The sequence below is a fragment of the Aythya marila genome (genome assembly GCF_965140915.1).
Source record: "Aythya marila genome assembly, chromosome: W".
Taxonomy (NCBI): Eukaryota; Metazoa; Chordata; class Aves; order Anseriformes; family Anatidae; genus Aythya; species Aythya marila.
Genome location: NC_139081.1, coordinates 5,911,080 through 6,055,258, shown reverse-complemented (window position 1 = coordinate 6,055,258; position 144,179 = coordinate 5,911,080). Strand labels below are relative to the sequence as shown.

At 44.0% G+C, this 144,179-nt stretch overlaps 1 protein-coding gene across 1 annotated transcript; it reads left to right on the top strand.

Annotated features, from left to right (window-relative positions):
• Positions 1 to 45,497: 45,497 nt before the first annotated feature.
• LOC309889397 (microtubule-associated protein 1B-like) lies at positions 45,498 to 128,728 on the top strand (the record flags this gene model as incomplete). Its single annotated transcript, XM_082782203.1, has 7 exons — positions 45,498 to 45,669; positions 54,180 to 54,281; positions 105,404 to 105,486; positions 116,286 to 116,426; positions 117,039 to 123,303; positions 127,620 to 127,858; positions 128,573 to 128,728. 7 exons carry the CDS (start codon positions 45,498 to 45,500, stop codon positions 128,726 to 128,728), a joined length of 7,158 nt encoding a protein of 2,385 aa, XP_082638329.1.
• Between the last annotated feature and the right edge of the window lie 15,451 nt (positions 128,729 to 144,179).

Genomic DNA, 144,179 nt, shown 5'->3' with positions numbered 1-144,179 from the left:
CTGGGCATCGGTCAGCGGGTGGTGAGCAATTGCATTGTGCATCACTTGTTTGTACATATTATTATTACTTTCCTATTATCACCATTGTAACATTATTGTTATTATTGTTATTATTATTTTGTTATTATTATTTTCCTGTCTTATTAAACTGTCTTTATCTCAACTCACGGGCTTCACTTTCCATTTCTCTCCCCCGTCCCAGAGAGGGAGGGGGGAGGGTGAGCGAACGGCTGCGTGGTATTTAGCTGCCAGCCGGGTTAAACCACGACACCCTGGAAGCGAAAGGACTAAAGATAGCTCCAGAAAAAGTTCAGCGGAAACGGCCCTGGCTATCCTTGGGATGGAAGATATCAGACTCTACCATCCGACCACAGAAGGTCGATATATCTACTACTTTGCATAATTTAACGGACGTCCAAACATTCTTGGGCAATATTCAGTGGGTCAGGCGTATCGTGGGAATTAGTAATGATGACCTGGCTCTATTGTTACCTTTGTTGCGGGGTAGGAGGGCAGAACAAAGCATTACACTGATGAATGAACAACGGCAGGCCCTTTCCCGCATATCTTTAAAGATTGCAGCTGGCGCGGCTTGCAGACGCATCACAAAACTTCCACTCTCTTTTGTAATAGTCAATCATGTGTCTCACCCATTTGCAGTGATTGGTCAGTGGCAAAAAGAAGAGGGTGAAAATAAGGGGCAACAAAGACAGGAACAGTGTGAGGCGGATGCCACTGACCCTAAAAGTAGAAATGATATAACTAAAATAGATAATTATGAAGGAAGGATGATAGGGCAACATTTTCGAATTTTGGAATGGATTTTTCTATCAATACAGCCAAAAATGAGTATCCAGACCCAGGCGGAAGCTATTGCGGAATTGGTACGTAAGGGTCGCTCTCGGAGTATTGATATCAGCGGCCAGGAGCCCGGGGATATTAGTCTACCGATAACTCAGGATCATTTGGAATGGTGTTTACAGCAATCCATTCCTCTACAAGAAGCCGTGCTAGGATTCCCGGGATTGGTACATTCCCAGGCCCCGAAAGGGCCTCTATGGCAAGTTATAAGATCGTATAAATGGCAAGCGGTACCGCAAATTTCGCCTCGGCCGGTAGTGGGTCGCACAGTCTATACTGATGCCGGTGCAGTAAGTAGGCAGGCAGTGTGTGTGTGGTATGAGAATGGCACCTGGGAAAATCACCTAATTACAGGGACAACAGCGGATACATTACAAACACTAGAATTGTCCGCAGTTGTTTGGGCTTGCCAACGCTGGATGCATGAGCCAATTAATATCGTTTCAGATTCTCTGTATGTTGTCAATGTAGTGAACCGGATTGAGGACGCCTTGATACGGCAAACTAAGAAGGACAGATTGTTGTCATTGTTTCTGCAACTGCGAGATGCCATTCAAGGAAGAACCGCACCTTACTGTGTCATTCACATACGTAGTCACCAGTTCTCAATTGGATTAGCAGAAGGTAATGCGCAAGCAGACAAGTTGGTAAGTGTAATCACAGCAAGACCAGAAAGTGACTTTATGCATGCACGTGTGTCGCATGAAATGTTTCACCAGAATGCAAAAGGTCTTCGGAGAATGTTTGGACTTACTTGGGCAGAAGCTAAAGGAATAGTAAGAGCATGCCCCTCCTGCAGTCATCATGGGCCGGGGTTAGGCTTGGGTATTAATCCACGGGGTGTTAAGGCACTCGAGGTATGGCAAATGGATGTCACGCACATGCCAGAATTTGGTACTAAAAGATATGTGCATGTGTGTATTGATACCTTTTCACGATTCATATGGGCAACAGCACAGGGAGGGGAAAAGGCACTCCATGTGTGCAGGCATTTGACAGTGTGCTTTGCCATCATGGGGGTACCACAGCAGATCAAGACGGACAACGGCCCAGCGTATGTCAGCAAAAAGATCAGCACCTTTATGAAGATGTGGGGAGTAACGCATATCACAGGCATCCCATATTCTCCCACGGGCCAAGCAATTGTCGAACGATCACATCAAGTCTTAAAGGAACAGTTAGCAAGGTTAAAAGAAATTAAAGATGTTGATGAGCGACTGTCCAAGGCGTTATTCGTCTTGAATCATCTATGCTTGACCGGTGACCGAGAAGATCCTCCTGCAAGTATCCATTTTCAATCCATGAATAAAGCAGCACCAAATGTGCTGCCGCAAATAAGAGTAAGTTACCATGATCCTGCTACAGGAGTCTGGAAGGGTCCAGTTCCTGTCTTGTTCATTGGCCGGGGATATTTCTGTGTCTCTACAACGGCCGGACCAGTTTGGGTGCCAAGCCGGTTCGTGAAGGCCGTCCAGAATGTTCCAACGGACGGAGAAATTACGGACGGAGATTCTAATATTGTCAGCAATGCTTGCACTTGTGACCAAGATCAAGCAACAACAAAATCTGTGAGTGCCGGAGATGGTCAGAACAGTATAATGTCACCCTGTCTGTCCCGGGCGTCACCTACTCCAGAAGAGTAGTACATGAGAGAGACTCAAAATGATATTGGTTCTTTCAATTAATAGCTCGATGATTTGTTTTAAACAAGGTGTAGATGGTTGCTGGGTTTAGTCACAAGGGGATTAAAGATTTGGTTTATGGTGGTGGTAATCATCGTAGTGTGTTGTAGGTATAGCTAAAAGAGTTACTTGTAAAACTGCTGTGTCAGGCTTGGTTTGCTCAAAAGAAGCAGGGGGAATTGTTGAGGGAATCGGGAAACAGCATAGATCCCACGGCCTGCTGCAGCTGAGCAAACCAAGATACCAGGATAACTGTGAGAAGCTTCTATGACAGTGTTCCCACATCGCCCAACTGAGGAATGCAGGAAAATATTGTTACCAGCAGCGGGTACCAAGGATAAGGTCTACGTGACTACTAATCACAAGGGGATTGTTTTCTTGCAGGTGGGGTTGTTTTCTTCTAGTTGTTTTTCTGAGTGCTTTGACCAATAATAGGGCCACTAAGATGATCAGAGGGCTGGAGCACCTCCCCTATGAAGAAAGGTTGAGGGAACTGGGCTTGTTTAGCTTGGAGAAGAGAAGGCTCCAGGAAGACCTCATTGCGGCCTTCCAGTACTTGAAGGGAGTGTATAAACCGGAGGGGGGACGCCTGTTTACATGTGTTGATAGTGATAGGACAAGGGGGAATGGTTTTAAACTAAGGCAGAGGAGATTTAGGTTAGAAATTAGGAGGAAAGGAATAAGGAGGATACTAATGAATAGCAGGGTGTGAGAACAGGGTATAACAAGAATGCCAGGTTAATGCTCTAGTCAAGCAGTGTCAGAATACTTGGAGGTTTGAGGTCGAAAGAGTTACAAATTCTAGAAAAACTGCTATATAGCTTCATAGCTGTTAAGAAATGTAATTCTTCTTGTGGTTCTCTCAAGGGCATAGTGAATGTGTTGGTATTGCTAGTAAGATGCTCGTTCAATGAGTTGACATTGTAGAAAATGGGTATGAATACAGATTTTTATTTTACTTTTATTAGGAGACAGTGGATAAGCATAAACTTCTTGGTACAAATATCTGGGCATTTGCAGTTAACAATCTAACTGCTGAAAGCTCAGGATGTGGTTAGTTAATCATAAAGAAGTATATTTCTAATAATAAGAAAATGAGTAGCTTATCAGAATCGTAATAGCTGTTTTATTGTTGCAGATACAAATAAAGACTTATGTGATTGTCTCTCAGTGGATTTCTTAGGTATCATGGGCTTCAAAGTGTAAATATTGAAATCCAAAACTGTTAAGAGGAAGCTTTTTTTCAGGATTTGATTATATTTAAGCATCAGTTTGTGTGTTTGTCCCTGAGTTTTGTTTTTATTTTATGTTATTTTATGTTATGTTATTTTATGTTATTAATTTCAGATTTCACCTTAGCTAAAAGCTATTGCTTCAGTATGAAAACTGCAGAAACTACTTTCAGATTGTTCTCACTCTGCGTATTGTGAGCTTATGGTCATTGCTGTTTGAAATGACACAGTAGTACATAAACTCATTCAATAATCTTTGTATCTAGAAAGCTATAAATGCTGTGTGTACCAAATTCAGCTTTTCCTTAACAGGTTCTCTCTTCAGAAACTAGAAGAACTCAGTCAGTATCCAGATTTCAACAACTACCTGATTTTTGTTCTTACAAAGTTAAAGTCTGAAGGTAAGTTTTTTTTGAGATATTGACTGTTTTATGCTCCCCCCTCCCCCCGCCTCACTTTCTTCTCTTCAGTTTGATAGAAATAGGAAGCTTATTCCTGTTGTCATCCAGCACTATGGAGGACAGGCAGGTTCTTTAGGGACCCTTGGCAGAATGAGGACTGCAACAGGGTTGTGGTTTCAATTATAGATTTATTTTTATTATTACATTAAAAATATATTAACAATCAGTATGGCTTATCTACAGTTTCTAGCACTTAGCGTAGCTTATAGTTGCACAGAATTTCTAGAATTGTGAGTTACACAGGCTTTTCAGTTACCTGGATGGACCTTCTGCAGATTGGGTCAAATTCTTATTGTTCACTGTGTAATATAATCATAACCTAGACTCAGGCTTTATGTAAAAGAACATGAGTCACTCACTCAGTCCTCTGAGGAAAAAGGTGATGGTGGAGTGGTGGAGGCAGCCCTGGCCACTGGGTGAGGGGGAAGGATATCATGGGTTTTGTTGCCCGGCAGCACTTCCAGTCTAAGTCCCAATTAGGGCTTGTTGCTGCTCGATTTTATAGACAATGCACCCTGTGCTGTTACATTTCCCTGTTCCAGGAGGGATGTCATCATCTCCTGGCAACCCCACACCTGGGTATTGATAGCCCTGAGAAACTTAATCACCCTGTCAGTTGGTTCCCCCATATCATCCTTGGTGATTCAGCACTTGGGTCTTGATAACACTAATGCTTTTTATCACCATGACAAAGGGTGTCCTCACACCCTGGGGCCAGAGAGGGGGAGGAGAAGGGGGCAGGGGTATACATTAACAGCCTGCTTACATATTACGGATATTTGCCTTATTGCTGGTTCTGCTAACCATACTGTCAGGGGTCAGGAGCAGCGGGTACCAGTTATACCTATAGTCAGTTTGCTGGTTGATTGATCTATGTGGAATCATGGAATGGTTTGGGTTGGAAGTGTTATATATGGAGTGGTAATTCGTGTCGAGAAAATGGTTAATATTAATAAAGAAGGGGGAGATTTAGGAATGTGGCCATGGGGGTTGGAAAACCCCATGATTGATATAACATTAGACTCTTAACGATGAGGCCATCAGGAATATAAAAGAGTTTAGAGGGAACAAAGAAGGGTGATTCAGGAGACTCCATGCAGTCTCGGGTTGCTTGTTCTCCAGCTGGTTCTCTTGTTCTCCAGCCATTAAGGCATGGATGTTTCTGGGTGTTTGCTGTTGTTGTTACATTCAAAGTTGTTTGACCAATGAAAAAGTTGTTTTGAAAAGAACTGCTGTGGAAAGAAGGGTATAAGAGGGGAGCCTGCCCTCAAGATAAAAAAAAAAAAAAAAAAAGAAGACAACACGATGTGAAGAAGTTATGTCATCAATAAAGAAGCAGAAAGAAGGAATGAAAAGGAACAGGCTAGCAGAACGGAGACCAGGACGGGAACAGGCACGTTGATCACCTCATGAAGATAGGTTCGGCCAAACTCAGCAAACTGCTCAGAGAAGCTTGTACAGAAAGTCGCTGGAAACAGGCGCACTGGAGCTGGAGAGAAGCTCGAGCTGAGAGAAGCGGACCCGTGCACACAACTGCCTCTCGCTGGTAAGCAGTTGCGCATTATGGGGAATCATACGTCCTTAGGAACAAAGACTGTCCTGGTAACCTTACAGCTTATTCTCCTTATTAACAATCGGACAGTTTATGATCCTGAAATATGGGACCAAACTGAGGTCAAGGTGTGGGACTCTGCAACTAAAAACGACAAGGTTGCAGTGGGATTGCTCGGCACCTGGCGAGCAATCTCTGAGGCCTTAAATAACCATGTGGAGCCACAATCACAAACGTGTGGCTTGCCAGATAGTGAGGGAGCTGCGGGCTCCTTTACTGATCCGACTGCTATGCCACTGCCATCGGCCCCTCTGCTGCCACAGCCATCGAAGGCTTTTGCTGTTATGCCCCATGTTGACCTGGACGTGCCTTTTGACCCAGGCCTATTGGCCTTGAAAAGGAGATGGATATGCTTTTCTTCGATCTGGGAAGAATGGGATACATAAGGCCTGAAGACCGAGTTGCTTGACAACTTAAAGCGAGACATATTGTTCAAAAGGAATGGAAAATGGAGACTTATTAGTAATCAAGAAAAGGAATGGAAAATGGAGACTGTTAAGTCATGGAACTTAAAGGATTGTTTGTTACCTTTCCTGATTGTATGTATATATAGGCATGCTTGCGTTTAGTATGTAAAGCAATGTTCTGTATATTTAGAATGTTTGCTGTTCGTGTGTGCGTGTTGATGGAGCGTAGACTCCCCGCACACCCAGCGCTGTTTACTTGCCTTTTATACCTTTTATAGCTTTTATACCTTTTATAAATATTAGTTTTATAAATATTACAAAATTCAGATCGAGTTGAGACCTCATTTATAACTGAAGGGACCTTAAAGATCATCTAATTCCAAACCCCCTGACATGGGCAGGGACACCTTCCACTAGACCAGGTTTCTCAAAGCTCCATCCAGCCTGGCCTTAAACACTTCCAGGGATGGGGCATCCACAACTTCTCTAGGCAACCTGTTCCAGTGCCTCATAGTCGTGGTGTTTTTACCCCACTGTTATAAATGGCTCAGGATTCAAATTAGGATTAAATAAAAAAAATAGGATTTATTGAAAGAATATAAAGGAATAGAGGTAAGCAAACAGCGCTGGGTGCACCGGGAGTCTCCGCTCCACCAGGACGCACACCAGTTACATCAAGCAGCTGATTTTTATGCTCCCAGACTAATACATATTCATTACTACTTCTAAAAAAAATAGATTATTAAAATTAGCTTCCGGGGTGCAGTCCCTCCTACTGGAGCATGCGCAGTCTCCTCTGGGGTCTCTTCTGGGGGTCTCTAGGGGTCTTTCATGCTGAAGGCTCGTAGTCTTCCTCTCCCCCTTTGTACTTACTGGGCACCATACCAAGTTTATAGAACATCCTCTTCAAGTCTTGTCTCCCAGCCGTCCTTCAGCTTCTTTCTCCTTCCTCTTTATCTCTCGGCCCCCCCTAACCAGATACCAAAGATCCACATAGTATCCCATAACAGTCACTAGTTGTTATCAGTTGTTCTGAAACTCCCAGACACACGAGTAATTAAAACATTCTTCCCCAGCCATTCACAGACACATCTATAGCAGTGTTAGAAATAGAAGTCCGGAATAACAAAAGCAAACAGGTTCATAACTTTAAGAAGTGATAAATTGACTAGAATGAGGGGGAGACTGGGACACACTGCATCTGTGGTTCAAGAATTAAATTGCCAGTGCAGGGCCCAGAGGCAGACAGGATTCAAACAGAATTGTTCTTTATGGACACGAATTGTTAAAACATTCCTCACACTACCGAGCAGCTGAACTCCACCACAACTGTGTTCTCACTCCCCCTCCTCAAAGGGAAAGGGGGAGACAATACATTGAAAAGGGCTCAAGGGTTGAGATGAGGATAGGGAGATCACTCAACAATTATCATGACGGGCAAAATGGACTCAGCATAGGGAGATTAATAGAATTTATTGCCTGTCACTAGCAGACTAGAAGAGTGAGAAACTAAAAGTAAACTAAAAACATCTTCTTCCCCCCTCCACCCTCCCTCCATCCTACATCCTCCCTCCGAGCAGTGCAGGGGAACAGGGAATGGGGGTTGCAGTCAGTCCATAATACTTTGTGTTCGCTGCTCCTTCACAGTCACTCTTTCCCTGCTCCAACGTGAGGTTCCTCCCACAGGATGCAGTCCTTCCCAAACTGATCCTACATGGGCTTCCCATGGACAGCAGCTCTTCAAGAACTGCTCCAATATGGGTCTGTACCATGGGTTCCATCCAAAGCAGTTTTTCATAGTTTGTTATGTGATTTTTGAACAACTTTTGACTTTCAGGTAATTGACAAGTTATAGGAGAATATGCACATTTCTGGTTAAATTTATTCAGTATTAATATCAGTGTGGTTCTGCAGGGTAAATGCCAATAAATGGGAAATGCTAATTTTTGGTTAATTATGAAGAGTAGTCGAACTGTAAGGCCACATTTCTGTGTAGAAGGATGGTGTATATCCTAAAGAAGTAAATTGTATACATTCAGTACCCAGGGTAATGAGAGCTCTGGTATGTGAGCAGCAGGGAAAGAATTATCTTTTGGGAAGTCTTTCCTCTGTTAATTAGCATACATGTGCTGAAAGATAATAAATGATAGCCTTTTTGATGGGGTTAAAAGAAATATCTAGGTGAAAGCTTTTGTATTATAGAACAGATGCATCAGGTTAGTTTTTCAGCTGGTATAATTTGACATATTGATAACATGGATTACACTAGCTAATGACCTGGAGATTATTCAGGGATTTGTATGATTCTGTGATTCAGGAGCAAACTGCTCCAACACGGGTCCCCCACGTGTGGCAGCTCCTGCCAGATCACCTGCTCCTGCGTGGGCTCCTCTCCACAGGCTACAATGTGAAAATTTGCTCTGCTGTGGTACACCATGGACTGCAGGGGGACAACCTGCTCCACCATGGTCCTCTCCACAGGCCGCAGGGGAACTTCTGCTCCAGTGCCTGGAGTACCTCTTCCCCCTCCTTCTTCACTGACCTTGGTGTCTGCAAGGTTGTTTCTCATTCCTCTCTCTCCCAGCTGCTGTTGTGCAGCAATTTTTTTCCCTTTCTTAAATATGCTCTCACAGAGGCACAATCATATCACTTATTGGCTTGGTTCTGAGCAGCGTTGGATCCCTTTGGAGCTGGCTGAAACTGGCTCTTATGTAATGTGGGGCAGCTTCTGGATTCTTCTCACAGAGGCCTGTCCTGCAGCCCCCTACTACCAAAACCTTGACACATAAACCCAATACAATAGCGAAGAATTTCTTTGTTATATCCATTCTAAATCTACACTCTTTTAGTTTAAAGTTGTTGCTTCTTGTCCTATCACTACACCCCATCTCTATCTTTCCTGTAGGCCCTTTTTAGTTATTGGAAAGTTGTTATAAGTTTTCCCTGGAGCCTTCTCTTTTCCAGGCTGAACAACCCCAACTCCCTAAGCCTGTCTTTTTAGGAGTGATTTTCCAGACCCTTCATCATCTTTGTGGCCATCCTTGGTTTTCGTTCTAATGCTTCCATGTCCTTCTTTTGCTGGAGGCTCCAGAGCTGAACCCAGTACTCCAACTGGGGTCTCATAAGAGTCTCGATAGAGGTGGAGAATCACCTCGCTTGACCTGCTGGCCAAGTAGTAAAACAGATGGTAAAAGTTTTACAGTAGTAAAACAGATGGTAAACAGTAACGACGTTCCTAACTCCTGTGTCTGCTTTCTCATCTCTGCTTCTCCTCTGTTGGCTGCAACCTCCTTGCTCGCTGTTGGGGTTTGGGTGTTTGCAGCTACAGGTGTCCCGAGGTGGCCAGGTCCAGGTGTTGCTTCTTCCCTCGCGTGTTGTGGCTGCTGGAGCTTTCTATTTGTATTCGATTTGGGGGGCTGAGGAAGAAGCACCTTGTTTAATCTCCACCTGGCATTGAGGAGTCCATGTTTTGTCGCCTCCAGGCTCCTGATGGTGCAGGACACACGTGGGAAAGGCTGAGGGCAACGCTGGAGGACCCGAGGAAACCCAGGTGGTTGGAGGCATACCTCCAATGCTGTGCTAGGGAAATACATGTATATACATGTATATGTAGGAATATCTGTATTCTGGCTAAGCAAGTATGCAGGAGTTGTGTAGGATGTCAGAAGGTAAATAGGAAAATTATCTGCAGTCAGTCCAAAGCGGGGCGAGAACCAGGAATTCAACCCTTCCAAAGCATACAGGTAGATTTTACAGAACTCCCTAGAGTACGTAGATTTAATAGTTACTAGTCTTGGTCAATCATTTGTCAGGCTGGGTGGAAACTTTCCCATCAGTATCTGCTGCTGCGAACACGGTAGCTAAGGTAATTCTAGAATAGATAATTCCTAAGTATGAGACCTGAGAGACTGTTCCTATAGGCGAACCTTTAAAATTAAAAATAAGGAGGAGGTGTGAATCATAGTTGTAAATTGACATTTAACTTTTCCTTAGGAAAAATTAATGAATACCACGTGTAATTGGGAAAAAGAGTTGGATTACATAGAGTTAGAGTGTTTCCAGGGTATTCTGGTTTTTATATTAGTATCTTGATTATTCTCCATACTGATGAAAATTCACGGGACAATAATACTGATCCTAGGTGTAGAAATGTTACGTGTGAGATAGGAAATTATCCATACGGTACCGAATATGGTAGCTACAGGAATGCTAATATGTATAATGCACATCAGACACAACAATGGAATCATCCTGTAACCAGATGGCCAGTCCCAAACGGCAAGGGCTGATATTGGCTATGCGGTAATAAAGCGAGGAATGTGTTGCCCCGAGGATGGAAGAGAAATTATGCCCTGGGGGCGATAATTCCAAATGTAACTATTATTGAAGACATACCAAATGTAACTATTGAAGACATTCCAAATGTAACTATTATTGAAGACATACAAAGCCAAAGCCCCCTTGGGACCCTTTCGCGTTAAGGGGTGTAGCTGATTAACCGTTATGGGCCCGGTCGGATTCAGGGTACTGAACTATCACAATCACAGATTTCACCAATAATGCATTAACTGCAATGCATAGAATCTATGATTCTATGATTCTATGATTAACCATTAGGGGTCCGGTCGGATACTCACCAATAACCGTCTGGGGTCTGGTTGGATTCAGAACACTGAACCATCACGGTCACGGATTCACCAATAACATATAACCACCCTTACCCTAGTTGCGCTTAATGAGAGCTATAACAATGCAATCAAGTGTGATTTATTACAGCAACAGGTACACAGGTTCTTTGGATTGCCGGCGATAGTGATTGTCTGCAAAAGCAAGCTAGCATGCATGAAATACACAGGTGTTACAGGTGGGCAGCCTAGAAATTAACGTGTTAAAAGGATCAAAGATTCTAGAAATTTTTATAACCAAGTGTTCAAATCTCACCCAAAGGCGTCCCAATGGGGGAGTGGGGGGGGAAGAGAAGCTCAGCCCGTCGACTGGTCCCGGGAGTCAGGGTGTTGTATTCCCTCGGGATAGTATCTTCCCTAACATCCCCTCTCTCTTAGGCCAATTTATATTATTTTCTATCTTTTAGGTGGAGCTTGAGTGGCTCTAGTCAAGCATATCTTAGTTATGATTGGTGAAAAGTTTTAAAGTTTTCTCACTTTCGTTTAAAGGTATAGGCTCTGAGAAATTCAGCGTGCATGCTCAGTGAGGGGTGGTTGCACCTTGGAGGCGGGTAGCTTTTGGGATGGAGGTGTGTTTTGGTATTATAATGATATTATAATGAGCAAAAGTACACTAGGGTACAGCATTTGTCAAAACATGACAGGTCCTTGGCTCAGGGTAGCAAAAAGTGCAGCTTATCCGTCTTTGTGTGCAGAAGAACAGTCGTGTCCCCACCTGGTCACAGAGCCTAGCCGTGGTGTCTCCACTCCACTCTACGCTCCGTACTGTTCCTTAGAGCTAGCACACCAGGTTTCTCCAGCGCAATAGCATCTAAGGTTGGAAGCCTAGGGAACGCTCAGGTAATGCAGCTATGCCCTACCCTGAAAGCCTCTTCAATGCTGTACATTTTCTTTAAAATGTGAATGTTAGTTTTATTTTCCTAGTTACTTCAGGCAATTACACCACAGACCCATACACACAGAATTAAGAGGACTCCAGCTAATCTTCTAGTGAAAAGGAACAGGGAAATGTTGGAAAAACTCAAGAGTGGGGAATGTAAAAAGGTACAAAAGCAACAATAGGAGTAAGAAAAGAAGAGGAGGGGGGAATTGTGAGAATTAAAGTTGTGTTTTTGCAGTGGAAAATTCCACTAACCTTGCATATTCAAAAGTGATTGGGAAGGCATAACAGAGGCATAGCAGTGTGGAGCATGTTAAGCAGATAAGGGGAAGGTCCCAAATAAGGAGGACATCTAGGGAAAACAGGATGAGCAGTGCAAAATCTGTAAAAACAAAAAATCACAGGCCCTCTAGTCACGAGAGAAGAAGGAAAAAAAAAAAAGGTGTCCTGGTTTCAGTTAGCACAGAATTAATTTTCTTCCTAGTAGCTGGTGGAATGCTGTGTTTTGGCTTAGAATGAGAAGAGTGCTGATAACACCCCGATGCTTTAATTGTTGCAGAGCAGTGCTTATACTAAGCCAAGGACATCTCAGCCTTTGCTCTGTCCTGCCAACGGGCAGGCTGGGGGGTGCAGTAAAAGCTGGGAGGGGACAGACCCAGGACAGGTGACCCAAACTAGCCAAAGGGGTATTCCATACCATCTGACGTCATGCTAAACAATATATAGGGGTGGCTAGCCGGGGGGAGGGGGCCGGACTGCTCGGGGTTAGGCTGGGCATCGGTCAGCGGGTGGTGAGCAATTGCATTGTGCATCACTTGTTTGTACATACTATTATTACTTTCGTATTATCACCATTGTATCATCATTATTATTATTGTTATTATTATTTTTGTTATTTTTTTTTCCTGTCTTATTAAACTGTCTTTATCTCAACTCACGGGCTTCACTTTCCATTTCTCTCCCCCGTCCCAGAGAGGGAGGGGGGAGGGTGAGCGAACGGCTGCGTGGTGTTTAGCTGCCGGTCGGGTTAAACCACGACAGTCTTTTTGGCGCCCAACGTGGGGCCCGAAAGGTTGAGATAACGGCAGATCTGATCAGAGTGTGTTAAACTAAAATTGGTGGAAGGATTAGACCTGCTTAATGGTCACTTGTCATGATGCTGATTGCTTTAATCACAACTCTGCTGCGCCTGTTTTCCAAATTGAGTATTATAGTACATTATTTTCCGTATTTGCTCTCTGTAGTGTTGTTTCTCCTCTCCGGGCCCTGGTTTCAGACCATTATGGTACTAAGTGTTATAGCAATGGCTTATGAGACGATAAGATATCTGGTCATGACTCTAACTTGGTATTTATACTCAGTAACATCGTGGACTCTGTACTTTGGAAACAGCATCTTGGGAACTATTAGCAATTATACCTATTGTTTTTCTCCATTAGAGAGTCAATCTGTGGAGGGGAAAGGGGAGGATATTTTTCCTTACTTGCTTACTCTCCCTTTCTCCTTCACCACCCCTGTATCCTACTGGGTCACTCTGCCTTCCTCCTTCACCACCCTCTTATCCCCTGAGCTTGTCACAATAGCTCTCCAAGATATTGAATATTTCTGGAATACTCAGAATACCATAGTCTTGTTGTTCTGCCTCATGAATGCACTTCAGATTCTGCTTAAAGTTAAACAACTACTTATGAAGCTCATCCGGAGATCTGCCCGGAGGCAGTATAGTTGTGGGTGGCAGGGAGTATGGGTGGATATGGGCAGGCATCTAGAGCAGTTGGCACCCCCAGTGTGTTGGAAATTCACCCCTGAACAATGGCAAAATCCTCAAAAACTGGCAGAATGCTTGAAAAAAAGGTGTAATGATTCTGGCAGTTCCAAAGTAACACAAATCATTGTAACGTGCTGGGGCCTGGCTCATGCCTATCGAGCTGCCATTGATACTGCTGTCAACTTAGTGACAGACCCTGCGGCCACTCCAAACCCTGTGACAGATCCAACGGCCACTGTGACCCCTACAGTGGATTCTGCAGCCGCTCCAGTCCCAGCTCCTGCAGCCGCTCCAGTCCCAGCTCCTGCAGCCGCTCCAGTCCCAGCTCCTGCAGCCGCTCCAGTCCCAGCTCCTGCAGCCGCTCCAGCTCCAGCTCCTGCAGCCGCTCCAGTCCCAGCTCCTGCAGCCGCTCCAGTCCCAGCTCCTGCAGCTGCTCCAGTCCCAGTTCCTGCAGTCGCTCCAGTTCCAGCTCCGGCCGCTACTCCAGTCCCAGTTCCTGCAGTCGCTCCAGTTCCAGCTCCGGCCGCTACTCCAGTCCCAGTTCCTGCAGTCGCTCCAGTTCCAGCTCCTACTGCTGCTCCAGTCCCAGCTCCTGCAACTGCTCCAGCTCCAGCTCCAGCTCCTGTAGCCGCTACAGCTCCGGTTCCTGCAACTGCTCCAGCTCCTGTAGCCGCTCCAGCTCCTGTGGCCGTGTCAGAGAAACGAGCTGTAGCAGTGCAAGTTGACCCTGCAGAGGGCATTCCAACCCCTGTGGCAGACCCTGTAACAAAGTCAGAGAAACGAGCAGTAGCAGTGCAAGCTGCCCCTGTAGAGAAGGTGAAAATATGGTATAGAAATTCAAGTCGTTTAGAACGCAGAGAGTCTTCTGCCAATCCAGGTAAGGCTTCTGCCAAAACTAAGTATAGAGATGACGAAGATGATGACGACGCTGGGCCGTCAAGGATTCAGGAGGAGGAAGATGAGGATGCCGAAAGAGCAACAGTAACTACCCGAAGCCTAAACGAGCGCGAGCTACGAGATGTGCGAAAAGATTTTGGTCGCTGTATAGGTGAGCAGCTTGTCACCTGGCTGCTCCGGTGCTGGGACTCTGGAGCCAATTGTGTGGAATTAGACGGCAGGGAAGCCAAGCGGCTGGGATCCCTTGCTCGAGATGCCGGCATTGACAAAGCAATTGCAGATGGAGCACGACCCACCAGCCTCTGGAGGCGTCTCCTCTCAGCTGTGAGGGAAAGGTATCCCTTCAAGGAAGATATTTTATGTCTACCAGGCAAGTGGACCACTATGGAGAAGGGAATCCAGTACCTGAGGGAATTAGCCGTACGGGAAGTGATTTATGAGGATCCAGACCTCAAACAAACATCCACAGATCCAGATGAAGTCAAGTGTACACGACCCATGTGGCGGAAGTTTGTACGGAGTGCACCATCATCATATGCCAGCTCATTGGCAATAATGGCCTGGAAAGAGGATGAGGAACCCACAGTGGGTGAAGCGGCTAAACAACTCCGGCAGTACGAAGAAAGTCTCTCCTCTTCCTTACAGGCCTGCGTCTCAGCTGTGGAGAAACTTTCTGAAAAGGTTCACCAACTTGAAGAGAATCTATTGTCCTCCCCACCTGAACCAACCAGTGCCCACCGACCAAAGGAGAACACTTGGGAGAAACTTTCTGAAAAGGTTCACCAACTTGAAGAGAGATTATTCTCCTTCGCACCTGTACAAAGCAGTGTCTCAGCTGTCAGGGGTAGGCGTTCACCCACACAAGGAAGACGATATGGTGGGTACTCACCCCGTGCCACCCTGTGGTTTTACTTACGAGACCATGGAGAGGACATGAGAAAGTGGGATGGAAAATCTACCGCGACCCTAGAGGCACGGGTACGTGAGTTGCAAAAGAAAACAATCAGGAAAAAGGGATTCTCCGAAAAGTTTGCTGCTCCAACTTCCAGCAGACAGTCCTTCAAACACAGAAACGAGGAAGATTCTGACCAGGATTAGGGGGGCCCTGCCTCCAGCCAGGGGGAGGAAAGGGACAATCGAGTTTATTGGACTGTGTGGATTCGATGGCCTGGCACATCACGCGCACAGAAGTATAAGGCTTTAGTAGACACCGGTGCACAATGTACTATAATGCCATCGAGCTATAAAGGACCAGAGCCCATCTATATTTGTGGAGTGACAGGGGGATCTCAGCAGTTGACTGTATTGGAGGCTGAAGTGAGTCTGACTGGGAATGAGTGGGAAAAGCACCGCATTGTGACTGGTCCGGATGCTCCATGTATCCTTGGCATAGACTATCTTAGAAGAGGATACTGCAAGGACCCAAAAGGGTTCCGGTGGGCTTTTGGTATTGCTGCCTTAGAGACAGAGGGCATTAAACAATTATCTACCTTGCCTGGTCTCTCAGAGGACCCCTCTGTTGTGGGGTTGCTGAGGGTCGAAGAACAGCAAGTGCCAATTGCTACCACAACTGTGCACCGGCGGCAATATCGCACCAACCGAGACTCCCTGATTCCCATCCATAAGCTAATTCGTCAATTGGAGAGCCAAGGAGTGATCAGCAAGACTCATTCACCTTTCAATAGTCCCATATGGCCAGTGCGAAAGTCTAATGGCGAGTGGAGACTAACAGTGGACTATCGCGGCCTGAACGAAGTCACGCCACCACTGAGTGCTGCAGTGCCGGACATGCTGGAACTTCAGTATGAACTTGAATCGAAGGCAGCCAAGTGGTACGCCACAATTGATATCGCTAATGCATTTTTCTCCATCCCTCTAGCAGCAGAGTGCAGGCCACAATTTGCCTTCACTTGGAGGGGAGTCCAATATACTTGGAATAGGCTGCCCCAGGGGTGGAAACACAGCCCTACCATTTGCCATGGGCTGATCCAGTCTGCACTAGAGCAGGGGGAAGCTCCTGAACACCTGCAGTACATCGATGACATTATTGTGTGGGGTGACACAGCAGAGGAAGTTTTCGAGAAAGGGAAGAAAATAGTCCAAATCCTTCTGAAAGCCGGTTTTGCCATAAAACAAAATAAAGTCAAAGGACCTGCACGGGAGATCCAGTTTTTAGGAATAAAATGGCAAGATGGACGTCGTCAAATCCCAATGGATGTGATCAACAAAATAACAGCTATGTCTCCACCAACTAACAAAAAAGAAACACAGACTTTCCTAGGTGTTGTGGGGTTTTGGAGAATGCACATCCCAAATTACAGTCTGATTGTAAACCCACTCTACCAAGTAACTCGTAAGAAGAATGAGTTTGAATGGGGCCCTGAACAACGACAAGCCTTTGAACAAATCAAGCAGGAAATAGTCCATGCAGTAGCCCTTGGGCCAGTTCGAACAGGACCAGATGTAAAGAATGTGCTCTACACTGCAGCCGGGGAGAACGGCCCCACCTGGAGCCTCTGGCAGAAAGAACCTGGGGAAACTCGAGGTCGGCCTCTGGGGTTTTGGAGTCGGGGATACAGAGGATCTGAGGCCCGCTATACTCCAACTGAAAAGGAGATATTGGCAGCATATGAAGGAGTTCGATCTGCTTCGGAGGTGGTCGGTACTGAAGCGCAGCTCCTCCTAGCACCCCGATTACCGGTACTAGGCTGGATGTTCAAGGGAAGGGTCCCCTCTACGCATCATGCAACTGATGCTACATGGAGCAAGTGGGTTGCACTGATTACTCAGCGGGCTCGAATAGGAAACCCCAGTCGCCCAGGAATATTGGAAGTGATCATGGACTGGCCAGAAGGCAAATACTTTGGGATATCATCAGAGGAGGAGGTGGGTCGTGCTGAAGAAGCCCCACTGTACAACCAGTTGCCAGAGAATGAAAAGAAATATGCCCTGTTCACTGATGGGTCCTGTCGTATTGTGGGGAAGCATCGGAGATGGAAGGCTGCTGTATGGGGTCCTACGCGACGAGTTGCAGAAGCTGCTGAGGGAGAAGGTGAATCGAGTCAGTTTGCAGAAGTGAAAGCCATTCAGCTGGCTTTAGACATTGCTGAACGAGAAAAATGGCCAGTTCTCTATCTCTACACCGATTCATGGATGGTAGCAAATGCCCTGTGGGGATGGTTACAGCAATGGAAGCAAAACAACTGGCAGCGTAGGGGCAAACCTATCTGGGCTGCTGCATTGTGGCAAGATATTGCTGCTCGGGTAGAGAACCTGGCTGTGAAAGTACGCCACGTAGATGCTCATGTGCCCAAGAATCGGGCTACTGAAGAACATCAAAACAACCAGCAGGTGGATCAGGCTGCTAAGATTGAAGTAGCTCAGGTGGACCTGGATTGGCAGCATAAAGGTGAATTATTTATAGCCCGATGGGCCCATGACACCTCAGGCCATCAAGGTAGAGATGCAACATACAGATGGGCTCGTGATCGAGGGGTGGACTTGACCATGGACGCTATAGCACAGGTTATTCATGACTGTGAAACATGTGCTGCAATCAAGCAAGCCAAACGGTCAAAGCCTCTTTGGTATGGAGGACGATGGCTGAAATATAAATATGGAGAGGCCTGGCAGATTGATTACATCACACTCCCTCAAACTCGCAATGGCAAGCGCCACGTACTTACAATGGTGGAAGCAACCACCGGATGGCTGGAAACATATCCTGTGCCTCATGCTACCGCCCGGAACACCATCCTGGGCCTTGAAAAGCAAGTCCTATGGCGACATGGCACCCCAGAAAGAATAGAATCAGACAATGGGACTCACTTCCGAAACAACCTTATAGACACTTGGGCCAAAGAACATGGTATTGAATGGGTGTATCACATCCCCTATCATGCACCAGCCTCCGGGAAAGTTGAACGATACAATGGCCTGTTAAAGACTACCTTGAAAGCAATGGGCGCTGGGACGTTCAAAAACTGGGATACGCATTTGGCAAAGGCCACCTGGTTAGTCAATACTAGGGGATCTACCAACCGAGCTGGACCTGCCCAATCAAACCTGTTACGTACTGTAGATGGGGATAAAGTTCCTGTAGTGCATGTAAAAAATATGCTGGGTAAAACAGTCTGGGCTACTCCTGCCTCAGGAAAAGGCAAACCTATTCGTGGAATTGTTTTCGCTCAGGGACCTGGATATACTTGGTGGGTGATGCAAAAGAACGGAGAGGTCCGGTGTGTACCTCAAGGAGATTTAATACTGGGTGAGAATAGCCCATGAACTGAATTGCACCATGTTAAATAGTATATTATACTGTATGTTATCACTACCATGATTACTATAGGTGACTAATTAGAATGTATGGAAAAGAGTGTAACCTGAGCATGACATAAATGGTATGGAATAAGGGGTGGATAGATGTCCTGGTTTCAGTTAGCACAGAATTAATTTTCTTCCTAGTAGCTGGTGGAATGCTGTGTTTTGGCTTAGAATGAGAAGAGTGCTGATAACACCCCGATGCTTTAATTGTTGCAGAGCAGTGCTTATACTAAGCCAAGGACATCTCAGCCTTTGCTCTGTCCTGCCAACGGGCAGGCTGGGGGGTGCAGTAAAAGCTGGGAGGGGACAGACCCAGGACAGGTGACCCAAACTAGCCAAAGGGGTATTCCATACCATCTGACGTCATGCTAAACAATATATAGGGGTGGCTAGCCGGGGGGAGGGGGCCGGACTGCTCGGGGTTAGGCTGGGCATCGGTCAGCGGGTGGTGAGCAATTGCATTGTGCATCACTTGTTTGTACATACTATTATTACTTTCGTATTATCACCATTGTATCATCATTATTATTATTGTTATTATTATTTTTGTTATTTTTTTTTCCTGTCTTATTAAACTGTCTTTATCTCAACTCACGGGCTTCACTTTCCATTTCTCTCCCCCGTCCCAGAGAGGGAGGGGGGAGGGTGAGCGAACGGCTGCGTGGTGTTTAGCTGCCGGTCGGGTTAAACCACGACAAAAGGAAAAGGAGAAATTAATGGTTGGTCAAATAAAATTGTACATATATGGCATAGAAGTGCGTCAAGTAGGTTGTGAACCTGTAGTACTCAGCCAATGAGAAAACGGGAGGAATCAAGTGTCAGGTAATAGGGAATATAAGCTTATGATATACTTTTGCTGTGCACTCCTGCTTACAGGATGCCTGCCATTACAATCACGAATAAAAATGCTACCTCACTGAGATCCTTGCCTGAACCTGTGTTATTGGCTACAGATTGTTTCTCACATTACTGTTATCATTATTATTATTATTATTTGTCTTCCTTTTCTGTCCTATTAAACTGTCTTTATCTCAACCCACAAGCTTTTACTTTACTATTTCATTTCTTTTCATTTCCTTTTCATTTCATTTACTTTACTATTTCATATACTTTACTATTTCATTAAATTTCAGTTTATATACCACTGTTTCACTTTCAGTTTATATACCACACCTTTTATAGAATGATTTGCATTACAAAATGGTTGTGGCATGTGTGTGTTGCTAGGAAACCAGGTGACATTCAGTGAGAACAAACCTGAATCAATATTATAGGATGAGGTTATGGGTTAGCATCTACCAATATGACACAGAGGCAGAGGAAAAAAGGTAAAGTAAATGAACTTGCTTTCATTTAAAGTATACATCAATCATTTTTCCTTCTGGTCATCTTGGCCATCAATGAATATTTCAAGAGGCAAAATCAAGAGTTTCATCTCCAGTCATTTCTTTAACTACCATTTTATTTGGACATTTAAGTTTAGATGAAACTCAGCAACTGAAGAAGTGACAAAGTGTTCATTCACTTCAGCAGGGCTTCATATACCACCTTTACATGCCAACAATGAACCAATGCCTTTTTGACTTGTCATCAGCTAAGCACCCAGAAATACTTTAGCCTTCATTCAAAATTGGTAACTTGGTCACTTTCCATACACAATATAAAATGTTACCATTATAAGCTTTAGTTACCACAGTTAATTTTTAGGCATTTAATCTAGTGGCCTGAATTGAAAGGTTCATATTCCTTATACCTGTCGTGGTTCCGCTCGAGTGGGCAGACGAGCTCCACCACAGCCGCTCTCTCACTCCCCCTCCTCAAAGAGGAATGGGGAGAAAATATGTGAAAAGGGCTCAAGGTTTGAGATAAGGACGAGAAAATCACGCAATAATTATTTTAACGGGCAAAACAGACTCGGCATAAGGAGATAGTAAGATTTATTGCCTACAACTAACAAGCGAGAGAAGTGAGAAAACAAAGGAAAAAAAAAAACAAAAGCACCTTCCCCCCATCCACCCTCTTCCACCTCCTCCCCCCGAGCGGCGCAGGGGAACGGGGGAATGGGGGTTATGGTCAGTCTACAGCACTTCTTCTCTGCCGCTCCTTCTCAGTCACTCTAGTCCCCTGTGCTGTGGGGTCCCACCCACGGGATGCAGTCCTTGATGAACTGATCCGGCGTGGGCTTCCCACAGGCAGCAGCTCTTCCAGAACTGCTCCAGATATGGGTCCGTACCACGGGGTCCATCCCTCAGGAGAAAACTGCTCCAACCTGGCTCCCCTACGGGCAGCAGCTCCTGCCGGGTCACCTGCTCCTGCGTGGTCTCCTCTCCACGGGCTACAGGTCCGGCCCGGAATCTGCTCCGGCAGGGGTCTTCCACAGGCGGCAGCCTCCATCGGTGCAGGGCCACCTGCTCCACCGTGGTCTCCTCCACGGGCTGCAGCATGGAACCCTGCTCCACCGTGGTACTCCATGGGCTGCAGGGGGACATCCTGCTTCACCATGGTCCTCACCACAGGCCGCAGGGGACTTCTGCTCCGGTGCCTGGAGCACCTCTCCCCCTCCCTCTACACTGACCTTGGCACCTGCAGGCTGTTTCTCACTCCCTTGACTCTCCCGGCTGCTGTCTGGCGCAGCGTTTTTTCCCTGTCTTAAATATGCTCTCACAGAGGCGCAAAACAACATCACTTATTGGCTCAGATCTGGAAAACAATGGGGCCCTTCCCAAACATGGGGCAGCTTCTAGATCTTTCTCACAGAAACCACCCCTATGGCTCCCTGCTACCAAAACCTTGCCACGTAAACCCACTACACCTTATCAGGCTTTCAGTACTTAAAGGGGTGGTGAGGCAATGGAACAGATTACCCAGAGAAGCTGGGGATGCCACATTCTTGGAAGTATTCAAGGACTTTGAGGAACCTGGTCTAGTGGGAGGTGTCCATACCCACGACAGGGGGGTGGTGGAATTAGATGATCTTTAAGATCCCTTCCAACCTAAATCATTCTATGATTCTATGATTCCTCAGTTCCCGTTGCAATGAGTGGAGGAAAAGGGGCACTCTTGCAGAGTGCTGTTCACAGCACCCAGATTAGGCTCCTGCTCCGAACAACATCTCATCTTCTTCTAACGATATAGGAATCAGACAGATTTCCTTCCTAACCTGGACACCCAAGTCTGGCGCCTTGCATAGAGAGAATAACTGCTCCCAATGTTCAGTGCAGTTTTCAAACTTAACTAGTAATTGCTATCATTGGGAAATACTTATGTAGTCATTATCCAATATACATGTATGCAGCATAAGTAGTAATATACAAGGATAGACCATTATGTCATTAAGACTGCAATGAAGACAAGATGCAGTTATTATGGTGACTTTCATTAGACCCCAGATTCAACCCAGTGTGAGCTAAGGCTTGGAGAGGTGAACAAACAAATTTGAAAACCAAGGCAACAATTGATTAAACCTTACATAAGAGGACAAAGTGTCCATATTAAGTATATCCCATTTTCTGGAAATGTAACCTTTTAGGACAGGTTAAATCAACTGAATGAAAATATATTAAGCATTTCAAAAAAGAAGATTAGAAGCTATTTGGGGCAACTTACACGTTATTACTTTTTTTACACGTTATTACTTTTTTACACGTTATTTCTTTTCCTTCCTAATAAAATGTCTTTATCTCAACACATAAGCTTTTACTTTTTTTCTTGATTTTCTCCCCCATCCCGCTGTGAGGGGAGGGTGAGTGAATGGCTGCGTGGTGCTTAGCTGCCAGATGGGTTAAACCACAACTTCCTTTGTTAGTATTATCACAGCATGCTAAAAGTGTATCTGGAGAGTAGATGAGCAGACCTCAGATGAGATGTCTCAGGCTAAGAGACAGCAAAAGGGAAAACAAACAAGAATGATAATTCTCTCATGTTATGAAATCTCACATTCAACTAATTTACATGGTGACAGCATCTCTCTGCTTTTTAAATCAATGACATCAAGCAGATAAATGATTAAGGTAAAGAAAATAATAGAGGAACATTAGGAGAAAAATCCTTAAAAGTCAAATATACATGTAGGAAATTGAGGGGAAGAAAATAAATGTAAACAAAAATGCAGAGAATAAATACTTCTATTTTTGCTAAGAACTGAATATCTTCTAGCAGAACATGGCTAAATGTGGCCAATAATTTGAAAAATTATTAATCCTTGGTACATCTCCTTTTATCATGTATTTCAAACAGCTTTCAAAAGAATAGCAAGTATTACTATCTGCTGTTTATAAATGAGAAAACACGAGAATAATGACGGTCAAATATGTGATTCAATATAAATGCATTTGTGACAAATATAAAACACATTGGTTCCATTAGCAAATTGACTCCTCTCATTCCTTCAGAATTATATTAGCTTACTTTACTTGCTAAAATAAGATTTTACTATTTTTTAACTGCCATTAGCAGTAGAGAACAAATTCAGATCTTGGAAGATGAGATGGTGTGGTGGTTTTACTCAGGTGGGCAGCTGAGCTCCACCACAACCGCTCTCTCACTCCCCCTCTCCTCAAAGAGGAAGGGGGAGAAAATACAACACAGAGAACTCGAGGTTTGAGATGAGAAAGGTTTAATTAAAGGGAAAGGGAATGGGGAGAAAAAGAAACAAAATAAACAATAAGTCCGTGCGGAAGCACAGAGAGAGGGAAAAAAAATTATTCTCTACTTCCCATCAACAAGCGGTGTTCGGCCATGTCCTGGGATGCAGGGCCTCAAAACGCATAGCGGTTGTTCAGGAGGAACAGCCCCCTCCCCCACGAGAGCCCCCCTTTTTATTGCTGAGTGTGACATCAGGTGTTATGGAATATCCCTTTGGTTGGTTTAGGTCAGCTGCCCTGGCGATGTCCCCTCCCCATCACTTGCCCACCCCCAGCCTGCTGGCTCTTGGGGGCTTGGAAGGAGTCCTGATGCTGTGCCAGCACTACGCAGCAATAGACACAACACTGGAGTGGTATCAGTGCTGTTCCAGCTACGAGTGCAGAGCACAGCACTGTGTGGGCTGCTGCAGGGAAAGGTGACTCCAGCCCAGACAGACCCAACACAACCTCCACCCCTTATTTCATAACATTTGTGTCACAATCAGGTACCACACAGTTTAGTATATAGATGCTCTCATCACCTTTGTTCTCTGTCCATTTAAGTATTTATACGTCTGTACTTCTTTTCATTCCATAGGTCTTTTCCCAAAATGTTCATAAAAACTGTTGATGGTTTCAGCTTCATCTGTCAAAGTGGTCACTCAGGGCAGGCGAAGTTGGTTTTCTCGACACCAGTACCAGCTTAGCTCAAGTCCTTGTTGCACTGCCCGGTTCCTTGCAAAGTTTACCTGTTGTTGCTTCTGCAGTGTCCTCCTACAACACATAACTTGGATGACAGATTAATTTTCTCCCAGTGTTAAATCTCCTTGAGGCACACACTTGATATCCCCATCCTTCTGCATTACCCACCAGGTATACCCTGGTCCTTGGGCAAAGACAATCCCATGAGTGGGTTTGCCTTTTGGCAGAGGCAACCCACACACCGCCTTCCCCATCCACTTTCCCACATGCACTACAGGGACTTTAGCTTCTCCCACAGTGTGTAGGGGTTTTGTTTCAGCAGGACTAGGACGGCTGTCAGGCCCCCTGTTGTTAACTAGCCAAGTGGCCTCTGGTAGATTTATATCCCAATGTTTCCACGTCCCAGCACCCAATGCTCGCAGCATAGTTTTTAACAGTCCATTGTACCTCTCAACCTTCCCAGAGGCTTGTGGGTGATAAGGGATGTGATACACCCACTCAATGCCATGGCTCTTGGCCCAGGAGGTGACCAAATTGTTTCGGAAATGACTCCCATTGTCGGACTCAATTCTCTCCAGTGTACCATGTCGCCACAGCACCTGTCTTTCCAGGCCCAAGATAGTGTTTTGGGCCATGGCATGCTTTACTGGATATGTTTCCAGCCACCCAGTAGTTGCTTCTACCATGGTAGGTATGTAACGTTTGCCTTGGCGGGTTTGTGGGAATGGTCCGATATAGTCAATTTGCCAGGCCTCATCATTTCAAAATCCAAGCCATCTCCCCCTGTTCCAGGGAGACTTTACCCTCATGGCTCGTTTGATTGCAGCACAGGTCTCACACTGATGGGTGATCTGTGTAATGGCTTCAATGGTCAGGTCCACCCCTCGATCACGAGCCCATCTGTATGTGGCATCCCTCCCCAGATGTCCTGATGTTTCATGGGCCCATCGAGCTACAAACAGCTCACCCTTACGTCCCCAGTCCAGGTCCACCTGAGCTACTTCAATTTTCGAAGCTCGATCTACTTCTTCGTTGTTCTGATGTTCTTCGGTAGCACGATTCTTAGGCATATGGGCATCTACATGACGTACCTTTACAGCCAGGTTTTCTACCCGGGCAGCAATATCTTGCCACAGGGTAGCAGCCCAGACAGGTTTACCTCTGCGCTGCCAGTTGTTCTGTTTCCATTGCTGCAGCCACCCCCACAGAGCATTTGCCACCATCCATGAGTCAGTGTAGAGATACAGTACCAGCCATTTTTCTCTTTCGGCAATTTCTAGGGCCAGTTGTATAGCTTTCACTTCTGCATACTGACTCGACTCACCTTCCCCTTCCATGGCCTCCACAACTCGTCATGTGGGACTCCACACAGCAGCTTTCCACTTCCAATGGCTCCCTACCACACGGCAGGATCTGTCAGTAAACAACACATACTGCTTTCTGTCTTCTGGCAACTCATTGTATGGTGGTGCTTCTTCAGCACGAGTTACCTCTTCTGTCGGTACTCCGAAATCCCTGCCCTCCGGCCAGTCCATAATCTCTTCCAGGATTCCCGGGCGGTTGGGTTTCCCCATTCGAGCCCGCTGTGTAATTAACGCTACCCATTTACTCCACGTAGCGTCGGTTGCATGGTGTGTAGGGGGGAGTTTCTCTTTGAACATCCAATGTAACACAGGTAGCCGTGGGGCCAAGAGGAGTTGTACTTCTGTACCAACAACTTCTGAAGTGGCTTGAATCCCCTCATATGCTGTTAATATTTCCTTTTCAGTTGGTGTGTAATTGGCTTCTGATCCTCAATAGCCCCGGCTCCAGAACCCCAGAGGTCATAGAATCACAGAATCACAGAATTGTCTAGGTTGGAAGAGACCTCAAGATCATCAAGACCAACCTCTGACCTAACACTAACAAGTCCTCCACTAAACCATATCACTAAGTTCTACATCTAAACGTCTTTTAAAGACCTCCAGGGATGGTGACTCCACCACTTCCCTGGGCAGCCCGTTCCAATGCCTAACAACCCTTTCGGTAAAGAAGTTCTTCCTAATATCCAACATAAAACACCCTAGGTGCAACTTTAGCCCGTTCCCCCTTGTCCTGTCACCAGGCACGTGGGAGAATAGACCAACCCCCACCTCGCTACAGCCTCCTTTAATGTACTTATGAAGAGCGATAAGGTCGTCCCTGAGCCTCCTTTTCTCCAGGCTGAACAAACCCAGCTCCCTCAGCCACTCCTCGTAAGACTTGTTCTCCAAACCCCTCACCAGCTTCGTTGCCCTTCTCTGGACTCGCCCGAGCACCTCGATGTCCTTCTTCCACAACACTGGAGTGATTTCAGTGCTGTTCCACCTACGAGTGCAGAGCACAGCACTGTGTGGTCTGCTGCAAGGGAAGGTGACTCCATCCCAACAGACCCAAGAGAGATGGATTTTATTCTGATTTACTTACCATCAAAATAATTGTTAATTAAATTCTCAGTGCAAAATATCACTGTAGATGCATCAGCCCAAAATAATCCAGCTTGACTTTCAGTGTTTATTATATTCTAGTGTATGTTTTCCTGTTCATGCTCAGGAAAACAAAACAAAACAAAACAAAACAAACAAACAAAAAAAAAAGCAAAGCAAACCAACCAACCAACCAACCTAAAAAAAAAAAAAAAAAAAATGGAACCAAAATCCCTTTTAAATGGAAATTTGTCTGGAAGTCACTGGAAAAGAATTCTTCTGGAATAAAACTTTTAGTGGCTACCCTCAGTGAGAAAGGAAGGCAAAGCCAAGCTGGAAATAAGTTAGATGTCCCTGACTAGTCCTTGTGCATTTGTTGCTGGTGCAATCAATAGTGGATGGTCAGGCTAAGTCAATAGTAACACAATGAGAGAGATAGAAGGAGGCAGGGGTCTGCATGCAAACTTGCAATCTTGCAATTTCTCCCCAAAGGCATGGAGTTCAGTATGCTTGTTCATAGTATGATCGCTCTGAAAAATGCTTACTCACAAGAGCATCCCATTAACTTTCAGACTTGGAGCCAGAACACCTTGGCATTGCCTGAAAAGAAGTTAAAAAGCAGCACACTATAGCAATCCCGCTATATGATTCTATGCTGCTACTTTGGACAAACAGTCCTGTTAATTGCAGCAGGCTTTTTTTATTGTAGTCAGTAGGTCCATGGAAATCTGCAGGTGCTATCTCAGGGGATGTGGAAGGCAACTTGGAAAATCTAGTCTGTTGTATGTTGCAGGAAGGACAGCTGAAAACATGAGAGACACCAGTATGGTCAGATCATGCTCTCTCTTTATTACCCGAATAGCCTGACAAACGGATGAGACACGATTGCTTACCAGTAAGAAGAGTGCACCTTCTGCTATACATCTGGAAGCCGTGCCAGCTGCAACCTTAGAAGCTATTTGTGAAAGAGCCTGCCCGTGGTCATTTGTTAGTGTAATCTGCGGCTCTGCATTCCTGCCCCGCAATAAAGGTAGTAATATAGCTAAGTCATCATTAGTAATCCGTACAATGTGGTGACCCCACTGAATATTACCCAGGAACATTTGTACATCTGTCAAATTATGTAACACCGTAGTTATATCAACTATCTGTGGATGAATGGTAGAGTCTGATATGTTCCATCCCAAGTATAGCCATGGCTGTTTCTGTTGAACCTTCTCTGGGGCTATCTTCAACCCTTTTGCTTCCAAAGTATCCTGAATAAACTTTAAATCTGAATCCTGGAAGCATTCTGACCCAAATGTCATCCATATAATGGTAAATAATTACGTCACAACATGCTGTCCAAATTGGTTGTAATGCCCAGGCCACATATAATTGACATAATGTAGGGGAATTCTTCATCCCCTGCAGAAGCACTAGCCATTCATAGCGCTTTGCCAGGGCCTGTTTGTTAATGGATGGTACCGTAAAAGCAAATCTCTGACAGTCCTTTACAGCCTGTGCCACCACATCTGGTTGCCTGGACTGATCAGCTCTCTGTACCCTTTCCAACATGTCCTCTAACGGTGTGGTTCTCGGCAGTGTAACTAAGATGTTTTGAGTTTTTGGGTTTGCATTGTCAAACGCAAGCGTTTTAAACATACTGCTTTTAGACTCCACAGTTAGATCAGGATGATCAGGAATTGCTGCCCACAACCGATCGATAAATTTAGCATATGGTTCCCCAGGGGCCTGTTGTACTGATGCTAACGGAGGTGCTTTCTTTTCCCCTAGGAGACTAAGAAGAGCCCTCAGTGCGAGCTGTGCAGCTGTTTGGTGAATAATCACAGGAACTGCAACTCAATCTGGGTACTGAGATAAGGACCTGTTCCCTTTAACATCTCTGCAGTAATCCCATACAGAGGGTCCCCCGGTTGACGCAGTTGACCCGCTTCCCCCTGTGCTAACCACAACCATTCCCTTTCACAGAATCACAGAATCACAGAATTTCTAGGTTGGAAGAGACCTCAAGATCATCAAGTCCAACCTCTACCTAACGCTAACAGTCCCCACTAAACCATATCCCTAAGCTCTACGTCTAAACGTCTTCTAAAGACTTCCAGGGATGGTGACTCCACCACTTCCCTGGGCAGCCTGTTCCAGTGTCTAACAACCCTTTTGGTAAAGAAGTTCTTCCTAAGATCCAACCTAAAACTCCCCTGGCGCAACTTTAGCCCATTCCCCCTCGTCCTGTCACCAGGCATGTGGGAGAACAGGCCAACCCCCACCTCACTACAGCCTCCTTTAAGGTATCTGTAAAGAGCAATAAGGTCGCCCCTGAGCCTCCTCTTCTCCAGGCTGAACAAGCCCAGCTCCCTCAGCTGCTCCTCGTAGGACTTGTTCTCCAGGCCCCTCACCAGTTTCGTCGCCCTTCTCTGGACTTGCTCAAGCACCTCCATGTCCTTCTTGTAGCGAGGGGCCCAAAACTGAACACAGTACTCGAGGTGCGGCCTCACCAGAGCCGAGTACAGGGGGACGATCACCTCCCTAGCCCTGCTGGTCACACTGTTTCTGATACAAGCCAGGATGCCGTTGGCCTTCTTGGCCACCTGAGCAGACTGCTGGCTCATATTCAGCCGACTATCCACCATCACTCCCAGGTCCTTCTCTGCCTGGCAGCTCTCCAACCATTCCTCTCCCAGTCTGTAGCTCTGCTTGGGGTTATTGCGCCCCAGGTGCAGGACCCGGCACTTGGCCTTGTTAAACTTCATGCAGTTGACCTCAGCCCATCGGTGCAGCCTATCCAGATCCTCCTGCAGAGCCTTCCTACCCTCGAGCAGATTGACACACGCGCATAGCTTGGTGTCATCTGCAAACTTACTGAGGGTGCACTCAATGCCCTCATCCAGATCATCAATGAAGATATTAAAGAGGACCGGCCCCAGCACCGAGCCCTGGGGGACGCCACTAGTGACCGGCCTCCAACTGGACTTGGCTCCATTCACCACGGCTCTTTGGGCCCGGCTATCCAGCCAGTTTCTAACCCAACGAAGCGTGCGCCAGTCCATGCCAAGAGCAGCCAGTTTCTTGAGGAGAATGCTGTGGGAAACAGTGTCAAAAGCCTTGCTGAAGTCAAGGTAGACCACATCCACAGCCTTTCCCTTATCCACCCAGCGTGTCACTTTGTCATAGAAGGAGATCAGGTTCGTCAAGCAGGACCTGCCTTTCATAAACCCATGCTGACTGGGCCTGATCGCCTGCTTGCCCTGCAAGTGCTGCGTGATGACTCTCAAGAGGATCTGCTCCATGAGCTTCCCTGGCACTGAGGTCAAACTGACAGGCCTATAGTTTCCCGGGTCTGCCCTCCGGCCCTTCTTGTAGATGTCACATTTGCTAGCCGCCAGTCAACTGGGACCTCCCCCGATAGCCAGGACTGCTGATAAATGATGGATAGTGGCTTGGCCAGCTCCTTTGCCAGTTCTCTCAGTACCCTTGGGTGGATCCCATCTGGCCCCATCAACTTGTGCACATCCAAGTGCCATAGCAGGTCACCAACCAGTTCTTCGTGGATGATGAGGGCCACATCTACATTTCAAACAATAACAATGGGGAAGGAGTTAACAATAAGCGCGCCAAGTTTTGACAGTCAAGTGGACACATTAGTTCTGCCTGGAAAAGCCATTGAATTATCTGTCGAGCCGCCTGGGATTGTAATCCATAGTCCAAAACCATTTTTCGAGCTTGTTGTAAAAGCTTCCAATCATGCGACTGCCACAACCCGCTGCCTTGCACAGGGTGGATAATAATAGGGCAGGCCAAGGATGTAGCATGCCAATGTCCTTCTATGATGGCATGATGTACGACGTCGGAGCACCTGTCCCTCCTTGGTGCTGACAGTGTTGTAGCGATAGATAATGAGGGAGTTGGCTTCGGTGGGGCAGACAAGAGAGGAAGCTCCTCCGAATCCTTAATTTTTAAGTTCTCCAATTTCTCTAGCAGTTCTTGGAACAGCTACTCCAATGATGGAGTCGAGTCCGGTGGGGCAGACGAGAGAGGAGGCTCCTCCAAATCCATAATTTTTAAGTTCTCGAAGTCCACTAGCAGTTCTTGGAACAACTCCTCCAGTGAAGGTCAGTTTTCGCAAGCTGCTGCTGCACCTCTCATTGCCAAAGCATCCCGAGTGGATTTATTGCTGCCTGACAGTGGCACAGATGCTGGCAGCACAGCTTTATCAAGATTTTCTGGCGCAGGGGGTGGGGAGGGCAGCCCCCACTCCCCATCAGCACTCTGCTTCGATAGTCCCTCAGTTATTTCTGCCATTGATTGATTTATTGGAGAGGTCATACCTGGAACCGGGGTGGGTGCAGGAACCAACGAAAAAGATCGTGTCAGCCGCATTCCTGAGGTCTCAGGTTTTGTACTTCATGGTCTGTCAGTCCCAGACGGTACTGACAAGGCTTGCACCGCCGCCATAGCGAGCTGCTGTTTGGTTTTCATATCACACAGTTCATTAATCACTGTGTGCCACGTCCCACTTACACCTTTATCTAGCTTTCCACTTGAGATGGATTTATCCCATAAGCAATCTCCTACGTGCTGCCACTCATCTGGGCTAAACATTAGAAGGATTTCCTTCAGACAACCCTCCTTCTGAGCCCAGTGCACCAAGGATTTGATCTATTTTCTACATTGCAAGATACACCTGTCTTAGAGAGAATACTAGAGAGAAGCTGGATAGCTGCTTCCTTCTTCGTGGTTATGTCAGACAAGCCGCAGGGTCATGATCTCCACCCCTCTGCTATGTGCCAACTTGCCACACGGTGCGGTCGTCTGCTGTTTCCACTGACGCCTCCGATCTCCTGTAGCAACTCGGCCCCGGATGTCCCGCGTCTCACCGCAATACGTCACTTTTCCGGGTCTCACCGTTATTCCTCTGTTCCTGTGTCTCACCGCTATCTCTGTATCTATCTCCGCGATCTCTGTATCTATCTCCACATCTCACCGCGATCTCTCTATCTCCGCGTCTGCCAGGTCTCTCAGTGTCTCTCAGCGTCTGTGGCTCTCAGCCTGTTCGGGCGCCATATGTTGCAGGAAGAACGGCCGAAAACACGACAGACACTAGTATGGTCAGATCATGCTCTCTCTTTATTACCCGAATAGCCTGACTTTTATAGCAAACTTAACAGGGGCGGATAGTGTGTCACACAAGATTATTGGTCAAAAGCACTCAGACAAACAACTGCACGAAAACAACCCCACCTGCAAGAAAACAACCCCCTTGTGATTAGCAGTTACGTAGATCCTGTCCTTGAAGCCAGCTGCTGGCAACAATATTTTTCTAAATTCCTCAATTGGGCGATGTGGGAGCACTGTCATTGGAACTTCTCATAGTCGTCCTGGTAGCTTGGTTTGCTCAGCTGCAGCAAGTCATGGCCTCCTTGCTGTTTCAAGAATACCTCAACAGTCTCCCAATCTTTTCTTCTTCAATTTATGACTTTTACTGGTCCTTCTACTGTGGTCTTAATTACATTTTCCATTAAATTGGCCATGGGTGGCTGCTTAATACTCCCCACACAGAGACACTAATTGAATGAGAAGAAAATGTTATGGTGAAACTGGAGGCTTGAGCCTAGAGCTATAAGATGCTGTAAAATGAAAAGGTAATCAGAGACTCCTCTGGGGATAAGCAAAACTTTTCATTGAATGATTTATCTACAATTATATTAATGTTAAAAATACAATGTGTGAATGCAGAAATATAATAACGAACTATTTTATAGTGCATGGGTCATAAGGAATTGTTTGGATGCCTTTTCTAAATGACAAAAGCTGCTGTGACTAAACTAACTTAGTGTAAAACCTCCATAGAAAACACGCAGTCCTTGTGGTAAGGATGTCCAAATAAATAACCTTGTTTCCGTAATTTCTTAGTAAAATTATTTCCTGTTACAGAGTTGATATATTATGGTTTGCATAAATGTGATATTCTCAATAAAATGTGAAAACACAACTCTGACCATGTGTTGCTAAAATCCAGGGCCTTCATATTACCCAGTGTGGTGGCTTTACCTAGCTCGGCAGCTGAACTCCACCACAGCCACTCTTTCACTCCCCCGCTTCAAAGGGAAAGGAGGAGAAAATATGATGAAAAGGGCTCAAGGGTTGAGATAAGGACTGGGAGATCACTCAACAGTTATTGTCACAGGCAAAACAGACTCAGCATAGGGAGATTAACATAATTTATTACTTATTACTAACAAGCTAGAGCAATGAGAAACAAAAAGCAAACTAAAAACATCTTCCCCCCATCCACCCTCTTCTACATCCTTCCCCCAAGTGACATAGGGGAACGGGGGATGGGGGTTGCAGTCAGTCTGTAAAACTTCATCTCCGCCCCTGCCTCATGGTCAGTCTCTTCCCCTGCTCGAGTGTGGGGTCCCTCACACGGGGTACAGTCCTTCCTGAACTGCTCCTATGCGGGCTTCCCACAGGCAGCAGCTCTTCAAGAACTACTCCGATATGTGTCCGTACCACAGGGTCCATCTGTCACAAGCAAACTGCTCCAACATGGGTCCCCCATGAGCAGCAGCCACCTTCAGGACAGATCTACCCGCTCCACCGTGGGCTCCTCCACAGGCTGCAGCGTGGAAATCTGCTCTGCCATGGTACACCATGGGGACAACCTGCTCCACCATGGTCCTCTCCAAAGATCACAGGGGAACTTCAGCTCTGGCACCTGGAGCACCTCCTCCTTCTTCAGTGACCTTAGTTTCTGCAAAATTGTTTCTCACTCCTCTCTCTCCCAGCTGTTTTTGTGCAACATTTGTTTGTTTGTTTGTTTGTTTGTTTTTCCCTTTCTTAAATATGCTTTCTTAAATATGCTCTCACAGAGGTGCAAACAACATTACTTATTGGCTTGGTTGGCTTGGCTCTGGGCAGTGGTGGGTCCCTTTGAAGACGGCTGAAACTGGCCCTTATCTAACATGGAACAGCTTCTGGATTCTTCTCATAGAGGCCACCCCTGCAGCCCCCTGATACCAAAACCTTGCCACGAAAACCCAATACACCCAAAAATGGGGATTACATTCTACTGCACAATGTAATTCAATGAATTTATTTGGAGGGGTTATATTTTTCACACTTCCTTTCAAAAAACTGAGTACAACTGCAGCATGTTGTGTTTTATCTCAGAAATAGCAGCCTTTCAGCACTGGACAAAATTATTCCTATATGTAGAAAATTGTAGTTTCAGGATTACTGGGAGTAGAAAGAGCAGTGGGCATTTAAATACATATTATTGTGCCAGATAATGACGTTATAATAGTAAAATATGTCAGATCTTGCTAACATAAACCTTGCCTTCCTTGTGTTTTGAAGACTAAACCTTTTAAATTTGTAATTTAAAAACTTGCTGTAACGAACATAACAGAGGTTCAAAAAAAAAGTTCATGCTATCTTGGTGTCCTGGTTTCAGTTAGAACAGAATTTTCTTCCTAGTAGCTGGTAGAATGCTGTGTTTTGGCTTGGGATGAGAAGAGTGCTGATAACACCCCGATGTTTTAATTGTTGCAGAGCAATGCTTATACTAAGCCAAGGACATCTCAGCCTTTTGCTCTGTCCTGCCAACAGGCAGGCTGGGGGTGCAGTAAGAGCTAGGAGGGGACAGACCCAGGACAGGTGACCCAAACTAGCCAAAGGGGTATTCCATACCATCTGATGTCATGCTAAACAATATATAGGGGTGGCTAGCCGGGGGAGGGGGCCGGACTGTTCGGGGTTAGGCTGGGCATCGGTCAGCGGGTGGTGAGCAATTGCATTGTGCATCACTTGTTTGTACATATTATTAGTAGTAGTACTATTATCACCATTGTATTATTATTATTATTATTATTATTATCATTATTATTATTTTCCTGTCTTATTAAACTGTCTTTATCTCAACTCACGGGCTTCACTTTCCATTTCTCTCCCCCGTCCCAGAGAGGGAGGAGGGGGGTGAACGAACGGCTGCGTGGTGTTTAGCTGCCGGCCAGGTTAAACCATGACACTTGGATAAAACCGAATGAAATACTTTGAAAAGAACACAAATATAATGCTTCTTTTCTGCATTTTGATATTTGCTTGGTAGCGGAGCTATGTTTTTGTATTGGAAATCATACTTTTCAGCAATGGCTTTAATATTGTCACTCTACTGCATTTGCAATACTGAAAAAGAACAAAACTTTTACATATTTCAGAAATATGTTGAGAGCACTCTAGCATTAGAAGTTGTCATACAACATTTGCTAAACACTGGAACCTGACAAAAACTGGGACAATTCTTTGGCAGAAATCATGGAGGGCTCCTGCCTTTCCCAATGTATGGTTCCAGCTCCACAAGTGCTCTTGGGGCGCTGCCTTGGCAGGACCAGGAAAGACCCCCATGGGTGCAAGGCAAACACTGACTGTGAGCCCTTGTACATCAGAGTGCACTGTGGTGGTGGTCTCTACCCACTCCCAAAAATAGAGGCCCTTAAGCAAAATGCTCTGCTTGCTGCCCTCTCTAGGCACCCCTGATGCATGCCGTCTACTCGGGCCATTGACTAAATTCTACAATGTAACTCTTAGTCAGCAAATCTCAACCTACTGCATAATACTGATGACTAGGAATGACATTAAATTAAAGAGCAAATAAAGTAGAAAGAAAGAAGATATCAGAGGAAAAACATCCTTAAATCATCTTTACTTTGTATCAGCCTGTTGGGAGTGCATGGAATACACAGATAAAATTAGACAGAAACAAACTGGAAGCCAAAACCAACCCAAAATGATGCTGCAAAACTATATGGATAGTAACATTGCTCTTAAGCCATAATAGAAAGTGCAAGATGATGGAGAAGAAGCAGATGGTTACTCATGTAGATGGTTTGAACAAACAGCTCTGGTGTTTTGTTTTCAGAGATGTAACATGAAGTTAACCATGCCTCCTGTTCATTCCGTAAACATAGCAAGTTCTAAGGAAAAATATGAGCTTTTGTTGTAACTGAAATAAAGAACTAGATTATCATGGCAGTATGGCTAAATGACACTTCAGTAGAATAACTAAAACCTGTAAAGGCAGTATCAATCACAAAATATTCCCATAGGAATAGGCCACATTTCATTCTAACATACTACACATCTTTAGGTGATATCTAGAGTTCTTGAAAAAGAAGTAGAATGAAACATGTCATGGTTTTGGCTGGGATAGAGTTAATTTTCTTCCTAGTAGCTGGTATGGTGCTCATTTTTTTGATATAGGATCATAGAATCATAGAATGGCTCGGGTTGGAAGGGACCTTAAAGATCATCTAGTTCCAACTCCCCTGCCATGGGCAGGGATGCCACCCACTAGATCAGGTTGCTCAGGGCCTCATCCAACCTGGTATTGAACACCTCCAGAGATGGGGCATCTACAACCTCTCTAGGCAACCTGTTCCAGTGCCTCACCACCCTCTGAGTGAAGAATTTCCTCCTAACCTCTAAATATCCCCTCTTTTAGTTTAAAACTATTTCCCCTTGTCCTGCCATTGTATGCCTGAGCAAAAAGTTGTTCTATGTCTTTTTTATAAGCCTCCTTTAACTATTGAAAAGCTGCAATAAGGTCACCCCTGCACCTTCTCTTCTTCAGGCTGAACATAGAATCGTAGAATCACAGAATGGCTTGGGTTGGAAGGGACCTTAAAGATCATCTAAGTCCAACCCTCCTGCTATAGGCAGGGATGTCACCCACTAGATCAGGTTGGCCAAGGCTCCATCCAGACTGTCCTTGAACACCACCAGTGTGGAATGGGGCATCTACAACTTCTCTGAGCAACCTGTTCCAGCACCTCACCACCCTCTGAATGAAGAATTTCCTCCTAATGTCTAGTCTAAAACTATTCTCTTTTAGTTTAAGGCCATTCCCCCTTGTCCTGTCATTATCTACCTGAGTAAAGAGTCCTTCTCCATCTTTTTTATAAGACCCCCTTTAAGTATTGAAAGGCCACAATGAGGTCTCCCCAGAGCCTTCTCTTCTCCAGGCTGAACTTGCTCAGATCTCTCAGCCTTTCTTCATAGGAGAGGTGCTCCAGCCCTCTGATCATCTTTGTAGCCCTCCTCTGGACTCGCTCTAACAGGTCCACATCCTTCTCGTGCTGGGGATCCCAAACCTGGATGCAGTACTCCAAGTGGGGCCTCACAAGGGCAGACTAGAGGGGGACAATTACCTCCCTCGACCTGCTGGTCACACCTCTCTTGATGCAGCCCATGATGCAGTTGGCCTTCTGGGCTGCAAGCATGCACTGCTGGCTCATGTCAAGCTTTTCATCCACTAGAACTCCCAAGTCTTTTTCTGCAGAGCTGCTCTCAATGAATTCTTCACCCAGTCTATGCTCATGTCTGGGATTGCTCCAGCCCAGGTGCAGCACCTTGCACTTGGACTTGTTGAACTTCATTAGGTTCATGCAGGCCCACTTCTTCAGACTGTCCAGGTCCCTTTGAATGGCAGTTCTTCCTTGTTCAGTATCAACCGCACCACTCAGCTTGATGTTATCTGCAAACTTGCTGAGGGTGCACTCAATCCCATTGTCTATGTTGTTGATAAAGATATTAAACAATACCAGTCCTAGGACAGACCCCCAAGGGCCACCACTCATCAGAAGCCTCCACCTGGATATAGAGCCCTTGACCACTACTCTTTGGGTATGACCCTCAAGTCAATTCCTTATCCACTGAATGGACAATAATGTTGATAACACACTGATGTTTTAGTTGTTGCTGAATTGCGCTTGCATTACGTCAAGGACTCTTTTGTTTCCCATGCTGCCTGCTAGTGAGAAGGCTGGCAGGTACACAAGAAGCTGGGAGGGGAAACAACCCAGACAGCTGACACAAACTCACAAAAGGAATATTCCATATCCTGTGACACCATGCTGAAAAAGAAAACTGGAGGGAGTTGGCCAGGGGGGCAGCCAATGCTTGGGGACTCAGGTGAACCAGTGTACTGGCTATACCCAAAGTCTTGCTCATGCATATAGGGACAAAAATATCAGCTCAAACTGGGTGCTGGAGAAACTGACAGATAGATGTCTTGCTCAGCAGCTGAAGGCCAATGTAGCACATGCCAAGAAAAAAAAACAATATGACTATTAATCTATTATCTTACCCCATAAATAATGAGCAGGACAAGGGCCCTTTAAGCTCTTCTGCATGGCAGCTGACTGCTACATGTTCTCCCCTTAAGTAGGGATGCCTCTCAAGGTCACACTTGCTGCAGAGAACACTTACTCCTTGCAAGAGATTCCTTTCCACGACAGATCCTCGGTAAGTGATTAATAGCTTGCTAAACTTTGTAAGCTTCACTAAAATTATATCTTAGATTGATCGTGCATATATAACCTTGATATAAACAGCTGAACAACTCTGGGACTAGGAGTGGATTCAACCGCACCTAGGCTCCTTACCTCTTTGGCTCAAGGAGTTTAGAAATCATGGAGTTTTAGAAAACAAAACCAAAATGCATAGACAGTGGAGACAGAGATACTCATCCTGGGAAGATTATAAGGGTATGGCCCAGTGTACTGGGTCTGGCTGGGATGGATTTATTTCCTTGCAGCAGCCCATATAGTGTTGTGTTCTGCACTTGTAGCTAGAACAGCATTGGTTTCACACTGGTATTGTGCCTATTGCTGAGCAATACTGGCACAGCATCAAGAGTCCCTCCAAACCCACCCAAAAGCCAGCAGGCTGGGAGTGGGCAAGAAGTGGGGAGGGGACATCACCAAGGCAGCTGACCTAAACCAACCAAAGGGATAGGTTCTTTGCTAACCAAGGACAGCAAAGGAAGTTAAAAGAAACTGTATCCCCACAGTGAGTGAAACAATCACAGAATTGTCTAGGTTGGAAGAGACCTCAAGATCATCAAGACCAACCTCTGACCTAACACTAACAAGTCCTCCACTAAACCATATCACTAAGTTCTACATCTAAACGTCTTTTAAAGACCTCCAGGGATGGTGACTCCACCACTTCCCTGGGCAGCCCATTCCAATGCCTAACAACCCTTTCGGTAAAGAAGTTCTTCCTAATATCCAACATAAAAAACCCCTGGCACAACTTTAGCCTGTTCCCCCTAAAGAAGACCCAGCTAAAAGCGACATGGAGAAGGCTGAGGTACTCAATAATTTTTTTGCCTCAACTTTGACTGGCAAGTGCTCTAGACATATAGCCCAAGTCACAGAATCCAAAGGCAGGGACTGGGAGAATGAAGAACTGCCCACTATAGGAGAAGATGAGGTTTGAGACCATCTAGGGAACCTGAAGGTGCACAAGTCCATGGGACCTGATGAGATATATCTGCAGGTCCTGGGGGAAGTGGTTGATGAAGTTGCTAAGATACTGTCCATCATATGTGAGAAGTTGTGGCAGTCTGGTAAAGTTCTCACTGTCTGGAAGAGGGGAACAGATCCCCCATTTTTAAAAAGGGAAAAAGGAAGACCCGGGGAACTACAGGCCAGTCAGTCTCACCTCTGTGCCTGGCAAGATCACGGAGCAGATCCTCCTGAAAACTATGCTAAGCCACATGGAAAATAAGGAGGTGACTAGTGACAGCCAACATGGCTTCACTGAGGGAAAATTGTGCCTGACAAATTTGGTGGCCCTCTATGAAAGGGTTGCAGCACTGGTGGATAATGTTGTGTCCTAGTTTTGGCTGGGATAGAGTCTCTGTGAAGAGTCCAGAAGCTGCCCCATGTTAGATAAGGGCCAGTTTCAGCCGGCTCCAAAAAGGGCCCACTGCTGGCCAGAGCTGAGGCAACAAGTAATGTTGTTTGAGCCTCTGTGAGAGCATATTTAAGAAAGGGGAAAAAACTGCTGCGCAACAGCAGTTGGAAGAGAGAAGTAAGAAACAGCCCTACAAACACCAAGGTCAGTGAAAAAGGAGGGGGAGGAGGTGCTCCAGGTGCCAGAGCTGAAGTTCCCCTGTGATCTTTGGAGAGGACCATGGTGGAGCAGGTTGTCCCCCTGTAGCATATGGTGTACCATGGCGGAGCAGATTTCCATACTGCAGCCTGTGGAGGAGCCCATGGTGGAGCAAGTAGATCTGGCTAGAAGGAGTCTGCTGCCCATGGAGAGCCCCCACCAGAGCAGAATCAGGGCTGGACCAGTAGCCTGTGGAGAGGGGACCATGCAGGAGCAGGTGACCTGGCAGGAGCTGCTGCCCATGGGGGAGCCATGTTAGAGCAGTTTACTCCTAAAGGACGGACCTCAAGGTACAGACACATATTGGAGTAGTTCTTGAAGAGCTGCTGCCTGCAGGAAGCCCGCATAGGAGCAGTTCAGAAAGGACTGTATCCCATGTGAGGGACTCCACGTTGAAACAGGGGATGACAGTGACCATGAAGCAGGGGTGGAGATGAAGTGTTACGGACTGACCGCAACCCCCATTCCCCTGTGTCGCTCAGGAGGAGGATATAGAAGAGGGTGGATGGGGGGGGGAAGGTGTTTTTAGTTTGCTTTTAGTTTCTCACTGCTCTAGTCTGTTAGTAATAGGCAATAAATTATGTTAATCTCCCTATGCTGAGTCTGTTTTACCTGTGACGATAACTGTTGATTGATCTCCCAGTCCTTATCTCAACCCTTGAGCCCTTTTCATCATATTTTCTCCCCCTTTCCCTTTGAAGCGGGGGAGTGAAAGAGTGGCTGTGGTGGAGTTCAGCTGCTGAGCTGGGTAAAACCACCAAAAACAGCAAGTGGATATTCCAACCAGGACTAGAGGGGCCCTGCCTCTGGACAGGCAGAGGAAAGGGACAATCGGATTTACTGGACTATGTGGATCTGATGGCCTGGCACATTGGACCCGCAGGAGTAGAATGCTCTAACAGACACCAGCACACAGTGTACCTTAATGCCATCAGGCTACCAAGAGTCAGAACTCATCTGTATCTCTGGAGCAACGGGGATCCCAACACCTAACTGTATTGGAAACTGAAGTGAGTCTAACTGGGAATGAGTGGCAAAAGCACCCTATTGTGACTGGCCTGGAGGCTCCTTGCAACCTTGGCATAGACTACCTCAGGAGAGGATATTTCAAGGACCCAAAAAGGGTACCAGTGAGCTGTTGGCATAGCTGCCTTAAGTACAGAGAAGATTAAGCAGCTGTCTACCCTGCCTGGTCTCTCAGAAGACCCCTCTGTTGCGGGGTTTGCTGAGGGTTGAAAAACAGCAGGTGCCAGTCGCTACCACAGCTGTGCACTGGCAGCAATATCACACCAACCGAGACTCCCTGATTCCCATCCATGAGCTGGTTCATCAGCTGGAAAGCCAAGGAGTGATCAGCAGGACTTGCTCACCCTATAAATGGGTTTCCAGATACATAAAGATGATGACAAACAAAACTACTGAAGTGAGATTCCAGTAGGGCAAGTTACAGTGTGAATACTACCAATGGAGCTGAGAACCTGCAGCTTTCTCAGAGATGCATCCATAAGGTTAAAGCATCTTTTCTTCTTTGACTTCTATCTCAGATGAAGTGGCATATGCTTGTGAATACATGAGGGCAGAGGTCTGCATCCCTTAAAGAATTTAGTACAAGACCATTTTCTTCCAAATGTAGCCTCTTGTTCCTTAAGGTTTTAATGTGTGAAATATGTCCCATCATCATACAGTTTGACTGTAACAGTTCACATTTTATACTTTATTCTAGATGCATATTATTTTACAACACAATATAAAATAGAGGACTACCTCAGGAGGCTATTTCAAATATTTATATGTATTACCTACCTGCATGCAAGCATTTTTGTCTTTGACATAATGTCCAGCTTTTGGCTAGAATAGTTAATTTTCCTCCTAGTAGCTGGTATGGTGCTGTGTTTTGGATTTAGGATGAAAATAATGTTGATAACACTCTAATGTTTTAGTTGTTTCAAAGCAGTGCTTATGCTAAGTCACGGAGTTTTCAGCTTTTCATACCACCCTGCCAGTGAGCAGGCTGGGGGTGCACAAGGAGCTGGGAGGGGACAGAACCAGGACAGCTGACCCAAACTGGCCAAAGGGATATTCCATACCATATGACATCACGCTGAGCAATTAATATGGGGTGGCTGGCCAGGGTTGGGGGGGACTGCTGCTCAGGGATGGGATGGGCATTGGTCAGCGGATGGTGGGCCCACTGACTGATGCCCATCCCATCCCCTAGCAGCAGGGTTTGCATTGTGCATCACTTGTTTTGTTCACTATTATTACTATTATCATTATTTTATTTTTTCCTAATAAACTGTCTTTATCTGAACCCATAAGCTTTTACTTTTTTCTGATTCTCTCCCCCAACCCACCTGGGGGGGAGGGTGGAGTGAATGCTGTGTGGTGCTTACCTGCTGGCCAGGTTAAATCACAACACAAAATATATCCATTTTGCCTTTTGCTCTTCAAATCCATGGACATTTTTTCAGTTATGTATATTTTCATTTTTTCTTAAAATAACAAAGTGCTAAAAAGCATATATAATGTCTTTTGTGCACTGGCATGTATTTCTCAGAGTAACACATTTAATCTGCTGTGCTTGTGAGGCAAGTAATGGTTTTACCTTAATGTCCAAGAACCACTATCACTCCATTTTGCAACCAGTTAGCAAGTCCCCTTAGAAAGCTCCTTCCTGTGGTGGTTTTACCTTGCTAGGCAGCTGAACTCCACCACAGCCACTCTCTCACTCTCCTCCTCAGAAGAGGAGGGGAAGAAGAAAAGGAAAGAAACAACTCACGGGTTGATATAGGGATAATTTAATTAAAGGCAAAATAATTATTAAGGGGAAAATATTAATAGTTTAAAAATTTAACTAAAGGGGAAAAAAAAAACAACAAGCAAAGGCTGTATGGAAGTGCAGAGGAAAGAAATTACTCTCTACTTCCCACCAACAAGTGATACTTGACCATGTCCTTGAAGCAGGGCCTCAACGCATGTAGATGTTGCTTGGGAAGACAGACGTTTTCATGAGAGCCCACCCCTCCCCTCGCCTTCCTGTTTCCACCTTTTATTGCTGAGTGTGACATCACATGGTATGGAATATCCCTTTGATTGGTTTAGGTCAGCTGCCCTAGTGATGTTCCTTCTTCACCTCTTGCCCACCCCCAGCCTGCTGGCTCCTGGGGGGTTAGAGGGAGTCCTGATGCTGTGCCAGTATTGCTCAGCAGTAGACACAACACTGGTGTGATGCCAATGCTGTTCTAGCTGCAAGTGCAGAGCACAACACTGTATGGGCTGCTGCAGGGAAGATTAACTCCATCCCAGCCAGACCCAGTACACTTCCATACTCCAGAGACTGGATGCTCTTGTTGGTGATTGGAATAAATACATATCCCAAAACTATGTATTGCAATTGGAGAAGCCAGAAGCTGGCTTCCTCTAAGGGGCACCATGTGGCAAGTATTGAGGATATCTATAATAAGAATACAGACTATTAGTGTTGGGGTCACATAAGACATAGCCACAGTGGAGAGGACATTATTTCTAGATAAGCATGTGCACCCATATTAATTTGGGCCCGGATATGCTATCTCATGGAAACTGCCAGGCTCAACAAGAAAACACTAGTCATAGAAGGGCTCAGACAAATGGGGGTACCCTAAGAACAACATTCTCTACCCATGAATACCTTGCCAACTTTAGAACTGCTACTAGCTCTTCTGCATCTATACAATTGCATTTGTTCTATCAGCAGTGTCAGCTCTAGTGAAGAATGAGCACTGTTGCTCTTTATCTTTGCATCATCTTAGCCATCTGACATGGCTGTAAAAATGCTTGCCCACAGCCTACAATCTGAGCTGCCTTAATGGCAGCTCAGAATAGTCTCCTTTGAATGCAACATCCGAACACATCACACATTAGCCAAGGCTCTCAATGCTGTATTTATGTAGAACTATTCATATTAAAAATAGTAGCTGCTATAGGTACCTGAAACACACATTAATTAGAATGAATTCACTATGCCCTAAAACAACATATATATTCTGAGAAAATAGGACTGATGCATTGGTTCATCCAGGCAAGTACTGTTTCTGAGAAGTAGGCAGGGAATATGAACAGTCAGTACTGGAAGGAGCTGCACACAGAGGAAGTGTCATCTCAGTCACGGACCAGAAGTTATCTAGGTCACAGTGAGATTTTTCCCACATCACTTTAGCCATATAAACAAAATGCAAAATGTAAAACAGTGCCTGGTTCCTGTCAGTGAAGTGAGAAGAACATCTCATAGAGGCTGATTTATTTTAGACTGCTCTATCCCATTTTAGGGGAAAATAACGCACAATTAGAAGGTGACTGGGTTTCTCTCAAGTGGGTCTCAGTGAGTATCAGAAAGCCAATGTCTAATATTTACATGGTAATCAAGAGGGATCCAGCCTTTGTTTCTGTAATTGTAGATGTTTTCTGATACTACTGCTCCCTAGAGTTGCTCAAACCTAATCAAAATTAGTTACTCAAAGCCCTTTGAACTTTTGGAGCCTTAAAATTATGGATTTTATCAGCTAGTGCTTTTCTAGGGTGAGACAAATATATCCATGGGCCTTGAATACGTATAAAAACCTGCTTCCAAAAGAAAAAAAAAATAAGAAGAATATTTAGATTGCCAGTTGTGAGGGGGGAAAAACACGGCTCAAATTTTGTGGCAGTGTTACAGTAAGATGCAGGAGACTGGACTCGTGGCCTTAGACAACTGAGCTGCTTTTTTCATTCAGTCAGGAGTGCAGCTGGAGCCCCAATGCCAGCTTTTCCAGATCACAGAATCAAAGGGGTTGGAAGGGACCTCGAAAGATCATCGGGTCCAACCCCCCTGCCAAAGTAGGTTCCTCAGAGCAGGCTGCCCAGGTAGGCGTCCAGACAGGCCTTAAATACCTCCAGAGAAGGAGACTCCACAACCTCCCTGGGCAGCCTGTTTCAGTGCTCCATCACCATCACCGTGAAGAAATTCTTTCACGTGTTGGTGCGGAACTTCCTGTGCTCCATTTTGTGGCCATTGCCCCTTGTCCTGTCCCCACAAACCACTGAGAAGAGGTTGGCTACATCCTTCTGTCTCCCACACCTCAGGTATTTATACACATTGATGAGATCCCCTCTCAGTCTTCTTTTCTCCAGGCTGAACAGACCCAGGTCTCTCAGCCTTTCCTCATAAGGAAGATGCTCCAGGCCCCGTATCATCTTTGTGGCCCTCCGCTGGACTCTTTCCAGGAGATCCCTGTCTTTCTTGTACCGGGGAGCCCAGAACTGGACACAGTACTCCAGGTGAGGCCTGACCAAGGCAGAGTAGAGGGGGAGGATAAACTAATTAGATGAACTAATGAGGTTTGCCAGGGATCACCTGTGGCTCCTCATGGCATAGCCACCAGGCTTCCAGGACAGCCAAGCCACAGGCTGAGATCTTAGGAAGGCCTTGGGGAGTGAGGAATGGCTAAGCCAGCAGAGTAAGAGCAAGAGGGAACAAACAACAAGGAATGACCAAACTGGGAGGGTGAGAACCCTGAAGGGCACAGGGGGAGAAAGGGAGGTGGAAACTGCACCAAAGCAGACGGTGCCAAAGGAAGAGGCCCTTGCCCCCAGTCCCAGACAGGTCCTGCTGCAGGCCAGGGCACACTTCAAGGCTGTCCCCACAGTACCCCCTCGGGGCAATGTTCGCATCCCGTATCCTTCCTGCTTCCAGGGGCTGCTGCAGGGAGGATTTACTGCAGATGACATCAGCTGTGGATGCTGGAAAAGCGGCAGTGGCAGTGCAGGGATGTGCCGGCTCCCCCCCTTCCTCCTCCTCCTCCTAGTTGCTAGGTCCCTGCCCTGCACTGTCTCCGTATAAAAGCGTCACCACCCTTCCAGTTGATCTCAGTCCCTGCCACTTGCGGATCTATCACCGAGCGGCCCTCCTCCCCTCAGAGTCCCGGGGTGGAGCGGGCAACCGCGATGGCCACTGTGGTGGTGGAAATAGACTCGGAGCCATCTTGTAGCATCCCCAACCCTACCTCGTCCAGCCTTTCGCACCGCTTCCTGGACAACAAATTTTACCTGTTGGTGGTTATCGGCGAGCTGGTGACTGAGGAGCATCTGCGGCAGGCCATCGCCAACATCGAGCGAGGTGAGGCGGCGGCAAGGTGCAGGACAGCCGCAGGCGCGGCTGCACCGCGGGGCGAGCCGGGGCGTCGCGGAGCGTGGGCGGCCACTCACATCTACCGTCGACCCCTTGCTGGTTGTAGGGAGCTAGGGGAGGAACAACACAAACATGAGCTGCAAAATCTGTTCACTTATCATTTTATGAGGGGATTATCGTCCCGCCTGACTGCACGTCCCTCCTATTCCCCCTCCCGCCCGGTCGCGTACGAGCGCCGGGGCGCGGCGGTCAGAGGCTACAGGGTGAGCCCCCTGAGGCTTACGGCGGCGGCTCCTCGCTGCCAGCCGTACAAAGATCCACAGTCGTCTCAGCGTGCGCCGTTCCTCAACCCCCGTTCTGCTTGCTGGCGGCGGGCGAGGTCGGTGAGCCCCCTCCTCGCCATTGTCGGGGTGGAAGCGCTGGGGCTCCGGCAAGAACCAGATGCTTGCCAACTCCGTCTGCTCGGAGAAACCGACGGGTGGGTGTGGTGCAGTCCGCACTGCGGTCCCTATGGCAGCCCAGAGCGGACAAAGGGCACCCGCGCCGCCGCTGAAAAACGCGTTTGGGTTAGGGCAGTTTTTCTGTTTTTTCCCCCTCGGCTCCCGAGCAAACGGTTCTCCTTCACCGCGAAATCAAACCGACAGAATTCGGGTATTTTTTCCTCTGGCTAGCAAAATTTTCTCCGAGCAGGAATGCATCTGTGCCTATTGTGTCTAACTTTCAGCAATGAGACTGTTTGCTACTTTTTTTTTTTTTCTTCTTCTTTTTTTCAGGACCTAAGCTTTAAATACACACTGGTATCTATATTTAAACAAATAAAAACATGTAGGTAACAAGGCTAATATCTGAGTGTTCAGCCTCATTATTGTCCAGCTACAGGCTGCTATGACTCAATGTTTATTTGTGATACCTTCACGTATTGCTGTCTTAAGAAAGAGACAAATGAAATAACTAGAGTTTTTAAGTTATTGATGTAGTTTCTAATAAAATAGATAGCGGTGCACATGGAGAAGGGAAAAAAACCCTGTTGCCATAATAGCGGTATGAAACACAAAGGAAGCTATTGCTGGACCCTATAGTTTAAGCTCAATTGAAACATGATTTTGTAATATCTATTTTGTTCTGGTCTGATGAAAGCAGAGATCAGAAACCTGCCATTGTTAGAGAGGAGAAAGACCATGCAAGGGGGAACTGGTAGCAGCCTTGTCATGTGGGTGTGGTTCAGCAGTCTAGTTAGACTTGAATAGTCTCTATTGTTTTCTCAAACATTGTTGGTTTAGTTGGCTATTTCTCTTGTTTCTTTTTCTTCTCTGTTTGTGGTAAAGGGCTGCCTCATCACAGATAACTAGCGTTACTATGACCTGTTCATCTTTATTGTGACTATCGTGTTTTAGGGAGAATTACTGAGGTAGATGCTTTGTCATTCAGAGCCTCTTCAGCATTGCACTTTCCTAATTTTATCTAAGTTTTGACTGTCAGAAATGACTTGGCTGCATTTTAATTAAATAAAATTTATAGAGCAAAAAACTTCTACCCTGAAGACATCTGATGTCATCCTTCCTCTGAAGAAATGCCCTTCAGTCTCTTCTTGAAGCTTCTACTATACAGTCACTAAGCATAATACCCACTTACAGTTTTAGATGTTCAGAGGGAATGCTTTGGCTTTTTCATCATTTTGGATTAGAAGTCACCTCACTGCTCCTGGTGTCAGATGGTCTGATTGGGATTTTGCTCACTAGGAAAAAACCTTGATCAAATTTTGCATTGTGTTGCTCTGGATGAGTATACTAGTCTGAAGCTCTATCTGTGTGAGGCAAATATGAACTTGACTAATCTTTCTTTTGGGCAAGTATGCTGTAGTCTAGGGGAAGGAAAAAAAAAAAACAACAAAAAAACAAAAAAAACAAACAAAACAGCTTCTTTCAAGCTTTATTCTCAGCAGAGCCTTAAATGAGTTTAGGGTTCTTGATTATTGCCTTGATGTCTTGTACATCTCTTAAGTCATCACTGAAAAGTGTGAATTCATGCACTGAACTACAGAGCAATGTGTTAAAGACAATATTTGCTGATAACACAACAGTGGCATGACGTTATACAACCTGGTAGAATTCAGAGTCATATCATGAAGCAGGAATGGCTTGAAGCTTCATTTCTAAATGATTACATTTGGGATAACTTTTTTTTTTTTCAAAAGGGGCAATCCTCCAATCTGCTATTCATCAAAAAATAAGGGAGGAGTAAAAAGAAAGCTTCAAGATCTTTCCACTGATTCAGCAGATGCTACTGGGTGTGCTGTCTGATTAGTCCTGTGTCTAGTGGCATTGCACTCCTAAGACTTCAGAAAGAAATAGCTCCAGCTCAGTCATACTTCCAGTAGTTAATTCCATCCTGTTAATGCTGTACATCATTGGATTGACCTTGAATTTTACTTCCAGAGTTATCTCCGTTCTATCCAAACATGATTTGGTTATATAATGAATATAATACATTATACTAGATTATAATGTACATGTACAATTTTTGCATTCAGAATGCTGAATCATGCAGCTGCAGATCTGGGATATTCTATCTAAATCCCAATTTCAGCTTCTAGGACTACCATGCACATGGTATGTCTAGGCTTTTTTAGGTATTTATTTTACATTGAGTGGTGTATTTTGGACACTGGCTCAGCAGCTTGACTATGCCTAATCAATCAGAACTTTATCCCTACCACAAATCTGGATTCATGACAAAGGTCTAGCAGAGGCAGTCTTTGGCTACAAGCTGACTAACCTAGTGAGGTGTGCTTTAAACTGAAGGACTTGGGGGGTGGGGTCCATAATAACAATGCTTGTGCCATTGCAATGGACTGGGGAATGAGCCAGGCCAGCCTAATGAGCAACAAATGTTCCTTAGCTGCCTCCAATGACAGAAGCCATAAGACCAGCTACCTCAACAGTGAGTATACCTATGAGAAATCCTCTTGCATCCCTCTAGGGATACCTGTACCCCCTGCTTCCCTAAAGTGCCTGTATACCAATGTATGCAGCATGAAGAATAAATAGGAAGAACTAGAGATCCGTGTGCGGTCACAGGGCCATGATCTCACTGTGATCACGGAGACTTGGTGGGACAGCTCACATGACTGGAATGCTGTCATGGATGGTTATGTCCTTTTTAGGAAAGACAGGTCAGGGAGGTGAGGTGGTGAAGCATCTCCTTATGTGAGAGAGCAACTGGAATGTATCGAGCGCCACCTGGAAGTGAATAATGAATGAGTGGAAAGCTTGTGGGTGAGAATTAAGGAGCAGGCTAACATGGGTGACACTGCTGTGGGTGTTTACTACAGACCACCTACAGGCTTTCTACAGGCAGCTAGAAGTATCTTTCATGTTCACAAGCACTGATTCTCATGGGGGACTTCAATCATCCTGATATTTATTGAATAAGCAACACTTCCAGGCACACATGGTCCAGGAGGTTCCTGCAATGCATTGAAGATAGCTCCTCTACCATCTGCATCAGAAAGTTAATGAGGAGAGGTGCTCTGCTGGACCTTGCTCTTACTAACAAGGAAGGGCTGGTTGAGGGCAACCTAGGATGCAGCGATCAGAGATAATAGAGTTCAGGATCTTGTGTGGAAGAAGCAAAGCAGTTAGTAGGATTGCAACCCTGGACTTCAGGAGAGCCAACTTCTACCTCTTCAAGGACCAACTTGGAGGTATCCTAGCTAGAGTGTTGGAAGGTAAGGGGGCCCAAGAGAGTTGGTTGACACTTAAACACAGCTTCTTCCAAGCTCATATCGGTGCATCCCTAAGAGCAAAAAAACAGGGAAAGGTAGCAAAGGGCCTGTGTGGATGAGCAAGGTGCTCATGAATAAACTCAAAGGAAAGAAGAAAGTCTATGAAATGTGGAAAAAAGGCCTGGTCACTTAGGAGGAATACAGGAATGCTGTCAGGACCCATAGGGATGCGGCAAGGAAGGCTAAGGCCCATTTGGAATTAAATCTGGCAAAAGCAACCTTCCAGGTTGCACCTGAGTAACCTTCCATGGGGTCAAAGATAACAAGAAAATCTTCCTTTTACTATCAACATAAAAAGAAAAGCCTAGGGAAAATTTGGGTCCGCTACTGAATGAGGTGGGTGCCCTTGTAACAGGGAACACTGAGAAGGTGGAAATGCTGAATGCCTTCTTTGCCTCAGTCTTTAGTGGCAATACCGGATGTTCTCTGGATACCCAGTACCCTGAGCTGGTGGAAGGGGATGGGGAACAGGATGTGGCCCTCATTATCCATGAAGAACTGGTTGGTGACCTGCTACGGCACTTAGATGTGCACAAGTCGATGGGGCCGGATGGGATCCACCCAAGGGTACTGAGGGAACTGGCAGAGGAGCTGGCCAAGCCACTGTCCATCATTTATCAACAGTCCTGGCTATCGGGGGAGGTCCCAATCGACTGGCGGCTAGCAAACGTGACGCCCATCTACAAGAAGGGCCGGAGGGCAGACCCGGGAAACTACAGGCCTGTCAGTTTGACCTCAGTGCCAGGAAAGCTCATGGAGCAGATCCTCCTGAGAGTCATCATGCAGCACTTGAAGGGGAAGCAGGCGATCAGGCCCAGTCAGCATGGCTTTATGAAAGGCAGATCCTGCCTGACGAACCTGATCTCCTTCTATGACAGAGTGACGCGCTGGGTGGATGAGGGAAAGGCTGTGGATGTGGTCTACCTTGACTTCAGCAAGGCTTTTGACACTGTTTCCCACAGCATTCTCCTCAAGAAACTGGCTGCTCTTGGCTTGGACTGGCGCACGCTTCGTTGGGTTAGAAACTGGCTGGATAGCCGGGCCCAAAGAGTCGTGGTGAATGGAGCCAAGTCCAGTTGGAGGCCAGTCACTAGTGGCGTCCCCCAGGGCTCGGTGCTGGGGCCGGTCCTCTTTAATATCTTCATCGATGATCTGGACGAGGGCATCGAGTGCACCCTCAGTAAGTTTGCAGATGACACCAAGTTAGGTGCGTGTGTCGATCTGCTTGAGGGTAGGAAAGCTCTGCAGGAGGATCTGGATAGGCTGCACCGATGGGCTGAGGTCAACTGCATGAAGTTTAACAAGGCCAAGTGCCGGGTCCTGCACCTGGGGCGCAATAACCCCAAGCAGAGCTACAGACTGGGAGAGGAATGGTTGGAAAGCTGCCAGGCAGAGAAGGACCTGGGAGTGATGGTGGATAGTCGGCTGAATATGAGCCAGCAGTGTGCTCAGGTGGCCAAGAAGGCCAACGGCATCCTGGCTTGTATTAGGAACAGCGTGACCAGCAGGGCTAGGGAGGTGATCGTCCCCCTGTACTCAGCTCTGGTGAGGCCGCACCTCGAGTACTGTGTTCAGTTTTGGGCCCCTCGCTACAAGAAGGACATCGAGGTGCTTGAGCGAGTCCAGAGAAGGGCGACGAAGCTGGTGAGGGGCCTGGAGAACAAGTCCTACGAGGAGCGGCTGAGGGAGCTGGGCTTGTTCAGCCTGGAGAAGAGGAGGCTCAGGGGTGACCTTATCGCTCTTTTTAGGTACCTCAAGGGAGGCTGTAGCGAGGTGGGGGTTGGCCTGTTCTCCCACGTGCCTGGTGACAGGACGAGGGGGAATGGGTTTAAGTTGAGCCAGGGGAGTTTTAGGTTAGATGTTAGGAAGAACTTCTTCACTGAAAGGGTTGTTAGGCACTGGAACAGGCTGCCCAGGGAAGTGGTGGAGTCACCATCCCTGGAAGTCTTCAAAAGACGTTTAGATGTAGAGCTTAGGGATATGGTTTAGTGGAGGGCTGTTAGCGTTAGGTTGGAGGTTGGACTCGATGACCTTGAGGTCTCTTCCAACCTAGGAAATTCTGTGATTCTGTGATTCTGTCCTGGTGGACAACAGCAGTGTGCCCTTGTGGCCAAGAAGGCCAATGGCATCCTGGGATGCATTAAAAAGGTCAAGGCCAGCAGGTTAATGGAGGTGATCCTCCCCTTCTATTCTGATCTGGTGAGGCCACATCTGGAATACTGTGTCTGGTTCTGGACTCTCCAGTTCAAAAAAGAGATCTAGAGAGAGTCCAGAGGAGAACCACAAAGATGATTAAGGGCCTGGAACATCTTCCATACGAGGAAAGGCTGAGAGACCTGGGTCTGCTCAGCCAGGAGAAGAGAAGACAGAGGGGATCTGATCAACATTTATAAATATCTAAAATGCAGGAGGAAAATGGATGGGGGCCAGGCTCTTTTCAGTGGTGTGCAATAGGACAAGGGGCAATGGCTAAAAATGGGAATACAGGAAGTTCCACACAAATGTGTAAGAACTTCTTTACAGTGAGGGTCACAGAGCGCTGGAACAGGCAGCTCAGAGAGGTTGGGGAGTCTCCTTCTCTGGAGATCTGGTCTCAAGACCTGCCTGGATGCTTTCCTGCTCAACCTACTGTAGGGAACCTGCTTTTATCAGGGGTCTCGGACTTGATCTTCAGAGGTTCCTTCCAACCCCTACAATTCTGTGACCCTGTGGTTAGGGATGGTGGACAGGCTCATCATTAACAGTATTGCTGAATTATAGTCAATTTTGCTTAATTGATTTCCAGAAAACTTTGAAGCACCCCCCCCCTCCCAAGCTTGCTGTTAGTGACCTGTTGTCTTCTAGCTTCTTGAAGTTCAGCACTCATTCATTCAATATACATCAGCCTCATGATCAATATCAGTTTACTCATCAGTTTTCAAATGCACTGTACATGCATGGTGTTATATAGTCTTTACTTTCCTCTTTTCAAATATTCCAACACCTGGAAAACATTAAAGCTTGCTGAGTTGTATTTGCCTGTCAATACCAAATATACCATATGGCCAAGAGATTTCTGAGAAATGAAAATCAGGAGACTTGCAGAAGGATACTTGTTGCTTATGCCTCTGAACAATGATGCATAAGTGATTAAGTGGAAGTAGATGATCATAGTTCAGTTATATTTTAGAAGAGCTTCAAAGAAACATACAGGCAATGCTGTATTTTGAAATCTATGTAAAGCTTAAAATACCAACTACTTAATAGCACATGCTTCTTACAGGGATACACTACTAGTTCATACCTTGACTGTCCTACTGACAAGGAAAAGTGCTCAATGAGTTATCTCAGAAGAAGGATCAGACTCTTGAAATGCAGATATCCATAACTGCATAGAGAACCTCATCAGAGCTGCAATGGGAGATCAGCAGTACAGATCTGGTTTATCTACTCTTCCCCCTCTTTTTCCTCCTTATCCTTCAACCCTACAACATGGCCTCTACCAGAGTGAGGCTTGACATTTCTGCTGCCTTGAAAGAGAATAAAATATGAGAGGTAGTGTTGACAGGAAAGTTAGCAGCCTGTAGTGCTAGTCTCATGGTAAGGGGTTGGCCATGCGCCTCTTCAGGCTTTTCTTCCACCCCAAAAAGGTACCAAATCAGAAAGTGATTTAACTCAACAATTTCATGCAAAGACATGTTCGGGCATGTGGGAAGGGGCCACTAGATCCTTTGTCACCTGCACTCCATTCCATATTTTCCAGTTGATTTGTATAAGCCTAATGACATTCTGTTGGAATCAAAATCACAACAGTACCTAGGCTTACCTTTAGTGCAACTACTCATTATTTTTCAAAGCTAAACAAGAAAATTGTAGAAAAATGTTAAAACATATTCTTCTATTAGTAGTGTTGGTGGTTTTATGTTTTTTTTTATTATTATTATTTATTTTTTTCATACAAATCTTATGGTAGGAATTTATATGTTTATCTTTTGGCTGCTGTGAAGTTTTTTCTTTTTCCCCAGTCAAATTTCAGTCCTTAAAATGTCTGCTTTCAAAATATCTTTTTATGTTCACATTATATGTCAAGTATCTTACTTTTGAAGTAGCTGGGGGGGAAGCTATAGGGAGTAAAGATGTGATATTTATTTTTATTTATTTATTTTTAAAGAAAAAGATCAAAAAGATCTATTTTTAAATCTTAAAACTAGATTTTAATATTTAATAAATAAAAGATCACTTAAATTTTAATTTAAAATATGGGATGCTTCAAAGCTTTTGAATGAAGAGGTCAGCATTTTAATACGTCATATTTAAATATTAATTTACAACATGCTAGATGATGCTCTTTTTTCACAGGGGGACAAATAAAGTGGCTGTGGAATGTGGCTAAAGTATCGCCTGAGTGATTCACTCTACAATTTTGTAAATTGCTTTTCTAAAGTAAATTCAGGGACATCAATAACTTCTCATAATGTCACTACTTGGATGCAGGACCTTAAAGGACTGTTACCTCTTGGAAAGGCAAATTTCTTCTTGCTTTTGACTGATCCCTGTCCAGAGTGCTTCTGAGCACTCAGCACTTTGCAGAAGATGGTTGTGTGGCTTGAAAGGAAGAGAGGCTGCTTTTGGAATTTAAAAATATGTAAATAACAAGAATTTAAATTTAGTAGTAGTGAATTATAACTTCTAATGTTCATATGTCAAGCTAGATGTTTTGTATTCTGAATTTTAGGAATCCGGTCATGGGACACAAACTTGATTGAGTGCAATTTAGATCAAGAACTGAAACTTTTTGTGTCTCGCCATTCAGCTCGATTCTCTCCTGAAGTTAAAGGTGAGTTTTTGGAAGTTTATCATTTTTTTTGAGAGGAGAATTAATAAATATGCTTAGGTATCTGATGGCCCATTTTTGTCTCTGGTTCTTTACAATTAATACTTTTTTCCTTTATTTTAAAATATGGTTTAAATTTGTCTTAACTTTCTGACAAAAGTAAATGTCACTTACTGAAGCTGTCACTTAAATGAAACTTTAAAATATTCATTTTTTTTACATTAGCGTGATGTGTATATGATCACGATTACTTTAGTAATACATTTTAGTTTTGGGGCACCATTAAAATTAACTGAAATTTACTTTTTGACCGAACAGCTTATGTAGTGTCAATCTATTAGTCTTGGAGACTTAAGCTGTTCCTTATTGCGGTAGGTAGAGCACATACAAAAAATAACCTGAAAGCTTAGCTCTACAGTTTGACAGAGCCAGAAATGGTGTCACGGCTGTTGTACAAGTGTAGCTCAAGCTGTGTTTCTCCCTCAATGGCTTGGAACTTTTTCTTGGTATAAAAAGCTGAGGGGTGAAGGGTCTATCTTGGCTTACAGGATCTTTGTTTTTCATGAGAAAGTTAACATTTTACAGGACTCATGAGACTAAATCTGCTTCCTTTTCAAGGCTGTCCTTCCTTTAGAGGATTCATAAAATTAAAAATAAAAAATAAAAAAAAATAAAATTGAGTTGTAAAACTTGATTTTGTTCTGGTTGCATGGGACTGAAGTGTTTGGTAAGTTTTAACATCTTACTACTTTAACACAAATGCTGAATGAGCATGTGTGAAAATTAATCTTGGTTTTCATATAAAAATATATAGCCTTCTCAAAGGAGTACAGTTTGCTTTCATTGGTGAAATCATTGTGGCCATGTGCACGTTGACCAGTACAACCTAGTACTAATAAACGTTATAAATTCCAGCTTCAGCAACATCTCTTAAGTATGGTGAAAAGGGCCATGAAATGTTGTATCATGCTACTGTATCACATTCCTAGTGTCAGTTACTATACACTGTTGACAAAGAGATCGTGATGTCTTGCTAACATGACAGCATTGACCTGATGGTCTTGTATAATGTACCAAAATGTCTTATGTAACTAATTATTCCTTTTGCAGCATAGATTATAGCAGACTTTGTCATATCTGCCCATATCTATAAAGAGTAAAATATGGCCAGATTTAAGGAAAAGATATGCCTCTATTTTTTCCCTGGTTTGAAAACCAACAGATCTTTAACATGTACAAAACTTCATCTTTAAAACTTCAGGGGGAAAAAAGATCCTATGCTGCTTCTTCAGCAAAATATTCTAATGTGTTTAATAATTTTTGCTGTCTTTTTAAGGTGTTATCTCTTAATAGCATTGAATAGCATTGCATGAATTAAATACTCTATTTTTATATGATAAATGAAAGATTATGCGCCTCTCTTTTTTTTTTCTTTTTTTTTTTTTTTTTCTATAGATATATTATAGAATCCTTTAGGAATTGTATTTTTTGTTGTTTTTCTTGTTTGTCTAGACCTGTCTGAGCCTGTCATTGTGTTGAATTACAGCTTAATTGCATGCGACTGGAATTAATCAACATCTCTATGTCAACCAGTAAAGTATGTGTTTTTTCAGCACTGCTCAATCTTTAAACAATAAGTTGCCAAAATTGATGAGGGTCCTTTGTGTCTTCTCTACTGTTTGATGTGAAGGAGAGCTTTTTGTTGTTGTTGCCATATGTTCATAAAATTTTAGAATGTTTCATTTGTTACAATGCCCAAATGTTGAATTTTGGTGAGTGTTCAATCTATGAAACTGGCAACATAAATACTAAAATGATGGTTGGAAGTACATATTTCCTTATGGTCTCAAATTCAGAAATTCCTTGTATAAGAGGCTACCCAAATTCTACAGAAAGTGTTCATCCAAGGTGAGAGGATAGTGTATGGCATGTCAGATGGGATGTAATTAAACAGCTTTTTTTTTTATTCTCTCCAGTCTTCTGAGACTGAACTCTTTGTGTAACACAAAAATAGGGATAGTTTACTCATGAGGAAGGGCAGAGGAATTTAGTGTGTCTGCACAGCTCTTACTGTAGTGAGGCTTGACTACTGACTGAAGCCTCTTTATTTATGCACCACCAGCTCAGTACGTGTATCAATGTGAAGGGTATGAGTCATTCTTAAAAAGGAAGCTTGGAGGAAATGGGGTCAAATCTATCCCCACACCATATGCCTGCAGTGTTGTGGTGGTTTTACCCTGCTGTGGTGGTTTTACCCTGCACGCTGCTTCTAAAAGGATGGAGAAAAATGTATTAACGGTATCAATTGTGGTGTACCACTTGGCTGCCTTCGATTCCAGTTCGTACTGGAGTTCTAGCATGTCAGGCACTGCAGCAGTCAGCGGTGGCGTGACTTCATTCAGGCCACGATAGTCCACTGTTAATCTCCACTCATCATTAGACTTTCTCACTGGCCATATGGGATTATTAAAAGGTGAGTGAGTCCTGCTGATCACTCCTTGGCTTTCCAGCTGATGAACCAGCTCATGGATGGGAATCAGGGAGTCTCGGTTGGTGTGATATTGCTGCCGGTGCACAGCTGCGTGTGGTGGTTTTACCGTGCTGGGCAGCTAAACCCCACAACCGCTCTCTCACTCCCTCTCTTTTAGATGAGGAGGGGGAGAAGTAAAGCAAAGAACAACTCACGGGTTGAGATAAGGATAATTTAATTAAAGGGATATAATAATAATAATTAAATAAAGATTATTATGAACTAAACAATTTAACTAAAGGGAATAAAAAGGGAAAGGGGAAAAGGGAGGGGGAAAGAGAAAATAAAAAGAAGGGAGGAAAACAAACAAATAAAATAAATGAAGGCTATGTGGAAGTGCAGAGGAAAGAAATTACTCTCTACTTCCCACAAATGAGCGATGATTGACCACGTCCTTGAAGCAGGGCCTCAACGCACGTAGCCGGTGTTTGGGAGGAGGACTGATGTTTTCCCAACAAGAGCCCACCCCTCCCCTCTTCTTCCTGTTTCCACCTTTTATTGCTGAGTGTGACACCACATGGTATGGAATATCCCTTTGATTGGTTTAGGTCAGCTGCCCTGGTGATGTTTCTCTCCTCACTTTTTGCCCACCCCCTAGGGGGGTTAGAGAGAGGCCCGATGCTATGCCACTGCTGCTCAGCAGTAGACACAACACTGGTGTGATAACACTGTTGTTCCAGCTACAAGTGCAGAGCACAGCACTGTATGGGCTGCTGCCGGGAAAGTTAACATTCCAGCCAGACCCAGTACACTGTGGTAGCGACTGGCACCTGCTGTTTTTCAACCCTTAGCAAACCCCACAACAGAGGGGTCTTCTGAGAGGTCAGGCAGGGTAGACAGCTGCTTAATCTTCTCTGTACTTAAGGCAGCTATGCCAACAGCCCACTGGTACCCTTTTTTGGGTCCTTGAAATATCCTCTCCTGAGGTAGTCTATGCCAAGGTTGCAAGGAGCCTCCAGGCCAGTCACAATAGGGTGCTTTTGCCACTCATTCCCAGTTAGACTCACTTCAGTTTCCAATACAGTTAGGTGTTGGGATCCCCTGTCACTCCAGAAATACAGAGGGTTTCTGCCCCTTGGTAGCCTGATGGCATTAGGGTACACTGTGTGCCGGTGTCCACTAGAGTGTTGTACTCTTGCGGGCCTGATGTGCCAGGCCATCAGATCCACACAGTCCAGTAAATCCGATTGTCCCTTTCCTCTGCCTGTCCAGAGGCAGAGCCCCTCTAGTCCTGGTTGGAGTATCTGTCTCTTAATTCTTGCAAATGCGAAGCAGAGGTCCCTTCATCAGTGTCAGGAGTAACATCAGCCTTTCTACTCCCTCTGGGGGACTGCCCAACAAAATACAGAGCAGTAATTTTCCTAGGAAACCCCCTTTTGGCTGCTGTATTTCCTTTCAGTTCATGTACCCGAGCTGCTAGGGTCGAGGTAGGCTCTCCATCCCACTTCCTCATATATTCCCCATGGTTACGCAGATAAAACCACAGGGTGCCATGTGTTGTGCATCCTGGGTACTTGCTCCCTCAAGCAGGAAAATGCTGACTCTTAATGGCTGAAATATTGCTCCATCTGGGTGAGGAGGAAGATATATTTTCTTCAAGGTGGTGGACCTGTTGGGACAGTTTCTCCACAGCTGAGATGCAAGTCCATAGTGGTGCAGAGACATTTTCTTCATATTGCTGAAACTGGCTGGATACAATATCTACTGTTGGTCCCATCCCATCTTTTGAATTTATAGCTGACAGTGTGCTGGCATGCGATGATGGTGATGGTGCACCCTGTACAAACTTCTGCCATATGAACGGCATACACTGGGCTTTATTGGGATCTTTGGGTGTCTGGTCATTGTCCACATCACTATAGACCATCTCCAGCACAGCTAATTCCCTCAGGTGCTGGAGACCTTTCTCCATGGTGGTCCACTTGCCTAGGTGATATACAATATCTTCCCTGAAGGGATACTTTTCCTTCACACCTGACAGGAGTTGCTTCCAGAGGCTGAGAACTTGTGGCTCTCTCCCATTTTCTCTGTCAATGACCCTTTCTCTAGAGAGGGATCCCAGCTACTTGGCTTCCTTGCCTTCTAGTTCCTGGCTACCTGCCCCAGTATCCAAGCATCAAAGCAGTCAGGTGAGGATGTGCTCACCTGGGTGATGGCTGAAATCCCTTTGTATATCTCGCAACTCTTTCAGGGATAGGGATCGGGTGGTTTCTGATTCATTTTTGATTTCTGTCTCTTCTTCCTCCTGTTTTTGTGATGACTCTGCTTTAGAGCTGCCTGCCTATTTCAGTTCTCCCTCCTGGGACTTCCCTTACTAAATGAGCTGAATTCTGTTTCCATTGTTTTGTCTTGGCTATGGGTCCAACTGATACCATAGATGGTTGGCCCTCTGGTTTAGCCACAGTGTTTCTTATCTGGTCATCAGATTCAGCGACCTCCTCCTCCTTCCCTTGAGGGTACTCAGTAGTGTTAATCACTGTTTGATAGGTGCAAGCCAGGCCCCAGCACAGTGCTGCAAGCTGTAGTTCTCCAGCATTGCCAGGGTCAGGGCATAAGTTTTTCAAACATTCTATCAATTTTTTAGAATTTTGCACTTGTTCATTGGTGTGTATTCAAGACCTTGTCTAAATAAAATCAATTTTATCTAGATATCTAATCAGTACCTAGTTACCCCTAACCTTTGTCTCTAGGAAGAAATACTGCTCAAGCAATGCACTGTGGCTTTTTTGTACTTTGTCCTCTTGTCACGAAGTACGTGTATCCATGGAAGACACACTTACTATCTCAACAGTACCAGAAGGTCTTCTACTGAACACAATTCAACTGTTGGTGACCACGCTGGCTTAAGAGAGTCCTTTACCTGTGCCCAAGACTCTTTCACCAGTCTTCCTGTGGCCAGGGAGGAAGTTGTCAGTGCAAGAGTTGTTTGGTATCTCCACGGCAGCTGCCTGTATCAGCAGGCTTGACTCCTTCAGGCTTCCTAGGCTGTTGTTCTGTGAAATGGTCATTGCCCCAAAAGTCTTACAGCTTTCATTTTGAAAACTACCATTTCAGAAGTTGCAGTTAAGGATTATTATTGTCCTGTTGAGAATTTTTGGGCCTGGGCATTTTGGTCATCAATACCTGCAACTCCATTGTTTGCCAAAACGATAATGTAGTTCTATTACCTTTGTCAAAGCTGATCTGTACCCAGATAATAGCACACCTGGTAGCTTGCAATGTGAGATTGTGGTGTTGCTGATAAAAATCCTAAAGACCAGGAGTTTAGCGCTGTCTTCCTGGAAACCACAAGTCATCAAAACTCATCAAATAAGATGACAGGTATTTGAGCAAAAGCTATCACTTAAAATGAAATAAACAAAAAAGTCAAGGCCAGACTTCTGTTTTGCTTACACCCACCTAAAACAGAGTAACAGATCATCAGTCTGGCTTTTTGTCTCTACTGTGAGATCTGTCTAGTAGATTTTATAGTCCTATGTGAGTAAAAGCAAAGGGTGAATTAGCTGGAATCTGAGCACCGTCACTAAGTTCTTAGGAATTAATTCAGCTTAAAAACTTGAGTAGTTTGGTATACACATTTAGGGACAATCTATAAATATGATTCTACAGCTATTAGAGACTGTGATAGCTGGAATAGCTGTCAAATGGAGTAATTTCAGCTCATATGTTTGGAGAGGCTAATTTTAGTTGTCTCCCAGACTTGTTTTGAGTTTTAAAATATTTGTGTCTTGGAAGAAAGAAACTGGAGGCAGAGTAGGACTTGAATAGGGAATTGAGCTGACTTGTGCTGCTCTGGTGCAATGACAGTGCTACCCAGTTGCCAGCAGTGCAGGGACCAGGGAGTGCGGGTGTCCTTGCAGAGGCAATCAACAGGGAGGCCACACGCAGTGCTCTCATCCACTTGCAAGCTGTTTTTGTGTGGAATGCTAGGATTTTGGTGTCTCAGGAGAGGATTACAGTGCAAGACTGTTAAGATCCATGAATTGTCAAAGCCTTCCTTTTCTTAGTAATAACCAAAATGCCAGAGATGAGCTAATAAGTGATTTTTTTTTTTCTTTCAGTGAATAAATTTTATCACTTATGTGACAATCATTCTGTCACTGACTTCCATTTCTACTCTTTTTTTAGGAATGTTCTCAAAGGAAATCATAGAATATCCCGAGTTGGAAAGGACCCACAAGGATCATTGAGTCCAAATCCTGGCACCACAGAGGTCTACCCAAAAATTCAGACCATGTGACAAAGTGCACAGTCCAAATGCTTCTTAAACTCTGACAGGCTTGGTGCTGTGACTACTTCACTGGGGAGCCTGTTCCAGTGTGCGACAACCCTCTCAGTGAAGAACCTTTTCCTGATATCCAACCTGAACCTTCCATTGCAGCTTGACACCATTCCTGCGGGTCCTATCACTGGTCACTAAAGAGAATAGATTGGTGCCTTCCCCTCCACTCCCCCTTGTGAGGAAGCTGTAGACCTCAATGAGGTCTCCCCTCAGCCTTCTCTTTTCCAGGCTGAACAGGCCTAGTGACCTCAGCTGCTCCTCATATGTCTTCCCCTCTAGGCCCTTCACCATCTTCGTAGCCCTTCTCTGGACGCTCTCCAATAGTTTCACATCCTTTTTGTACTGTGGTGCCCAGAACTGCACACAGTACTCGAGGTGAGGCCGCAGCAGCACAGAGTAGAGCAGGACTATCACTTCCCTCAACTGACTAGCAATGCCATGCTTGATGCACCCTAGGATATGGTTGGCCCTCCTGGCTGCCAGGGCACACTGCTGGCTCATATTCAGCTTGCTATCAATCACAACCCCCAGATCCCTCTCTTCGGGGCTGCTCTTCAGTGTCTCAACGCCTAGTCTGTATGTATAGCCAGGGTTGCCCTGTCCCAGATGCAGGACCCAGCACTTGCTCTTGTTAAATTTCATGCGGGTTCGTGATCGCCCAGCTCTCCAATCTGTCCAGATCTCTCTGCAAGGCCTTTCCACCCTTGACGTAGTCAACAACTCCTCCCAGTTTAGTGTCATCAACAAATTTGTTCAAAACACCTTCTAGTCCTCCATCCAAATCATTTATGAAAACATAGAAAAGAACTGGCCCTAAAATAGAGCCCTGGGGGACCCCACTGGTGACTGACCACCAGCCTGATGTGGCCCCATTTACCACAACCCTTTGAGCCCTACCCATCAGCCAAGGAAAGCTAACTTATATTTCTTCTCAGATAAAAATGGTTCTGTATTTGCAGTGAGTTGCCTACCATTGAGTTCAGTAGTAGGACCAGACCCAGCCTTCACTGGGAAAAAGAGTTTAGATATTTCTTGTCTCTAGTCTAAATGAAAAGGGAAGCATGTATTAGTCTTTGTTGCCAAATGTAGTTTGAGAAGTACTGCTATGTCTGCTGCCATCAGCCTCACATCAACATGAAGAGCTCCAGCCTTCATGTACCATATAGAGACAAATGTAGAAAACATTGCAAGAGTTGCATTAACGCTGGCCATGGATCCAGGTGCTTTTGTCTGTAGACTGCTGGGAGTATCCCTTAGTATCTCATAGTCTGTATGAGTAGGTAGCTGTGGTGGTTTTACTCGGGTGGGCAGCCAAGTTCTACCACGGCTGCTCTCTCACTCCCCCTCCTCAAAGAGGAAGGGGGAGAAAATGCGATGCAAAGGGCTCAAGGGCTGAGATAAGGATGAGGAGATTGCACAATAATTATCGTGATAAGCAAAACAGACTCAGAGTAGGGAGATAGTAAGATTTATTGCCTATTACTAACAAGCTAGAGAAGTGAGAAACAAAGGAAAGAAACCAAAAATGCCTTCCCTCCATCCACCCTCTTCCACCTCCTCCCCCCAAGCAGCACAGGAGAAGGGGGGAAGGTGGGTTGTGGTCAGTCTATAGCACTTCGTCTCTGCTCGGTCACTCTCTTCCCCTGCTTCAGTGTGGGGTCCCTCCCACGGGATGCAGTCCTTAATGAACTGATCTGGCATGGGCTTCCCACAGGCAGCAGCTCTTCAAGAACTGCTCCAGATATGGGTCCGTACCACGGGGTCCATCCCTCAGGAGAAAACTGCTCCAACCTGGATCCCCCACAGGCAGCAGCTCCTGCCAGGTCACCTGCTCCTGTGTGGTCTCCTCTCCACGGGCTACAGGTCTGGCCCAGAATCTGCTCCGATGGGGGTCCTCCACAGGCCGCAGCCTCCATCGGTGCAGGTCCACCTGCTCCACTGTGGGCTCCTCCATGGGCTGCAGCTTGGACCCCTACTCCACCGTGGTACTCCATGGGCTGCAGGAAGACATCCTGCTTCACCGTGGTCCTCACCACAGGCTGCAGGGGAACTTCTGCTCCGGCACCTGGAGCACCTCTCCTCCTCCTCCTTCTTCACTGACCTTGGTGCCTGCAAAGCTGTTTCTCACTCCTCTCACTCTCCCAGCTGTTGTGAGGCAGCATTTTTTTTTTCCCCTTTCTTAAATATGCTCTCACAGAGGCGCAAACAACATCACTTATTGACTTGGCTCTGGTCAGCAGTGGGGCCCTTACCTAACATGGGACAGCTTTAGATTCTTCTCACAGAAGCCACCCTGCTTCCAAAACCTTGCCATGTAAACCCACTACAGTAGTGAAGACATGCACTTTAGTTAGAAGTAGTCACAAATAGAAAGCTGTTCTGTAACAGACCCATGCAATTGCATCAAACACCCATATCGTCCTCCCGAAAAGACATGATGGGTATGTTTGGCTTGTAGACACTAGTTGTAAACTGTTTCTAGAGTCAAGAGGAAAAGCCAATACTCCTGATGTCCTGTATTTGCATGCATTAGTGGTATAATCTTTGTCTGTGTAATCTTTCAGTGACTCTAATGGACTATAGAGATTGTTACCTGCAAGTCAACTCCCCTGTCAAGCTAGGCAGCTTTTAGAATCTGTTCCTATTTTATGGCAGCTATTCTGGCAAAAAGACGGATCCTGGCTTTGGCTTCCAAGTCCTGCGTCACAAATAGGCTTTACAAGTTCTTGTAAGCTCTTTATCTTGGGGTGAACCTGGCCAACAGCCAAGCACACAGAGAGCTGCTCACTTCCTCCCCTGCCAGCCTCCCTTCGGGAGAGACTATAAAGAGCAAAACCAAGAAAGCTTGTGGGTCAAGATAAAGACAGTTTAATAGGTGAAGGAAGGAAGAAAAACTAACAAGTGAAGTAAAAGAAATCACTCACCACCTCACAAAGGCAGACCAATGCCCAGGTAGACTATGAACAACAGCTGCCTTGGAAACCAAAAACCAAACCTTCTCCCTCTACCCCAGCTTTTATTGCTGAGCATTGTATATGGTATGAAATATCCCTTTGGCCAGTCAGCTGGCCCAGCTTCCAGCTTTGTTTCCCCCCAAATTCTTGCTCATCCCCATCCTACTCACTGGGGGACGGGGGACGGGGGACGGGGGGGGGAAGAAAGTCTTGATGCTGTGCAAACATTGTTCAGCAATAGTCAAAGCATTGGTGTATTATAAACATTGTTCTATGCACAAATCCAAAATACAAGCATCTTACTGGCTGTTGTGAAGAAAGCTAACTCCATCCCAGCCAGCACACACTTCTAGAAATGGATGGAGCCAGTACATACTTCTAGAAAGGTTTGTTTCTTAATATTTGTTTCTGTATCCATTAAGAGCAGCACTCTTGGATGAGTCATTCCAAAAGACTGTCAGGAAAGGACTGAAGTTTCTAGGATCACCCTAAGTGTGAGGAAATGGCCATCATGGCCAACTGTGCCTGGCTATACAGGACAGACATGATAGACTAGAAAAAATATTAACAGAAGGAAAAGGGAAAACTTGCTTTCATCTTTCTATGTTCAAATCACTTGTTTTGTTTTGTTTTGTTTTGTTTTGTTTTGTTTTGTTTCTGGCACCATTGTTGAACTTGAGGGAAATAAATATGGGATAAAGTCTGACAGTCCCCTAAAAAGAGAGACGAACTGAAGGGGTTTTGATTTTGATCTTGAGGCTTTGAAACATCCAGCATACTTCTTGGCATGGATATTATGTCCATCCAGCATGCTTTCATAACCTCAGGCTCTGTCTTGAAGCTTTCTCAGTCTTCTAGAACCTGCATGGAGTTTAGACAAGCTGAAAAAGAGAATGCAAAGTTGCTTTCTATATGAACAATACTTCAAATAGATAATAGAAGGCAATGTCTTCAAGAGTATCTAAGGATAGGATTTAATGCTTGTAGCAAGCTACTAATTTAGTGGCATTACTCAATTATTTGTCTAGTGCTATTGAATTTTTAAAGTTATTAGTAGCAGCATAGCTCATTCTAAAAAGTTATTAAAGTGGAAGATTTAAATATTTTAAAATACTAATTAGTTATTTGTACATTTTAAATTTCCAAAGAAGTTTAAATCTTTGTTTATTTTTTCAATAATTGTATTATAGAATACCATTCTTCTTATATTTCTTATATAAGAAATTTCTTGTCTTATATAAGACATCTTCTTATATATAAAAGCTTGAAATAGTCTTTTGTTTTTTATACATTTGTTTTGAATTATGTTAATGAAATATATCACATAGATCAACCTGATGTAGATCTCAGATACTTTATTGTTTAAGTAATTTTCTTTTCTTATGCATGAAAAATGCTTTTGATAAACCATGTTGATCATAGAATGGTTTGGGTTGGAAGAGACCTTAAAAATTATCTAGTTTCAACCCTCCTGCCATGGACAGGGACACCTTCCACTAGACCAGGTTGCCCAAAGTCCCATCCAACCTGGCCTTGAACACTTGCAGGGATGAGGCACCCACAACTTCTCTGGGCAACCAGTTCCAGTGCCTCACCACCCTCATAGTAAAGAATTTCTTCCTAATGTCTAATCTAAATATATTTGCTTTTAGTTTAAAGACATTGCCCCTTGTCCTGTCACTATACTCCCTGATAAAGAGTCTCTCTCCATCTTTCCTGTAGGCCCCCTTTAAGTACTAAAGGCTGCTATAAGGTCTCCCCGGAATCTTCTCTTCTCCAGGCTGAACAACCCCAACTTCCTCAGCCTGTCTTTGTAGGAGGGTTGCTCCATTCCTCTGATGATCTTCATGGCCCTCCTCTGGACTCCCTCCAACAAGTCCATGTCATTCTTGTGCTCTGGGCCCCAGAGCTGAACACAGTATTCCAGATGGGGTCTCATGAGAGCAGAGCAGAGGAGGGAAAATCACCTCTCTCAGCCTTCTGGCTGGTTCTTCTCATGCAGCGCAGAATACTATTGGCTTTTTGGGCTGCAAGCACCCATTGCTGGCTCATGTCAAGCTTTTCACTAACTAATACCCCCAAGTCCTTCTCTGCTGGACTGCTTTGTATCCACTCAATCGACATACCTGTATTCATGTTTGGGATTGCCCAGACCCAGGTGCAGGACCTTGCACTTGACCTTGTTGAACTTCAAGAGGTTCACACAGGCCCACCTCTTGAGCATGTCAAGGTCTCTCTGGATGGCATTCCTTCCCCCTCCAGCATGTTGACTGCACCACACAGCTTGGTGTCATCCGCAAACTTGATGAGGGTGCAGTCAATCCCACTGTCCATGTCGCCAACAAAGATGTTAAACAGCGCCAGTCCCAATACTCACCCCTGAGGAACACCACTCATTACTGATCTCCACCTGGACATTGAGCTGTTGATTGCAACTCTTTGAGTTTGACCATCCAACCAATTCCTTATCTACCACATAGTCCATCTGTCAAATCCATGTCTCTGCAATTGAGAGACAAGGATGTTGTGTGGGACAGTGTCAAATGCTTTGCACACCTCCAGGTAGACCTGCACAAATCTCTGCACAAATCCAGAGACCTCTTCCCCTTGAGGATGCTAGCTATTGCTTGATATGCTCAGTCCAGGCCCCAGTACAGTGTAATGAGCTGTGACTCTGGAATTGCCAGAGTCAATGGCCTGAATGAGAAGGGGAAGGTGTCATTCCCTGTATCCTCTACAGTTGGGCATTCAGAGGAGTAAAGGTAAAAAGTATAACTGTTAATAGATGGTTCCCAAAGTACAAAGATGTGGTGTTTTCACACTGATGGTTAGTTCAATGGTTCTCCCCTCCTCAAAGGAACAGGTAGAGAAAATACAATGAAAAAAGCTCATGGGTTGAGATAGGGACAAGGAGATCACTCATTAATTACCATCACGGGCAAAACAGACTGAGTGTAGAGAGATTAATATAATTTATTGACGATCACTAGCAGACTAGAACAGTGAGAAACTAAAAGCAAACTAAAACTACCTGTTTTGCTCATGGGGTGGGGTGGGGGGTGGTACAGTTTCTTTTATTTTCCTTTGCTGTTTTGCTGTCCTGTGTGGTTGAAGAAACCTTTTGTTATTTTTTACATCTCTAGCCAAGTTCAGCTCCAGCTGTGCCTTGGCTTTCCTGATCCCCTACTCGCACTCCCAGGACATACCCCTATAATCTTCCCAGGATGCGTATCCCTGCCTCCACTGCCTATGCTTTTTTTTTTTTTTTTTTTTTTTTTTTGGCTAAGAGCTCATAACTTAGACAAACTGGTCTCCTGCCTCCTCTGCCCAACTTCTTGTGTGTCGGGATTGAGAGCACTTGTGCCCTAAGAAAAATTGCCCAACTTCTTGTGTGTCGGGATTGAGAGCACTTGTGCCCTAAGAAAAATGATAGTAAATATCTCCCATCTCTCATTTATTCCTTTATATCTGTGGCAGTTTCCCAAGGGATCCCATGCACTACTGCTCTGAACAACCACGTTTGCTTTTCTGAAGTTTAGGGTCTTAACTCTACTTTTTCTCCATTCTGTACCCCTCAAGACTGAAAATTCTACCAGGGCATGATCACTGCAGCACAGGCTAACTCCAGACTTGGCCTTTCTGATAAGTTCTTCCTTCTGCATTGGTCAGCAACACATCCAGTAATGCCACTCCTCTGCTTGGGCTCTCTATCACCTGTACTAGGAAGTTTTCCTCATTGCACTCCAGTAGTTTCTTGGAACAATTGCAGTTTGTTGTGCCACTCTTCTAGCAGATGTCCAGGTCGTTGAAGGCCCCTAGCAGGATCAGGGCCTGTGATTGTGACGCTTCCTGTAGTGTAAGAAAGAACTCTTCATCAACATCCTTTCCTTGATCAGGTGGCCTCTAGTAGAAACCAACCACAAAGTTTACTTTGTTGGCTTCGTCCACAAGCTCTTGACCTGTGCATTGCTGTTATTCAAAGATGGCTCCGTGCAATCAATCCTGCAATCCTGTTTTTTTTTGTTTGTTTGTTTGTTTTACAGAGGGCAAACTCCCCACCTTTCATTCCTTGCCTGTTCCTTCTGAACAGCTTATAGCCACCAATTGCAGCACTCCATTTGTGTGATTCATCCCATCAATTTTCTGTGATAGTAATCAAGTTGTAGTTTTCCAGATTGTTGTCCATAGGTTTGTGCCCAGTGTGCCGCGACAATAAGTACACAGAGTCAGAATCCACATGAAGGTCTTTTAATTAAATAATTATATAACTCTGCAGAGTCAGGTGTTTGGCAATCTTTTGCAAAGCAAGCACACCTCTGACTCAAATCACAATAATTTATACACAGAAAACTTATGAAAACTATCTCTTTGGCTACTTTTGATTGGCTATTACAGCTCACCTAATTTATCTCTACTGAGTTTGCGCATTACGAAGGAACAGCGGGGGGGGGAACGACGACAGACATGACACATCAAATCCCACATTAGCATATATTACAATTTTGATTGGTGTGAATTTAAATATGTTAATGAGCATTAATGAGCAAAAGGTTGCCATGGGTCAGTCTGAAGCTGTTTTTCTCCTTCTTGTTTTTTACCTTTTATCCCTTATCTTCCTTGCTTCTGCTAGCCCAAGGCTACCTGTCTCTCTCTTTCAGCTAAAAGACTACACAAGCAATAGAAAGACTACACAAGCTACAGGACTCCCTATTTTCTTCAAGGCTTTCTTGTTTTTTTTTCCCAGGTTTGGGACTACAAGATGGGTGGTGGTACCAGCTCCTCTTGTTTGTTACTCATGCTATATCTGTTTGCATAGAGGCATTTCATTTGGACCTTCAACTGTCTAAATTTTTTGACAGAACCTTTTTGGAGAGTTGGGGAGCATTCCTCACTACTCTGGTAGGTTCAGTCTTCCTCCCTGTTGCTCATGAGTGTCATGGTTTAGGGCCCTATCGCCTAGGTTTGTTAGTTTAAAGCATGATGCAGCCAAAGCCAACCTGCCAGTGAAGATTCTCCTTCGTTTCCTATATAGGTGGATACCAGTTCTCCCCAGTAATCTGTATTTGTCATAGTACTTTCTATGATCATAAAAGCCCTGTCGATGACACCAGCCACATAGCCAGGTGTTAATCTGCATGATGTGTCAACTTCTGCCCATGACCCTGTCTCTGACTGGCAAGATGGAGAAGGCCACCACCTGGGCCCCCATCCCCTTCACTTGTGCCCTTAGGACCCTGAAGTCCTACTTGATTTTTCTCAGGATATGCTGCACCATATTGTTGGTGCCCGCATGGAAAAGAAGTAGGGATAGTAGTCTGTGCTTTTTACCACTTGTGGCAGTCTCCCTGCAGCATCCCAGACCTTGGCTCCTGGCAAGTAGCAGACTTTCCCTAACTGAATATCAAGTCAGCAGATGGGCACCTCAGTGCCTCTCAGTAGGGAGTCACCCCCTACCAGTACTCGCCATTTCCTTCTGTTACTTTTAGCATGCATAGCTGATGCTGTTTCACCCTGTGAGTCTTGCTCTTTGATTTCATCCACTGCCAAAGCTTCATATTTGTTGCTGGTTGGTACTTGTGAGGAAACAGGGGAATCATCATCCTGTTGCCACGAGTTACAAGAGACCGTGACACCTCCTTTTCTAAGGTGCTATCTGTGTCTTGTTGATGTTTTTTGTCTGCTACTCCTTGGAGGTCAGTGTGACAGGGCCCTAGTAATTCTCTGTGCAACGCCTCAAGTAATACTCTATTTCTTATTCTCCTTCTTTAATGCATTGTAACCTGCTGACTTCCTCCTGTAGTTCTTCCACCTGCTGCCTGAGTGACTCCACCAGTGCACGCCTTGTACAGGTGGAGCTCCCATCCTCCTTTACCCAGGAGTGTGAGCTGCAGATGTTGCAGCCATCCACATGGACAGCAGCCTCCCTAACAGGAAGCTCTGTCTGGATGGCCACCTCCACTCATCCCAGGCTAGCCTGGCTAGGGAGATGGTTTCTGGCTGCTGCAGAGCATAGCACTTGCCTGATCTCAACTGCTATTCTTCCAAGGATCTCAGAGCACTGCCTAATCAGCCCTGATAATTCCTTGGAGATCTCAAAGTGCTTGGTAGGTTCACACAAACTACAGGAGTCCAGAGAGACCTTCAAGGCTTCAGTCTAAGCCTGCTGGTGAGAGGGGGAGATGGTAGCCCACCTACTGGCAGAGTACACCACCTTTCTCACACAAACTGCCATATTCCTGTTTGCATGCCATGTTTGTGGTGCTCCTAGTCACTGGTGCTCCCTAGGGGTAAGATATATATGGTTGCCTGTACTTTGAACTGGCTACACAGTCAGCCAGCACTGCCCAACTCTTGCTCAGCCCTCCCATGAGACCAGTTGTCTGTCAGCCAGCACCTCCACACAGACATCACACACAGCCCGAGGGTGTCAGGGTCCAGAAATCCCCTCAGACAACCCATGGGACTTTGCAAGCCTCGCGCTCTTCTCAGCACACAGCAATTGCTGCTGTTGCCACTTCTAGTGATACTTAGTAATACTTGGCTATAATAGTGATGCTTGCTTACTGTTAATAAACATACTTGCTAATGAAACAACTCCTAAAATTATTGCACTTAAGGATATATCTTCAGAAAATACAATGTTAGAGGGTTTATAATAAGCACACACAGTAGCTGAAGACACTGATTAATTTAATCAGGGTTATTTTACCTGCTGCTAAAGTATAGGAGTATGGATGCTGCCACTGGAAAATGATGGAGCATTGAAGTTGTGGCTATGTATTTAGGGAAAATATCAGTTCAGTCATCCTGTTTCAGAAACACTGGTAATGCAAAATATTGTCTCCATTATAAAGGTAGTAGGTATTTACTACCTTGTTCAGATCCATTTCTTATGAAGCAGAATGACATTTAATACTATGAATCTTAATAATGCCCAGAGGCATTCATGTGAAAATTTCTCATTTAATTTTTGCTGGATTATTTTTCTCATTTAAACAAAAATAATAATGCGAAATTAAGCACAGAGCTCCAGTAGCTAGTAAGGGTTCTTTCCCAATATTCTCCACCTAATTTTGAAAGATTTATCTTTTAATATACTTAGGGAATCATTGAAGGCCTGTTATTTCCCTTATATCAGCCCAAGGGAAATGTTGCTGTTTCTAAATATAGATTTTTTTTCCCTGGAGGAAATAATTATTAATAGCCAATACTCGAATTCAGACATAGAAATTGCTTTTGTGTTGTCATGAAAAAAAAAATCAGTGCAGTACATACTCCATTTTACATGTGCTCTTCAAACACCATTTTCAAGTTAATCAGTACTATAGGAGAATACTTAGAAAGTTTATACTTTTTAAAATGTTACTAGGTGAGTGGCTCTTCAATGGCCAGACAACCTGTTCAGACCAGTTCTCAGTGTACTAACATTCGAAGGTAGAGTTAATTCAGTATTGTGTTTATTTCTTTGTTGTTGTTTTTTCGTTATCTTATTCCTTTGCTAACAGCTCCCTTCTACTATTATACTAATCTGATAATTAGGGAGAAAATGCAGAAAATCTTGACATAATCACATACTTCAGAACTTTAAATGGCTGGTTTAATTATGAAAAAAATCTGCATTTGTTAACAAAGTAATAAAATGCAGAAAGAGGGAATAAGTCCCCAAGCGGGAGAACATATATGCTGCTACTAATCTTGCACAGGAATGCTTACATGCTTAAAATTAATGTTCTGTTAAAATGCCTTGTTCATTTTTTTCCTTAGATAAAGGCTTTTTCAGATATAAGTTAAATGTATCAAATCTTATATTCCTTTTGCTGCCCCCACAATTTTCATATTGAACACAGTGTAAAAATTCAGTTCCATTTAAAAAGTATCATCAGAAAAGCATTGTTTACCAGTCAGCATACACTTGACATTTTCAGGGACATGCATACAAATTCTTCCCTTTCCACAGTTTATTCAGGGAGAGGGGTGAGGGAGGATGATCTGCACATCTGAGGCACGGGTACTTAATTAGGTCATAAGTAGTAGTAGCAGCTGTGGGTTGATGTGCCGATACTGCCCATGGGTTTACGTGGCAAGGTTTTGGTAATGGGGCCATAGGGGTGGCTTCTGTGAGAAGGATCTAGAAGCTGCCCCATGTTTGGTAAGGGCCCCACTGCTGACCAGAGCTGAGCCAATAAGCGATGTTCTTTTGCACCTCGATGAGAGCATATTTAAGACAGGGAAAAAAAAAAAAAGCTGCGCCACACAGCACCTGGGAGAGTGAGAGGAGTGAGGAACAGCCTTGCAGGCGCCAAGGTCAGTGAAGAAGGAGGGGGAGAGGTGCTCCTGCTTCATGGTCACTCTCTTCCATTGCTACAATGTGGCGTCCCTCACACAGGATTCAGTCCTTCCTGAACTGATCCTGCGTGGGCTTCCCACAGACAGCAGCACTTCAAGAACTACTCCAAAGACAGATCCGCACAATGGGGTCCATCCTTTAGGAGCAAACTGCTCCAACCTGGGTCCCCCAGGGATGGCAGCTCCTGCCAGATCATCTACTCCTGTGTGGGCTTCTCTCCACGGGCTGCCGGTCTGGCCCGGAGTCTGCTCTGGCGGGGCCTCTCCATGGGCCACAGCCTCCTTCAGGTCAGATCCACATGCTTCACCACAGGCTCCTCTATGGGCTGCAGCATGGAAATCTGCTCTGGAGCCTGGAGCACCTCCTCCCCCTCCTTCTTCACTGACCTTGATGTCTGCAAGGTTGTTTCTTACTCCTCTCTCTCCCAGATTCTGTTGCTCAATTTTTCCCTTTCTTAAATATGCTCTCACAAAGACGCAACCAGTGTTGTTTATTTTCTCGGCTCTGGACAGTGGCATAGAATCAGAACGACTTGGGTTGTAAGGGACCTTAAAGATCATCTGGTCCCAACCCCCTGCCATAGGCAGGGATGCCACCCACTAGATCAGGTTGCTCAGGGCCTCATCTAACCTGGTCTTGAACACCTCCAGGGATGGGGCATCCACAACCTTTCTGGGCAACCTGTTCCAGTGCCTCACCACCCTCCGAGTGAAGAATTTCCTCCTAACTTCTAATCTAAATCTCCTCTCTTTTAATTTAAAACCATTCCCCCTTGTCCTGTCCTTGTCTGGTTGAGCAAAGAGTCACTCTTCATCTTTTTTATAAGCCTCCATTAAGTACTGAAAAGCTGTAATGAGATCACCCCAGAGCCTTCTCCAGGCTGAACAGCCTCAGCTCTCTCAGCCTTTCTTCATAGGAGAGGTGCTCCAGCCCTCTGATCATCTTTGTGGCCCTCCTCTGTACCTGTTCTAACAGATCAACATCCTTCTTGTGCTGGGGGCTCCAGACCTGGATGCAGTACCCTAGGTGGGGCCTCACAAGGGCAGAGTAGAGGCCCCTCGACCTGCTGGCCACTCCTCTTTTGAGTGGCATGTCCCTTTTGTATCCATGAAACTGGATCTTATGTAACATCTTGTCTTACATGGGCAGCTTCTGGACTCTTCTCACAGAGGCTGCCCCTGCAGCCCCTCTGCTACCAAGTCCTTGCCATGTAAACTGAAGAGACTTGTCCCAGCAAGTCTCACTAATACCAATGATCTACCTCTGGGAAAGGTCCAAAGCTTCCAGTTCATCCCGTTTGTTCCCTATACTGTGTGCATTGATATACAGGCATTTCAGATGTACTCCTGAATCCGCAGTGCTCCCTGGAGCAGTGTATATTGCCACCCTCAGACAGTGCCATACACATCCCTTGCTTTAACCTCAGTGTTCCCAATGGTATTCCCCTCCCCCATTGATCCTGGTTTAAAGCTCTCTCAATCAGTCTCAAATAACAGCAAACATGCTGTGGCTTGATGGTACATCTATAAAATATAAAATAAAATATATATGTAAAATATATATTAATATATATTAAATATATACTATAGATAATATATATAATATAAAATATAAGTCCACATGCCACCCGAGGGAACAGGAGAGATGTTTACAGCTGCATATCTAGATTTTAGGTTGGATGTTAGGAAGAACTTCTTTACCGAAAGGGTTGTTAGACATTGGAACAGGCTGCCCAGGGAAGTGGTGGAGTCACCATCCCTGGAAGTCTTTAAAAGATGTTTAGATGTAGAGCTTAGGGATATGGTTTAGTGGGGACTGTTAGCGTTAGGTCAGAGGTTGGACTCGATGATCTTGAGGTCTCTTCCAACCTAGAAATTCTGTGATTCTGTGATTTAATATTTGCTAACAGCAAATTGATTAAATTTATATGCAGTGAGAGATGTGCCAAAGAATGTCTATTTTTATTTTATAGTAAGCAAGTCAAGGACAGTTTGTAATAAATGTGCCAATTTTCTTGGGATTCTTTAATTTATTTATTTTTATTCTTTTGCATATGAAAGAGAAAATATTTCCTTCAATTGTAATTATCATTATGAGGGTTTTACTGTTGAACATATATTATTCTTGGGGTCTAATATTTATACCTGACAATATCTGTGCTTAGAATCTGATTGGATTTAAGCCCATGCTTTGTTGTCTTTTAAGTAAAAAACAAAAATGCACGTACTGTCTCATAATAAGGGAAATCATAAGGGAAAACAGGGCAAGGAAGAATTGTTGGAAATCCCGGAAACTTGCTGAGGCCTTCAAACTGGAAAATAAGGGATGCAAGTGAGGGTGGAAGAGACTGTTTTGAAATCTAAATCTGTTTTATTTCTACACTGTTGGTCATTACTTAAAGCATTGGAAAGTCCGTCTCTGACCCATTGTGGTGGTTTCACACTGATGGCTAGCTAAACTCCACCACACTGCTGTCTCACCCCCCCTCCACAAAAGGACAGGAGGAAAAAATATGATGAAAAAAGGGCTCACAGGTTGATATATGCACAGTTTAATTAAAGGAAAATAAAAAATAAAAATCAAACAAACAAACAAAAACCAAGCAAAGGCCACATGGAAGCAAAGGGAGAAAAGATTCTCTACTTCCCATCAGCAAGCACTGTTTGGACATGTCTTGGGTAGCAGGACCTCAATATGTATAGCAGTTGCTCAGGAAGACAGATGTTTTCATAATGAGAGCCCTCCCTCCCCCTTCTCATTCCCCTTCCTCAGCTTTTATTGCTGAGTGTGACATCATATGGTATGGAATATTCCTTTGGTCAGTTTAGGTCAGCTGCACTGGTGACGTCCCTTCCCCAGCTCTTGGCCATCCCCAGCTTACTGGCTTTGGGGAGTGGGGTGGTTGGAGACAGAGTCTTGATGCTATGCCAGCATTGCTCAGCAATAGACAAAACATTGGTGCGATATCAATACTGTTCTAGCATTACACCATCTTATCTGAATCAGGAAAATGTTTTTTCTCTTGATTGTTCCAGTGGGCTTCTTCAAGGTATCTTGGAATGGGCCTCCTTTTGTGTGTGCCTGTCCAAGGGCACACTATTAAAGCTTATGAATATCCTCTTCCAAATTGTCCTGGTTTCAGTTAGCACAGAATTAATTTTCTTCCTAGTAGCTGGTGGAATGCTGTGTTTTGGCTTAGAATGAGAAGAGTGCTGATAACACCCCGATGCTTTAATTGTTGCAGAGCAGTGCTTATACTAAGCCAAGGACATCTCAGCCTTTGCTCTGTCCTGCCAACGGGCAGGCTGGGGGGTGCAGTAAGAGCTGGGAGGGGACAGACCCAGGACAGGTGACCCAAACTAGCCAAAGGGGTATTCCATACCATCTGACGTCATGCTAAACAATATATAGGTGGCTAGCCGGGGGGAGGGGGCCGGACTGCTCGGGGTTAAGCTGGGCATCGGTCAGCGGGTGGTGAGCAATTGCATTGTGCATCACTTGTTTGTACATATTATTAGTAGTAGTACTATTATCATCATTGTATTATTATTATTATTATTATTATTATTATTATTATTATTATCATTATTATTATTTTCCTGTCTTATTAAACTGTCTTTATCTCAACTCACGGGCTTCACTTTCCATTTCTCTCCCCCGTCCCAGAGAGGGAGGGGGGAGGGTGAGCGAACGGCTGCGTGGTATTTAGCTGCCAGCCGGGTTAAACCACGACAGTCTTTTTGGCGCCCAACGTGGGGCTCGAAAGGTTGAGATAACGGCAGATCTGACCAGAGTGTGTTAAAATAAAATTGGTATAAGTATTAGACCTGCTTAATAGTCACTTGTCATAATGCTGATTGCTTTAATCTCAACTGTGCTGCGCCTGTTTTCCAAATTGAGTATTATAGCACGTTATTTTCCGTATGTGCTCTCTGTCATGTTGTTTATCCTCTCCGGGCCCTGGTTTCAGACCATTATGGTACTGTGTGTTGTATCAGTGGCTTATGAGATGATGAAATACCTGGCCATGACTCTAACCTGGTATTTGTACTCAGTAACATCTTCGATTCTGTACTTTGCAAACTGTATTTTGGAAACTATTAGCAATTGTATCTGTTGCCTTTTTTCATTAGGGAGTCAATCTGTGGAGGGGAAAGGGGAAGATAATTTTTCTTACTTGATCACTCTCCCTTTCTCCTTCACCACCCCTGTACCCTCCTTGATCACTCTCCCTTCCTCCTTCACCACCCTCTTATCCTCCGAGTTTATTACAATAGCTCTCCAAGATATTGAATATTTCTGGAATACTCAGAATACCATAGTCTTGTTGTTCTGCCTCATGAATGCACTTCAGATTCTGCTTAAAGTTAAACAACTACTTATGAAGCTCATCCGGAGATCTGCCCGGAGGCAGTATAGTTGTGGGTGGCAGGGAGTATGGGTGGATATGGGCAGGCATCTAGAGCAGTTAGCACCCCCAGTGTGTTGGAAATTCACCCCTGAACAATGGCAAAATCCTCAAAAACTGGCAGAATGCTTGAAAAAAAGGTGTAATGATTCTGGCAGTTCCAAAGTAACACAAATCATTGTAACGTGCTGGGGCCTGGCTCATGCCTATCGAGCTGCCATTGATACTGCTGTCAACTTAGTGACAGACCCTGCGGCCACTCCAAACCCTGTGACAGATCCAACGGCCACTGTGACCCCTACGGTGGATTCTGCAGCCGCTCCAGTCCCAGCTCCTGCAGCCGCTCCAGTCCCAGCTCCTGCAGTCGCTCCAGTTCCAGCTCCGGCCGCTACTCCAGTCCCAGTTCCTGCAACTGCTCCAGTCCCAGCTCCTGAAGCCGCTCCAGCTCCAGCTCCTGAAGCCGCTCCAGCTCCAGCTCCTACTGCTGCTCCAGTCCCAGCTCCTGCAACTGCTCCAGCTCCAGCTCCAGCTCCTGTAGCCGCTACAGCTCCGGTTCCTGCAACTGCTCCAGCTCCTGTAGCCGCTCCAGCTCCTGTGGCCGTGCCAGAGAAACGAGCTGTAGCAGTGCAAGTTGACCCTGCAGAGGGCATTCCAACCCCTGTGGCAGACCCTGTAACAAAGTCAGAGAAACGAGCAGTAGCAGTGCAAGCTGCCCCTGTAGAGAAGGTGAAAATATGGTATAGAAATTCAAGTCGTTTAGAACGCAGAGAGTCTTCTGCCAATCCGGGTAAGGCTTCTGCCAAAACTAAGTATAGAGATGACGAAGATGATGACGACGCTGGGCCGTCAAGGATTCAGGAGGAGGAAGATGAGGATGCCGAAAGAGCAACAGTAACTACCCGAAGCCTAAACGAGCGCGAGCTACGAGATGTGCGAAAAGATTTTGGTCGCTGTATAGGTGAGCAGCTTGTCACCTGGCTGCTCCGGTGCTGGGACTCTGGAGCCAATTGTGTGGAATTAGACGGCAGGGAAGCCAAGCGGCTGGGATCCCTTGCTCGAGACGCCGGCATTGACAAAGCAATTGCAGATGGAGCACGACCCACCAGCCTCTGGAGGCGTCTCCTCTCAGCTGTGAGGGAAAGGTATCCCTTCAAGGAAGATATTTTATGTCTACCAGGCAAGTGGACCACTATGGAGAAGGGAATCCAGTACCTGAGGGAATTAGCCGTACGGGAAGTGATTTATGAGGATCCAGACCTCAAACAAACATCCACAGATCCAGATGAAGTCAAGTGTACACGACCCATGTGGCGGAAGTTTGTACGGAGTGCACCATCATCATATGCCAGCTCATTGGCAATAATGGCCTGGAAAGAGGATGAGGAACCCACAGTGGGTGAAGCGGCTAAACAACTCCGGCAGTACGAAGAAAGTCTCTCCTCTTCCTTACAGGCCTGCGTCTCAGCTGTGGAGAAACTTTCTGAAAAGGTTCACCAACTTGAAGAGAATCTATTGTCCTCCCCACCTGAACCAACCAGTGCCCACCGACCAAAGGAGAACACTTGGGAGAAACTTTCTGAAAAGGTTCACCAACTTGAAGAGAGATTATTCTCCTTCGCACCTGTACAAAGCAGTGTCTCAGCTGTCAGGGGTAGGCGTTCACCCACACAAGGAAGACGATATGGTGGGTACTCACCCCGTGCCACCCTGTGGTTTTACTTACGAGACCATGGAGAGGACATGAGAAAGTGGGATGGAAAATCTACCGCGACCCTAGAGGCACGGGTACGTGAGTTGCAAAAGAAAACAATCAGGAAAAAGGGATTCTCCGAAAAGTTTGCTGCTCCAACTTCCAGCAGACAGTCCTTCAAACACAGAAACGAGGAAGATTCTGACCAGGATTAGGGGGGCCCTGCCTCCAGCCAGGGGGAGGAAAGGGACAATCGAGTTTATTGGACTGTGTGGATTCGATGGCCTGGCACATCACGCGCACAGAAGTATAAGGCTTTAGTAGACACCGGTGCACAATGTACTATAATGCCATCAAGCTATAAAGGACCAGAGCCCATCTATATTTGTGGAGTGACAGGGGGATCTCAGCAGTTGACTGTATTGGAGGCTGAAGTGAGTCTGACTGGGAATGAGTGGGAGAAGCACCGCATTGTGACTGGTCCGGATGCTCCATGTATCCTTGGCATAGACTATCTTAGAAGAGGATACTGCAAGGACCCAAAAGGGTTCCGGTGGGCTTTTGGTATTGCTGCCTTAGAGACAGAGGGCATTAAACAATTATCTACCTTGCCTGGTCTCTCAGAGGACCCCTCTGTTGTGGGGTTGCTGAGGGTCGAAGAACAGCAAGTGCCAATTGCTACCACAACTGTGCACCGGCGGCAATATCGCACCAACCGAGACTCCCTGATTCCCATCCATAAGCTAATTCGTCAATTGGAGAGCCAAGGAGTGATCAGCAAGACTCATTCACCTTTCAATAGTCCCATATGGCCAGTGCGAAAGTCTAATGGCGAGTGGAGACTAACAGTGGACTATCGCGGCCTGAACGAAGTCACGCCACCACTGAGTGCTGCAGTGCCGGACATGCTGGAACTTCAGTATGAACTTGAATCGAAGGCAGCCAAGTGGTACGCCACAATTGATATCGCTAATGCATTTTTCTCCATCCCTCTAGCAGCAGAGTGCAGGCCACAATTTGCCTTCACTTGGAGGGGAGTCCAATATACTTGGAATAGGCTACCCCAGGGGTGGAAACACAGCCCTACCATTTGCCATGGGCTGATCCAGTCTGCACTAGAGCAGGGGGAAGCTCCTGAACACCTGCAGTACATCGATGACATTATTGTGTGGGGTGACACAGCAGAGGAAGTTTTCGAGAAAGGGAAGAAAATAGTCCAAATCCTTCTGAAAGCCGGTTTTGCCATAAAACAAAATAAAGTCAAAGGACCTGCACGGGAGATCCAGTTTTTAGGAATAAAATGGCAAGATGGACGTCGTCAAATCCCAACGGATGTGATCAACAAAATAACAGCTATGTCTCCACCAACTAACAAAAAAGAAACACAGACTTTCCTAGGTGTTGTGGGGTTTTGGAGAATGCACATCCCAAATTACAGTCTGATTGTAAACCCACTCTACCAAGTAACTCGTAAGAAGAATGAGTTTGAATGGGGCCCTGAACAACGACAAGCCTTTGAACAAATCAAGCAGGAAATAGTCCATGCAGTAGCCCTTGGGCCAGTTCGAACAGGACCAGATGTAAAGAATGTGCTCTACACTGCAGCCGGGGAGAACGGCCCCACCTGGAGCCTCTGGCAGAAAGAACCTGGGGAAACTCGAGGTCGGCCTCTGGGGTTTTGGAGTCGGGGATACAGAGGATCTGAGGCCCGCTATACTCCAACTGAAAAGGAGATATTGGCAGCATATGAAGGAGTTCGATCTGCTTCGGAGGTGGTCGGTACTGAAGCGCAGCTCCTCCTAGCACCCCGATTACCGGTACTAGGCTGGATGTTCAAGGGAAGGGTCCCCTCTACGCATCATGCAACTGATGCTACATGGAGCAAGTGGGTTGCACTGATTACTCAGCGGGCTCGAATAGGAAACCCCAGTCGCCCAGGAATATTGGAAGTGATCATGGACTGGCCAGAAGGCAAATACTTTGGGATATCATCAGAGGAGGAGGTGGGTCGTGCTGAAGAAGCCCCACTGTACAACCAGTTGCCAGAGAATGAAAAGAAATATGCCCTGTTCACTGATGGGTCCTGTCGTATTGTGGGGAAGCATCGGAGATGGAAGGCTGCTGTATGGAGTCCTACGCGGCGAGTTGCAGAAGCTGCTGAGGGAGAAGGTGAATCGAGTCAGTTTGCAGAAGTGAAAGCCATTCAGCTGGCTTTAGACATTGCTGAACGAGAAAAATGGCCAGTTCTCTATCTCTACACCAATTCATGGATGGTAGCAAATGCCCTGTGGGGATGGTTACAGCAATGGAAGCAAAACAACTGGCAGCGTAGGGGCAAACCTATCTGGGCTGCTGCATTGTGGCAAGATATTGCTGCTCGGGTAGAGAACCTGGCTGTGAAAGTACGCCACGTAGATGCTCATGTGCCCAAGAATCGGGCTACTGAAGAACATCAAAACAACCAGCAGGTGGATCAGGCTGCTAAGATTGAAGTAGCTCAGGTGGACCTGGATTGGCAGCATAAAGGTGAATTATTTATAGCCCGATGGGCCCATGACACCTCAGGCCATCAAGGTAGAGATGCAACATACAGATGGGCTCGTGATCGAGGGGTGGACTTGACCATGGACGCTATAGCACAGGTTATTCATGACTGTGAAACATGTGCTGCAATCAAGCAAGCCAAACGGTCAAAGCCTCTTTGGTATGGAGGACGATGGCTGAAATATAAATATGGAGAGGCCTGGCAGATTGATTACATCACACTCCCTCAAACTCGCAATGGCAAGCGCCACGTACTTACAATGGTGGAAGCAACCACCGGATGGCTGGAAACATATCCTGTGCCTCATGCTACCGCCCGGAACACCATCCTGGGCCTTGAAAAGCAAGTCCTATGGCGACATGGCACCCCAGAAAGAATAGAATCAGACAATGGGACTCACTTCCGAAACAACCTTATAGACACTTGGGCCAAAGAACATGGTATTGAATGGGTGTATCACATCCCCTATCATGCACCAGCCTCCGGGAAAGTTGAACGATACAATGGCCTGTTAAAGACTACCTTGAAAGCAATGGGCGCTGGGACGTTCAAAAACTGGGATACGCATTTGGCAAAGGCCACCTGGTTAGTCAATACTAGGGGATCTACCAACCGAGCTGGACCTGCCCAATCAAACCTGTTACGTACTGTAGATGGGGATAAAGTTCCTGTAGTGCATGTAAAAAATATGCTGGGTAAAACAGTCTGGGCTACTCCTGCCTCAGGAAAAGGCAAACCTATTCGTGGAATTGTTTTCGCTCAGGGACCTGGATATACTTGGTGGGTGATGCAAAAGAACAGAGAGGTCCGGTGTGTACCTCAAGGAGATTTAATACTGGGTGAGAATAGCCCATGAACTGAATTGCACCATGTTAAATAGTATATTATACTGTATGTTATCACTACCATGATTACTATAGGTGACTAATTAGAATGTATGGAAAAGAGTGTAACCTGAGCATGACATAAATGGTATGGAATAAGGGGTGGATAGATGTCCTGGTTTCAGTTAGCACAGAATTAATTTTCTTCCTAGTAGCTGGTGGAATGCTGTGTTTTGGCTTAGAATGAGAAGAGTGCTGATAACACCCCGATGCTTTAATTGTTGCAGAGCAGTGCTTATACTAAGCCAAGGACATCTCAGCCTTTGCTCTGTCCTGCCAACGGGCAGGCTGGGGGGTGCAGTAAGAGCTGGGAGGGGACAGACCCAGGACAGGTGACCCAAACTAGCCAAAGGGGTATTCCATACCATCTGACGTCATGCTAAACAATATATAGGTGGCTAGCCGGGGGGAGGGGGCCGGACTGCTCGGGGTTAAGCTGGGCATCGGTCAGCGGGTGGTGAGCAATTGCATTGTGCATCACTTGTTTGTACATATTATTAGTAGTAGTACTATTATCATCATTGTATTATTATTATTATTATTATTATTATTATTATTATTATCATTATTATTATTTTCCTGTCTTATTAAACTGTCTTTATCTCAACTCACGGGCTTCACTTTCCATTTCTCTCCCCCGTCCCAGAGAGGGAGGGGGGAGGGTGAGCGAACGGCTGCGTGGTATTTAGCTGCCAGCCGGGTTAAACCACGACAATAAAAAATCCCATTTTTGCTCTAGATTCTGCAAAATTTAGGGCAAGTAAAACTTGCAGAAAGTTTTGAGGCTTGCTAGATCAAAATTAAGCTGTTGGGTTTTGATAAGTGATTTATACTTATATATATACTGTCTACTGTATTTACCTTTCTCCCTTGTTCTCATTCACATGAGAGCTGAAATATTTTTCCTCTCTTTTCTGGATATTCTGGATATCTGAAGCATATCGCATTTTAAAAAACTCACAAGGTCTGTTTTTTTTTTTTTCTTTCTTATTTTTTCCCCCATTTATTTATTTATTTATTTATTTATTTTTCATTCTGGCTCTTGTATTCCCCAATTGTTTTATTTGGGGAAACTCATCATGAAGATACTTTCAACAATATGACTTTTGGGGCTACAGCTAAGATCCTCCAGAGGTGAGGATTCTTGGAGCATGTATGTTTTCAGGGGCAGTCAGTGCACAGAGATAATATCAAGGCCTGTAGCCTGCCTAGGAGAGACAGAGGCATGAAGGGACCATCTCTATAAATGAGAATGTGGACTGCCTCTCTTTAAAAATCCAGACTGTTCTAAGTCCCCTAGTTTAAACAGAACCTTTGCATCTCTGGGATCTATCAAGGACTGTATAAGAGCTACCACTTCAGATAAATTATCAGTGTGAATCATGAAATCCCCAGATGGAATATATATACAACACAACTTTTAAAACTGTACTGGGTCTGTCTGGGACAGGGGTTGCCAATAGATTTTTTTTTTTTTTTCACAGCATGATGAAATTTGTATAATGAAACCTGCTTTAATTACTCAGTTGGTGCCTGCAAATGATTCCTTAATGATTGGTGGCCTTTCTGTTCAAGTCTATGGGAAACCTGTGATTTGTGGGCTAGGACACTAGCTGATGTAAGTCAGCATGATTCTGTTGATTTAATCAGTGTGCACTAAGTTAACTTAGTTAAAAATATCTCCATATATATTAAATAGTATAGATAGCCTCTGTAGACAAGACAACGATGACCAGTAAAGGAGACTCTCATATGGTATTCAGTGCACTCATTTCTCTTTTATAGATGTCTTTATTTTCTCTGATTGCTATCTTAAAGAGTACTTAATCAGCTCTGCAGCAATTTTACTTTTGGAAAGTATTAGGTAAAGCTGACCATATGGTAACTTAAGAAGACTAGCTGTTGAAAAGCATTGCAATATATTCATTCCTAAATAAACATATCTGTATTTGAATCCATGATTCTTCTAAATAAATAATGTTTAAAGTACGTGTATTTAAAATAATTTAAAAAGCATTATTGTTCAATTACAAATATCCAAACTGTAAACAAAAACTGTTCTCAGTGGGGGAGAAAGTGTTAGGAGAATAGAATCATAGCAGCTTATGGATTAATCCCCTAAGCAGAGACTGGTCTGTGCATGTTATGGAAGCAGCTTTCCAGTTACAGGGCATCAGATGAATAAGAAGCAAACACTGCCACAAATGCTATTAGTAGTGTGTAATAAGATTAACTCTCTATAGTACTTGCAATATCCTTGAGATTTTTCCTAAAGCAGCACAGGGGCGATCACTGCATCTTAAACAATGACAAATTTTATCTTTCATTGTTGTATGGATACAACTCTCATTGGCATTAATAGGTGTTAGGCATGTACATAAAGGGAAGAATAGACCTTAAAGTTTAAGTAATCATGGTATGCTAAAGCTTTCTAACAATTTCACAAAGGACCAGACCAAAGTTGTACAACTCTTCCCATGGGGTGAAAATATCAAGTGTTTTCTGATTCATATCTTTGAGGCATAAAGGGTGATTAGAGGTTCCTAAATAACAGTTTAGGAGAAATCAATAAGATTTAGCTTAAAGAGACAGAACCCAAGACAGAGCTCATATTTGAGCTCATAAATGTTTTTCCTTTCCATGATTGGGTGAGCCTTTTCTTTCCTTCATTATAAGGTAACTAGCTTTATGTGTACTGAGTATTTCAGTGGAATTCCTGTGAGTTTGTTGAACATTTATCTAGTTAGAGATGCAAGATGAAACGATGTTAAAAGGAAGTTTTAGCAATGACAATATTAGAAGGGAGATAAAGTACATTTAAAAGGTATTTTATTTATTTTATTTTATTTTATTTTATTTTATTTTATTTTATTTTATTTTATTTTATTTTATTTTATTTTATTTTAAATACAGGAAGGATCTTGGCTACTTACTTAAATTCCATTAAGGAGAAACATAATGCTGATGTTTTTTGTCTTGTTTTCAGTATCAGATATTTATAATCAGAGAAACTCCTCCAGTCCTCATTGAGCTCAGTGGCAGTTTTCCTATGTAGTTCACTTGAAATTGAGTTAGGCACTATGTTGTTTAATACAGATTGGCACAACCGTGCTGTTATACAAAATCATTGCAATAAATCCGATGCTTCTTTTAAAACAGAAAAAAAAAAAAAAAGCAAAAAAAAAAAGCTGCCCCTGGAAAAAGTCCCAAGCATTTTTCCTTTGATGCACAAATTTGCTTAGCATCTTTAACAGCCTAGTAACTGGTTTGGCTTATAATGTTGTGAATATATCAGGCATTCAGTATAACAAAAGAACAATTATACTTCTAACCATTCCTGTGAATTATGATATAAGGTACTGCTTGATAAACACTGGTGTGTGAGGTAATGAGCCACACAGGTTTGTTTTTTTGTTTGTTTTTTTTTCCAAATAAGATTTTTTTTGGCTATTTGACAGTTATACCAATTTGGGATGTAAAAGTGAGATTCCTTTTCTGAATAACTCAGCCAAGTTAAAATATCACACTGCTGTAACTATTGCAGAAGAAATTACACTGGGAAATGGACTGCTCTGCTCATGATTATTTTAGTTTCTGGGTCTGAGATATTTTCTGGTGGTAAGAGAAGAAATTTCTTTCTAGGCAGAGAAGATTGTTTCTGGAAGAGGTCTGATGTTGTGCAGTTCTCTTTTCTTTTTCCTGGTTATTAATGCTTCCAAATGCAGGTTCGGACAAGGACTTTCAGTGATCTTCAGGACTGATGAGTCAACTCTGCATCACTGCAGCCTCCCATCATGGTGTGTGTTGGCTGCTAACTTATATGCAGTACGTTTATGTGCTGTGCAGCTTAAAACCAAAACTCCAAATCAGTGGAACAGTTCTGTAGCATAACCTAGAGCTTCCCTTGCTATTTACTATGCATTTAAGATTTAAGGGCAGGAGAGAGGTTATGATGAGACAATGAGAGGATTACAGCCTAAAGATATGGGGCTGACCATAGCATATGAATCATTAACTTCCTAATTTGCTGTTAACGGGTTTTTAAGATTTACTTATAATTGAAATGTGTAACTCAAGACAACTGCTTACAGAGAATCTTACATTGTCCCACCTGTCTGTATCAAGTTTATGAAGTATAAAAAATAAGAAAGGAAAAGACAAAACTGATTTGCTTTTGTTAGATAGTCCTGGCCAAATTTCTCACTAACTTCAGTGGGTGCTGTTTTCTGTTTTCTATTGCCCTTTGTACCTAGAGTTTCAATGTCTGGATTGATAAAATTATTATTTGTTGAATGATATAGATATCTTATTAGCCATGCACATGGTTTATAGAAGAACTTCAGCTGTGGAAAGTAGTTAAAGGTGACTTAGGGAGTCCTAAAAAATAATCCATTATATATAGCTTTTTAAGTATTTGGTATTTTATAATGTACAATATTGTGATGTACCCAGCAGAAAAAAAAAGGATTATGTAACTGGGTCTGTTCAGCCTGGAGAAGAGGAGGCTGAGGGGAGACCTCATCACAGTCTACAACTTCCTCGTAAGGGGGTGTCGAGAGGCAGGAGACCTTTTCTCCATTAACACTAGTGACAGGACCCGCGGGAACGGGGTTAAGCTGAGGCAGGGGAAATTTAGGCTGGACGTCAGGAGGGGGTTCTTCACAGAGAGGGTGGTTGCACACTGGAACAGGCTCCCCAGGGAAGTGGTCACTGCACCGAGCCTGTCTGAATTTAAGAAGAGATTGGACTGTGAACTTAGGCACATGGTCTGAACTTTTGGGTAGACCTGTGCGGTGTCAAGAGTTGGACTTGATGATCCTTAAGGGTCCCTTCCAACTCAGGATATTCTATGATTCTATGATTCTATGATAACTAAAGCACTCTACTTGGCTTCTAAACCTTCAGGTTTCTGTATGACCTTGGAAATTGTTTCCTTATCTCTATTTTATGGGGTTAAAATCCTTTAACACCTACAAGATGGGCTCTAAAGATAAAATTAATTGTGAAAGTAGTTGTTCAGAGATCAGTGTATTTAGATTTCTAATCTACAAAACCAATATATGGAAATATTTCTAAACAAGACTAAAATATGCATTTCAGGAAGCCAATCTGAAGTGTGAGCATTTTGGAGGAAGATCCCAAGTTTTGTTTATATGGAGCATTAATAAGTGCTACCTTGAAACTACAAGTGCTTACCTTGAAAATAATGGAAAACACAATTTAATTTATATTAAAAGGCTTTAAGGGCAAAACAATTTAAGACATAAAGAGGCATATGAAGATTTCTATGTTGATGAGTGCTGCCATCTTCTAGCTGTCTCTGATACTGTCGTGGTTCCGCTCGAGTGGGCAGCCGAGCTCCACCACAGCCGCTCTCTCACTCCCCCTCCTCAAAGAGGAATGGGGAGAAAATATGTGAAAAGGGCTCAAGGATTGAGATAAGGACGAGAAAATCACGCAATAATTATTGTAACGGGCAAAACAGACTCGGCATAAGGAGATAGTAAGATTTATTGCCTACAACTAACAAGCGAGAGAAGTGAGAAAACAAAGGAAAAAAAAACCCAAAAGCACCTTCCCCCCCCATCCACCCTCTTCCACCTCCTCCCCCCGAGCGGCGCAGGGGAACGGGGAATGGGGGTTATGGTCAGTCTACAGCACTTCTTCTCTGCCGCTCCTTCTCGGTCACTCTCGTCCCCTGTGCTGTGGGGTCCCACCCACGGGATGCAGTCCTTGATGAACTGATCCGGCGTGGGCTTCCCACAGGCAGCAGCTCTTTCAGAACTGCTCCAGATATGGGTCCGTACCACGGGGTCCATCCCTCAGGAGAAAACTGCTCCAGCCTGGCTCCCCTACGGGCAGCAGCTCCTGCCAGATCACCTGCTCCTGCGTGGGCTCCTCTCCACGGGCTACAGGTCCGGCCCAGAATCTGCTCCGGCAGGGGTCTTCCACAGGCGGCAGCTTCCGTCGGTGCAGGGCCACCTGCTCCACCGTGGTCTCCTCCACGGGCTGCAGCATGGAACCCTGCTTCACCGTGGTACTCCATGGGCTACAGGGGGACATCCTGCTTCACCATGGTCCTCACCACAGGCCACAGGGGACTTCTGCTCCGGCGCCTGGAGCACCTCTCCCCCTCCTTCTACACTGACCTTGGTGCAAAGCTGTTCTCTCACTCCCTTGACTCTCCTGGCTGCTGTGTGGCGCAGCGTTTTTTTTCCCTGTCTTAAATATGCTCTCACAGAGGCGCAAAACAACATCGCTTATTGGCTCGGATCTGGAAAACAATGGGGCCCTTCCCAAACATGGGGCAGCTTCTAGATCTTTCTCACAGAAACCACCCCTATGGCTCCCTGCTACCAAAACCTTGCCACGTAAACCCACTACAGATACCTCTCATTTCAAGGCTGAAAGGGTGATTCTTGTGGGAGATGGTGACTTCAGGTATATGAATTGTTACTGAAAATTGTGTATGACTGCAGCAATGCTATTGAACAAGGCAGTTCTCCTGACTACAGACAGTGCAGGGCCCTCTGGTTAACAGCCATTACTCTTCCCTTTCTTCCCACTCAGATATGAAATTGTCCTGCTCTCTAAACACTCTTTTTTTTTTTTTCCTTTCTGTAATTACAGGACATCTTTACTTGCAGGAGGGTCATAAAGATACATTTACCTGTCTGCAAAGCATAATTCCAGATGTGCCAGTTCAGATTTACCACCTTTGCTTGCCATCATCTCACTGAATTTACAATGCTGCCAAATAGTGGTGGACAAAGCTTCTAGGATTTTAGCTTTATGCACCATGGGGATTATAAATGACCCAGGTCAATGAAAGAATAGAAGTGGCAGAGAACAGAAACAAATGTGTCTGCCTACAGCAACAATTAGGCATCAAATGAGAAAGCAAAGACTGCTGCCAGGAACCTGATAGCTCTGCAGCAACCGGTTGGGGTACTAGGTAGTTCTCTCAGAAATGAGAGAAATCTTAGATATTGGGAATATTAGGTTATCTTAGGATGGATAAGGAATGTTTGGTCTCCTACTCAAAGAAGGATTCCAATAATTAAAGACAGTCACTCACCCACTGAGCAAACTCTTTGTCTCCAATTGCTCCTCAAAATACTTCAATGTTCTTTGCAAAAACTGTTTAAAAAAGTGACAAAAAGGCTGCTTTCTTCAAGACAAGGCTTGTCTTCTTGCCTATTGGTAGAAAATTTTAATGCTAGATAACAATAACTTGCAGCTGAATTAATCGAACAGATCGATGCTGTTGACTGACTACTGGATATATTTTTCCTTAAGCAAAGCCAAGAGGGAACCCATTTATCAGGAGCACTGGATTCCACTACTGTTGCAAGTGCAGTATATGAACAGGAGATATATTCTTGTTCTCTTTGGCTCTGATTTTACTACTAATTTTCCTCTGACTTTTACTAAAGTCAGCCCAACTTCAAAATCGATTCCTTCCCGGGATTGAGTATGATCTGTCGTTTTTAGAAATCTAGAGAATACAGACACAGTTGCTGCTGGAAATAGCAATCAGGGACAAGGCCTCTTCAGTCTTTCTAGGCATCTGGGTGCAAATCCAACAATTATTTTGAGATCGAATTCAAGAGATGTTCTGGATTAATTGGAAATGCTGACTTTTCCCTCCATCCTATCACAGAATCACAGAATGACAGAATTGTCTAGGTTGGAAGAGATCTCAAGATCAATGAGTCCAACCTCTGACCTAACACTAACAAGTCCTCCACTAAACCATATCACTAAGTTCAACATCTAAACATCTTTTAAAGACCTCCAGGGATGGTGACTCCACCACTTCCCTGGGCAGCCCGTTCCAATGCCTAACAACCCTCTCAGTAAAGAAGTTCTTCCTAATATCCAACCTAAAACACCCCAGGTGCAACTTTAGCCCATTCCCCCTTGTCCTGTCACCAGGCACGTGGGAGAATAGACTAACCCCCACCTCACTACAGCCTCCTTTAATGTACTTATGAAGAGCGATAAGGTCGTCCCTGAGCCTCCTCTTCTCCAGGCTGAACAAACCCAGCTCCCTCAGCCGCTCCTCGTAGGATTTGTTCTCCAGACCCCTCACCAGCTTTGTCGCCCTTCTCTGGACTCGCTCGAGCACCTCCATGTCCTTCTTGTAGCGAGGGGCCCAAAACTGAACACAGTACTCAAGGTGTGGCCTCACCAGAGCCGAGCACAGGGGGACAATCACTTCCCTAGCCCTGCTGGCCACACTGCTTCTGATACAAGCCAGGATGCTGTTGGCCTTCTTGGCCACCTGAGCACACTGCTGTTTCATATTCAGCTGGCTATCCACCAATACTCCCAGGTCCTTCTCCGCCAGGCAGCTTTCTAACCACTCTTCCCCCAGCCTGTAGCTCTGCTTGGGGTTATTGCGCCCCAGGTGCAGGACCCGGCACTCGGCCTTTTTGACTTCATACAGCTGGCCTCAGCCCAATGGTCCAGCCTATCCAGATCCTCCTGCAGAACCTTCCTACCCTCGAGCAGATCGACACATGCACCTAACTTGGTGTCGTCTGCAAACTTACTGAGGGTGAACTCGATCCCCTCATCCAGATCATCAATAAAGATATTAAGGAGGACTGGCCCCAGTACCGAGCCCTGGGGAATGCCACTAGTGACCGGCCTCCAACTGGATTTGACTCCATTCACCACGACTCTTTGGGCCCGGCTATCCAGTTTTTAACCAAACGAAGCATACGCCAGTCCAAGCCACGAGCAGCCAGTTTCTTGAGGAGAATGCTGTGGGAAACGGTGTCAAAAGCCTTGCTGAAGTCAAGGTAGACCACATCCACAGCCTTTCCCTCGTCCACCCAGCGCGTCACTTTGTCATAGAAGGAGATCAGGTTCGTCAAACAGGACCTGCCTTTCATAAACCCATGCTGACTGGGCCTGATCGCCTGCTTGCCCTGTAAGTGCCGCGTGATGACACTCAAGATAATCTGCTCCATGAGTTTCCCTGGCACTGAGGTCAAACTGACAGGCTTATAGTTTCCCGGGTCTGCCCTCCGGCTCTTCTTGTAGATGGGCGTCACATTTGCTAGCCACCAGTCGACTGGGATCTCCCCCGATAGCCAGGACTGTTGATAAATGATGGAAAGCGGCTTGGCCATCTCCTCTGCCAGTTCTCTCAGTATCCTCGGGTGGATCCCATCTGAGGATCACTAATCCACTGAGAATAGGAATTACTAAGATAAACTTAAAATACATCATTTCTATGTATATATACACCTCTATAATAATTAAGAAATAATATTTAAGATAAACAATAAAAATCACAAACTAATAAGGATTCTTCTGGTGGGGATTAAACACCTCCCCTTCTCCCACTTCCAGGAAGTGTTCCCTGGAAACACTCCAATTCCGTGATTCAATCCCTTTTACTCATTAATTCATTAAGAATTCTAAGGAGAAGTTAAAGGTTTACAGTAGATAGTTTTAACAGTTTTACCCTTAAAAGTCTTTGCTAATGTAGTCTCTCTGGTATCAGGGTTAAGTGATGCTTTTACCCAGGTATGAGTCCACCCTTTCTCAGCCGTTCTTCCTGTCGTCTCAGTAGTCAGGAGCACTTGGAACAGTCCTTCCCACTCAGGTTGCAGTTTCAATTCTCTCCACGTTCGCATCAGATCCCAATCTCCTGCTTGGAATGGATGGATCAGGGCTTCCAGGAGTGGGGTTTGAGCTAACAGTCCACGGGTCCTGAGAGATGAGAAAGAAGACGACAGCCTGAGTATATAGTTCTTAAGAAAAGCATCTTTTGTCTCAAATTGAGGTAATTAATTCCCTTTGTCCATGTACAGCAATCCAAATAATATTTCATATGGTGAAACTCCCACATCTTTTCTTGGTGCAGTTTGAATTCGGAGAAGTGCCAAAGGTAAGCACTTCGTTTGGGGAAGCTGAGTTTCCAGAACTTAGTTAATTGCTTCCTTACTGTCTGATCCTCTCCACCCTTCCAGAAGAGGAAGGATGCCAAGGAGTGTGAAATTTCCACTTGATTCCTAGAGTCCACATTAGCCCTTGCAATATTTCTGACATAAAGTGATTTCTTTGATCAGAGTCAATATTTTCAACAATTCCATACCTGGGAGTTATTTGTTCTAAAATTAGTTACTGTGTTCGCAGTAGCAGATACTGAAGGGAAAGCTTCCACTCACCCTGATAAATGATCTACCAAGACTAATAAGTATTTAAATCTACCTACTTGAAGGAGTTCTGTAAAATCTACCTGTACATTTTGGAAGGGTTGAATTCCTGGTTCTCACCCCCCTTTGGGCTGACTGCAGATAACTTTCCTATTTACCTTTTGACATACTACACAACTCTTGCGTACTTGTTCAGCCAGAATATATATATTCCTACACATACATATTTCCATAGCACAGCATCACACGTTGCTTGAATTCCCCAATGACCCTCTTGATGTAAAACAGTTAATATTTGCCTCATTAGCACTTTATTCAGCATTTCTCTCCCCTCAGGGAGTATCTGTTTTCCTTTGGACTTTGTGACTCCTAATTCCTTAAAAACCTCTTTCTCTTAAAACTTTTTAGTTCTTTTTAGTTTTGGGTAGGGGTAGCTCAACAATTCCCTGAATCCTCTCTGGATTTATTCTTCATTCCCTCTCAGACACTAGATGCCATAACTATTTGACTACTCTTTCTACTAATTTTAATTTATTTTCCAATACTTTCAAGCCCTGTTTTCCCAGAAAGTCAAATAGCTTGTTGGTGGCTTCCTTCACAACTGTTTTCTCCTGTCCTGACAATAAAAGATCATCCACATATTGTAACAGTAAAACCTCCTTTGGAGGTGTGTCGTGGTTCCGCTCGAGTGGGCAGCCGAGCTTCACCACAGCCGCTCTCTCACTCCCCCTCCTCAAAGAGGAATGGGGAGAAAATATGATGAAAAGGGCTCAAGGGTTGAGATAAGGACGAGAAGATCACGCAGTAATTATTGTAACGGGCAAAACAGACTCGGCATAGGGAGATAGTAAGATTTATTGCTTATTACTAACAAGCTAGAGAAGTGAGAAACAAAGGAAAGAAACCAAAAGCACCTTTCCCCCCATCCACCCTCTTCCACCTCCTCCCCCCGAGCAGCGCAGGGGAACGGGGGAAGGGGGGTTATGGTCAGTCTACAGAGCTTCTTCTCTGCCGCTTCTCTACCTTTCCACTGCAGCCCCCACTCCCCCCCCGTGCCACTCAGAGCAGGGACGAGGTGGAAGTCAGTGGATGGGGGAAGGTGCCCCCAGCTTGTTTCTTTGTTTCTCACCACTCCAGACCATCAGCAATAGGTAATCAATTTTATTAATCTTCCTATGCTAAGTCTGTTTTGCCTGCAACAGTAATTGTCATATAATCCCCACTGAGGTACACTTGAGGAACCCTTGAGGTACACTTTTTCATTTATCAGGGAACTAGCTTTCTGAGAAGCCCCAACTCCCTTATTCTGAATTTATAACAGCAGTCTCTCCTTCTTCCGCTCTGGATATTCCTATTTGAAGTGGCCGGCCTGGCCACACTTAAAACATCTTCTCAAAGCCTGTCCCTGCTAGGATTTAGGCTGCAACACAGGTAGTTTTCCTTGTCTGCTATTCCTCCATCTCTCTTCCTCTCCTTTCCATCCTGGGCCCTCCAGGATCTCCCCCTTTGCCTCACTACCCAGTATGCTGTGAATACCATTTATTTTGCTCTCTGCTTCTCCTTCTCATCTCCCCTCCTGGCATACACCTTCATACTACCTGCACTGTTCACTCCATCCTCTCACCTTCTGGAACTTTTTCTGTATATCTGGCCAGACTTTAATCACAACATGAACTTTAAAGAGCCTTTAGGCTACCGAGTCCTCAGGATTCATCCCCGAGTACTTTCTAATTCTGACCCCGAGTCTCTCATAGGATTTCTATGTTGTGGGATGTTACTATTTCAGATGGATAAGCAGATATTTCTGCTCTATCGGAATTACTCTCAGTCGGGGGAGGGGGGGGGTTAGTTCTTTCCCATTCTTGCATAGCTGCCTGGCAAATCATTCCCCTCCTAAACATTCTTCTCCAGTGAATAACATACCCAAGATTGACATTTCCCCCCCAGGAATACAAATTAGGCCTTAGAAATGGATTTGACTGCTCTGCTAGGCCCTCAATTAAAGACTTCATTTCCTTCTTAAAACTCCTAACCTTTCTGCTGGTAAGGGGGGAGTGGCACTGGCCCTGCACGGCCCTACCGGGACCCCCCGCCTCCACTCCTGCTGCTCTGCGCTCCCCGGCAACTTCTCCAGGGACAGCGTCAATTGCAGTCCCTGTCTCCCCTCCTGGAGCAGTTGCTGCTGCCTCCGGTGCAATATTAGGATTATAGGGAGCATAACTTGATTCCTCCTCTGAAAATGGAACCTTATTGTTTACGTATAAATTTCAAGCCTGAATTTTCATCGGACCCGTATTTTAGCCAAAATACTGAAGTTCCTTTTATTAGCTTTTTAGGCCAGACAATTACACAACGTCAAACCATTTTTAAATATTTTTTCATATTTTTTAATCCTTTTCCCTAGCTTTTGGCTTGTTTTTCCAAAACCTTATCATTCTCTCCAAAGGGCTATCTTTAGGCACAATGCCGGGGTCTCTAACCCCACACTGCTGACTCTTGGAACCCTTAATCCCCATCTCTTCCAGACGTGCTGCTGTGGACTTTACCACCCACAGGGTACCACACGCCTTCACCTAGGATTAGGACAGAGGTGGGGTGTACTGCTGAGCACCTCAATTCACCGTGCTCGGGGTACCGTACACCTAAGGGCCCAGCCCCCCCGAGACTCTCTTTCACTTGTCTCTCTTTCGCTTTGTCTCTCTCCAGCCGAGGGGACTTTGTTCGTCCCCTCATGGGACTACAGAACCTCACGGATCGGGACTCCACACTCGCTTCGCACTAAAAGTGCATCTCATTCACACTCCACACAAGTCTCCCGAAACCCAACCCGAGGCAAGATATGGTAAAGTTTCCCTTACCTCGGTCCGTGCATGGCTTCCCAGTCTGGGTTATCAGCAGTAATCCCCGTGCCTGTTCCCGATCTGGGCTGAACTATATCTGGGCTGTGTCTCTGTATGTCTGTGCTGACCTCCCTTCTCCCCAGTGCTTCGCAGAGTCTGTCTTCAGATTAACAGTCTCAGTCCTTTGCCGGCCATACCGAGATGACCCACCACCCCCGATGGCACCACTGAAATCAGCGGGGTGCACCTTCCTGTCTGTGGTGGCAAGAGATCTTCGGCAGGCAACAAGATTCCAGACGAGCCCCCAAATTGTGAGAAAAATCTCTAATAATTTTCTTCAGACAGGATCTTCTGTGAAGCTATTTTATTCGTGATTGCAATGGCGGGCGTCCTGTCAATCAGGAGCACATTTTAGTAAACAAATCATAACCTTTTATTCCCTATTACCCGATGCCTGATCACCTCCCCTGTTTCCTCATTGTCTGAGTACTACAGGTTCACAAGCTACTCGATGCTCCTCTTTACCATATATGTACAATTTTTCTTTTTTTCAACCCTTTAATTTTGCCTTTCTCATGTTTTGAGAACTCGTGATCTTTGTTTTGCTGTTCTCATAATGCTCATCCTGTTTCTCTCAAGCTTCTACCTTATTTTGGAACAGTGAGGCCTTCTACTGTCCACTTATCTACTTAGCATTTCTCGTTATTATGACTACACAACTACCTTGGAATACAGAAAAGTAATTCTCTACTGCAAAAACACAACTTTGTTTCTCACACAAATACCCAGAATATGAAAAACACAACCAACTACACATGTACTAACTTATGAAACAACTCTATAGAGAATGTTAGGTTTCCCGAGGAAGCACTCGGTATAACCGAGAGTTCAAATCTTACCCAATAGGAGTCCCTGTGGGGGGGGGAAGAGAGGTTCAGCCCATCAACTGATCCCCGAAGTCAGCGATGTCCTTACAACTTATCTGTGATGGTGTCTTCCCCTACATTTTCCTTCTCTTGAGCCATTTTTATACTATTTTCTTACTTTTGTGTGGAGCTTGAGTGACTTCAGTCATACGTGTCTTTGTTGATTGGTATAAATTTTTCTCGCATTTGTTTAAAGGTATAGGCTCAGAGAAATTCAGAGCCCATGCTCAGTGAGGGGTGGTCGCACCTTGGAGGTGAGTAGCTTTGGGGATGGAAATGTGTTTTGGCATTATAATGAGATTGTAATGAGCAAAGTTCACCCAGAGGACATGACTCGGTTATCAGTTAGACCGAGGGCTACCAATACCTAAGGTTGCAGGCTATGTTGCCAAGGAGACTATCAGGGAACAGATTCAATGCCTAACTGTCATATTTCACCCTGGAAATTTCTTCACCACTGAACCTTCTCTTAAGATGACAGGTATCCTTACACAATAGGTTTGAGGCTCTGGAGCTTGAGGAATGGGTAGGTGAGGATGTGGTGGAAGGACCACCCATGAGGTTGTCTAGGGCAAGGAATTTTACTCCATGCCTCAAGACTGCCTCCACCAAGAAGGAAAGAAGGGTAGCTGTTGTAGGCAACTCCCTTCTGAGGGGAACAGGGGGCCCCATATGTCGGCCTGACCCTATCCATAGGGAAGTCTGCTGCCTCCCTGGGGCCTGGGTCAGGGACATTACCAGGAAACTTCCTGGCCTGGTTCGCTCCTCCCATTATTACCCCTTAGAGATAATTCAGGCTGGCAGCAATGAAATCGCTGAGAGAAGCCTGAAGGCTATCAAAAGGGACTTCAGGGCATTGGGGTGGTTACTGGATGGAGTGGGAGCACAGGTGGTGTTTTCCTCTATCCCTTCAATGGCAGAGAGGGATACTGAGAGGACCCAGAAAAACCAGCTGATCAACACATGGCTGGTGCCACTGCAGGAATTTTGTTGTGTTTTTTTTTTGACCATGGGGTGGTTTACTTGACACCTGGCCTGATGGCTGCAGAAGGGTCCCCCCTATCTCAAAGGGGGAAAGGGATCCCAGCCCAGGAGCTGCTGGGGCTCGTTGAGAGGGCTTAAAAGCTAAAGAGGGCTAAAAGTTACAACTAGGTATGAAGGGGGACGGGGATGAAATGAGGCTTGATAGAGATGAGCCTGGGGGAGCAATGCCAGGGTTGGGGGTGAAGGCAATGGCTCAGTTGAAGTGTATCTACGCTAATGCACTCAGCATGGACAACAAACAGGAGGAGCTGGAAGCCATTGCGTGGCAGGCAAACTACAACTTAGTTGCCTTCACTGAAACGTGACCACTCCCACAACTGGAGTGCTGCAATGGATGGCTACAAGCACTCCAGAAGGGACAGGCAACAAAGAAGGGGCGGTAGCGTGGCTCTCTATATTAGAGAGTGTTTTGATGTTGTTGAGCTCGGGGCTGGGAATGATAAGGTCAAGTCCCTATGGATAAGGATCAGGGGGAAGGCCAACAAGGCAGACATTCTGGTGGGGATCTTTTATAGACCACCAAACCAGGATGAAGAGAAGGATGAGGCGTTCTATAAGCAGCTGGCAGAAGTCATGCAATTGCCGGTGCTTGTTCTCATGGGGGACTGTTGTGGTTTAACCCGGCCGGCAGCTAAGCAGCACACAGCCGTTCGCGCACCCTCCCACTGACCGATGCCCAGCCTATCCCCGAGCAGCCGGTCCCCCCCACCCTGGCCAGTCCGCCCATATTAATTGTTCAGCATGACGTCAGATGGTATGGAATACCCCTTTGGCCAGTTTGAGTCAGCTGTCCTGGGTCTGTCCCCTCCCAGCTCCTGCTGCACCCCCAGCCTGCCTGCTTGCAGGACAGTGTGAGAAGCTGAAAAGTCCTTGGCTTAGTGTAAGCACTGCTCTGCAACAATGAAAACATCAGTGTGATATCAACATTATTCTCATCCTAAATCCCAAACACAGCACCCTCCCAGCTACTAGGAGGAAAATTAACTCTATCCTAGCCAAAACCAGGACAGGGACTTTATCTTCCCGGACGTATCCTGGAAATACAATACAGCCCAGAGGAAGCAGTCTAGGAGGTTCCTGGAGAGTATGGAAGATAGCTTCCTGACGCAGCTGGTTAGTGAGTCTACTGGAGGGGGTGCCCTGCTAGACTTACTGTTCATGAACAGAGAAGGACTGGTGGGAGATGTGGTGGTCGGGAGCTGTCTTGGGCAGAGTGACCACAAAATGGTAGAGTTCTCTATTCTTGGGGAAGTCAGGAAGGGGGGTCAGTAAAACTGCTACCTTGGACTTCTGGAGGGCAGACTTTGATTGTTCAGGACACTGGTGCGGGGGGTCCCTTTGGAATAGTCCTGAAGGGCAGAGGGGTCAAGGAAAGCTGGACGCTCCTCAAGAAGGAAGTCTTAAAGGCCCAGAGGCAGTCTGTCCCAGTGTGCCGTAAGATGAGCTGGCAGAGAAGAAGACCCACATGGTTGAACAGGGAACTTCTGCTGTGTCTCCAGGTGTACAGGATCTGGCTGGGATGGAGTTAACTTTCCCTGTATCAGCTCATACAGTGCTGTGCTCTTCACCTGTAGCTAGAACAGCATTGGTATCACACCAGTGTTGTGTATACTGCTGAGCAATACTGGCACAGCATCAGGACTCCCTCTAACCCCCCCAGGAGCCAGCAGGCTGGGGGTGGGCAAGAGGTGGGGAGGGAACATCACCAGGGCAGCATGCACCCCCAGCCTGCCCACTGGCAGGACAGAGCAAGAAGCTGAAAAGTCCTTGGCTTAGTGTAAGCACTGCTCTGCAACAACGAAAACATCAGTGTGTTATCAGCATTATTCTCATCCTAAATCCCAAACACAGCACCCTCCCAGCTACTAGGAGGAAAATTAACTCTATCCTAGCTGAAACCAGAACAATATCCACCCCTTATTCCATACCATTTATGCCATGCTCGGGTCCCACAGTTTCCATTATAATATTATGATAATTAATCACCAATTTTCATATATGTATATAAAATGTCCACTGAGTTTGTGTAGTCCATGACTGACTTTGGGCTCCATATGTCTTAACAATCTTTCAGGGCAGATCAGATGGTGTGTGATGTTGGATCGTCGCATGCTGAAGCCTGTTCTGGCTACATCACACAGCTATGCTTGTCCAATTCTATTAACATTCATTCATTGTTATCTACATGACTGTTAGTGTGATACCATTAATAGGACATATAGCCATCATAGTAGTGATGACATACAGTATTATATAGCAATTAACATCATACAGTTCAAATCATATACTATTCTCTTCCCAAGTCAAATCCTCTTCAGGTACATATCCGATTTCCCCATTCTTCTGCATTACCCACCAAGTGTATCCAGGTCCCTAAGCAAAAGCAATCCCAAGGTTTGCCTTTGCCTGAGACAGGAGTAGCCTAGAGTGCCTTCCCCAGCATGTTTTTTACGTGCACTACAGGAACTTTATCCCCTTTTACAGTATATAACAGCTTTGATTGGGCAGGTCAAGCTCGATTGTCAGATCCCCTAGCGTCGACTAACCAGGTGGTCTTTGCCAAATGTGTGTCCCAGTTTTTGAATGTCCTAGCACCCATTGCCTTCAGTGTAGCCTTTAACAATCCATTGCATTGCTCGACTTTCCCGGAGGCTGGTGCATAATAGGGGATGTGATACACCCACTCAATACCATGCTCTTTGGCCCAAGTGTCCATAAGGTTGTTTCGGAAATGAATCTCATTGTCTGACTCAATTCTTTCTGGGGTGCCACGTCGCCATAGGACTTGCTTTTCAAGGCCCAGGATAGTATTCAGGGCAGTGGCATGGGGCACAGGATATGTTTCCAGCCATCCGGTGGTTGCTTCCACCATTGTAAGTACGTGGCGCTTGCCATTGTGAGTTTGAGGGAGTGTGATGTAATCAATCTGCCAGGCCTCCCCATATTTACATTTCAGCCATCGTGCTCCATACCAAAGAGGCTTTAACGTCTTGGCTTGCTCGATTGCAGCACATTTCACAATCATGATTAACCTGTGCAATAGTGTGCATGGTAAGGTCCACCCCTCGATCACGAGTCCATCTGTATGTTGCATCTCTGCCTTGATGGCCTGAGGTGTCATGGGCCCATCGGGCTATAAATAATTCACCTTTATGTTGGCAGTCCAGGTCCACCTGAGCTACTTCAATCTTAGCAGCCTGATCCACCTGCTGGTTGTTTTGATGTTCTTCAGTGGCTCGACTCTCAGGTATGCAAGCATCTACATGGTGTACCTTTACAACCAGGTTCTCTACCCGGGCAGCAATATCTTGCCACAATGCAGCAGCCCAGATGGGTTTGCCCCTGCTCTGCCAGTTATTTTGCTTCCATTGCTGTAACCACCCCCACAGGGCATTTGCAGGATAACTAAATTGTCAGATCATGGGGATCTTCTATTAACAGAGCAATTGGATGTTTTACTGAATGTAACCTTATGTATGCGTTCCTGTTAGGCAAGGAAGAAGAGCTATTAAAATAAAATTAATTACAAAGTCTAATGCCAGAACTGGATGCTACAGAGGGAGACCTGCCCTCTTTCCCTTTCACAATATACAGTCTATCTGCTTTCAAATAAGTACACCAAAAAGAACAGATGTTAAGAAAACTAGCTTTCTTTAAATGAATTAGATCATTAGCCCCAAGTCTCTAGGCACTGTCACACACAAGACAATAGACAGCAACCCCATCTCACATTTTGAGAATATTCTTTTTTTCCCCCCTTCTTATTTACTTTCTGTCATTTGATTATAAGCTTATATGCTTATATAAGCATGTGTTTATATATGCAGAGCTTCCCCAGAGCAACAAGAAATGATGCATTGAAATTTGAGCTCAGTGAGCTCAAGGCAAGGAGGATAGGTGCAGGCAGGACAAGGAGGAGGAGGAGTGCAGGAGGGGTGCAGGCAGGGGCTGTGTGGGAAAGGCTGGCTACCCACCCACTCAGACTGCCTTGACACTGCTCTTGTTTTTTTCAGGAATGCAGTTTACGTGGAAGGGAAAGCTATTCTGGTTTTCAGACTAATTACCAGTTTCTCAATGACAACACAGCTGATAATTAATCTTACTGCAGTTCTCACAGAAAGACATGCTGATAAAGAGTTGCCAATTACTGTGAGAAAAAAAAAGTCAAGAGTAGTGTTTTGTTTTTCTTGCATCAAATCCCAGTCAGATGAATACCATTACTAAATACACAAAGTATGAAAGCCAATGGGCTGTGAGGCTGCACTAAAATTGCTTGCATATTATTCATCCAGGAGCTAGATGTATTTTGCATGTCTGTTCACTCTTGTTGCCTATCATTGCTTTTTACAGTTTGTTAGGGGATCGCGTTGTTTCCCCTAGCAGAATGGATCTCCCCAGGCATCCAGAGTTCACTCAAAGAGTCTAATCTTAATTAAAGCACCAAGAATGTAATGGTACCCATGTATCAGTGTTATAAATGAAGTCTCAACGCAATCTGAATTTAGTAATATTTATAAAAAATATTTATAAAAGGTATAAAAGGCAAGTCAACAGCACTGGGTGTGCAGGGAGTCTACGCTCCACCAACACGCACACACAAACAGCAAACTTTCTAAATATACAGAACATTGCTTTTACATACTAAACCCAAGTATGCCTATACAATCAGGAAAGGTAACAAACAATCCTTTAAGTTCCATGACTTAACAGTCTCCATTTTTCATTCCTTTTCTTGATTACAAACACAGGAGAATTCCAGGGCTAGTCGTGGGAACAATACATCTTGCTTTAAGTTGTTAAGCAATTTGGTCTTCAGGCCTTATGCATCCCGTTCTTCCCAGATCGAAGAAAAGCATATCCATCTCCTTTTCAAGGCCAATAGGCCTGGGTCAAAAGGCACGGTCAGGTCAACAGGGGGCGTAACAGAAAAGGCCTGCGATGGCAGTAGTAGTGGGGGAGCCTATGGTGTAGGGCTCGTTTACTGATCTGACTGCTTCACCATCAGCCCCCCTGCCGCTACTGCCATCGCAGTGCCTTTTGACCCAGGCCCTATTGGCCTTGAAAAGGAGACTGATATGTTTTTCTTGGATCTGGGAAGGTTAGGATACATAAGGCCCGAAGACTGAGTTGCTTGACAACTTAAAGCAAGATATATTGTTCATGAGGAATGGAAAATGGAGACTGTTGTTTTTAATCAAGAAAAGGAATGGAAAATGGAGACTGTTAAGTCATGGAACATAAAGGATTTTTTGTTATCTTTTCTGATTGTACATATGTATAGGCGTACTCGAGTTTAGTATTTAAAAGCAATGTTCTGTATATTTAGAATGTTTGCTGTTCGTGTGTGCGTGTTGGTGGAGCGTAGACTCCCCTCACACCCAGCGCTGTTTACTTGCCTTTTATAAATATTACTAATTTCAGATTGAGTTGAGACTTCGTTTATAACAGGAGGATGGCTTCTGTTATTAGTGCAGGCTCTGATTTGGTGCTGTCCTTATTGAGCACCCCCCCCTTCCCCCATCGGTGCCTCCCAGGCCCCCCAACACAATGCCGCTCACTGTTGCTCAGTCACCACTACATACCAGGTTCAGGTGATGCAGAGCTCATTCTGTGGCCTAAGGTTTCACTAAATTTACTCTACTAATGTGAAACAATAGCTACCTGAATTCTTTACATACTAGCAGCTTGTTTCCCTTTCTAGTTTTTGTAAGTAGGAGAAAGATTAATCAGTACAGCAGGGCGGTGGGGTAAGTATCCAACCATCCTGATAGGGAATTTCTCACAATGTCCTGGTATTAAATAATATTAGGGAAAGGCTGAAAGGGGAGTTTTAACACCATAGTTTTAATTAACCTGGTTCATTTGGTATGTCTGGGCACATGGGATTTACATAGGATGCTACCTGGCTTGAGAGTGCTCCCATGATGCATGATGGGGAGCACGTGTGTGCCATGCAGGACAGTGCTGCTGCTGGTGGGGAGTGGGGGACAACCCCTGTTATTTGCTAATTTCACAAATTGTGTTTGACAGTGTGGGAATAGAAATGTTGTTTTTGCAGAGTTACATTGTTTAGAAGGAAGGAATGTGGTACTGAGATATGCTTACAGTGATAAGAAAGCTTAGCAGGCGACCTTGTAAAATGCAGACAACCAGTCTCCTTAGGACAATTAGGTGAAAATCGCGGTGTTAAGTCAAGTCAGATAAGTGAAGAAACATTACCACTTCAAGCAGTAAAAATGTCAAAAGAAATTTGAAATTTAACAGGCTGGCAACTGAAGGCCATGCATTGTTTGTGAAGCATCAGATAGATTGTGAACCTGGATTACCCACTCAGTGGGGAAACGGGGGAGGGTCCTGTCATCAAAAAGTATATAAACTGTGTTTTGGAACTAGTAGATGCACTCTCTGCTGCTTGTGGGGCGCCCGCCATTGCAATCACGAATAAATTACTACTTCACTGAGGTCCTCGCCTGAGCCTAAGTTATTGGCTACAGAGTGTTTCTCACAATTTGCAGTGCAGGTGTATGTTGCAAGTATTCACTTTGCTTCTTGTAGGGGAAGTTTGCAGCCCGTGCTGGCTTTCCAGCTGCTGTGGCTAAGCTGCTAATAGTTCCTGGAAAACCTTATTTAAAACCACCTGTTCATGTTACAGGACTGTGTAATCTCAGGTATATCTGTGGTGTAGATAAGTCCATAAAAATACAGGGCCATACGCTCAGCTGGTGACAGTTACTCTAGTCCCTGATCCACACCAGCTCAGTGAGACCAAGGTGAGTAACAGGGAGTCCTCCTGTCAGGGAGAAGAGGCAGGGCCCATTGCTATTGCTAGTTTTTTGTTTTTTTTTTTTTAATTGCCTTGAATTTCTGGAGTTTCTGGCCCCTAGGGCTGTTGTATGAAAAAGCAGATCCTTTCCCCAGTGTGCAATAATCCAATTCTCACACACTCAGGAGAGCTATTGCTCTTATTTAGGCCTGGGTGCTCGTTGGATTTTCCACAAGTCAAGCACACCTGTAATAAATGACTGAGTCCCAAATAGGATTGCAATTAAAGTTTACAATTTATTAAACAAATGGAGGCAAGCAAACAGCGCTGGGTGCGCCAGGAATCTCTGCTCCACCAAGACGCACACCTATTACATCAGGCGGCTGGGTTTTATGCTCCTAGTCTAATACATATTCATTACTACTTAGAAAAGGCAAGGTTATTATAATTAGTTCCTGGAATCCGAACCCTCCCACTGGCACATACGTATCAGTCTCCGGTGGTCCCTCTGGGGGTCTTGTGCTGAAGGCTTGTAGTCTTTCTCCCAGGCTTTGTTCTTCAGTTGTCCTTCAGCTTATCTCTCTCCTCATTTGGTAGTCTCTGGGCCAGATGTCAGAGACTTGTGCAGTGTCTTGTGCAATAGTCAGCAGTTATCTCAAAACCCTTCTTTCTCTTATCTCCTTCGAGGGGGAATGGGAAAAAGTTGCACCAGGGGAGTTTTAGTTTGGATGTTAGGAAGAACTTATTTACCGAAAGGGTTGTTAAACATTGGAACAGGCTGCCCAGGGAAGTGGTGGAGTCACCATCCCTGGAGGTGTTTAAAAGATGTTTAGATGTAGAGCTTAGGGATATGGTTTAGTGGAGGACTGTTAGCGTTAGATCAGAGGTTGGACTCGATGATCTTGAGGTCTCTTCCAACCTAGAAATTCTGTGATTCTGTGATTCCTAGTCTCAGGCCTGGGCATCAATGTTAACCCTTCAAATCCCCTATTGACACGAATTGCTGGACCATTCCTTTGCAAGATACAAGAACTATATATATTAACCACTCTGTTTTTCTTAGACTTGTGGTTACACAAGGATATGTAAGACCGAAGGTCACATTTCATCATATCATGCGGCCCTAGCATTGTTCCATATTGACACGAATCAGATGAACACATTTCACACACCTAATGCCAGTTTCTTGATTAAATGTATCGTCATACTTCTTGGCTCCTTTTCAGGACCTTCTGTGCATGTCTTCCTTTCTTTGGGGGTCCTTGGTGGTCTTTGGTGGTCTTTTCTGATGAAGTACCCTAACCCTTTTTAATCCATATATGGTCACATGTCACCTAAGGACAATTTAAGGCTACTTTCTCTTGCCAACTTTCTATTGTTTCTTACAGAAGGAGTATTTTGTCCCAGATCAAAGGGAGCTTAGGTTAAATGATAAACATTCTTTTTGGTCCTGTACTACATAAATGATACTTGATTATAGGGACGTTTATTTAAACATAGACAATACCTCTTCTTTTCCAAGGGAGAGTTTGTTCCATTACAGGACAACATGATAACATATTTCTGAAGACATGAGCCAGTTCAGCTGCTGTGGCCAGTGTGTGATGCTCTTGGTTACCAGAGAGCTACTGAATGGTGGGACATATAGCTAGCTCATGGAAAGTGCTGTTTTAAACCATGCTGGATGGCTGGTTTAATTTAAATTTTCTTTTATTTTTTTTCTCTCTGTGCTTGCAGGTCAGAAAATTCTTCACCATACAAGTAATGTCTTAGAAACTGTAGTCCTGATCAATCCCTCAGATGAAGCAGTTAGTACTGAGGTAAGTCAGTCAGAAATATTTCATTGCATGGACCATACTGTTACTGTAAAAGTCGATCAAAGAAGTTCTCTTAAGACTCAATTTGGAGTTTTAGAAAGCAGGCATTCTTTAATTGCTGCGCCAGACACACAGGGGATCGCTCCACCTAGTGTGCGTGCTGAATTGTTCAAGCTACGGGAGTTATATACAAACAGAATACACATATTCATTAGATTTCCAAGAAAGAATTAACATATTCATACCGTTTCCCTACTCATTAAAATATGTAAATGTACCGGATGCATGTGCATTTGTTTCTACTGGTGGTCTTTCTGGGTCTTCTGGTGGTCATCGATAGTCAATTTAGGCATGCATACTAAGATAAGTCATTTACATATCAAAGGACCTATGCATACCATGAGTTCCTCACCTATTCTTTTTCAGACACATCCTCCAGGCCTGGGTTATCTTGACCTCCTCCCCCATCCTGGGACAGAGTTCTGTATGGTCTTATAGATAAGGCTGACTAGTGGGTAAGGTGACGCTAGAGATACAGAGTTTCTAGACTTCCTTCTATCTAACTAAACATAGTAAAGGTTTGGCTCATCTGTTCATAAAATATTTCAGATTTGGTTCTATTACTCTACCAGGGAGAAAACCATATGTCCTTCTGACTCAATATCAACAGGAGCTGCATTAAGTGGACAGGATGAGAGCAGGGCCTAACTATGGATGAAAAGGCACGTTAGGAGCAAATATCATCAAAATCATCAGCCATCCCTTGATTTTTTTTCTTCCTGGTTTCCCAGACTCCTGGTAAAATGTCAGCGGTGTAGGATAGAAACACACCTCTGATCTCAGTGCTCCTTTCCTCATAATGCACCAAATTTCCTTTTGCTGAAGTGGAGGCATCTGTGCTGAAACTGCATCTGCTTTTCTTCTGCTTTTCTTCTGCTCATCCATTGCCTGGTAGCTCTGAATGCCTATTTTGCACATGAAAAAGAGCTTGAAAAAAAACTGGTTGCCCTGAGTCAAATTGAGATCTTTGAGAAGAATTACACCTATGTGATGTGTCCTTCAAAATGTACGTGAAACGATCAATAGACTTTGGAGAGTGCCCCAGAAGAGAATTGTCAAATCCTCATTAACTCACTAGTGATGCAGTGAAAACTCAATAACCAAAGTTATTAAGCAGGTATTCTTTATTATGGCACCGTATGTGTGTGGGGATCGCTCCGCCAAATACACACACCAAGGATGTGCAGTGTGCTTATTAGTGGGATAAATACATATTCATTTAATTTCCCGTAAGTGTCTTGCATATTCATCAGGTCTCTGAAGAATCATTAACATGGGTTCCTGCCCCTGTTCGCATGTGTACTAGAGTCCTTGGGTGGTTATCCGAGATACTCTGGTGGTCTTCTGATGAAGGCCAGAAGTCTTCCTCGCTGCTAAACTTCTGACCTTTCCTTTCTTTGACAGACTTCAGCAGTCCAAGCCAGTTCTTGCTGGTGCCATTATCTATGCATACACTCTTTTACTCCCTTAACTTAGGGGTCGTTAACATATAATTGCCTTAGCTAAGACCTACGGAATCAACATCCTTTACCTTGTTCCCTGTCTCAAGTCCCCCCTTTTCTTTATCTTAAGCAAATTCTTTTGCTTATAGCACTCCTTGATTCAAAGTTTTCATAAAATTCTTACCAGTTTTTACTTGGTGCTTGATTTGGTTACACTTCCAGGTTTCATAATCATCTAGGCCTTTTATACAGCACCAAAATACATACTGTACCAATACACAGGTTAAGAATACTAATAAAAGCAAGATCAATATTCCTACAAGTAACTGCTTAAGCTAAGAAAGGTTCAGTAACCAAGAAGTCATTTTCTTCCATAAATCTCGAAAACCCCACGAGGTGTCACCTTGAACTACATTATGTAAGATCTTGATCTTTTCCAGATATTTTCTGAGACCAGTCTCAATTCATCCTGCCTCATTTATATACATACAGCAACTAATATTTATTAAAGTGCATACTTCCCCTTGGGAGGCTAATAAAAGGTCTAGAGCCTAAAATGTTCTTATTGATTTGTTCTAGTTGCTTGCCCCAAACTATAATGTTATAAATGAAGTCTCATTTATAACACCATTCTTGTATAGCAGCTCTCCTCCTGATCATTCCCATTTCTTTCCCTGTAAACAACATACTTATAGACATAATTCCCTTCCCCAAGAGTATAAGTCAGGTTGTAGGAATTGGTCTAATTGTTCAGCTAGGCTGTTGGGGTCCTCGAATAAAGACTTCCTCTCCTTCTTAAAAGTCCTAACCTCTCCGTTGGTAAGGAGGGGGTTAGTTCACCTAAGAGGATACACAGTTAGTGTTAGCACTGTTAGTATCAGGGAAGGCAAAATTCTCAATATATCTTCTACCTTGTTCTAATTCTTGCCAGAGCCTAGAGTACGATCCTTCTTTAGGGACAGTGTTAATTACAGTCCCTGTCTCCCTTCCTGGAGTGACTGCTGCTGCCACGGGTACAATAATAGGATTATAGGGGGCATAACTTGTCTCCTTCTCCGAAAAAGGAATCTTCTTGTTTACACATAAATTTAAAGACTGAATTTTCATCAGACCCGTATTTTGGCCAAAATACTGCTGTTTCCTTAATTGGTTCTTTTGTCCAGACTGATACACAATATTTAACCTTTTTTTTTTTTTTTTTCTTTCTTTCACAATCCCCTCTAATTTTATGTTTCCAATTTCTTACCATTCTTCAGGAAGAACTATTGGTAGGCACTCCCCCAGGGATATCTCCCTGTCCCCTGGAACCCATATTTCCCATTTTTCATAGCCCTCGTCAGTATGTTGCTACAGAAATTTCCCTTCTGCAGTGTACCACACACTAACATTCCGATTCTGAAAAATGGGGGTGTACTGCCAAGCACTTCCCTGTGCAAGGGTTACCGCACACCTATGAGTTTACAAAATTCCCTGGTGTACTTCCAAGCACTCCCCCATGCAAGTGTTATAAATTAGACCACACAATTTACTGGTCAATTGAAATTATTTTATTAATCAAGTAAGCAGACACAATCAAAACAGTCCTGGGCGGCTGGGGAGTCTCCGCTCCACCACGACACGCAACTTCCCTTTCCAGTGTTGCTGTTTTATAGCATTCAAGTTCCAGCTTGTCGAGACCTATCGACTTGTCGACTTGTCGAGACTTGTTCTGAGGCTGCGCAGTCTGTTGTTTGGGGGTCGTTATTCTTCCTCCGGTGATCACGCGTTGTGCTTGTGTTCAGGTGGGGGCAAAACAGGATGTCTTGCGGTGGGTGGGTGGTATCTTACAGAATCTTTGTGTTAACAAGGATGTTTACCCAACCCCCCTTCCCCATTTGTCCCCATGTCACAATGCCGTGAGTTGTGAAACCTTATCTCCTCAGTAGATTCTTTGAATTCTCAAGGACAATGAACAAACCCTCTACTAATTTATCACACAAGGGTTACCGTACACCAAATTTCCCTGGTGTAGTGCCAGCACTTCCCTGTGCGAGGGCTTACCATACACCAAATTTCCCGAGACTCTTCCTTTCTCTCCTTTATCTCACGCTTCGTCCGTCTCCGGCCACGCCCATCACGGAGCCACGGAACCGCGGATCAGGACTCCACACTTGCGTCGTACAGAAGTATGTCTCACTCGCACATCACACAGAGTCTCACCCGACCCCCAAGGCAAAACTTAATATTTCTTACCTTGGTCTGTGCACAGAGTTACCGGATCGATTCTTAAAAACCCAGAGTGCCTACCTTCTTCCCTTCCCCACTACTTCACGGATCCTGCCTCTTTAACCAGTCTCGGGCCCTCTGTCAGCTTTCCGCAGAACCGCCACTGTCGATGCACAGGACCTCTGAAATCAGCAAGGCATGCCTTCCTGCTACTGCGGCGGTGGAGCTCCCCAGTAGGTGACTGGATCCTGGACGAGCCCCCAAATTGTGAGAAACACTCCGTAGCCAATAACTTAGGCTCAGGCGAGGACCTCAGTGAAGTAGTAATTTATTCGTGATTGCAATGGCGGGCGCCCCACAAGCAGCAGAGAGTGCATCTACTAGTTCCAAAACACAGTTTATATACTTTTTGATGACAGGACCCTCCCGTTTCCCCACTGAGTGGGTAATCCAGGTTCACAATCTATCTGATGCTTCACAAACAATGCATGGCCTTCAGTTGCCAGCCTGTTAAATTTCAAATTTCTTTTGACATTTTTACTGCTTGAAGTGGTAATGTTTCTTCACTTATCTGACTTGACTTAACACCGCGATTTTCACCTAATTGTCCTAAGGAGACTGGTTGTCTGCATTTTACAAGGTCGCCTGCTAAGCTTTCTTATCACTGTAAGCATATCTCAGTACCACATTCCTTCCTTCTAAACAATGTAACTCTGCAAAAACAACATTTCTATTCCCACACTGTCAAACACAATTTGTGAAATTAGCAAATAACAGGGGTTGTCCCCCACTCCCCACCAGCAGCAGCACTGTCCTGCATGGCACACACGTGCTCCCCATCATGCATCATGGGAGCACTCTCAAGCCAGGTAGCATCCTATGTAAATCCCATGTGCCCAGACATACCAAATGAACCAGGTTAATTAAAACTATGGTGTTAAAACTCCCCTTTCAGCCTTTCCCTAATATTATTTAATACCAGGACATTGTGAGAAATTCCCTATCAGGATGGTTGGATACTTACCCCACCGCCCTGCTGTACTGATTAATCTTTCTCCTACTTACAAAAACTAGAAAGGGAAACAAGCTGCTAGTATGTAAAGAATTCAGGTAGCTATTGTTTCACATTAGTAGAGTAAATTTAGTGAAACCTTAGGCCACAGAATGAGCTCTGCATCACCTGAACCTGGTATGTAGTGGTGACTGAGCAACAGTGAGCGGCATTGTGTTGGGGGGCCTGGGAGGCACCGATGGGGGAAGGGGGGGGTGCTCAATAAGGACAGCACCAAATCAGAGCCTGCACTAATAACAGAAGCCATCCTCCTGTTATAAACGAAGTCTCAACTCAATCTGAAATTAGTAATATTTATAAAAGGCAAGTAAACAGCGCTGGGTGTGAGGGGAGTCTACGCTCCACCAACACGCACACACGAACAGCAAACATTCTAAATATACAGAACATTGCTTTTAAATACTAAACTCGAGTACGCCTATACATATGTACAATCAGAAAAGATAACAAAAAATCCTTTATGTTCCATGACTTAACAGTCTCCATTTTCCATTCCTTTTCTTGATTAAAAACAACAGTCTCCATTTTCCATTCCTCATGAACAATATATCTTGCTTTAAGTTGTCAAGCAACTCAGTCTTCGGGCCTTATGTATCCTAACCTTCCCAGATCCAAGAAAAACATATCAGTCTCCTTTTCAAGGCCAATAGGGCCTGGGTCAAAAGGCACATCCAGGTCAACAGGGGGCATAACAGCAAAGGCCTGCGATGGCAGTAGCGGCAGGGGGGCTGATGGTGAAGCAGTCGGATCAGTAAACGAGCCCACAGCTCCCTCACTATCTGGCAAACCACATGTTTCTGACTGTGGTCCCACATGGCTCTTTAAGGCCTAAGAGACTGCTCGCCAGGTGCCGAGCTTAACGTTAAGCTGCTGAAAGTGAAGATAACTTTTTAAATAAAATAACAATGAAGATGTGGTAGAGTTGGGATCTTCTTTCAGATACGTACTCTTCAGAGGCTGTTTTCTACTTGTACTGAAAAAATTAGTTTTCCAGCAGAGATTTAAGTCAAATCTTCCTCGTGTAGCCTCCCTGGTATGAGAAGGAATTATTTAGAACAACTGATTGCTTAACAATAAATATATAAATTTGAAATGATGGATTGTTAGGAGAGATGAGGTGATTATGTCACCTTCATGGAGATGGAGCTTGAATGCAATATCTACACGTGGAGTTGTTCCGGATGGACTCTTCTCATTGAGTTTGATACATGGATAGCCTTATTCTGAAAACACCATTCTGGTTTAACTTAATTCTTCTTGAACAGAGGAATGCTACACTTGAGATTTGTACCTTACCTTAATCAAAATTATCAAATCAAAATAATCAAAATCGCCACTTGCCAAGGTGATCAGCCGAGGGGCAGACGCATTCTGCAGCAGAGTGGGGGACAGGCAGGGCTTTTTTTCTGGCATCAAGCCCACTTGAGGGAGCCGCCAGGACCCGGCAGCCCTACCGAGGGAGGCTGACGAGGCATAGGCAGAGCCAGCAGCATCAGCAGCGGGCCATTTAAATCGGGCGCCACTGCCATTTCACAATGGATGCGAGACACCCCAAATGGGGGTGGACCCCCTTCCCTGTTGCTGTCAGGCGGAGGGAGGGGACCTAGGAGTTGAGGAGGAATGGAGACAGGTCCCTGCTTGACATCGAAGGCGATGCCCCCCCTACCGGCCCCACCTTCCCAGGTGCCCTTACACAACAGATTTGAGGCCCTGGAGCTTGAGAGACAGGTAGGTGAGGATGAGGTAGAAAGTCTACCCAGGAGCATGCCTAGGGCGAGGAAGTCTGCTCCATGCCTCAGGACTGCCTCCACCAAGACAGAAAGAAGGGTGATTGTTGTAGGCGACTCCCTTCTCAGGGGAACAGAGGGCCCTATTTGTCGGCCTGACCCTACCCATAGGGAAGTCTGCTGCCTCCCTGAGGCCAGGGTCAGGGACATTGCCAGAAAGCTTCCCAACCTGGTTCGCCCCTCTGACTATTATCCTCTTTTGATAGTCCAGTCTGGCAGTGATGACACTGAAGAGAGAAGCCTGAAGACTATCAAACGGGACTTTAGGGGACTGGGTCGGTTAGTGGAAGGAGCGGGAGTACAGGTGGTGTTTTCGTCTATCCCTACGGTGGCAGGGAGGGGTACAGAGAGAGCACGGAAAGCCCACCTGATAAACACGTGGCTCAGAGGCTGGTGCCAGCACAGAAAATTTGTTTTTTTGGACCATGGGGCGCTTTACTCGGCACCCGGCCTGATGGCTGCAGATGGGTCCCTATCTCTAAGGGGAAAACGGATCCTAGCCCAGGAGCTGGGGGGGCTCATTGAGAGGGCTTTAAACTAGGTAAGAAGGGGGACGGGGCTGAAACAAGGCTTGTTGGAGCTGTGCCAGGAGTAACAATGGCAAGGCCAGGGGAGAAGGCAATGGCCTGGCTGAAGTGCATCTACACTAATGCACACAGCATGGGTAACAAACAGGAGGAGCTGGAAGCCATCATGCGGCAGGCAGGCTACAACTTGGTTGCCATCACGGAGACATGGTGGGACCACTCTCATGACTGCAGTGCTGCAAAGTCTGGCTATAGGCTCTTCAGAAGGGACAGGCAGCACAGAAGGGGTGGTGGTGTGGCTCTCTATATTAGAGAGTGTTTTGATGTTGTGGAACTCGAGGCTGGGAATTGTAAGGTTGAGTCCCTATGGGTTAGTATCGGCGGGAAGGCCAACAAGGGAAGCATCCTGGTGGGGGTCTGTTATAGACCGCCGAACCAGGATGAGGAGACAGATGAGTTCTACAGGCAGCTGACAGAAACTGCGAAATCGTCAGCGCTTGTTCTCGTGGGGGACTTCAACTTCCCTGACATATCCTGGAAGCACAACACAGCCCAGAGGAAGCAGTCTAGGAGGTTCCTGGAGAGTACGGAAGATAGCTTCCTGACGCAGCTGGTTAGTGAGCCTACTGGAGGGGGTGCCCCGCTAGACCTTCTCTTCACAAACAGAGAAGGACTGGTGGGAGATGTGGTGGTTAGAAGCTGTCTTGGGCAGAGTGACCATGAAATGGCAGAGTTCTTCATTCTAGGAGAAGGCAGGAAGGGGACCAGTAAAACCGCTGTATTGGACTTCTGGAGGGCTGACTTTGAACTGTTCAGGACACTGGTTGGCAGAGTCCCTTGGGAGGCGGTTCTGAAGGGCAGAGTCCAGGAAGGCCGGGCACTCTTCAAGAAGGAAATTTGAAAGGCTCAGGAGCAGATCGTCCCCATGTGCCCAAAGACGAGCTGGCAGGGAAGAAGACTGGCCTGGCTGAACAGAGAGCTGTGGCTTGAGCTAAGGAGAAAAAAGAGGGTTTATAATCTTTGGAAAAGAGGGCGGGCCACTGAGGAGGACTATAAGGATGTTGCGAGGCTGTGCAGGGACAAAATTAGAAAGGCCAAAGCTCATCTGGAGCTCAGTCTGGCTACTGCTGTTAAGGATAACAAAAAGTGTTTTTACAAATACATCAACGTAAAACGGAGGACTAAGGAGAATCTCCATCCTTTACTGGATGCGGGGGGAAACTTAGTGAGTGACGAGATGAGGAAAAGGCTGAGGTGCTTAATGCCTTCTTTGCCTCAGTCTTTAGCAGCAAAACCAGTTGCTCTCTGGATACCCAGTACCCTGAGCTGGTGGAAGGGGATGGGGAGCAGAATGTGGCCCTTACTATCCATGAGGAAATAGTTGGTGACCTGCTACGGCACTTGGATTTGTGCAAGTCGATGGGGCCAGATGGGATCCACCCGAGGATATTGAGAGAACTGGCAGAGGAGCTGGCCAAGCCACTTTCCATCATTTATCAACAATCCTGGCTATTGGGGGAGGGTTTATGAAAGGCAGGTCCTGAATGACGAACCTGATCTCCTTCTATGACAAAGTGACACGCTTGGTGGATGAGGGAAAGGCTGTGGATGTGGTCTACCTTGACTTCAGCAAGGCTTTTGACACCGTTTCCCACAGCATTCTCCTCAAGAAACTGGCTGCTCGTGGCTTGGACTGGCATATGCTTCGTTTGGTTAAAAACTGTCTGGATAGCTGGGCCCAAAGAGTCGTGGTGAATGGAGTCAAATCCAGTTGGAGGCCGGTCACTAGTGGCATTCCCCAGGGCTCGGTACTGGGGCCAGTCCTCTTTAATATCTTTATTGATGATCTGGATGAGGGGATCGAGTTCACCCTCAGTAAGTTTGCAGACGACACCAAGTTAGGTGCATGTGTCGATCTGCTCGAGGGTAGGAAGGCTCTGCAGGAGGATCTGGATAGGCTGGACCATTGGGCTGAGGCCACCTGTATGAAGTTCAACAAGGCCAAGTGCCGGGTCCTGCACCTGGGGCGCAATAACCCCAAGCAGAGCTACAGGCTGGGAGATGAGTGGTTGGAAAGCTGCCTGGCGGAGAAGGACCTGGGAGTATTGGTGGATAGCCAGCTGAATATGAAACAGCAGTGTGCTCAGGTGGCCAAGAAGGCCAACAGCATCCTGGCTTGTATCAGAAGCAGTGTGGCCAGCAGGGCTAGGGAAGTGATTGTCCCCCTGTACTCGGCTCTGGTGAGGCCGCACCTCAAGTACTGTGTTCAGTTTTGGGCCCCTCACTACAAGAAGGACATGGAGGTGCTCGAGCGAGTCCAGAGAAGGGCAATGAAGCTGGTGAGGGGTCTGGAGAACAAGTCCTGCGAGGAGCGGCTGAGGAAGCTGGGTTAGTTGTGCCTGAGAAGAGGAGGCTCAGGGGCAACCTTATTGCACTGTACAGGTACCTTAAAGGAGGCTATAGGGAGGTGGGGGTTGGTCTATTCTCCCACGTGCCTGGTGACAGGACGAGGGGGAACGGGCTAAAGTTGCGCTAGGGGAGGTTTAGGTTGGTTATTAGGAAGAACTTCTGTACTGAAAGAGTTGTTAGGCATTGGAATGGGCTGCCCAGGGAAGTGGTGTGATCACCATCCCTGGAGGTCTTTAAAAGACGTTTATATGTTGAACTTAACGATATGGTTTAGTGGAGGACTTGTTAGTGTTAGGTCAGAGGTTGGACTCAATGATCTTGAGGTCTCTTCCAACAATTCTGTGATTCTGTGATTCTATGAAAATTGATTTTTCAATGTTGGACAAGGCTTTTGAAATATTTTCAGAGTGTTTACTCAACAGTGCATAGTCTTACAAAAGTTTTGTTTAGTTTTGTTCTTCAATTTAAGTTGAATTTAGCCAATAGAAGTATACTGAATATATGGATTTTTCTTAGCGTACAAGTAAGTCTCCCCCTGGGTGGAAACAGGAATTATTACTAGCTGCAGTGACGATCAAGTAACAAGAATCTACTTTAAAATAGTTGAGATTTTAAAATGCAGAAGAAGGTTATTTCTCGGTAGCAAACTACTTTGAGGCATTAGGCATCCACATAATTTTCTAATGTTTTTTGAAAAGGTCTTTGGCTGCTACACTTTAAGAAGTTATAGTGCCCATACTTAGTGATATCATGAAATGTAAATGATTCATGTGACTGTATCTGAGTGCCTGAAGTTCAAGTTTATGTTTATGGTGAAGCAGAATCGTGATTTGTGGCTGTTAATTTCCAGTGATGCTTTTGCAACTGAATGGAAAGTCATGCTGTATATTGGAAAATAAAGAACGACCTTCCAAAAACTGTCTGACACATGTAGTTGTTCCTCATTATCATGTGTGAAACAGTTGGCCAAGACTGTCCTGATACAGTACTATTAAAATTCACCAAGTTACATAAGAAATGCATTTGTTCATGAAAATATTATTTTTTCATTCAAATTTTATTCTCTTCTGCTCCTTGTTCTTTTATCCATGTGTTTTTTATTCATTAGGTCTTCTCTCTAAACTCTTCTTGTGCCTCCTTTTTTCCCTTTTGCTCCTTGTAACTTGATAATATTTCAACAGTCCTGGGAGACTGGTGCAAAATATGTTTTAAATTAGGCAAGGTAAACTGCATGTTCTCAGAGAAATATAGAACCGCATGCTAACTCCCATTATTGATGTACTTATCTCCTTCATTCTAGGTGCGTTTAATGATCACAGATGCTGCAAGACACAAACTCCTTGTACTAAGTGGACAGTGCTTTGAAAACACAGGAGAACTCATTCTTCAGTCAGGGTCCTTTTCCTTCCAAAACTTCATTGAGATATTCACGGATCAAGAGGTGTGTTCAGAAAAGTGTCTTCCATACATTGTTATGTGATGGCACAAGTTTCTAGAAGACTAAAAATGGCCTTCTGTTAAGTTAGAATTAGCACTGATAGCTTGACGCTGATGCTCTTTACTCTTTAATAGAGGGTTTCTTTCAAAACGTATTTAATTTACTTTAGCTTTGATATAAAATGCTTAACAAAAAAAAATACATTTTAATTTGGGGAATTAAGATTATGACTTTGAGAAACAGAAAACAGAAAGAACTGAAGCCCATGTGAGGAGGGGTGGGGAAGGCAACTGCCCCTGGGAGGATGCTGACCTCCTCCAGGCTGCAGATACTCTGTGCCTGTTAAGAAGATGTGCTGTTTCCCTTAGATATTTGGACAGCTCTTCTGGATGGACTGAGGCAGCACAGAGACTCTTGAGCCTATGGCAGAGATAGTGGCAGCTCTGGCAGCATTAGCTTCATAGCCCTCATCCCCTCTGAATATACAAACTCGTACTATCCTCCTATAAAGAGTGAAAGAGGGAAGGGGGAACCTTGGAAAATGCTGTGTTATGGTATTAATTATTAAAAATGAATCTACATGCATCTTCTTGTGTTTTTGTTTTAAAACCCTAGATTGGTGAATTATTGAGCACCACCCACCCTGCTAATAAAGCCAGCTTAACTCTTTTCTGTCCTGAGGAAGGGGACTGGAAAAATTCTAACCTTGACCGACACAACCTTCAAGACTTTATTAATATTAAACTCAACTCAGCTTCCATATTGCCTGAAATGGAAGGACTCTCTGAATTCACAGAGTATCTGTCAGAATCTGTAGAAGTACCATCACCCTTTGACATTTTGGAACCCCCAACCTCAGGAGGCTTTTTGAAACTCTCCAAACCCTGCTGTTATATTTTCCCAGGTGGAAGAGGGGACTCTGCATTGTTTTCAGTGAATGGATTCAACATGCTTATCAATGGAGGATCTGAAAGAAAATCTTGCTTTTGGAAACTTATCCGACATTTGGACCGGGTAGATTCCATTCTGCTCACTCACATCGGAGATGATAACTTGCCAGGAATCAATAGCATGCTTCAGCGAAAGATAGCCGAATTAGAAGAGGAACAGTCCCAAGGGTCTACTACCAACAGTGACTGGATGAAAAATCTGATCTCACCTGATTTAGGAGTTTTATTTCTTAATGTACCTGAGAACCTGAAGAACCTGAATCCTAACTTTAGAATAAAAAGTAGTATAGAAGAAGCTTGTTTTACTCTCCGGTATTTAAATAAACTGTCTATGAAACCAGAACCTCTTTTCAGAAATGTAGGAAATACCATTGACCCCATCATTTTATTTCAGAAAATGGGGGTTGGCAAACTTGAGATGTATGTGCTCAATCCTGTCAAAAATAGCAAAGAGATGCAATATTTTATGCAACGGTGGAGTGGTACTAGCAAAGATAAAGCTGAATTTCTGCTACCAAATGGCCAAGAACTAGACATTCCATTATCCTATTTCACCTCTGTCTCATCCCTGATTGTGTGGCATCCAGCTAATCCTACAGAAAAAATAATCCGAGTTCTATTTCCTGGAAACAGCACCCAATATAATATTCTAGAAGGATTAGAAAAACTCAAACACTTAGATTTCCTTAAACAACCAATAGTTACACAAAAAGACCGAACTGTAAACATTGCTAGTCTGGCTGTGAAACAAGAAAAGGTGAAACAACGAACAGACAGCAAAGAGAATCTCAAGCCTGCTGCAAAGACACCACCAATCAAGATAGTCAGAAAAGAATCTAAAGAAGAAACACGGGAGCCTGCAAAGCCCAGTCCAGCACTGGAAAATACTCAGAAATTAGAAAGCAAAGAAAAAGTTCCAGTTAAAAAAGAGAAACCAGCCAAAACAGAGACCAAACCTATAGTGACAGAAAAAGATGGAACAAGCAAAGAAGAGCAAATAGTGAAATCTGAAACTCCTGAAAAACAAGTTACAGATGTAAAATCAAAAGTGGCAAAGGAGAAGACAGTGAAAAAGGAAGTCAAAAAAAAACCTGAAGAAAAGAAAGAGGAAAAGGAAAAAACAAAGAAAGAGATTTCTAAAAAAGAGGAGAAAATACTTATCAAAAAAGAGGAAAAACACAAAAAAGAAGAGATCAAGAAAGAAGTTAAAAAAGATGTGAAAAAGGAAGAGAAGGAAAGTAAGAAGGAAGTAAAGAAAGATGCTCCACCAAAGGAAGCTAAAAAAGAAGCGAAGAAGGAACTTAACAAGGAAGAAAAAGAAGCCAAAAAGGATATCAAAAAGGTTTCTAAAGAAGCAAAGAAGACAACTGGTCCTTCAACTGAAGCCAAAAAGCTAGCAGCAAAGCCTAAATCACAAAAGAAGGAGGACCCTGTTAAAAAGGAAGCAGTACCTGCTGGAAAGCCAAAGGAAAAAGGAAAAATTAAGACTATGAAGAAGGAGATCAAATTCAGTGGAGCACAAGTTGCCCTTGTAGCAGTTGGAACTGCTGCCACAACTGTAACAGCTGTAGCAGCTGCAGAAATTACAGGTAGTGGAAAAGAACTTGAAGTGGAAAGATCCCTTATGTCTTCACCAGAGGATTTAACAAAGGATTTTGAAGAATTAAAAGCTGAAGAAGTAGAAACAATAAAAGAAACAAAACCTCAGGTTGCATTCATAGAGGATGAACTGAAACTCACTGGCAAAGAACAAAAAGAGGCCTTTGATTCCCAAAAAGAAAAATTAGAAAATGAAGGACCTTCAGAGTCCTCTGATGAAGGTATAACAACCACAGAGGCTGAGGGTGAGTGTGAACAGACACCTGAAGAATTGGAACCAGTGGAAAAGCACAGGGTTGATGACAATGAAAAATTTAAAGATGAGGGAACTGGCTTGGCAGAATCATCTGAAGTGGAAAATTATGAGGAAAAGGCAGAGACAGAAGATGCTGAAGAACAAGGTGAAGATGAGGAAGAAAAGACATCATTGGACACCACAAAACTATACATGGAAGAAGCAAGAATAATGGAAGAGAGTTCAGAAGAAATAATGGTCAAAGCAGATGTTAGCATTAAAGATGAAAAATATATTGAAAAGGCAGATTATGAGGCATCAGGTGAACAATATGAAGAAACAGTAGAAAAGGCAGAAACTAAAGAAACTGAGGAAGAGGAGGAAGACAAAACAGAAGATAAAGAGGATACTGAAAAAATAGAAGCTAAAGAAGATTATGTGATGGCTGTTGTAGACAAAGCTGCAGAAGCTGGTGAAGTTGAAGATAAATATGGCCTACTCATAATTACACCAACAAAATGCTCAGAGCCTCAGTCTCCAGCAGTTGAACTGGCCTCACCAATCCATGATGAGACATTACCAGGTAATTCAGAAAGTGAAGCTATTGTTTCTGATGAAGAAAATAGAGATCAACCTGAGGAATTCACTGCTATTTTGGGTTATACACAGTCTACTACCGAAATACCCAGTAAACCAACTTCAATGGATGAAATGTCTACACCCCGGGATGTCATGAGTAATGAAACTAATAATGAGGAAAGTGACTCAACTTATCAGGAGTATGCGAACATCACCAAGTATGAGACATCACTGTACTCTCAAGACTTTGGTAGACTTAAGCTTTCTACACTTCCGGATGCTTTTAATGGAATATCTGAAGGAACCAAAACAGAGGCCACAGAAGGTAGAGACTATAATGCCTCAGCTTCTACCATCTTGCCACCTTCTTCATTAGAGGAAGACAAATTCTGCAAATCTGCATTCCAGGATGTATACTGGCAAAAAGAAAATGAAACCCAAGGCACTACTAAATTAGAAATCAAAGAAACCTGCTCAGAAAATGTTGGTGGAAAATGTAGTCCAGCCAAGAGTCCATCTGAGAATTTGTCTCCTCTATCACCAGTTGTCAAAACACCACTGAGTGAACGTAGTGTGAACTTTTCACTTACTCCCAATGAGATCAAGGTCTTGGCTGAGAATGTCCCCATTGCTATATTGCCTGATGTACATCAAGAAGTTGCCAAAGAGCACTGTGCAAGCCTTGAAGATATAACATTAGAAGTAGTATCTCCCTCACAGTCTGCTGCTGGTAGTGCTGGCCACACACCTTATTATCAGTCTCCCACTGATGAAAAATCCAGTCAGCTTCCCTCTGAAACCAGTGAAAAGTCAACAGAAGCTCCAGTTAGCTTTGAATTCAGTAAAGTCATAGATGAGTCTTCAAAACCCATAATAAGCCCTATGGATGAACCTGTGCCAGATTCAGAATCTCCTATTGAAAAGGTTCTCTCGCCTCTACGGAGTCCACCACTGATAGGTTCAGAGACCACTTACGATACATTTTTGAGTGATGATGTAAAGTGTCCCACCAGAGATTATGGAAGTCCCTCTAAGGGAATACCTGAAAAAGAAAAAACACCTGTTCAGATGAGCCCAGCTTCTGAAGGCAGCTCTGTGGGCCTTTGCCAAGAAAAGAAAGATGAAAAAAGCATGGAGTTTATGGTAATTAAGGAAAGCTTCAGCCTAGAAAGGAAAGTGGAGGATACAGAACCCAGCAACTCTCAGTCCTCATTGGTCTTGGATGACCAGAAGTTAACAGGTGATCTCTCACCTACTCAAATAGATATCAGTCAGTTCAGTTCTTTAAAAGAAGACACCAAAATGTCAATTTCTGAAGGCACTGTTTCTGACAAATCTGCAACTCCTGTTGATGAGGTCATAGCAGAAGACACCTATTCCCATATAGAAGGAGTAGCTTCTGTCTCTACAGCATCTGTTGCTACTAGTTCATTTCCAGAACCAACTACTGATGATGTATCTCCTTCTTTGCATGCTGAGGTTGGATCTCCCCACTCTACAGAAGTTGACGATTCCTTTTCAGTGTCAGTTGTACAAACACCAACAACGTTTCAGGAAACAGAAATGTCTCCATCTAAGGAGGAGTGCCCAAGGCCTATGTCAATTTCTCCACCAGATTTCTCACCTAAAACCGCAAAATCAAAAACCCTTATGCATGATCACAGATCTCCTGATCAGTCAGTAGAATTTGGTCAGGAGTCCCCTGAGCAGTCTTTAGCAATGGACTTTAGTAGGCAATCTCCAGAATATCCTACTGTAGGCATAAGTATACACCATATATCTGTAAATGGACCAACAGAAGTAGATTATAGCCCTTCAGATATACAGGAGGCAACTTTTGCACAGATTTCCCCTGTGGAGCAGACATCTTACGCTCAGGAGAAGGATATTTCAGAAATTATTTCAGTTTCTCAAACTGAAGCTTCATCTTCAACTTCATCAGCTCATACACCTTCCCAGGTAACTTCACCACTGCTAGAGGAAACTTTTTCAGGTGCTGTTTCACCCAGAGATATGTCACTACATTCTTCTTTTACCTCAGAAAAGGTATTGAGCCTAGGAGAAAGGCTGTTTCCAAAGTCTGACCCATCTCCACTAACTCCAAGGGAATCTTCTTCTCTATACTCTCCTAGTTTTCCAGATTCACATCCTGTAATCACAGAAGTAGTTTCAGATAGTTACACATCTTCATTGTCACTGCAAGTGTCCTCTGACAAAGCATTTGGTAAACAGGCTGTCATATTACGGGAACCTCTAACAAAGCACAGCCCAGAACTTTTATTCAACCCAGAAATAATAGATTCACCGATAAGCAGTAGGTCACCAGAAGAGCTTAGTTATTCTTATGAGGCCACAGAGAAAACTACTAGGTCACCAGAGGATATTAGCTACTCCTATGAGGCAGTTGGAAAATCTACTAGATCATCTCAGGCCACAGATTATTCCTATGAGACAACAGGGAAAACCACCAGATCACCTGGGGCCATAGATATTTCCTATGAGAGAATTAGGAAAGCTAACAGATCACTTGATGCTATGGATTCTTCCTATGAGACAACAGGGAAAACCACTAAGTCACCAGAAGCCATTAGCTACTGCTATGAGACAACTGGGAGAACCACCAAGTCACCAGAGACCATGGCTTACTCCTATGAAATAACTGGGAAAGCCACCAGCTCACCTGAAGTTAGTAGCTATTGCTATGAAGCAAGTGCACATCTTACTCCAGGAAAATCATTAGCAGAATCTTGTCAGGATGTTGATTTATGTCTTGTGTCCTCCTGTGAATATAAACATCCTAAAACTGAACTTTCACCTTCATTTATCAACCCAAATCCCCTTGAGTGGTTTGCAATGGAACAGTTTCAAGATCAAGAAAAGCCATTAACTCAGTCTGGGGGAGCCCATCCACCTTCTGGGGGAAAGCAGCAAGAGCGTCAGTGTGATGAAACCCCTCCCACATCAGTGAGCGATTCTGCCCCATCTCAGACTGATTCAGATGTTCCCCCTGAGACTGAGGAATGTCCTTCCATCACTGCAGATGCTAACATTGACTCAGAAGATGAATCAGAAACCATTCCAACAGACAAGACAATTGCATACAAACACATTGACCCACCACCTGTCCCAATTCAGGATCACAGCCCTTCCCCTAGGCACCCTGATGTCTCCATGGTTGATCCAGAGGCTTTGCCAGTCGATCAGAATTTGGGTAAAACTTTGAAGAAGGACCTCAAAGAAAAGACAAAAACAAAAAAGCAGGGCACTAAGACCAAGTTGTCTTCTTCTGTTAAAAAAAGTGATGGTAAATCAAAGCAAGCGGCTTCACCAAAACCAGATGTAAGAGATTCTTTAGACAAAAATTCCCAAACAGATTCTCCAAAAAAGGAGTTTGTGGAGAAGAGAACCAAAAATATCTCTAATCCAGATGTAAAGTCCCAAGTGGAAGAGAAAGATAAGGATACCAAGAATGCAACAAATACAACAGCATCCAAGTCAACAAAGACTGCAACCACAGGTAAAGGCAGATAGGATCTCCCTAGTGTTAAGATTTTCTTAGTTGTTTAAGTGAAGTTAGGTTGTCCTTATATCAGTTGAGAATGCAATTTACAGCAAACACCCAAAGAAAGTCCATGCTTTAAAAATAAATCCAGAGTGTAAAGGCTGCATTTAAATGAATGAAATATGCTGAATTAACTTTTGCGATCTGGGAAACTAGATGCATCAGTTTGCTCAGATGTAAAGAATTAGAGTGAGTACATCAAGTATAAAAAGATTAATACTAGCTGTCTAAATTAGTTAGCCAACTAATAGAATTAAAAGTATTGCTTTTGTAGGTGAAGTGAAATTAGTAGTAAAGTGACCCACTTTATTCATTGTAAGAATCATGTAGGCATAATGCTCCTAACATAAACCATTCAAACCAATTCATTTTAATTTTGTGAGAGGCAAAGGTGATATAGGACATTGGATGTGTTTATTACTTTGCTGGATTCTTTTTAAAGAGTATTTTAAAAATAACAGCAGTATGAGAACTTTCAGTGAGCTAAGCATGTACATCACATAATCTGGTTAAAGTCTTATGCTGTCAGTGATGGCTAAATATATGGAAAGTTAATGTTATTTTGAATGACTGTTGTGTAGTCTATAAGTAGTAATAAAATATGAATTATATCACTGAAGGAGGCATTGTGCTAATATGTTGTTTCTGGCAGATCTTGTTACAGAGCATTTTGAGGATACTTTGATTTTGCTGTTGTCATCAGGACTGATATTCTATTGAAAGCTTTTTACAAGACGCAAGTCTAGGATTCAGTACAAGCAAACCAGCATTCATCTGTCTGTAGCTTCCCCATTTTCTGTGGTCTTCTGTTCCTTTCATATACCATCATTTGCAGGTCTCTGTTAATAGATGCTTTTCAAAGTAGTGGTATAGTTCCTCATGCTGTACATTTCTCCAACACTTTATATTAGATTCTTCTTCCTTGAAGCATACTTCTCAGACATACACTAGAGCTGAAGACAAGGCTTTATTTGATATTGACATTTAGGTGTAAAATATAATGTCTAATACTTTAGCCAGTGTTGGTATTCACAGTTCAAAAGGTTTATTACAGACTTTTTATCACAGATGATCAAAGATTTTGTAAAATATGCATTAGTTAAAATGATCTAATTCAGGAAAACTTATCATATTATGATGCTTATTTGGCATATTGCTCTCTGATGAATATCATCAGGTCATGTTAGACAATTGTAATGGACTTTCCTGGCCTTTCAATATGTAACCCTTAATAAAGTGTATTGCTCAGATAATTTAGTTTACCAAACTTCATACTCTGTAACTTCATGGAGAGGCTAATAAAACATAAATGGTGATCATCTAAATACAATTACTGATTGAATCTTGATTGTCAGGTCACCCTGTGATTCAATGTGTGACAAAAGCAACTTTTATGAAATATTTTTAGTGCTAGTGTTTAAACTTTGAACTTCCTTTTGACTGAAGCTCTTAGAACAGGTACTACACTATGTATAACAGCAAAAACACTCTTCCCCTTACTTTTTGTGATGTGGCTAATTTGTGTATGCAAATAAGGAACTAGCAGGCAAACAAATACTTGTTCTTAGTTCCCTGAAGTAATTGAATTAGGAAATTTCACTGTCCTCCCAAGTTCCTTTTTGCCCCTCTTTCTGCTCTCATTTAGTAGCTTCCTGATGCTGTAAGACAGCCTGAAAATATCAAAGCTGTTGTGCTGATACCCCAAATCTCAAGACTGTTTAAAATCTGCATGACTTCCTGTGTGATCCTAAGTTTTATAATCATGCATACCCAAGACTTTGGAAAGCTGTGATTCTTAACTTGAGAAATAGAATCATAGAATGGCCTGGGTTGAAAAGGACCTTAAAGATCATCTAGTTTCAACCCCCCTGCTCTGGGCAGGGTTGCCAGCCACTAGAGCAGGCTGCCCAGAGCCGCATCCAGCCTGGCCTTGAATGCCTCCAGGGATGGGGCATCCACAGCCTCCCTGGGCAACCTGTTCCAGTGCCTCACCACCCTCAGAGTGAAAAACTTTTTCCTAATATCTAACCTAAATCTCCCCTGTCTTAGTTTAAAACCATTCCCCCTTGTCCTATCACTATCAACAGATGTAAACAGGCATTCCGCCTCCTGATTATACACTCCCTTCAAGTACTGGAAGGCTGCAATGAGGTCTTCCTGGAGCCTTCTCTTCTCCAAGCTGAACAAGCTCAGTTCCCTCAACCTTTCTTCATAGGGGAGGTGCTCCAGCCCTCTGATCATCTTAGTGGCCCTCCTCTGGACCCGTTCCAAGAGCTCCACATCCTTCTTGTGCTGGGGGCCCCAGGCCTGCACGCAGTGTTCCAGGTGGGGTTTCACAAGGGCAGAGTAGAGGGGGACAATCACCTCCCTCTCCCTGCTGGCCACCCCTTTTTTAATGCAGCTCAGGACACAGATGTCCTTCCGGGCTGCAAGCATGCACTGCTAGCTCATGTCCAACTTCTCGTCCAGAAGGAAGTCCATCAAGTCCTTCTCTGCAGACTACTCTCAAGTTCTTCTTTGCCCGGTCTATATAAATACCTGGGATTGCCCCAGCCCAAGTGCAAAACCTTGCACTTGGCCTTGTTGAACCTCATTAGGTTCTCATGGGCCCACTTCTCCAGCCTGTCTAGGTCCCTCTGGATGGCATCCCTTCCCTCTATTGTATCGACTGCACTGCTCAGCTTGGTGTCATCTGCAAACTTGCTGAGAGTGCACTTGATTCTGTCATCTATGTCGTTGATAAAGATGCTGAAGAGTACCAGTCCCAAGACCAACCCCTGAGGGACACCACTTGTGACTGGCCTCCACCCAGACATAGAACCGTTGACCACAACCCTTTGGCTGTGACCAACCAACCAATTCTTTATCCACCTAACAGTCCATTCTTCAAATCCATACCTCTCCAATTTAGAGAGAAGAATGGTGAGGGACCATATCAAAGGCTTTGCTCAAGTCCAGGTAGATGATATCCATCACCCTTCCTTTGTCTACCGATGCCATCACTCCATCATAGAAGGCCACCAGATTGGTTAGGCAAGATCTGCCTTTGGTGAAGCTGTGCTGGCTGTCTCGAATCACCTCTTTATCTTGTGCATGCCTTAACATGTCTTCCAGGAGGATCTAATCCATGATCTTCCCAGGCACAGAGGTGAGGCCCACCTGCCTGTAGTTCCCTGGGTCTTCCTTTCTCCCTTTTTTAAAAACGGGAGTAACGTTTCCCTTTTTCCAGTCACCAGAGACTTCACCCGACAGACATGATTTTTCAAATATGATGGAGAGCGGCTTGGCAACCACACCATCCATCTCTCTCAGCACCCTGGGATGTATAACATCTGGCCCCATGGACACATCCAATTTCATTAGGCCGGACTTGTTCCACTGTCACAGTGGGACGGAATCCGCTCCTCTCACCCTCTCCTTGAGGTTCAGGGTCCTGACAGACATAGGAAACTTGACCACCAGTGAAGACTGAGGCAAAGCACTTACTGAGTACCTCAGCTTTTTCCATGTCTAAGAAAGCCAGTTCTCCCATCTCGTTTATCAGAGGGGGAACACTCTCCTTGGCCTGTCTCCTCCTGCCTATGTATCTGTAGAACCCCTTCTTGTTGTTCTTCACACCCCTTGCTGAGTTCAGCTCCATCTGTGCTTTGGCTTTCCTGATCCCATCTCTACACATCCAGACAACACCCCTGTATTCCTCCCAGGCTATGCAACCCTGCTTCCATTTCCTGTACATTTCCCTCTTTTCCCTCAGTTTAAGCTGAAGGTCCGTGCTCAGCCATGCCAGTTGCCTGCCTCCTCTGCTTGATTTCTTTTGCTGGGGGATGGAGAGCTCTTGCACTCTCAGAAGGGTGTCCATAAATTTTACTTACTTTACCTTAATTTACTGAATGGTAATTCAGTATTCACGGGCCTGCAATTGTAATTGTTGGATAATAATAGCATATTACTTATATAAGTAATACATATATAAGGTTTAGTCAATTGTTGTTTATGTGGTAGTGAGCTTTTATTGTATTATATAGTTAGTTACATTTATTATTTTTTCCTCTTAGTACAGTTGTAACTGGGATACAACAGATCTGGAAAGTGTCATTAGGAGGGTAACGCCATAACTGTTTCAAAGGACACAGAAGTACAGCTGTAGCTATGTAATGCTTAACAAACAGCAGCTATTTTAAGGAATATCACCTCAGCAATTATAACATAATTAGTAAATGCATGTTTTTAACCAGCCTGTAATATATTCTTTTGTTGTTTTATTTCCAAAGGATCTGGGAATACTAAGTTGGCAAAATCTACGGTGGTGCCTCCAGGACCTCCAGTGTATTTGGATCTGGTGTATATTCCCAACCACAGCAATAGCAAGAATGTCGACATTGAGTTTTTCAAGAGGGTGCGGTCATCCTACTATGTGGTGAGCGGGAATGATTCTACAGCTGAGGAACCAAGCAGGACTGTTCTGGACTCCCTGCTGGAGGGCAAAGCCCAGTGGGAGAGTAACATGCAGGTAAGCTCTTCACTAGTGTTTCTACCTGGAACTTTAAACTTCTCCGGGAAGCAACTATGGGAAGCCAAAGCATTGTTGGAGTGGATGGCGACTGCTCGGGACATGGGATTTCCAGCCAGGGCACCTCATTTTGCCAATAATGTGAGAGGACACCCAAGTCAAGCACAGAGATGCACCATACTCAGCCACTCCCCCATTTCTGGACCATCTGACCTGTCCCTCGAGAATAAAACAATTTGGAACTCATGGTTTACAGGGCCATTTAGCTGTTTCACACTATTGCTATACCATATATGATCCAAGTTTGGAAACTTGCAGTTTGTAAGTAGGAAAGAAAAGTGAATATTTCATGCTTTGTATAGTAATCACATACACTTGGAAACTTCTTGTACCTTTCCAATATGGTAAATAAATAAACAAAATATTTGGCCATAATCTGAAGAGCTATCAGTACAGACAATAACCTGCTACTTCTCTGGAAAGCTGCATCTCAGCAGCTTATAGAACCAAAACTGCTTCTTTACAGTCATTTCATCTTATTTACATATTTACTTATTTCCTTTTATCCATTCATTTACCTAAGTATTTATTGCATAAAGAGACACTCTTTCCAAAAGGGAAAAATGTTTGTTGGCCAGGACTTCTAACAGACATTTTTCTTATCAGTTGTTTCTGTTGCCAATTCCTGAGGAGTTATCCTGTTTTGTGTTGCAGGTGACCTTAATCCCAACCCATGACTCAGAAGTGATGAGGGAATGGTACCAAGAGACCCATGAGAAACAGCAGGACCTCAACATCATGGTTTTGGCAAGCAGCAGCACTGTTGTCATGCAAGATGAATCTTTTCCCGCATGCAAAATTGAACTGTAAGAATGAGACCACGTACCACAACATTAAACTTTGTTTCCAGAAAGTCTTCAGTTTGAAAACACCTTTTATAAAAATTCAACCCACCTATTTTAGCTGCTGAACTATATACCTGCCAAATGCTTTACTGTGTCACAATGATGTAAGTCACTAATATTTTTCAGTCTTTGATAATTACTAAGGGAAATGACAGTATTCCCACAGTAGGATTCATAGTACTGTGACAATACAGATCCAGTTTCATCTCCTCTGAATGTTTGGAAAGCATGCACTAGCAACTCCAACTGACTTCCGTCAGGTAGAGGCATTTGCCTTCTAAAGAAACACAAAGAGAGAGAAAAAGAGAGAGGGTTAGGAGGAGAAAGTAATAAAAAATTAGATCTGCGTTAGTCTCATGGCAACAGATGTATCGCTTGCTGCAGTTTGCTTATGCTCTCACATGAAAAGACAGTTTTAAATTTGTATCATTCTGAGCTATAGCAAAGGAAGTCCTTACTTTACAGAATTGTTAGCTGGAAAATAAGAAGCGGCAGAATGTGGTTGGGAAGGGATGTACAACCTAAACTCTCATTAGCAGTTTTCCACTTTAATTTGAACTCTGCATACTGACATACCATAACAATCACAGGCCAAATATACACATAGTCTGAACCCCATTCAGAAATTTAAAACCTTCCTTTCAACATGCAGAACATGTCTAAGGCATGCTCCCAGTGAAAATACACTTACGCCACTCAGAACTGACCAGTCCATATGCTTAAACAGTCATGTCAACTGTTGATTGACTGAAGTAAAATACCAAAGCAGTTAGAAGTACATACAGTATACAATTTGCCTTAGAACGTGACTTCAATGTATAAAGAAACTTGCACTTATTTTTTTACTGTTGAGACATCAAATTTATAAAACATCTGTGTAGGATCATAGTTACACCAGTAAAGTGTGAGTGTGCATGTATGGTACTAGAAACCTATCTGACTAGTCAAACAGCTTGGTGCTATGAATTACATATGTTAGTTATGTGTGCACTTCATTGATGCACCTGGACAGCTCAACAAGGCAAGACAAGCATTTTTTACAAAGTTTCTTTTGTATTGTGGAAGCAAGATTGAAGTGGTGTCCACTATGAGAGTTGCAAAACTTAGCAAAACATTCAGGATGATGAAAAAGGTTACCTGCAAGTCTGTACAGTATTAAACCTTCCTTGGTTTTACCTTGTTTTATTTGTTTAATTTAAGAGTGAATGGGTGTGTTGGGTCTGGAATAAATGTACAGAAACCTTTCTTTTAGTGCTGCATGAACTTTTAATAGATGAACTTTTAACAAAAGTCTTAATTTACAGGAAAATGCAAAGAAAAAAATCAGGTAAAGGCAAATTTTTCTTAGTAGTTTTGTAAGATAAATGAATAATTTGTTTAAGGTTCTAGTAAGAATGGATATTGAGGTAAAATTTATTGAAAATAGTCAACTACCAATACCTTGCAGTGGGGGGCACCCTGGTGGTAAAATTAACCTATTGATGATAACAGAAAATGGGATTTGAAATGTTGATTGCCTAATATTTACAAGGGTGTAGCCTACATTCTCAACCCTCACAAGATCTTGAAAAAAGATACAATAAACTAAAACAAGTCTTTCCTTTCCTTTCCTTTCCTTTCCTTTCCTTTCCTTTCCTTTCCTTTCCTTTCCTTTCCTTTCCTTTCCTTTCCTTTCCTTTCCTTTCCTTTCCTTTCCTTTCCTTTCCTTTCCTTTCCTTTCCTTTCCTTTCCTTTCCTTTCCTTTCCTTTCCCCCCTTCCTTACCTTCTTAAGACTGCTTGCAGAGGAAACAGCATATAGAACAGTTCCATGATTTAAAATAGTCTGGATTTTTTTAATCTCAGAAGTTTTACCCCAATAAAAACATATTGTTACATCGTAGAAGGTTTGTGAACTGGAATTTGAAGAATGTACAAAAGCCTCCAAAATGGAGATATGTGCTGGCCTGTATGATTCACCCTTATGGCTGGTATTAAGTTTCACAGTGTAGTGGACTATGACCTCATTTTATTTTATTTACTTATAATTTATTTCAAATTTACATTCTTTAGGATATTTTTATTTAATAGGCATATGTTTGCACTCCTAATTTTTTTTTTTTTTTTAATATATACTGCTTTACAACCCTTTAAATGTGGGCTCTTGAGGCCTATTTAATACTGTAAATTACTGTTTATCAGGTGTTGGGATTTTCAATTTATTTTTAACATTATCTTTTTTTTTGTTGTCTCTAGCAATACTGCTTTATTAAGCTTTTAAGTTGTAAAGAATAACTCAGAATGACTATGGCACAGAAGACAGATGGAAATGTATTGTGAAATTAAGCATTTTTTCTGGGCTCATAATCATTAACTTAAAATTGCCTTTGTAATACGTAGACTTCAAAGCTATATTTCTGCAATTCTTTCTGTTTTGTCTACTTTCTTACATAGGTAAGATTTCAAACTTTTTGAGGGGGTAGGAACAGATTTTCTGACAATATCTGAAATGTTTTATACCTCTGCTTTGATAGAAAATCTGTTTTAAGTACAGCAGTGGTTCAGAGACTAATCTAACTTATGCCAATGTGAATCAGGAAAAATTTCACTGCAATCAGAGAAGTTACAGTCATTTGGTCCTACTGTAAATTAAATTAGAATCAAGCCTTAAATCTCCCCAAGTAAGTTTGTGATGACTCAAGCATTTGTTTTACTTTAAAAAAAAAAAAAAGTAGTTAAAACCGATCTTAAAATGTACATTCGTTTTTTGCTACTACAATAATATTAAAAAAACAGTCTGGCTCTTCTGAGGTATTGTAATGCCTATTCCATCTATTCCCTTTTAAATGGCAACTGTGTCTGGGTGTAACACAGTGATGAACTCCTCCATTAGCTTCTTTTACCCTTAATGTCTTTCCTGCCTGTGGAACTAATCTAACTGTGCTAGTTATAATACTACACGATTAACTTAGTAGCAGTCATCAAAATGTACTGTGTACATTAACGATGAGTGCTGTTGATCAGCATAGATTTCTAGGAGCATGGTTTGTTATTGATTAATTATAAAAAATCAGTATTTGAGTGCAAAGGACGCTCAATTTAAATCATGGTATTATACATAATAGCATGCCCAGTCATGATCTTTATGCTATTACTATACTCTTTCATAAAATTAAATGAAGAATTAACTTTAGAAATCACCTTCCACTCCTGAACTTGGACAGGGTCTCTCTTGCATGCCTTTTCCAAGTCCTGTGGTGGGCCTAACTTCATTGACCTCAACTTTTCACCCCATCTTTTATAGAATTCATTTTTGATTTTTTAAAATTATCTTACATACTGTGGTGAATGGAGGTAACTGTGTATATAAGTATTTTTAATTGTCTACAATAGCTTATGCATTTTAGGACAGTTCTGGTACTCATTTACTAATATTTAATCAATTTGTTGAATTTTTAATCCCTCCCACCGCAAGCAAGTCAGCTCCACAGAGCACTTAATGTGCATTTGGGACATTTTTGTCATATGCTTCACTTTGTTCATCTGTTGCCAGAGGTTCTTGTTCAATAATGATGTTTTGAGACAAATAGTAATTTTGCTGGTCTGGGCTTATTAGAAAAGGAAAAAGTATAATGTTTGCACTTGAAAGAAACTGTAAGCTTTCATCTTCACATAATTGAACAAAACACTAAAAGCAACTGGGGTAAGCATTTCTTAGAATGCAGTTATATTGTTCACCTGGTTTAAAAATGTTTGCTGTTTAAAAATTTAAAAAAAAGTCTGTTTATTGTGACTAAAATAAATAAATAAATAAATAAACCAACAAAAAATACTGAAAGGAGAAAAAAGGAAGGAAAAAAATAAAAAGCTTCTCTGCACTAGATGGTGGGAGCTATCTGTTCAAGACCGAGCTGTAATCACAAATGAAAAAGAAAAAATCTGAAATATGTTTTCACGCATTTGCATGTGGCCATTATTTTCTAAGCTATGGAAAGGAAGAGTCTTGTTGCTGTCTGAGAAGCACTTCACACACTTCCTCTCTCTTGTTCTGAACGGTGTTTGTGTAGGTCTGCAGCTGTGTATGGTATTATGTCTTATAATCCTGAATCACTTATATTCTATCCAGTCATATCTACCATAGAAAAGTAGTTTCCAGTGAAAGTAATATGTAGTGCTTTTATTATATTTGTGTGCAATATCTGCTCTTCCACTGAGGATATTTGATGTAAAGGAAACAAACTCAGTTACACAATAAAATACAAAAGTGGTAAAGTGGTGTTGACCTGTTTCTTGTCCTTGTGTATGCATGTATTTGTAAGTTTTCCCTTTCCTTCAGTAATGACTACCTACTATACAGAACTTTTCTCAAAAGGTCAGTGACTATTTAAACACTAGATAAGAACCAAACTCTATTTAGAAAATAGAAAATAAATGAAGATTACTTTTATTTCTTATGGTGTAAAACATTACTATGATGTACCATGATGTGTCTTCTTTTTGATGTTCTCATTTCTGTATTCCTCACTAGCATGAGAAAACACCTACTTTTCAGTAAGTATGCATTCAAGTGGCTGTGTCAGAGATGATACGCAATAAAGCTACATTAAACTGAGCCCACCCTGGTTTGAAAAGAGATCTGTTCCACACCAGGGAGTTGCAAGTTAACAAGAGTGCATTGCTTGTCTCCAGAGAACATGGACCCTTCACAACCACTGTTGCCCTGTAATCCTGGTGAGAGGAGATGGGGTCAGCTAGCATGGAGTATCTGGGAGAAGCAGGGAGACAAGACAAAACTGTACTTTCATGCTCAGAAGAAAAAGGCTCAAGGGTTGAGATAAGGACAGGGAGATCACTCAACAGTTATTGTCATGGGCAAATGAACTCAGCACCAGGGAGATTAATATAATTTATTGCCTATTACTAACAAACTAGAACAGTGAGAAACTAAAAACAAACTAAAAACACCTTCTCCCTCATCCAGCCCCTTCTACGTCCAACCCCCGAGCTGCACAGGGGAATGGGGGTTGCGGTCAGTCCATAACACTTTGTCTCCGCTCCTGCTTCATGGTCACTCTCTTCCATTGCTACAATGTGGCGTCCCTCACACAGGATTCAGTCCTTCCTGAACTGATCCTGCGTGGGCTTCCCACAGACAGCAGCACTTCAAGAACTACTCCAAAGATGGATCCGCACAATGGGGTCCATCCTTTAGGAGCAAACTGCTCCAACCTGGGTCCCCCAGGGATGGCAGCTCCTGCCAGATCATCTACTCCTGTGTGGGCTTCTCTCCACGGGCTGCCGGTCTGGCCCGGAGTCTGCTCTGGCGGGGCCTCTCCATGGGCCACAGCCTCCTTCAGGTCAGATCCACATGCTTCACCACAGGCTCCTCTATGGGCTGCAGCATGGAAATCTGCTCTGGAGCCTGGAGCACCTCCTCCCCCTTCTTCTTCACTGACCTTGATGTCTGCAAGGTTGTTTCTTACTCCTCTCTCTCCCAGATTCTGTTGCTCAATTTTTCCCTTTCTTAAATATGCTCTCACAAAGACGCAACCAGTGTTGTTTATTTTCTCGGCTCTGGACAGTGGCATAGAATCAGAACGACTTGGGTTGTAAGGGACCTTAAAGATCATCTGGTCCCAACCCCCCTGCCATAGGCAGGGATGCCACCCACTAGATCAGGTTGCTCAGGGCCTCATCTAACCTGGTCTTGAACACCTCCAGGGATGGGGCATCCACAACCTTTCTGGGCAACCTGTTCCAGTGCCTCACCACCCTCCGAGTGAAGAATTTCCTCCTAACTTCTAATCTAAATCTCCTCTCTTTTAATTTAAAACCATTCCCCCTTGTCCTGTCCTTGTCTGGTTGAGCAAAGAGTCACTCTTCATCTTTTTTATAAGCCTCCATTAAGTACTGAAAAGCTGTAATGAGATCACCCCAGAGCCTTCTCCAGGCTGAACAGCCTCAGCTCTCTCAGCCTTTCTTCATAGGAGAGGTGCTCCAGCCCTCTGATCATCTTTGTGGCCTTCCTCTGTACCTGTTCTAACAGATCAACATCCTTCTTGTGCTGGGGGCTCCAGACCTGGATGCAGTACCCTAGGTGGGGCCTCACAAGGGCAGAGTAGAGGCCCCTCGACCTGCTGGCCACTCCTCTTTTGAGTGGCATGTCCCTTTTGTATCCATGAAACTGGATCTTATGTAACATCTTGTCTTACATGGGCAGCTTCTGGACTCTTCTCACAGAGGCTGCCCCTGCAGCCCCTCTGCTACCAAGTCCTTGCCATGTAAACTGAAGAGACTTGTCCCAGCAAGTCTCACTAATACCAATGATCTACCTCTGGGAAAGGTCCAAAGCTTCCAGTTCATCCCGTTTGTTCCCTATACTGTGTGCATTGATATACAGGCATTTCAGATGTACTCCTGAATCCGCAGTGCTCCCTGGAGCAGTGTATATTGCCACCCTCAGACAGTGCCATACACATCCCTTGCTTTAACCTCAGTGTTCCCAATGGTATTCCCCTCCCCCATTGATCCTGGTTTAAAGCTCTCTCAATCAGTCTCAAATAACAGCAAACATGCTGTGGCTTGATGGTACATCTATAAAATATAAAATAAAATATATATGTAAAATATATATTAATATATATTAAATATATACTATAGATAATATATATAATATAAAATATAAGTCCACATGCCACCCGAGGGAACAGGAGAGATGTTTACAGCTGCATATCTAGATTTTAGGTTGGATGTTAGGAAGAACTTCTTTACCGAAAGGGTTGTTAGACATTGGAACAGGCTGCCCAGGGAAGTGGTGGAGTCACCATCCCTGGAAGTCTTTAAAAGATGTTTAGATGTAGAGCTTAGGGATATGGTTTAGTGGGGACTGTTAGCGTTAGGTCAGAGGTTGGACTCGATGATCTTGAGGTCTCTTCCAACCTAGAAATTCTGTGATTCTGTGATTTAATATTTGCTAACAGCAAATTGATTAAATTTATATGCAGTGAGAGATGTGCCAAAGAATGTCTATTTTTATTTTATAGTAAGCAAGTCAAGGACAGTTTGTAATAAATGTGCCAATTTTCTTGGGATTCTTTAATTTATTTATTTTTATTCTTTTGCATATGAAAGAGAAAATATTTCCTTCAATTGTAATTATCATTATGAGGGTTTTACTGTTGAACATATATTATTCTTGGGGTCTAATATTTATACCTGACAATATCTGTGCTTAGAATCTGATTGGATTTAAGCCCATGCTTTGTTGTCTTTTAAGTAAAAAACAAAAATGCACGTACTGTCTCATAATAAGGGAAATCATAAGGGAAAACAGGGCAAGGAAGAATTGTTGGAAATCCCGGAAACTTGCTGAGGCCTTCAAACTGGAAAATAAGGGATGCAAGTGAGGGTGGAAGAGACTGTTTTGAAATCTAAATCTGTTTTATTTCTACACTGTTGGTCATTACTTAAAGCATTGGAAAGTCCGTCTCTGACCCATTGTGGTGGTTTCACACTGATGGCTAGCTAAACTCCACCACACTGCTGTCTCACCCCCCCTCCACAAAAGGACAGGAGGAAAAAATATGATGAAAAAAGGGCTCACAGGTTGATATATGCACAGTTTAATTAAAGGAAAATAAAAAATAAAAATCAAACAAACAAACAAAAACCAAGCAAAGGCCACATGGAAGCAAAGGGAGAAAAGATTCTCTACTTCCCATCAGCAAGCACTGTTTGGACATGTCTTGGGTAGCAGGACCTCAATATGTATAGCAGTTGCTCAGGAAGACAGATGTTTTCATAATGAGAGCCCTCCCTCCCCCTTCTCATTCCCCTTCCTCAGCTTTTATTGCTGAGTGTGACATCATATGGTATGGAATATTCCTTTGGTCAGTTTAGGTCAGCTGCACTGGTGACGTCCCTTCCCCAGCTCTTGGCCATCCCCAGCTTACTGGCTTTGGGGAGTGGGGTGGTTGGAGACAGAGTCTTGATGCTATGCCAGCATTGCTCAGCAATAGACAAAACATTGGTGCGATATCAATACTGTTCTAGCATTACACCATCTTATCTGAATCAGGAAAATGTTTTTTCTCTTGATTGTTCCAGTGGGCTTCTTCAAGGTATCTTGGAATGGGCCTCCTTTTGTGTGTGCCTGTCCAAGGGCACACTATTAAAGCTTATGAATATCCTCTTCCAAATGCAATAAAAAATCCCATTTTTGCTCTAGATTCTGCAAAATTTAGGGCAAGTAAAACTTGCAGAAAGTTTTGAGGCTTGCTAGATCAAAATTAAGCTGTTGGGTTTTGATAAGTGATTTATACTTATATATATACTGTCTACTGTATTTACCTTTCTCCCTTGTTCTCATTCACATGAGAGCTGAAATATTTTTCCTCTCTTTTCTGGATATTCTGGATATCTGAAGCATATCGCATTTTAAAAAACTCACAAGGTCTGTTTTTTTTTTTTTCTTTCTTATTTTTTCCCCCATTTATTTATTTATTTATTTATTTATTTTTCATTCTGGCTCTTGTATTCCCCAATTGTTTTATTTGGGGAAACTCATCATGAAGATACTTTCAACAATATGACTTTTGGGGCTACAGCTAAGATCCTCCAGAGGTGAGGATTCTTGGAGCATGTATGTTTTCAGGGGCAGTCAGTGCACAGAGATAATATCAAGGCCTGTAGCCTGCCTAGGAGAGACAGAGGCATGAAGGGACCATCTCTATAAATGAGAATGTGGACTGCCTCTCTTTAAAAATCCAGACTGTTCTAAGTCCCCTAGTTTAAACAGAACCTTTGCATCTCTGGGATCTATCAAGGACTGTATAAGAGCTACCACTTCAGATAAATTATCAGTGTGAATCATGAAATCCCCAGATGGAATATATATACAACACAACTTTTAAAACTGTACTGGGTCTGTCTGGGACAGGGGTTGCCAATAGATTTTTTTTTTTTTTTTCACAGCATGATGAAATTTGTATAATGAAACCTGCTTTAATTACTCAGTTGGTGCCTGCAAATGATTCCTTAATGATTGGTGGCCTTTCTGTTCAAGTCTATGGGAAACCTGTGATTTGTGGGCTAGGACACTAGCTGATGTAAGTCAGCATGATTCTGTTGATTTAATCAGTGTGCACTAAGTTAACTTAGTTAAAAATATCTCCATATATATTAAATAGTATAGATAGCCTCTGTAGACAAGACAACGATGACCAGTAAAGGAGACTCTCATATGGTATTCAGTGCACTCATTTCTCTTTTATAGATGTCTTTATTTTCTCTGATTGCTATCTTAAAGAGTACTTAATCAGCTCTGCAGCAATTTTACTTTTGGAAAGTATTAGGTAAAGCTGACCATATGGTAACTTAAGAAGACTAGCTGTTGAAAAGCATTGCAATATATTCATTCCTAAATAAACATATCTGTATTTGAATCCATGATTCTTCTAAATAAATAATGTTTAAAGTACGTGTATTTAAAATAATTTAAAAAGCATTATTGTTCAATTACAAATATCCAAACTGTAAACAAAAACTGTTCTCAGTGGGGGAGAAAGTGTTAGGAGAATAGAATCATAGCAGCTTATGGATTAATCCCCTAAGCAGAGACTGGTCTGTGCATGTTATGGAAGCAGCTTTCCAGTTACAGGGCATCAGATGAATAAGAAGCAAACACTGCCACAAATGCTATTAGTAGTGTGTAATAAGATTAACTCTCTATAGTACTTGCAATATCCTTGAGATTTTTCCTAAAGCAGCACAGGGGCGATCACTGCATCTTAAACAATGACAAATTTTATCTTTCATTGTTGTATGGATACAACTCTCATTGGCATTAATAGGTGTTAGGCATGTACATAAAGGGAAGAATAGACCTTAAAGTTTAAGTAATCATGGTATGCTAAAGCTTTCTAACAATTTCACAAAGGACCAGACCAAAGTTGTACAACTCTTCCCATGGGGTGAAAATATTAAGTGTTTTCTGATTCATATCTTTGAGGCATAAAGGGTGATTAGAGGTTCCTAAATAACAGTTTAGGAGAAATCAATAAGATTTAGCTTAAAGAGACAGAACCCAAGACAGAGCTCATATTTGAGCTCATAAATGTTTTTCCTTTCCATGATTGGGTGAGCCTTTTCTTTCCTTCATTATAAGGTAACTAGCTTTATGTGTACTGAGTATTTCAGTGGAATTCCTGTGAGTTTGTTGAACATTTATCTAGTTAGAGATGCAAGATGAAACGATGTTAAAAGGAAGTTTTAGCAATGACAATATTAGAAGGGAGATAAAGTACATTTAAAAGGTATTTTATTTATTTTATTTTATTTTTTATTTTATTTTATTTTATTTTATTTTATTTTATTTTATTTTATTTTATTTTATTTTATTTTAAATACAGGAAGGATCTTGGCTACTTACTTAAATTCCATTAAGGAGAAACATAATGCTGATGTTTTTTGTCTTGTTTTCAGTATCAGATATTTATAATCAGAGAAACTCCTCCAGTCCTCATTGAGCTCAGTGGCAGTTTTCCTATGTAGTTCACTTGAAATTGAGTTAGGCACTATGTTGTTTAATACAGATTGGCACAACCGTGCTGTTATACAAAATCATTGCAATAAATCCGATGCTTCTTTTAAAACAGAAAAAAAAAAAAAAAAAAAAAAAGCAAAAAAAAAAGCTGCCCCTGGAAAAAGTCCCAAGCATTTTTCCTTTGATGCACAAATTTGCTTAGCATCTTTAACAGCCTAGTAACTGGTTTGGCTTATAATGTTGTGAATATATCAGGCATTCAGTATAACAAAAGAACAATTATACTTCTAACCATTCCTGTGAATTATGATATAAGGTACTGCTTGATAAACACTGGTGTGTGAGGTAATGAGCCACACAGGTTTGTTTTTTTGTTTGTTTTTTTTTTCCAAATAAGATTTTTTTTTTGGCTATTTGACAGTTATACCAATTTGGGATGTAAAAGTGAGATTCCTTTTCTGAATAACTCAGCCAAGTTAAAATATCACACTGCTGTAACTATTGCAGAAGAAATTACACTGGGAAATGGACTGCTCTGCTCATGATTATTTTAGTTTCTGGGTCTGAGATATTTTCTGGTGGTAAGAGAAGAAATTTCTTTCTAGGCAGAGAAGATTGTTTCTGGAAGAGGTCTGATGTTGTGCAGTTCTCTTTTCTTTTTCCTGGTTATTAATGCTTCCAAATGCAGGTTTGGACAAGGACTTTCAGTGATCTTCAGGACTGATGAGTCAACTCTGCATCACTGCAGCCTCCCATCATGGTGTGTGTTGGCTGCTAACTTATATGCAGTACGTTTATGTGCTGTGCAGCTTAAAACCAAAACTCCAAATCAGTGGAACAGTTCTGTAGCATAACCTAGAGCTTCCCTTGCTATTTACTATGCATTTAAGATTTAAGGGCAGGAGAGAGGTTATGATGAGACAATGAGAGGATTACAGCCTAAAGATATGGGGCTGACCATAGCATATTAATCATTAACTTCCTAATTTGCTGTTAACGGGTTTTTAAGATTTACTTATAATTGAAATGTGTAACTCAAGACAACTGCTTACAGAGAATCTTACATTGTCCCACCTGTCTGTATCAAGTTTATGAAGTATAAAAAATAAGAAAGGAAAAGACAAAACTGATTTGCTTTTGTTAGATAGTCCTGGCCAAATTTCTCACTAACTTCAGTGGGTGCTGTTTTCTGTTTTCTATTGCCCTTTGTACCTAGAGTTTCAATGTCTGGATTGATAAAATTATTATTTGTTGAATGATATAGATATCTTATTAGCCATGCACATGGTTTATAGAAGAACTTCAGCTGTGGAAAGTAGTTAAAGGTGACTTAGGGAGTCCTAAAAAATAATCCATTATATATAGCTTTTTAAGTATTTGGTATTTTATAATGTACAATATTGTGATGTACCCAGCAGAAAAAAAAAAAAGGATTATGTAACTAAAGCACTCTACTTGGCTTCTAAACCTTCAGGTTTCTGTATGACCTTGGAAATTGTTTCCTTATCTCTATTTTATGGGGTTAAAATCCTTTAACACCTACAAGATGGGCTCTAAAGATAAAATTAATTGTGAAAGTAGTTGTTCAGAGATCAGTGTATTTAGTTTTCTAATCTACAAAACCAATATATGGAAATATTTCTAAACAAGACTAAAATATGCATTTCAGGAAGCCAATCTGAAGTGTGAGCATTTTGGAGGAAGATCCCAAGTTTTGTTTATATGGAGCATTAATAAGTGCTACCTTGAAACTACAAGTGCTTACCTTGAAAATAATGGAAAACACAATTTAATTTATATTAAAAGGCTTTAATGGCAAAACAATTTAAGACATAAAGAGGCATATGAAGATTTCTATGTTGATGAGTGCTGCCATCTTCTAGCTGTCTCTGATACCTCTCATTTCAAGGCTGAAAGGGTGATTCTTGTGGGAGATGGTGACTTCAGGTATATGAATTGTTACTGAAAATTGTGTATGACTGCAGCAATGCTATTGAACAAGGCAGTTCTCCTGACTACAGACAGTGCAGGGCCCTCTGGTTAACAGCCATTACTCTTCCCTTTCTTCCCACTCAGATATGAAATTGTCCTGCTCTCTTGTCGTGGTTTAACCCGACCGGCAGCTAAACACCACGCAGCCGTTCGCTCACCCTCCCCCCTCCCTCTCTGGGACGGGGGAGAGAAATGGAAAGTGAAGCCCGTGAGTTGAGATAAAGACAGTTTAATAAGACAGGAAAAAAAATAACAAAAATAATAATAACAATAATAATAACGATGATACAATGGTGATAATACGAAAGTAATAATAGTATGTACAAACAAGTGATGCACAATGCAATTGCTCACCACCCGCTGACCGATGCCCAGCCTAACCCCGAGCAGTCCGGCCCCCTCCCCCCGGCTAGCCACCCCTATATATTGTTTAGCATGACGTCAGATGGTATGGAATACCCCTTTGGCTAGTTTGGGTCACCTGTCCTGGGTCTGTCCCCTCCCAGCTCTTACTGCACCCCCCAGCCTGCCCGTTGGCAGGACAGAGCAAAGGCTGAGATGTCCTTGGCTTAGTATAAGCACTGTTCTGCAACAATTAAAGCATCGGGGTGTTATCAGCACTCTTCTCATTCTAAGCCAAAACACAGCATTCCACCAGCTACTAGGAAGAAAATTAATTCTGTGCTAACTGAAACCAGGACATCTATCCACCCCTTATTCCATACCATTTATGTCATGCTCAGGTTACACTCTTTTCCATACATTCTAATTAGTCACCTATAGTAATCATGGTAGTGATAACATACAGTATAATATACTATTTAACATGGTGCAATTCAGTTCATGGGCTATTCTCACCCAGTATTAAATCTCCTTGAGGTACACACCGGACCTCTCCGTTCTTTTGCATCACCCACCAAGTATATCCAGGTCCCTGAGCGAAAACAATTCCACGAATAGGTTTGCCTTTTCCTGAGGCAGGAGTAGCCCAGACTGTTTTACCCAGCATATTTTTTACATGCACTACAGGAACTTTATCCCCATCTACAGTACGTAACAGGTTTGATTGGGCAGGTCCAGCTCGGTTGGTAGATCCCCTAGTATTGACTAACCAGGTGGCCTTTGCCAAATGCGTATCCCAGTTTTTGAACGTCCCAGCGCCCATTGCTTTCAAGGTAGTCTTTAACAGGCCATTGTATCGTTCAACTTTCCCGGAGGCTGGTGCATGATAGGGGATGTGATACACCCATTCAATACCATGTTCTTTGGCCCAAGTGTCTATAAGGTTGTTTCGGAAGTGAGTCCCATTGTCTGATTCTATTCTTTCTGGGGTGCCATGTCGCCATAGGACTTGCTTTTCAAGGCCCAGGATGGTGTTCCGGGCGGTAGCATGAGGCACAGGATATGTTTCCAGCCATCCGGTGGTTGCTTCCACCATTGTAAGTACGTGGCGCTTGCCATTGCGAGTTTGAGGGAGTGTGATGTAATCAATCTGCCAGGCCTCTCCATATTTATATTTCAGCCATCGTCCTCCATACCAAAGAGGCTTTGACCGTTTGGCTTGCTTGATTGCAGCACATGTTTCACAGTCATGAATAACCTGTGCTATAGCGTCCATGGTCAAGTCCACCCCTCGATCACGAGCCCATCTGTATGTTGCATCTCTACCTTGATGGCCTGAGGTGTCATGGGCCCATCGGGCTATAAATAATTCACCTTTATGCTGCCAATCCAGGTCCACCTGAGCTACTTCAATCTTAGCAGCCTGATCCACCTGCTGGTTGTTTTGATGTTCTTCAGTAGCCCGATTCTTGGGCACATGAGCATCTACGTGGCGTACTTTCACAGCCAGGTTCTCTACCCGAGCAGCAATATCTTGCCACAATGCAGCAGCCCAGATAGGTTTGCCCCTACGCTGCCAGTTGTTTTGCTTCCATTGCTGTAACCATCCCCACAGGGCATTTGCTACCATCCATGAATCGGTGTAGAGATAGAGAACTGGCCATTTTTCTCGTTCAGCAATGTCTAAAGCCAGCTGAATGGCTTTCACTTCTGCAAACTGACTCGATTCACCTTCTCCCTCAGCAGCTTCTGCAACTCGCCGCGTAGGACTCCATACAGCAGCCTTCCATCTCCGATGCTTCCCCACAATACGACAGGACCCATCAGTGAACAGGGCATATTTCTTTTCATTCTCTGGCAACTGGTTGTACAGTGGGGCTTCTTCAGCACGACCCACCTCCTCCTCTGATGATATCCCAAAGTATTTGCCTTCTGGCCAGTCCATGATCACTTCCAATATTCCTGGGCGACTGGGGTTTCCTATTCGAGCCCGCTGAGTAATCAGTGCAACCCACTTGCTCCATGTAGCATCAGTTGCATGATGCGTAGAGGGGACCCTTCCCTTGAACATCCAGCCTAGTACCGGTAATCGGGGTGCTAGGAGGAGCTGCGCTTCAGTACCGACCACCTCCGAAGCAGATCGAACTCCTTCATATGCTGCCAATATCTCCTTTTCAGTTGGAGTATAGCGGGCCTCAGATCCTCTGTATCCCCGACTCCAAAACCCCAGAGGCCGACCTCGAGTTTCCCCAGGTTCTTTCTGCCAGAGGCTCCAGGTGGGGCCGTTCTCCCCGGCTGCAGTGTAGAGCACATTCTTTACATCTGGTCCTGTTCGAACTGGCCCAAGGGCTACTGCATGGACTATTTCCTGCTTGATTTGTTCAAAGGCTTGTCGTTGTTCAGGGCCCCATTCAAACTCATTCTTCTTACGAGTTACTTGGTAGAGTGGGTTTACAATCAGACTGTAATTTGGGATGTGCATTCTCCAAAACCCCACAACACCTAGGAAAGTCTGTGTTTCTTTTTTGTTAGTTGGTGGAGACATAGCTGTTATTTTGTTGA